Genomic DNA, 116,865 nt, shown 5'->3' with positions numbered 1-116,865 from the left:
GACTTGGGGGCAATTTTTAATAGTAGCCCATGTTGATAACTACACCCTTCAGTGTGAAAATAAGACAGGCTTTCCTTGCAGAGAGAGAAAATGTTGGCAGCAAAGTTGCATTGGGGGTGGGTGACACAATTCTCTTTTGAACTGGATTTTCCCTCTGCCACTGCTTGCTTACCTGTTTCATTTTAGTTACTCATACTGCTAGGAGTCTGTCTGTCATTTCTTACACTTGCATTCCACTCAAGAGTAGAAGAGACAGTTAAGGAAAGGTTTTAGGGAATGGGGAGTGTTGCCTGTAAAGCATTCTCTCTCAACCTGAAGGCACTCAGTATCAAAGCTCCTACAGCCATTCCCCACCCCCCCCTTAAATTTTCAAACTGCCTAGGTCTTTTCCCTTTGAAAATGGCTCAGCTGCAACAGGCATAAAGCACACACTGGGGCAACAGGCAGCGTGATTACAAAATGCAATCAGTACTTACACTTGTTACCTGTGGTAAAAGCAGAATGGGGGGTAGGTTGAAGGAGAAAAAGCTACGAGCCTGACAAACGGGGAAGCAGGCATTGACCCCCATCTCTCCTAACTAGCAAGACACAGCAGCTCCTGCAAAAACTTGTAATTTTACTGTAAAATATGTTTTTCTTCTATCTACTCCTTTTCTTTTACCTGGCCTGTAAGGCCAAGGCACTGCGCTGCTGTGACCGAAAACATGCTGGCAGCTTAAGAGGCTTGTTTTGAAAGTTCTCAGCCCTGACCCCTTGCTGCTTTCAGTGTTGCTTTGTTACAAGCAACCAGGCCCTGCTGGATAAAGTGTCATCACTCAAGCATGTAATAAAACCACTGTTCCTTCTCTCATGCATGGAGCATGTAAAAGCATGAGCAAAAACACAGCATGCATGGTAACTATGTACTGTCTTATCACAATATCGATCAGAGTAAGCACTACTTGTGCAGCAGTTCCAGTATATAGGCAAATTACTACAAGGATTACACTCTCCAGGTTGCATTATTACTGTGGAAATAAGCCAGGATTAGGTCAGCTGTAAGCAAAAGACAGCTACCCATAGCAGCTTTGAACTGAACTATTGGGGGGGGGGGGGGGGGGGGGGCTTCTCCATACCTGTTGGCTGTGCTACACAGCTCTACACATCAGGGATAGCAGTTTACAAAAGGATACTTAAGCACTAACCACACTTAGTTATAGGAATAATTTTTGTCATATAAATAACATTTAAAGAAAAAAAAATGCTGTTATTAGAACAGTGAGTAAATTCACTTTTTTTGTGTGAAGGTTGAAAGGCAGAAACCTTAATTTCTCACATGTTCCTACAGCACCACAATGCTATAAGGTGGGTTTTTCTGAGGGACTGTAGCACAATCTTTAAATAAAATTTCTATGTAGTCACAAAATTCAGTTTTGGGCTTGGACTGTTATACAAAGGGGCTAATAGTTACCCCCTCCCCACCCAAAGTGGTGTCAGCCTTACCACGTGACACTAAACCCCCACCTAACCCACTTTTTCCACACATGTATAATTTCTGTATTGCATATATTAAGAATAAACTTGTTTCTATTATAAAGCATTTTTTTTGCCTCATTAGTTTAGACAGTTCACAAGCCAGATAAGCAGAACAATGTCGATTTCCAACACAGTTTTCTTCCATCCAGCAGCAAAGGCCTCTATCGTACTGCTGCAACCCTAGCCCAGTCCTTGATCTTATAAAAAACTAGTAAAAAAGGCCCGTTTCCAAAACAAATGAAACAGGCGCTAGCATGTGTTTTTTTTTTTTTTTTGTTTTCTTTTTCTGTTTGATATTAAGGGATATATTTTTTTTTTAAAAGGAAAAGAGTTTTTTTTTTTAAGTTGTAAAGTCTGTATGAGTGTTTGTGGTTTTGAGGCGGGGTTGTGGGGGTCTATGGGTGTATGCTATTTTTTTTGGGGGGGAGGGGTGTTTGTGGGGTAGGGTAGCGTTCTGTATGAGTGTTTGTGGTTTTGAGGGGGGGATTATGGGATTCTGTGGGTGTTTGTAAGAGAGAGATGTAGGTTTTTACTGTTTCAGTTTTTGTATTAAGGGGGTTGGGGGAGGGAGTGTGTGTGTATGAGTGTGAAAGCAAGATGTTGTCTGTCCATGGCAGTGTGTGGCATTTTGGGTGGTGGGCAGTTTGGTTGTATGTATGTGTGTTAGTGAGTGATGCTGATTGTCCATATTAGATGTGGGTTTTTTTTGTGGCTGGTAGGGGGTGATTCTCTGCGTGTGAGTGTGATACAGTAATCTTAATTCAGCAGGGCACTCTGATGTGGTATTTGTAGGCACTTGTATTTTTGTTGAAACCAGAGGGATCCGTTGCAGGCAGGCAGTAGGAGTAGATAGGGGTTTTTTTTTCGAGTGTGGAATGTGGGTGGTGTTCTGTAGGGGGGGACGGGGCTGAGGGCGCATGTGTCTGGAGGTCTCCTTGTAGGCACTGATTTCAGCTGGGCACTCAGGTGGGCTATTATCCGTTTTTTTTAGGGGGGGTTGGGCGCCGGTGGTTTCCGTTTGGGTGGTTTTTTTTTTTTGGGGGGGGGGGGGTTGGTTTGGTTTTAGTGTGGAATGTGGGTGGCGTTCTGTAGGGGGGGCGGGGCTGAGGGCGCATGTGTTTGGAAGTCTCTGTTGTAGGCACTGAACGCCGGCTTGGAGACTCACCGCATGAACAGCTTGCAGAGTAAGGTCCGCGATGTAGTGGTTGTTTAGTGGCGTTCTTCGTCCGCGCTGTCCTCGCGGTTGGTCCCCGTGCTGGTAGCTACCCCCTCCTCAGGAAGGGGCGGGACTTTTCTTCGCTGTCCCACTCCTGCTCCTCTGCAGCACCGGTCCCATTCAAAGGCTTGGTGGTTTCTAAGTCCATGTGAGTGTTTGGGAGGTGGAACCGTACTTTGTGTGCATCACCTGAGGCACAGCCAATCAGCAGCGCGTGGGCGGGGCAAACACTGATGTTCAAAAAGTGGTCTCTGCCGCCTCACTTTAGCACGTTGGGAAAGTGAGGCTTCATTAGAATGTTGGAGGTGCGTTTTATATAGAGAGATCAGTTGTTAGGTGTACATAGAGCCTCTGTTGCTGGCAGTAGATTTTAAACCTAAAGCGTGATGGAGAAAATAGATCTTCTATGATAATTTTCTATTAGTCCTTTACACTAGTCCAGAACTTGTGGGCTAGTCGTGTCCATTAACCAGCAGGTAGAGCTAAAGAACACAGAAGTGAATTGAAGCACCTAAGCTGAGCCCTTCACTATGTATCTTAACCAGCAGTAGAACTAGTAGACAACAAGACTCAAGCAACCCAGTTAACAACCAAGAACCTACATTTTTTTTTAAATTTCTTTTCTCCATCTAACGAAGACTGACACTAGTGCTCCACCACACATAAAAGTCTACCTGCAGACAGCTACAGAAATAAAAGATCACTGGGAGGACATCTGGAATAGTAGACAGTACTAATAAATCAGGTAAGACCTAATTTCTCCATCCATGTCATCCTTACACTATTCCAGAACTTGTGAGATGTCCCAACGCAGTCCCTACAGAGGGTGGGCCCCTACCGCTACACCCTGTAATGCCTGACAAAGCAATTGCGGAATGCCAGATTGCTGCCCCTACAAATCTGATTGGTGAAAGACACCACCTTCACCCAAGATGTAGTAACTCATTTTGTAACGTGCACGCTCAGCGCAGCCAGTGGCTGCCTTTCTGCCAGAATCTAGGCTGAAGAAATGGCCTCCCTCATCCATCGTGCGATTGAAGGTTCAGACAGCACTAGGCCTTGTTTTGGCTTAATGAAGAGCGTGAAAAGGTGATCTGTTCTCCAAAACTCATTATTGTCCTCAAGATAAGGGAGAGGAGACCGTTACACATCCAGGAGCATCAGGGACAAAACTGCTCCCCACAATCATCCATCCGAAACAAGGGGAGGCCCACCAACTGGTTAATGTGAAATACCGCTAATATCTGACAGAAAGGATGACCTGCCTGTAATAAAACCCCCACCGCCAAAAAATGCTTCACATCCACCTGTTCCACTCCACTCATTATTTTATATACCTCTATCATGTCTCCCCTCAGCCATCTCTTCTCCAAGCTGAATAGCCCTAGCCTCCTTAGTCTTTCTTCATAGGGAAGTCGTCCCATCCCCGCTATCATTTTGGTCGCCCTTCGCTGCACCTTTTCCAATTCTACTATATCTTTCTTGAGATGCGGCGACCAGAATTGAACACAATACTCAAGGTGCGGTCGTACCATGGAGCGATACAACGGCATTATAACATCCTCACACCTGTTTTCCATACCTTTCCTAATAATACCCAACATTCTATTCGCTTTCCTAGCCGCAGCAGCACACTGAGCAGAAGGTTTCATTGTGTTATCGACAACGACACCCACATCCCTTTCTTGGTCCGTAACTCCTAATGTGGAACCTTGCATGACGTAGCTATAATTCGGGTTCTTTTTTCCCACATGCATCACATTGCACTTGCTCACATTAAACATCATCTGTCATTTAGCCACCCAGTCTCGTAAGGTCCTCTTGTAATTTTTCACAATCCTGTCCCGAGTTAACGACTTTGAATAACTTTGTGTCATCAGCAAATTTAATTACCTCGCTAGTTACTCCCATCTCTAAATCATTTATAAATATATTAAAAAGCAGTGGTCCTAGCACAGACCCCTGAGGAACCCCACTAACTACCCTTCTCCATTGTGAATACTGCCCATTTAACCCCACTCTCTGTTTCCTATCCTTCAACCAGTTTTTAATCCACAATAAGACATTTCCTCCTATCCCATGACCCTCCAATTTCCTCTGTAGCCTTTCATGAGGTACAGTGAATGATACATACCTGTAGCAGGTGTTCTCCGAGGACAGCAGGCTGATTGTTCTCACGACTGGGTGACGTCCGCGGCAGCCCCCACCAACCGGAAGAAGCTTTGCGGGCGGTCCGCACGCAGGGCACGCCCACCGCGCATGCGCGGCCGTCTTCCTGCCCGTGCGCGACCGTTCCCGCCAGTTGAATGACAAGCAAAAGATGAAAACGCAACTCCAGCGGGGAGGAGGGAGGGTAGGTGAGAACAATCAGCCTGCTGTCCTCGGAGAACACCTGCTACAGGTATGTATCATTCACTTTCTCCGAGGACAAGCAGGCTGCTTGTTCTCACGACTGGGGTATCCCTAGCTCTCAGGCTCACTCAAAACAAGAACCCAGGTCAATTTAACCTCGCATCGGCGAGGGTACAACAGAAAATTGACCTACGAAGAACAACTAACAGAGTGCAGCCTGACCAGAATAAATTTGGGTCCTGGAGGGTGGAGTTGGATTTACACCCCAAACAGATTCTGCAGCACCGACTGCCCGAACCGACTGTCGCGTCGGGTATCCTGCTGGAGGCAGTAATGTGATGTGAATGTGTGGACAGATGACCACGTCGCAGCCTTGCAAATCTCTTCAATAGTGGCTGACTTCAAGTGGGCCACTGACGCTGCCATGGCTCTAACACTATGAGCCGTGACATGACCCTCAAGAGCCAGCCCAGCCTGGGCGTAAGTGAAGGAAATGCAATCTGCTAGCCAATTGGAGATGGTGCGTTTCCCGACAGCGACCCCTAGCCTGTTAGGGTCGAAAGAAATAAACAATTGGGCGGACTGTCTGTGGGGCTGTGTCCGCTCCAAGTAGAAGGCCAATGCTCTCTTGCAGTCCAATGTGTGCAACTGACGTTCAGCAGGGCGGGTATGCGGCCTGGGGAAGAATGTTGGCAAGACAATTGACTGATTAAGATGGAACTCCGATACCACCTTCGGCAGGAACTTTGGGTGGGTGCGGAGCACTACTCTGTTGTGATGAAATTTGGTATATGGAGCATGAGCTACTAGGGCTTGAAGCTCACTGACCCTACGAGCTGAAGTAACTGCCACCAAGAAAATGACCTTCCAGGTCAAGTACTTCAGATGGCAGGTATTCAGTGGCTCAAAAGGAGGTTTCATCAGCTGGGTGAGGATGACGTTGAGATCCCATGACACTGTAGGAGGCTTGAGGGGGCTTTGACAAAAGCAAGCCTCTCATGAATCGAACGACTAAAGGCTCTCCAGAGATGGCTTTACCTTCCACACGATAATGGTAAGCACTAATCGCACTAAGGTGATTCCTTACTGAGTTGGTCTTGAGGCCAGACTCTGATAAGTGCAGAAGGTATTCAAGCAGGTTCTGTGCAGGGCAAGAACGAGGTGCTAGGGCCTTGCTCTCACACCAAACGACAAACCTCCTCCACTTGAAAAAGTAACTCTTTTTAGTGGAATCCTTCCTAGAGGCAAGCAAGACACGGGAGACACCCTCAGACAGACCCAACGCAGTGAAGTCTACGCCCTCAACATCCAGGCCGTGAGAGCCAGGGACTGAAGGTTGGGGTGCAGCAACACTCCGTCGTTCTGCGAGATGAGAGTCGGAAAACACTCCAATCTCCACGGTTCTTCTGAGGACAATTCCAGAAGAAGAGGGAACCAGATCTGACGGGGCCAAAAGGGCGCTATCAGAATCATGGTGCCGTGGTCTTGCTTGAGCTTCAGTAAGGTCTTCCCCACCAAAGGTATGGGAGGATAAGCATACAGGAGGCCGGTCCCCCAATGGAGGAGAAAGGCATCCGACGCTAGCCTGTCGTGTGCCTGTAGTCTGGAACAGAACAGAGGCAGCTTGTGGTTGGTCTGATAGGCGAAAAGGTCCACCGAGGGGGTGCCCCACTCTCGGAAGATCTTGCGTACCACTCTGGAATGAAGCGACCACTCGTGCGGTTGCATGACTCTGCTCAGTCTGTCGGCCAGACTGTTGTTTACACCTGCCAGGTATGTGGCTTGGAGGAGCATGCCGAACTGGCAAGCCCAACGCCACATGCCGACGGCTTCCTGACACAAGGGGCGAGATCCGGTGCCCCCCTGCTTGTTGGTGTAATACATTGCAACCTGATTGTCTGTCCGAATTTGAATAATTTGGTAGGACAGCCGATCTCTGAAAGCCTGCAGTGCGTTCCAGATCGCTCGGAGCTCCAGGAGGTTGATCTGCAGATCCTTTTCCTGGAGGGACCACAGACCCTGGGTGTGAAGCCCATCGACATGAGCTCCCCACCCCAGGCAAGATGCATCCGTCGTCAGCACTTTCGTGGGCTGCGGAATTTGGAATGGACGTCCCAGGGTCAAATTGGTCCGGATGGTCCACCAGAGCAGTGAAGTGCGGCAACTGGTGGAGAGGCGGATGACATCTTCTAGATTCCCGGTGGCCTGAAACCACTGGGAAGCTAGGGTCCATTGAGCAGATCTCATGTGAAGATGAGCCATGGGAGTCACATGAACTGTGGAGGCCATATGACCCAGAAGTCTCAACATCTGCCGAGCTGTGACCTGCTGAGACGCTCTGGTCTGCGAAGCCAGGGACAGGAGGTTGTTGGCCCTCGCTTCGGGAAGGAAGGCCTGAGCCGTCTGGGTATTCAGCAGAGCTCCTATGAATTCCAGAGACTGTATTGGCTGGAGATGGGACTTTGGGTAATTTATCACAAACCCCAGCAGCTCCAGAAGTTGAATAGTGCACTGCATAGACCGGAGGGCTCCTGCCTCCGAGGTGCTCTTGACCAGCCAATCGTCGAGATATGGGAGCACGTGCACTCCCAGCTTGCGTAGGTACGCCGCTACCACCACGAGACACTTTGTAAACACTCGTGGGGCAGAGGCAAGCCCAAAGGGCAGCACACAATACTGAAAGTGCCGTGCGCCCAGGCGGAATCTGAGATACTGTCTGTGAGCTGGCAGTATCGGGATGTGAGTGTATGCGTCCTTTAAATCCAGGGAACATAGCCAATCGTTTTTCTGAATCATTGGCAGAAGGGTGCCCAAGGAAAGCATCCTGAACTTTTCTTTGACCAGGAATTTGTTCAGGCCTCTCAGGTCTAGGATGGGACGCATCCCCCCTGTTTTCTTTTCCACAAGGAAGTACCTGGAATAGAATCCCTGCCCTTCTTGCCCGGGTGGTACGGGCTCGACCGCATTGGCGCTGAGAAGGGCGGAGAGTTCCTCTGCAAGTACCTGCTTGTGATAGGAGCTGAAGGATTGAGCTCCCGGAGGACAATTTGAGAGGCCACCTTTGGTGAAAAAATTTTAACCTCCCTCCGACCGGCAGATCGTCCGGTACGGACACTTTGAGGGCGGCTATGTTCCCGTGGATCCAGTCAAAAGCCCGTCCCCGGCTTTTGCTGTGGAGGCGCAGGGGGCTGCTTAGGTGCACGCTGTTGACGAGAACAAGTGCTGGGGCTGTCCCTGTGCCTGACGAGGCCTTCGGGCCGGCTGGGTGTACCTACGCTTTGCAAAAGAATAGGGCACAGCCTGCCGGGCCCGGGAAAAACGTCCACCTGCTGAGGTGGGTGCTGAAGGCGCCCGGTGGGAGAGCTTGTCGAGAGCGGTTTCCCGCTGGTGCAGTTGGTCCACCAGCTGCTCGACCTTCTCACCAAAAATATTATCCCCCCGGCAAGGGACGTCGGCCAGTCTCTGCTGGGTGCGGTTGTCCAGGTCCGAGGCACGCAGCCATGAGAGCCTGCGCATCACTATACCTTGGGCCGCAGCACGAGATGCCACGTCACAGGTGTCATAGATACCCCTGGACAGGAACTTTCTGCACGCCTTCAGCTGCCTGACCACCTCCTGATAAGGCCTGGACTGCTCCGGCGGGAGCTTATCGACCAGGTCCGCCAGTTGCTTCACATTGTTCCGCATGTGGATGCTCGTATAGAGCTGGTATGACTGGATGCGGGTCACGAGCATGGAGGATTGGTAGGCCTTCCTCCCAAACGAGTCCAGAGTGCGAGACTCCCGCCCCGGGGGCGCCGAGGCGGAATCCCTCGAACTCCGTGCCCTCTTGAGAGCAGAATCCACGACCGCCGAGTCATGGGGCAATTGGGGCCGCATTAACTCTGGGTCCGAGTGGATTCTGTACTGGGACTCTGCTTTCTTGGGAATGATGGGATTAGATAGTGGTCTCATCCAGTTCCGAAGCAGTGTCTCTTTGAGGACATTGTGCAACGGCACCGTGGAGGACTCTCTAGGTGGTGATGGATAGTCAAGGACCTCGAGCATCTCAGCCCTCGGCTCATCCACAGAGACCACGGGGAAGGGAATGCAAATAGACATATCCCTTACAAAGGAGGCAAAGGAGAGGCTCTCAGGAGGCGAGAGCTTCCTCTCTGGTGAAGGCGTGGGGTCCGAGGGAAGACCCGCAGACTCCTCTGAGGAGAAATATCTGGGGTCTTCCTCTTCCCCCCACGAGGCCTCTTCCTCGGTATCGGACATAAGCTCATGTAGCTTAGTCCTTAACCGGGCCCGGCTCGACGTCGAGGCACCGAGGCCTCGGTGTCGTCGAGCGGTGGACTCCCGCGCCGGCGGGGATGAAGCTCCCTCCATCGACGGGGACTCCACCTGCGTGGCGGTCGAGACCGGCGCCGCAAGCGGCGGCGGTGTCGATGGCCTCGGCACCGGCTAGAGCTCGCCGGCGCCACAGTCAACGGCGCAAGCACCCCCCGCGCCGGCACAGCCTGGCGCATCAGCCCTTCCAGGATCCCCGGAAGGATGGCTCGGAGGCACTCGTCCAGGCCCGCTGCCGGGAAAGACGGGGGGCCGGTAGAGGTGTCGGTGCCGGAAGCTGCTCGGGTCCAGGAGACTGCACCGAAGTGCTGGGACCCTGATGCGTCGGTACCTCCACTACCGAAGGGGATCTCTCCTCTCGACGCGGACGCTTCGGCATCGACTCCTCGCCGGTACCGAGAGCCGGATGCATCGAAGGCGACCGATGACGGTGCTTCTTAGACTTCTTGCGGTGCCCGTCATCGGTGCCAGGTGGAATGGAGGAGGAGGTCGATCCCCCTCGGTCTCGAGGAACCGGGTCAGAAAGGATTCGGTCCCGAGGGACATGGGCCGAGGGAGTGACCGGGGCCGATTGCCCACGCGGCCTCTCACCCCTACCCTCACCGGAGGACCGGCGGGCCGACGGGACCTGTGCTCCTGGGGTCGATGCCATCGGTGCCGATTTCGCGGGCATCGATACCGGTACCGAAGAACCGGCCGTCGATACCGATGCCGTCGAGGTCGACGTAGAGGGGCCGGCGCAAGTTCCAAAAAGACGGTCCCGAAGAACTTGCCTCGCAACCTGAGTCCGTTTCCGAAGACCAAGACACAAAGAAAACGACTTGATATTGTGCTCCGGCCCGAGGCACCAAGCGTGGGTGTCGGTCTGCGAGATAGGCCGGCCGCACCGACCACACTTCTTAAATCCACTCGGGACCTTTGAGGACATCGACGGAAAAATCGCGTCGGCGAAGTTAAAGTCGTCGATGGTGGCGGTAAATCACACCTCGAAAAATAATCGACCGCGCGGCCACAAGGCCGCAACGCGACGCCCCCGCTAGAAAACGAGCGAAAATAAAGCGCGTGCTCTTTTTTTTTTTAAATGAAAAAAGGAAAAAACTGGAGCGCGCGGCAACAGAAACAACAAATAAACGAATTTGCGAACAACGCGACGGTTTTCCGGGGCTGACTAAGAGAGAGCAGCAGTCGCACGACTCTCTCCAGGCGCGGAAAAGAAAAGACTGGCGGGAACGGTCGCGCACGGGCAGGAAGACGGCCGCGCATGCGCGGTGGGCGTGCCCTGCGTGCGGACCGCCCGCGAAGCTTCTTCCGGTTGGTGGGGGCTGCCGCGGACGTCACCCAGTCGTGAGAACAAGCAGCCTGCTTGTCCTCGGAGAACTTGTCAAACGCCTTTTGAAAATCCAGATACACAATATCAACCGGCTCCCCTTTGTCCACATGTTTGTTTACTCCTTCAAAGAATTGAAGTAAATTGGTCAGGCAAGATTTCCCCACACAAAAGCCGTGCTGACTCGGTCTCAGTAATCCATGTCCTCGGATGTGCTCTGTAATTTTGTTTTTAATAATAGCCTCTACCATTTTCCCCGGCACCGACGTCAGACTCACCGGTCTATAATTTCCCGGATCTCCCCTGGAGCCTTTTTTAAAAATGGGCGTTACATTGGCCACCCTCCAATCTTCCGGTACCACGCTCGATTTTAAGGATAAGTTGCATATCACTAGCAGTAGCTCCGCAAGCTCATTTTTCAGTTCTATCAGTACTCTAGGATGAATACCATCCGGTCCAGGAGATTTGCTACTCTTCAGTTTGCCGAACTGCCCCATTACGTCCTCCAGGTTTACCGTGAAGTCAGTAAGTTTCTCCGACTCGTCCGCTTGAAATACCATTTCCGACACCGGTATCCCACCCAAATCTTCCTTGGTGAAGACCGAAGCAAAGAATTCATTCAGTCTCTCCGCTACGTCTTTGTCTTCCTTGATTGCCCCTTTTACCCCTCGGTCATCCAGCGGCCCAACCGATTCTTTTGCCGGCTTCCTGCTACTACTACTACTTAGCATTTCTATAGCGCTGCCAGGGTTACGCAGCGCTGTACAAGTTTAAACATGGGGAAGGACAGTCCCTGCTCAAGAGAGCTTTTAATATACCGAAAAAGTTTTTTACTATGTTTTTTTGCCTCTAATGCTATCTTTTTTTCGTAATCCCTCTTGGCCTTCTTTATCTGCGCCTTGCATTTGCTTTGACACTCCTTATGCTGCTTCTTGTTATTTTCAGACGGTTCCTTCTTCCATTTTCTGAAGGCATTTCTTTTAGCCCTAATAGCTTCCTTCACCTCACTTTTCAACCAGGCCGGCTGTCTTTTGGAGAAAGTAACTGCATAATGTATACACAATGTTGTATATGTCCAGCAGTACCTTAGAAATGATCAGTAGTAGTATTTGAATGATTCTGTGCTCAAGAGATCTTGAACAAGATCAGTCAGAGCAGTGCTGGCAGCTGGAGCAGCGAGAGAAGGTCAAGCAAATGTTGGATTTAAAATTGTTTTTTCTGCTGTATTATTCTGGAGCATGGCCATAAAAAGGCATTAGAGTCATCCTATTAAATTAAAAAGAACAGCAACATTCATCTTCAACAGCTCACTCCCCTCCTACATTTTCTCCATGTCCTTTATAAATTTTCCAACTCGGAAGAGACTTTCAAGTAAAGGCACACATGAAGATATTATGATCACTCTCAGCATTAAACAAGGAAATCATTCCTAGCCAGTCCCAGTCAAACATGGACAGGGGAGGAGGATGCTCTTCAGCTAAGAATGGATCCACAGAAGCTTAGCTGAAATTGGGTGGCGGGGGGGAAGAGGGGTTGGTGGTTGAGAGGCTAGGATGGGGGAGGGCAGACTTATACGGGGTCTGTGCCAGAGCCGGTGATGTGAGGCGGGACTGGTGGTTGGGAGGCGGGAAATACTGCTGGACAGACTTATATGGTCTGTGCCCTGAAAAAGACAGGTACAAATCAAGGTAAGGTATACACATATGAGTTTATCGTGGGCAGACTAGATGGACCATGCAGGTCTTTTTCTGCCGTCAGCTACTACCGTGTTTCCCCGAAAATAAGACAGTGTCTTATATTAATTTTTGCTCCCAAAGATGCGCTAGGTCTTATTTTCAGGGGATGTCTTATTCGGGAGTAGTAGGGGGACTGTGGCGGTCGGGAACAGTATTGAAGTGGGGGGCGGTATCCTGCAGGAGTAGGCCGTGGCTCGCCTATCTGCCCACAGTGACCGCAGGACTCGAGCAGAGCAGAGCCGCCCTGGCCGGGCTGGGAATGGAGGAGGGGTATGAACTAGGGAAGGTAATGGAATGTGGGGCCGGGCTGCTCTGGCTGGGGGTCTCGGGAGGTTGTGAGAGGGCTTAGGGCACAGGATCATCTCTACCGTATTACAAACGTTAAAAAAAATTCTATGGTAGCTCCGTTCCCCGTTGGTGGTGCTTTATGCGATCCTCCTGTACATTCGCAACACTTTCCATCCTTCTAGTCTGACTTAGCCCTTGGGCAATGGAGCAGCACCGAAAGGGCTCGGTTACTCCTTTTCTTTTATTATTTCTGCAAGGGGGATGTTTCTTTTCTTTCTGGGCTCACTTACCGGTAGTTGATCTTCACAAAAGCGTGAAGGAGGTTGGTAGGAGTCCGCTGGATGATAGATTTTCCACCTCAGTCTTGTTTCTTGCATTTCTTTTATGTTATTTCGTCTTTGGGTTGCAGCAAAAAAAATTAAGGTTTCTGTGTCCATGTCCCATCGGGGCCAAACAAAAACTTTGCTAGGTCTTACTTTCGGGGGAGGCCTTATATTTAGCAATTCAGCAAAACCTCTACTAGGTCTTATTTTCAGGGGATGTCTTATTTTCGGGGAAACAGGGTATGTTACTATGAATACTTGTGGGTTTATTGTACTGGGCAAGGTAATGATCAATCATAAGTTTAGACTAGAATCAGTGTAGAGGGCCTCAGATTAAACCAACAAGGTGAAGTCAAGTTTCTGAGGAAGCAATTTTATTGAAGGACCCGACCCAGTCCGTATTTTGGTCAGCAGCAGGGGTCAGAACAGGGTTGAGGACATACATGTTCACAATTGTCAAAGCAGAAGCAAAAGCCTGCTGAGGCCCTCTACGCTGATTCTGCTCCACATTTATTTGTGTTGTATTCTCTCCGATTTCCTGACAGCACAAGTTTAGGCAGGCCGCAGTTCCATCCACTAACCCAAACTGAGCTGCAGGCTGCAAATGTCATGCAAAGGCACTTTGCACAAAATCAAATGCAGAGTTTTTCTTCCTCAGCATCACTTAACTTGGATAACTAAAACTTCTTATGAACATAAAAAAAACCCATTACATGAATACAGAGACCACTCTTGACCTCCTCCCCCCCCCCCCCCCCCCCACAAAAGCGTCAGTCACTTAATTTTCAGTTCCAAACTTTCATAAAGCATCTAATGTCTTTTGGATAACAGCTTCATCAACACATTATCGCTTAATATAGAAAGGAAGTGTTCCTACATTCCAGAGCAGTCATTAGCAGCACCAGCTTCAAGCTGAACCTTGGTCTATGCACTGATGCAAGGGGGCATTGGCTGCTGTAAGCTTGTGCTGGTGCGGTCTCATTCAGTTTACTGCTGAAAGTCCCTCAGCGCATGAGCAGCAGCCATTATTATGGCCCTAGCTGACGAAGGCAGCAGTCCATTCGAGCGTATGTAGAACAGTCTCCTACAGGACAGTACATTCTCCTCAAACGCCCCGCTGTGCCTCGTGGGAACGATGATGGAATGCAAATGTGACAGCTGCGTCCCATGCTGCCTGGAGAACGGGGTCCTGAAGCCCACGCTTATCCGCACAGTGGTTCCACTGGGAGAGGTCTGATGTACAGTCTGTGCTTTCGGGGGGCGGCCTGACTTGGTGGCCATTCACGCAGCGAAGACACTTAAACCTAGACAGAAAGAGGAGCAGGATGCATGAAGTGAGATGGTCCCTTACGTCGAACCTGCAGCTCTAGGATACCGAGTCATGTGGTGTGGAGAATTAGCTTACTGGAGTGGTTCCCCAGCCTGCCCTGGGGGAACCCCCCCCCCCCCAGCCAGTCAGGTTTTCAGGATATTCACAGTGAATATTCATGAGAGAAATTTACATGCACTGCCTCCACTGCATGTAAATCTCTCATGAATATTCATTGTGAATATCCTGAAAATCTGACTGGCTGGGGGTTCCCCCAGCACAGGCTCGGGAACCAGTGGCCTACTGGTTAAGAGTAGCAAACTGAGAACCAGGGAAGCCTGTATTGAAATCCCACTGCTGCCACTCATGTTGCTTATGATCTCAGGCAAGTCACGTCATTTTCCATTGCCTCATGGACAAGGACTTCTCACAGGTACCTGAATATACAACTTGCCTTGAGCTCAGATTTGGATAAAGGCAAGTAACTAAATCTAAAATCCAAAGCCAATCTATCTTGCTCACTGCAAAAAGATCTCTGATCTAAAAGTGTATGTCTTATGAAATGTATTTTAAATAGGGCTGTACATTTGATTAAAAATTTTAATTGCATAATCACTTAAAGCACCCCCCTTCACATTGTCTCCTGTACAATGCAGCATATGCTCTTATATCCCACATTATCCAAATTGTTTTTTTGATAATCTGAGATATAGGGTATGATACATACCTGTAGCAGTTGTTCTCCGAGGACAGCAGGCTGATTGTTCTCACGACTGGGTTGACGTCCGCGGCAGCCCCCACCAACCGGAAAAAAGCTTCGCGGGACGGTCGGCACGCAGGGCACGCCCACCGCGCATGCGCGGCCGTCTTCCCGCCCGTGCGCGACCGCTCCCGCCAGTTGAATAACTAGCAAAATATGAAAACACACAACTCCAAAGGGGAGGAGGGAGGGTAGGTGAGAACAATCAGCCTGCTGTCCTCGGAGAACAACTGCTACAGGTATGTATCATACCCTTTCTCCGAGGACAAGCAGGCTGCTTGTTCTCACGACTGGGGTATCCCTAGCTCTCAGGCTCACTCAAAACAAGAACCCAGGTCAATTGAACCTCGCAACGGCGAGGGTACAACAGGAAATTGACCTACGAAGAACAACTAACTGAGAGTGCAGCCTGACCAGAATAAATTCGGGTCCTGGAGGGTGGAGTTGGATTTAAACCCCAAACAGATTCTGCAGCACCGACTGCCCGAACCGACTGTCGCGTCGGGTATCCTGCTGGAGGCAGTAATGTGATGTGAATGTGTGGACAGATGACCACGTCGCAGCCTTGCAGATCTCTTCAATAGTGGCTGACTTCAAGTGGGCCACTGACGCTGCCATGGCTCTAACACTATGAGCCGTGACATGACCCTCAAGAGTCAGCCCAGCCTGGGCGTAAGTGAAGGAAATGCAATCTGCTAGCCAATTAGAGATGGTGCGTTTCCCGACAGCGACCCCTAGCCTGTTAGGGTCGAAAGAAATAAACAATTGGGCGGACTGTCTGTTGGGCTGTGTCCGCTCCAAGTAGAAGGCCAATGCTCTCTTGCAGTCCAATGTGTGCAACTGACGTTCAGCAGGGCGGGTATGCGGCCTGGGGAAGAATGTTGGCAAGACAATTGACTGGTTAAGATGGAACTCCGACACCACCTTTGGCAGGAACTTTGGGTGGGTGCGGAGCACTACTCTGTTGTGATGAAATTTGGTATATGGAGCATGAGCTACCAGGGCTTGAAGCTCACTGACCCTACGAGCTGAAGTAACTGCCACCAAGAAAATGACCTTCCAGGTCAAATACTTCAGATGGCAGGTATTCAGTGGCTCAAAAGGAGGTTTCATCAGCTGGGTGAGGACGACGTTGAGATCCCATGACACAGCAGGAGGCTTGATAGGGGGCTTTGACAAAAGCAAGCCTCTCATGAATCGAACGACTAAAGGCTCTCCAGAGATGGCTTTACCCTCCACACGGTAATGGTAAGCACTAATCGCACTAAGGTGATTCCTTACTGAGTTGGTCTTGAGGCCAGACTCCGATAAGTGCAGAAGGTATTCAAGCAGGTTCTGTGCAGGGCAAGAACGAGGTTCTAGGGCCATGCTCTCACACCACACGACAAACCTCCTCCACTTGAAAAAATAACTCTTTTTAGTGGAATCCTTCCTAGAGGCAAGCAAGACCCGGGAGACACCCTCAGACAGACCCAACGCAGTGAAGTCTACGCCCTCAACATCCAGGCCGTGAGAGCCAGGGACTGAAGGTTGGGGTGCAGCAACGCTCCGTCGTTCTGCGAAATGAGAGTCGGAAAACACTCCAATCTCCACGGTTCTTCGGAGGACAACTCCAGAAGAAGAGGGAACCAGATCTGACGGGGCCAAAAGGGCGCGATCAGAATCATGGTGCCGCGGTCTTGCTTGAGCTTCAGTAAGGTCTTCCCCACCAAAGGTATGGGAGGATAAGCATACAGGAGGCCGGTCCCCCAATGGAGGAGAAAGGCATCCGACGCTAGCCTGCCGTGTGCCTGAAGTCTGGAACAGAATAGAGGCAGCTTGTGGTTGGTCTGAGAGGCGAAAAGGTCCACCGAGGGGGTGCCCCACGCTCGGAAGATCTTGCGTACCACTCTGGCATGGAGCGACCACTCGTGCGGTTGCATGACTCTGCTCAGTCTGTCGGCCAGACTGTTGTTTACGCCTGCCAGGTACGTGGCTTGGAGGAGCATGCCGAACCGACACGCCCAACGCCACATCCCGACGGCCTCCTGGCACAGGGGGCGAGATCCGGTGCCCCCCTGCTTGTTGACGTAATACATTGCAACCTGATTGTCTGTCCGAATTTGGATAATTTGGCAGGACAGCCGATCTCTGAAAGCCTTCAGTGCGTTCCAGATCGCTCGGAGCTCCAGGAGGTTGATCTGCAGATCCTTTTCCTGGAGGGACCACAGACCCTGAGTGTGAAGCCCATCGACATGGGCTCCCCACCCCAGGCGAGATGCATCCGTCGTCAGCACTTTCATGGGCTGCGGAATTTGGAATGGACGTCCCAGGGTCAAATTGGTCCGGATGGTCCACCAGAGCAGTGAAGTGCGGCAACTGGTGGAGAGGCGGATGACATCTTCTAGATTCCCGGTGGCTTGGAACCACTGGGAAGCTAGGGTCCATTGAGCAGATCTCATGTGAAGACGAGCCATGGGAGTCACATGAACTGTGGAGGCCATATGACCCAGAAGTCTCAACATCTGCCGAGCTGTGATCTGCTGAGACGCTCTGGTCTGCGAGGCCAGGGTCAAGAGATTGGTGGCCCTCGCTTCGGGAAGGTAGGCCTGAGCCGTCTGGGAATTCAGCAGCGCTCCTATGAATTCCAGAGACTGAGTTGGCTGGAGATGGGACTTTGGGTAATTTATCACAAACCCCAGCAGCTCCAGAAGTTGAATAGTGCACTGCATGGACCGGAGGGCTCCTGCCTCCGAGGTGTTCTTGACCAGCCAATCGTCGAGATATGGGAACACGTGCACTCCCAGCTTGCGTAGGTAGGCCGCTACCACCACGAGGCACTTTGTAAACACTCGTGGGGCAGAGGCGAGCCCAAAGGGCAGCACACAATACTGAAAGTGCCGTGCGCCCAGGCGGAATCTGAGATACTGTCTGTGGGCTGGCAGTATCGGGATGTGCGTGTATGCGTCCTTTAAATCCAGGGAACATAGCCAATCGTTTTTCTGAATCATTGGCAGAAGGGTGCCCAAGGAAAGCATCCTGAACTTTTCTTTGACCAGGAATTTGTTCAGGCCTCTCAGGTCTAGGATGGGACGCATCCCCCCTGTTTTCTTTTCCACAAGGAAGTACCTGGAATAGAATCCCTGCCCTTCCTGCCCGGGTGGTACGGGCTCGACCGCATTGGCGCTGAGAAGGGCGGAGAGTTCCTCTGCAAGTACCTGCTTGTGATGGGAGCTGAAAGACTGAGCTCCCGGAGGACAATTTGGAGGCAGGGAGGTCAAATTCAGGGCGTATCCGCACCGCACTATTTGGAGAACCCACTGGTCGGAGGTTATGAGAGGCCACCTTTGGTGAAAGAATTTTAACCTCCCTCCGACCGGTAGATCGTCCGGTACGGACACTTGTAGGGCGGCTATGTTCCCATGGATCCAGTCAAAAGCCCGTCCCCGGCTTTTGCTGTGGAGGCGCAGGGGGCTGCTTAGGCGCACGCTGTTGACGAGAACGAGCGCGCTGGGGCTGTCCCTGTGCCTGACGAGGCCTTCGGGCCGGCTGGTTGTACCTACGCTTTGCAAAAGAATAGGGTGCAGCCTGCCGGGCCCGGGAAAAACGCCCGCCCGTGGGGGCGGGTGCTGAAGGCGCCCGGTGGGAGAGCTTGTCGAGAGCGGTTTCCCGCTGATGCAGTTGGTCAACCATCTGCTCGACCTTCTCGCCAAAAATATTATCCCCCCGGCAAGGGACGTCAGCCAGTCTCTGCTGGGTGCGGTTGTCCAGGTCAGAGGCACGCAGCCATGAGAGCCTGCGCATCACTATACCTTGGGCCGCAGCACGAGATGCCACGTCACAGGTGTCAAAAATCCCCCTGGACAGGAACTTTCTGCACGCCTTCAGCTGCCTGACCACCTCCTGATAAGGCCTGGACTGCTCCGGCGGGAGCTTATCGACCAGGTCCGCCAGCTGTTGCACATTGGTCCGCATGTGAATGCTCATATAGAGCAGGTAAGATTGGATGCGGGTCACGAGCATGGAGGATTGGTAGGCCTTCCTCCCAAATGAGTCCAGAGTGCGAGCCTCCCGCCCCGGGGGCGCCGAGGCGGTATCCCTCGAACTCCGTGCCCTCTTGAGAGCAGAATCCACGACCGCTGAGTCATGGGGCAATTGGGGCCGCATGAGCTCTGGGTCAGAGTGGATCCTGTACTGGGACTCTGCTTTCTTTGGAATGGTGGGGTTAGTTAGTGGTCGCACCCAGTTCCGAAGCAGCGTCTCCTTCAGGACATTGTGCAGCGGTACCGTGGAGGACTCTCTAGGTGGTGATGGATAGTCGAGGACCTCGAGCATCTCGGCCCTCGGCTCTTCCACAGAGACCACGGGAAAGGGAATGCTTATAGACATATCCCGCACAAAGGAGGCAAAGGAGAGACTCTCAGGAGGTGAGAGCTTCCTCTCCGGTGACGGCGTGGGGTCCGAGGGAAGGCCCGTAGACTCCTCTGAGGAGAAATATCTCGGGTCCTCCTCTTCCCCCCACGAGTCCTCATCCTCGGTATCGGACATTAGCTCATGTAGCTGAGTCCGGTACCGGGCCCGGCTCGACGTCGAGGCACCAAGGTCTCGGTGTCGTCGAGCGGTGGACTCCCGCGCCGGCGGGGACGGAGCTCCCTCCATCGACGTCGACGGGGACTCCACCTGCGTGGCAGTCGAGACCGGCACCGCAAGCGGCGGCGGTGTCGACAGCCCCGGCGCCGGGCTAGAGCTCGCCGGCGCCACAGTCATCGGCGCCGGGGGCGCAAGCACCCCCGGGGCCGGCACAGCCTGGCGCATCAGCCCTTCCAGGATCCCCGGAAGGATGGCTCTGAGGCACTCGTCCAGGCCCGCTGCCGAGAAAGGCGGGGGGGCCGGTAAGGGTGTCGGTGCCGGAAGCTGCTGGGGCCCAGGAGACGGCACCGAGGTGCCGGAACCCCGACGCGTCGGTACCTCCACAACCGACGGAGACCTCTCCTCTCGATGATGACGCTTCGGCGTCGACTCCTCTTCGGGGTGCACCGAGGGCTCCCGGTGACGGCGCTTCTTATCCTTCTTTCGGTGCACGTCACCGGGGCCGGAGGGCATGGAGGAGGAGGAGGTCGATCCCCCTCGGTCTCGAGGTACCGGGTCCGACAGGGTTCGGTCCCGTGGCTCACGAGTTGAGGGAGTAACCGGGGCCGATTGCCCACGCGGTCTCTCTACCCCACTCTCGCCGGCGGACCGGCGGGCCGACGGGACCTGTTCTCCTGGGGTCGCTGCCATCGGTGCCGATGTCTCGGGCATCGATACCGGTACCGAAGAACCGGCCTTCGATACCGATGCCGTCGAGGTCGACGTCGAGGGGCCGGCGCAAGTTCCAAAAAGACGGTCCCGCAGAACTTGCCTCGCAACCTGAGTCCGTTTCCGGAGACCGAGACACAAAGCACACGACTTGAGGTTGTGCTCCGGCCCGAGGCACTGGAGGCACCAAGCGTGGGTGTCGGTCTGCGAGATCGGCCGGCCGCAGCGACCACACTTCTTAAATCCACTCGGGACCTTCGAGGACATCGACGGAAAAATCGCGTCGGCGAAGTCAAAGTCGGCAATGGTGGCTAAAATCACACCACGAAAATTGAAACCGACCGAGCGGCTACTAGGCCGCAACGAGGCGTCCCCGCTGGAAAGCGAGGGAAAAGGAGGAGCGCGTGCTCCACACGCGCAAAGTCTTTTTTTTTTTTTTTTTTTTTTAACAGAAAGAAGTAAAATAATAAAAGGAAGCCAGATAGGCCAAAACGACGATCCGCGTAAACGCGGTCGAAAAATCCGGCGGCTGAGTCGAGAGAGAGGCTAAAGCACAACTCTCTCAGTCGCGGGAAAAAAATAACTGGCGGGAGCGGTCGCGCACGGGCGGGAAGACGGCCGCGCATGCGCGGTGGGCGTGCCCTGCGTGCCGACCGTCCCGCGAAGCTTTTTTCCGGTTGGTGGGGGCTGCCGCGGACGTCAACCCAGTCGTGAGAACAAGCAGCCTGCTTGTCCTCGGAGAAAAGAACCAATACAGCAGATAGAAATATGTCAGTTTCGAGAATTTCAATTACTCATTTATCTTACCTTTGCTGTCTGATGATTTTATCTTTCTAATTATCTTTTCCCTGTGCTCTGAACTCTGTTTCCAGGACCTTCTCTATATTCACAATTTCTTTTTTTTCTCCTTCATTTCCTGCCCTCTAGCCATCTTTCACCTTCAACTTTCTTGTTTCCGTCTCCTCCCATCTCCCTCCCCTTCCTCACAACTGGCACCTATCCATCCTCCATCTCTCTTCCCCCTCCAGACATTTTTCTCTCTGCTACGGCCCCTGCCATGCTCCAGCATCTTTTTCTATCCTACCCCTCCCCCAAGTGTACGGATACTGGGCGTTAGGGCCACGGGGGTACATAGACTTTTGAAAGCCTTAAGGAACCCAAAGTGTGGGAATGAGGAGGAAAAGGAGGGGAGGGAACGGGGTGAGGGGCATTAGGAACAGGGGAGGGGGCCCTGTCACACACTCTCATTCTCACACACACACTGTCACACAGACAGTCTCACTCTGTCACACACCTGCACATTCACTCTGGCTCTCTCTCTCAAACATACACACTCCCAGGAAAACCTTGCTAGCATCCGTTTCATTCGTTCCAGAAACGGGCCTTTTTTTTACTAGTCATTTCATGTTTCTGCCTGAGCAGAACAGGTCGGAGGAAAAGCCTTGGACCTAACGCTGCCGAGGATCAACACAAGACCACCTTTAAGTTAGAATGGTGCGTGGAGAGAGGGGGTGGGTGATGTTGAATTGGAGACTTTGGGGGGGGGGGGGGAAGAGAGATGTCACACTGTATCAATCACAGGGGCTGGGAGTGGAAGAGAGAGAGAGGTATTTAGAGGCAACAGGAGATACTGCAACGTGATTAGTTTTTAATTGCAGTGAATGGTTTTGCATTAATCACAGAGTTAACTGTAAATGTGCAGCCCTAATTTTAAATTGTTGTAAGCTGGTTTGGGCAATTCTTTGGGACTTGTAAGGCACAAAATAAATGTAACAGCAGAACACAGCCTTACTCTAGTTTATCACAGAGGATGCAGAAGGGATGACCGTCTGAAAATTCCAGGTACTAAAAGAGAAACAGGCCTGTGTGTGTGTGTGAGGACTTACTTGTCGTGTGTGTCACTAGCTGTGACCTCATTCAAGGTGAACAGCTCCTTCAGCTCCCCCAAGGAGAAGTGTCGCTCTACGTCCTGCTCCTCGTCCACCACGCAGCTGCTCAGGGCCTTCTTATGCGTCTGCCGCTGGAAAATCTTCTCCTCGATGGTTCCTGTCTGGGAGAAGTAATGCATCCAGGCATCAGAGAGGGCTCGATTGTGCCATATGCGCTACGGCAGTGTCTCCCAAGTCCAGTCCTGGAGTGCCCCTTGCCAGTCAGGTTTTCAGGATATTCACTTACTTTATAATTTTAGAGTATTGTTTGCCAATGCACTTTTCATGACTGAATCTTATTTCTTTAGATTAAAATCATGGAAAGCCAAATGTAAAGCGGTTGCAACGCCAGTCCCTGAGGAAGCCACAGAATGGTGAAATGGTGGCACCGTAGGACTGAAGTGTTGCACTACATCTTATTGGCGCTTTCCTGAATATAAACTGGTTCTAGTCAGAATTGCAGAATTAAAAAAACTTAGCATTGAGCACTTTAAAAAAACGTAAAAAGAGAAGAGTTTAAAGATCCCTGTGATAGAAACATGTCAGCAGCTCTTTTAGTGTCCGTTGCGAACCTGGGATGTAAGGTCCGACAGGTTTCTGAGGGATTCTCTTCATATAAAAAAATTACATTGGACAGCCATAGAGTTACTTGTGCAGTGTCATTTGTTTGACCTCCTTCTGACCCCTACCAACCCAACCCGGCGGGCTCTGGGCCGCACCCCCTAGTGGCAAGCCCTGGTGGTCTAGTGGCATTCCTTCCCTCCACCCCCAGACCCCTCCATATACCGTCAAAGTTGGGGGCAGGAAGACCATCCTCCTCCCTCTGGCACGCCCAGAACAAAATGGCAGTGCCAGCCCCTGACTGGTGCATCCTGGGATGCATTGGGAGGGACTTCAGCAGCACATAAGGAAAAAAACTCCTTATATGGTGCTTAGGCCCCTCAGTGCATCCCAGGATGCACCGGGCAGGGGCTGGGTGCCGCCCTCCTGTCTCCAAGGAATTCCACTAGACCACCATGGCTTGCCACTAGGGTGTCCAGCCCGGCCCAGTGGATCACCAGCGATTTTTGGGTTTGGGAGGGGGGTCTTGTTAAGGACTTGGGGTCCACTGGACCATCAGGGAAAATTTTGGACGTGGGGTTCTGTACACTGTCAAATGCATTTGACAGCTCGAGTCGTAATCAGCAACTGATGAACAAAGGGAGATCCATGCATCATTTGCATGCGATCCCCTTTGTTCATTGGTCATTATTTGCGACTTGGTAAACTTTTCCCCAAGGCAAGTCCTTTAGGGTAGGAAAATAGTCACTATACCTACATGTAACTCACCTTGGGCTCAGGTTTGGAAAGGTGAGTGAATTCAGTCTGATGCTTACCGACAGCAGCCTATAGATGTAGCAGGTCTTCTTCTGACCATCCCGCCAAACACGGGCCATTGCTTGCTCATCATTGGCTGGGTTCCAGTCTGGGTCAAACATTACTAGCCTGTTGGCACCAATCAAGTTCAAGCCACATCCACCAGCCTTGCTGCTCAGCATGAAAATAAATTCTGCACTCTTAAGAAAGAAAGACAAATCGCTGATCAGGCAGGACCTTGCAAATTATCCATAAAGCTAAAGCAAAAACATTAGGATTCTCTGCACTAAAAATATGTCTGAAAGCTTCTTCTACTCTTATGCAATTTTCTCAGGATGCTGCTGTGCCAATCCTCATCAGATTCCCCAAGCAGGCATCACATTGATGTATGTGAAACATGAATACAGTACAGACAGCCAAGGCCGCCGAGAGGGGGGGGACAGGGGGGACAAAAGTCCCGGGGCCCGGCGCCGCTGCCGCCGGGCCCGCCCTCCGTCACTTCCGGAAATAACCTTAAGCCTCCTTTCACTTCGCAGCAGCAGGTCAGGCCACTCCTTCCTTCCTTCCATGTCCTGCCCTCGCCTGACGTAACGTCCGCGAGGGCGGGGCAAGGAAGGAAGGAGGAGAGGTCTGCCCTGCCGCTGCTTGCTGGGAAGTGAAAGGAGGCTTAAGGTTAGTTCCAAGGGCCTGGCCCGATAGCGGGTGGAGGGGGGCCCAGTGACCTCGGGTGGGTGGGTGGGTGGCGGGGGGGCCCAGCGACCTCGGGTGGGGGGGGGGCCCGGGGGCGGCCTTGTCCCGGGCCCGGCTCTCGGCGGCCCTGCAGACAGCTAAGAGCTAAAAAAACATAGGAAGGAGATTTTTTAAAACGGAGAATGCCCAAGTTACATGCTTTGTTACAAAAATAGTTTAGAATAGTACAGGGCAGATCCTTTAACCTTTTGGCTCCCGACTTCCTCATATTAACTGTGGGTAAAGTGAACCACAAGATGTAGGAACCACGCCACTGTTAAAAATACTAAAAAAAAAAAAACAAAAAACAATGTACTTCCCACAACTCTGGTTATTAATATAGCAAATTATTCTAATTCTACGAGAGCAAGGAACATGGACCCCACATGTTAATGAATTCTGTGCATTAAACTCATGCTGGGGTCCTCGTGTCTTCTGCATATTAAGTGACACCGTTTGTCAATGAAACTTTGCTGTAATGGTTTTAGTGGGTGGAAACCAGGAGTCTTAGTAGGTTATGAAAGGATGAACCAAAGGATGCACAGTATTCATGGTAGGTGAAGAGGTGGCCTTTTAAAAAGCCTATAATGATTTTTTTAAAAAAATGCATTAAAACACCCAAAATAAACATTAAGGAAACAAAGAAAGGAGACCTAAAACAGGACCAAGCAAAAACTCAGAAGCAGCTAATTTGGTATACAGAAGGATTTTATTAAATCTGCTGCTGCTTTGAAATCAGTGCAATTTGCAAAACGGAAAAATCCAGTTCCATGATGAACAATATAAAGGCCACAGCAATGAACCTGAAAAGTTGGGCATTCCTTATCGAAGCATACCGATTGAAAACACAGCTAACATGCCGCTTACCTTAACAAAGCGGTACTTACCGATGGGTTGTTGAAGCGCTCAACTATCTTCGCTCTCTTTTTAATTGACATGGTGCCATCCAGCCTCATGTACAGATACCTGGCAGAGGAGACGAAAGGGGTTAGTCCGAGATGCTAAGAAAAGCTGGACAAAAGATCCACTTCTGCAACAGGCTTTCAATTAAAACAAAAACCAAAAAATATTTCTTAGAAATGTACATTGATCCAAGAAACTCCATAAGTATTTTTTTTTAAACGTTGAATCTTTTGAAGTTTTTAAAGAGCAATACAACAAACATAGATAATGCTCAAACAAGAAACAATCCAACAATTCACATACATTCATTACCATCCCCCAACTCTCCCTAAACGTTAAATCGCGGGAGGATTGTGAAAATTTACAAGAGGACTTTACGAAACTGGGCATCTAAATGGCAGATGACGTTTAATGTGAGCAAGTGCAAAGTGATGCATGTGGGAAGGAGGAACCCAAATTATAGCTACGTCATGCAAGGTTCCATGTTAGGAGTCACAGACCAAGAAATGGATCTAGGTGTCAATGATGATACGTTGAAACCTTCTGCTCAGTGTGTGGCAGCGGCGGCTAAGAAAGCAAATAGAATGTTAGGTATTATTAGGAAAGGAATGGAAAACAAAAATGAGGATGTTATAATGCTTTTGTATCGCTCCATGGTGCAACCGCACCTCAAACGTTGTGTTCAATTCTGGTCGCCGCATCTCGAAAAAGATATAGTGGAATTAGGAAAGGTGCAGAGAAGGGCGACGAAAATGATAAAGGGGATGGGACGACTTCCCTATGAGGAAAGGCTAAAGTGGCTAGGGGTCTTCAGCTTGGAGAAAAGGCAGCTGAGAGGAGATATGATAGAGGTCTATAAAATAATGAGTGGAGTTGAATGGGTAGATGTGAAGCGTCTGTTTACGCTTTCCAAAAATACTAGGACTAGGGGGGCATGCGATGAAGCTACAAAGTAGTACACTTAAAAGAATTGGAGAAAAAAAATTTTCTTCACTCATCATGTAATTAAACTCTGGAATTTGTTGCCAGAGAATGTGGTAAAGGCGGTTAGCTTAGCGGAGTTTAAAAAAGGTTTGGACAGCTTCCTAAAGGAAAAGTCCATAGACCATTATTAAATGGACTTGGGGAAAATCCACTATTTCTGGGATAAGCAGTACAGAATGTTTTGTACTTTTTTGGGATCTTGCCAGTTATTTGTGACCCGGATTGGCCACTGTTGGAAACAGGATGCTGGGCTTGATGGACCTTTGGTCTTTCCCAGTATGGCAATACTTATGTACCCCTCATGAAACGCATTTAAATCCTAAGCACTCAGTGAATTCTTCAGAGTGCTCATCTAAGTAACCAGAAACCCCTCAACCCCCCCCCCCCTCTATCCCACCCTATCCCTCCCCTTCACCCCTCCAGAATTGTAAGTAGCATTCAAGACTAAGTCAAGGTGAACCCATTCATCATCCGATGAGTTATAACACCCAAGTCTACAGAAACTCCATAACTATTATTATAAATTCATGAAATTGAGTGTTCCAAAACCTCTCAAATGTCTCACAATCCTCTTAAAACAAGTCCAACTCTTCTCTTGCCTGACACTGGAGTAAGGATCCAGACAATGTACCAGTCCTGCCCAGCTTACACTATCATTAAGATACCCGCCCATCTGTGAAATGAGAATACCAAGCACATAGAAAATACATCCCAGATGATATATTAGCAGGTACGTACTTCCGAGTCCTGCAAAGTTTCTCAAACAGGTCCAGAGTTTGGGTATAATTGGACACGAGGACGACCTTGTCATTACTGGTGCTTCTAGTGACTGCCAAAATATAGTCCAATACTAGCATTTTCCCTGCAGTTAAAAAAAAAAGGTGGGGGGGGGGGGGGGGGAGGAAAAAAAGGATCTTTTTACTAATTCACCACCGCTTCAAGGAGTGAAGATCGTTACTGTTGTACGCACAAATCTAACCCATTTGGAGACTGCCCCCCAAAACACTTTGCAGTGTGTCGAGTTGTACAACTACCTTTATGTTTCAATGTTTTTATTGATGACATTTCAGAGCAATAATCACAATCCACTTTTTGAGTGTATAAAAAAACTCAATCATGAAAAAGTAAACAATTAAGACAATTTGCTATGTACAATAACATTGCAACAAAGTACAATCAAGCATATATTCACATAGATTATCTAGTGCCTTGTCTTCCTTGTAGTTACATTTACAATCTGTCATCAGCTTTTATGTATATGTATCTCTTTCTCCCCCCCCTTTACCCCCCTATAATTATGAGCATGATCTATGAAGTTCTTGTTTGCTCTTCCCGCAAAAAGGTGGGAAAATGTGGGATACAAATGCAATAAAATAAATAAAAATATCGAGTCTGTATACCTTCCTAAACCCTTCCCCCATCCTTCCCTTCACCCCCTTTCCCCTTCTTGCCTGTTGCATGCTTCATACTTTAGTTTGTCCGATCTCTTCCAGTCTCCCAAGGTAGTCTATTAAGCACATGACTTCGCGCTCGGGGTGATGATATGTTTAAATATTTCCCCCAGATACTCAAGAACTTCATTTATCTTTTGGGGGTTAACCTCGCTCCTCTCGCTTCCCACAACATTAGCTGATGGAGCTTATTCCTCCAATACCAGTAAGAGGCAGGCATGTCCATTATCCAGTGATTGAGAACACATTTTTCCCCCACTATGCATGCCTTGCTCAAGAATAGTCTCTCTCCCTGCGTGCCTATACCCCGATGTCCAGGTATACCCAGCAACATTCTTTCGAAGGTTAGGACAATCCGAGATCCCAACACATCTCCCATGAATTTGCCTAATCTCCCCCAAAAGATTTTGATGAATCTACATTGCCAAATACAGTGGGCTATGGTTGCACTCCCCTGCTTACATTTTATGCAATTATCAGTTTGTATGACTTTTGCATGGAACGCCCTTCTAGGAGAGAAGTAAGCTCTATGTAGTATTCTGTAATGGCACTCCTGTAACTCCGCATTGTGAACTATTCTTGGTGTTCCCACCACTGATTGTTGAACGTGACGCTCAGAGATCTGGTGCCATGCTTCTGCGCTCCACCTTTCCGCCACCTCAGTTACCTGCCTTTCCCGCTGACCTTTCTCTAACTCCCTACAGAACCAGGACACCGAGACCTGGCCCAATGCATCCCCTTCCAGAAAGGCTCGGATCTTTCTTCCAAACCCAGGGGCCAAACTCTCTTTCGGGTGGCTGTGCACATAGTGATATAGTTGGTGATAAGCTAAAATCTCAGCTGGGCCCCCTGAACATCTTTGCTGGAAATCAGCGATGGGAATCAAGGTACCATCTTCCTGAATTAAACTCTCTAGCAGATCTCCTTGTTCCCGTAAGTGGCGAAATACTGCATTATCTCTGCCTGGCGTAAAGTCATCATTGCCATCTAATGGCAATAATATGCTGAAGGTCGGGTCCTGACCCCACTTAAATAGTAATTCCCTCCACGTGTGCCATAACGGCCCCAGCAATATGCAATTGTACAACAAACCTTTAAATGCATTGGAAGCAGATGACTTTCCTTACCTGACAAATGTGGCTCCAGGGATTTTGTGCTGTAGCCTGCTGGAAACAAGTCGAGAGCTCCCTCAAAACCCTCCTCCTGTTCCACACACTTTTCATAAATCAGTGCTGGATCTGGGGCCAGAGGAAAAGCAGAAACAAGTTGCAAATATGAACAAAAGTGTCTCTCTGCACTACAGACAAAAAAAAAAAAACAAAAAGCAACCACTTTCAAATCATATAAGGGCCATATTGAAAACCCTACATTTAAAGCGACTGCGATCCCAGATGCTTTATCTCTCTTCCACTCTGCCTGTAAAGAAAGGCTTGTGAAGGGCTAACCAGCCCAATCCTCCAATACAAGTGACCTGGCTGTTAGTACATCCCACTCCTAATATTTAGGATAAACTCAGCACTGCCAGGCCTTTCACCCCTATTCTCCCAAGCACTTGAAATTCCCTTCAGATGAAAAGTGCCCTGCTTTCAAAGGAGAATGGTAAGTAACTCCTCTCAGCTTGGTCTTGATTTTCAATGGGAGGTAGTTTTAGAGGGGCAGGATTTGGAGAGATGGGGATCGTGTTTTAAAATTTGATTTTGGGTGGCATGGAAGAACTTGTGGTGGTGGGGCTCATAGCCATTCCAGCATTCATTTATAACTTGGTCATGCAAGTTTGACTAAATTCAGATGCTAAATTAAACAGGCTTCGTTATTACTGAATATTTCTTCCCTTGGTTCATTAATCTCATCCCATGGCTTTTCCTACCATCTCTATGCTGATGACTCCCAAATCTACCTTTCTACCCCTGATATCTCACCTTACATCCAAACCAAAGTTTCAGCGTGCTTGTCTGACATTGCTGTCTGGATGTCTCAACGCCACCTGAAATTAAATATGACCAAAACCCATTCTCCCTGTTCTCCTCAGCTCGAAACCTTGGGGTCATCTTTGACTCTTCTCTCTCCTTCTCTGCTCATATCCAGCAGATTGCCAAGACCTGTCGTTTCTTTCTTTACAACATCCGTAAAATCCGCCCCTTTCTTTCCGAGCACTCTACCAAAACCCTCATCCACACCCTTGTCACCTCTCGTTTAGACTACTGCAATCTGCTTCTTGCTGGCCTCCCACTTAGTCACCTCTCCCCTCTCCAGTCGGTTCAAAACTCTGCTGCCCGTCTCTTCTTCCGCCAGGGTCGCTTTACTCATACTACCCCTCTCCTCAGGCCGCTTCACTGGCTCCCTATCCGTTTTCGCATCCTGTTCAAACTTCTTCTACTAACCTATACATGTACTCACTCTGCTGCTCCCCAGTATCTCTCCACACTCGTCCTTCCCTACACCCCTTCCCGTGCACTCCGCTCCATGGATAAATCCTTCTTATCTGTTCCCTTCTCCACTACTGCCAACTCCAGACTTCGCGCCTTCTGTCTTGCTGCACCCTACGCCTGGAATAAACTTCCTGAGCCCCTACGTCTTGCCCCATCCTTGGCCACCTTTAAATCTAGACTGAAAGCCCACCTCTTTAACATTGCTTTTGACTCGTAACCACTCGCCTCCACCTACCCTCCTCTCTTCCTTCCCGTTCATATTAATTGATTTGATTTGCTTACTTTATTTTTTGTCTATTAGATTGTAAGCTCTTTGAGCAGGGACTGTCTTTCTTCTATGTTTGTGCAGCGTTGCGTACGCCTTGTAGCACTATAGAAATGCTAAATAGTAGTAGTAGTAGTAATATTGCACTTATGATAAATTTCAGACCCTGCTCCCCCCCCCCCCCTTTTCTAGTTATATTTTATCTGTCCAGAGATTTTCAAACAGCAGCACTGATGTAAGTTAATAAACTGTTTACCAGCATTTGAAGTCTCCTGGTTCGTCCCTGGTTAGCCTGGTCTATTTCCCACTCCCTTTGTTTTCCTCTTATTCTTCCGTGGGTTCTCGGTGTTCCTCTGCGGACCGAAATACTGAACATTCCAGGCTGCACTATACCCTTAAAGGGCGGTCTCCTTTCACTGGTGGATGGACGTAACCCGTTCAGCACCGTGCTTCGGCAGTGAGCCTGCTTCGGCAGTCTAAATTAAAATAATCATAAATATCACAAGCAAAATATATATTAAAAAGTTAAATATGTAAATATATGAAAACATTTTAAAAAACAGTTGACAGAAGTAACAATAAACAAATATAAAAAAAATGTAACAGTTAAAATATAAAAATATAAATATAATTACCAAAATAGACACAACACAATTAAAATAAATGGAACACAGGACTGACCTTTATATAAAATATGCAAAACCATTAGATGTTAAATGAACACTGAAGTATGGTCTAAAAGAAAACAAATGTATCAGCTAAAGTACATGTGTATTGTATAACATGCTCTGTACAAATGATGTAAAATATCTATGAAACGTTGCTCAATAAAAAAAGTATTAAATAAATATTGACTAAGATGTGAGTGGAGGAGTGGCCTAGTGGTTAGGGTGGTGGCCTTTGGTCCTGGGGAACTGAGGAACTGAGTTCGATTCCCGGCACAGGCAACTCCTTGTGACTCTGGGCAAGTCATTTAACCCTCCATTGCCCCATGTAAGCCGCATTGAGCCTGCCATGAGTGGGAAAGCGCAGGGTAAAAATGTAACAAAAATAAAATAGATACTATTGGAGATTCTACATGGAATGTTGCTACTATTGGAGATTCCACATGGAATGTTGCTACTACTGAGATTCTGTTGCTACTATTGGAGATTCCACATGGAATGTTGCTACTATTGGAGGTTCTACATGGAATGTTGCTATTCCACTAGCAACATTCCATGTAGAAGGCTGCGCAGGCTTCTGTTTCTGTGAGTCTGACGTCCTGCACGTATGTGCAGGACGTCAGACTCACAGAAGCAGAAGCCTGTGCGGCCACATTGGTGATCTGCAAAGGCTGACTTCTACATGGAATGTTGCTAGTGGAATAGCAACATTCCATGTAGAATCCCAAATAGTAGCAACAGTGGAGGAGTGGCCTAGTGGTTAGGGTGGTGGACTTTGGTCCTGAAGAACTGAGTTCAATTCCCACTTCAGGCACAGGCAGCTCCTTGTGACTCTGGGCAAGTCACTTAACCCTCCATTGCCTGCCGCATTGAGCCTGAAATGAGTGGGAAAGCGTGGGGTACAAATGTAACAAAAATAAATAAAAAATAGTTGTCCATAAAAACAAACAACAAACTCAACATTTTAGTTGACATATTTGTTTTCTTTTAGACCACACATTTTCATCTGCTTGTATCAAAGTTCATTTAACATCTGATGGTTTTACATATTTTATATATAAAGGTCAGTCCTGTGTTCCATTTATTTTAATTGGGTTGTTTTCTATTTTGATAATTTCATATTTATAATTTTATATTTTGTTAACTTACATTTACGGTTTTTATTTTATTGTTACCTTTTTATTATAACAGTTTTTTAAAATATGTTTTCATATATTTACATATTATTTAACTTTTTTATACATTTTGTTTGTGATACTTATGATTATTTTAGATTCCTGAAGCAGGCTGACTGCCAAAACACAGTGTCGTGTCGAGTCTTCAACAATAAACTGTTTACCAGCATTTGAAGTCTCCTCGTTCGTCCCTGGTTATCCTGGTCTATTTCCCACTCCCTTTGTTTTCCAGTATTTCGAATAGCCAAGCAATGGTGCTTATAAGTCTTACTGCTGATAACATGGAAAAGACTACAGTCAATATGCCATGGAGGATACAGCTTAATAAGCAATGAGGCTTATGCTCAACAGACAGGTGTTTCACCGAATAAGGAGACGCGAGGCAGCTATGCAACATTGAAGCAGGAGAAGCCAAGTCATCTGAGAAGAAACCACCACCAAACAGATTCCAAACAGGGTGGGAATTCCAGACAGGGAGGGTTTCTGTATTGGTTTGGTAGGACTAAAAGAAAGAAAACTATCAGGTAAGAATTTTTTCTTCCTGTGCTACATCCTATTTATTCTGGACTAGTCCAGTATGGATGAAAAGCAGTGTCCCAATGAAGGTGGGAGAAGCATGAAGGAAGAAAAGGTTAAAGCAGCATCAAGGTGAGATCCTTCAACGTAGGCTCGAAGGAAGCCTGCTGGATCAGGCGACCCTCAGGGGGAGGAATGCTGGCTTCGGCCTAACCCCTGGTAAGCCTTTCCTCAGCTGAGAGGTGCCCAGCTCTACCACCGGCTGCCTTTCAGGTGCTGTGGAGGACTTGCAGCTCATCTGCATATCCTTACAGCCTTCTGCGGGGTGACACCCAGGTCCACTCCGATCCACTCAGGCCTCCGCTCTAGGTGCCGCGCGCCGGGGCATTTTTCTCTTTACATCTAATCTTGCTAAAGTACCTCAGTCATTTATGGCCCCTATTCATATTCTCTTCCTAGCCCTGTCCCTTCCTAATCTTTTCCCTCACCCCCTACCTCTCTCCGCTACAGGAACTCACTGCCCATCCATCGACTTCATCACTTCACCTTCTCTCCTACCCTCTTCCTCCCTCTTGGCTTTTAATCTCTACCTCTTTCTTCCGTCCATTTTGCCTTCCCCATTCCACCTAAATACCTCTCGCCTTCGACGCCTTCGTGGCCACACCTCTCCTACTCTCCTCCGCTCTCTTTTACTCCTTCTCTTACTCTCAGCCGGTGACATCAATCCCAATCCTGGCCCCCCTCACCAACTATTATCCCAACTCTACAGATCTCACCGCGACCTCTCTAACCTCATCTCTATTTCTCTACTCCCCTCCTCGTCTCTGCCCTTCTCTTGCGCCCTATGGAATGCCCGCGCTATCTGTAACAAACTCGCCTATATCCATGACCTCTTTATCTCGCGTCACCTCCATCTGCTCGCCATAACAGAAACCTGGCTCTGCCCTGATGACTCTGCTTCAGTCGCAGCCCTGTGCCATGGCGGTTATCTATTTTCACATACTCCTCGCCCTGCTGGCCGTGGGGGCGGTGTTGGACTACTTCTCTCTCCCTCCTCCAGATTTCAACCCCTTCTTCCACCTCAATCTCACTGTTTTTCCTCCTTTGAAGTCCACTCTATCCGCCTTTTCTCTCCTCTGCCTCTTCGAATAGCGGTCATTTATCGTCCCCCTGATAAGTCCCTTTCATCCTCTCTCAGTGACTTTGATGCCTGGCTTGCCTTCTTCCATGATCCTTCCTCCCCCTCTCTCATCCTTGGTGACTTTAATATTCCTGCTAATGATCCTTCCAACTCTTATATTTCCAAGTTACTCGCTTTAACGTCCTCCTTTAATCTCCAACTATGCTCCACCTCCCCCACTCATCAAAATGGTCACTGTCTTGATCTCATCTTCTCCTCCAACTGTTCACCCTCTAGTTTCCTTGCCTCTGATCTTCCCTCCTCTGATCACCATCTTATAACTTTCACACTTAAATCTCCTCCCTCCCAGTCCTGTCCTATCTTATCTAATTTATCTAGGAATCTTCACGATATTGACCCTTCATCTCTATCCTCCCATGTTTCAAACCTCCTCTCTACTGTGGCACCATCCACATCTGTCAACAAGGCTGTTTCTTCTTACAACAATACTCTATCCTCTGCCTTAGACACTCTTGCACCTTTGATGACCCGCCCTGTAAGGCGTACAAAACCCCAACCTTGGCTGACTTCTAATATCCACTACCTACGTTCCTGTATCCGCTCCGCCGAACGCCTCTGGCGGAAATCTCGGGCCCTTGCTGATTTCTTACACTTTAAGTTCATGCTGACCTCCTTCCAATCTGCTCTTTCACGTGCCAAACAGGATTATTATATCCAATTGACCAACTCTCTTGGCTCTAATCCTCGACTTCTCTTCACCACATTGAACTCTCTCCTCAAGGTGCCCCCCTCCCCCAACTCCCCCTTCATTATCTCCTCAGACCCTTGCTGAATTCTTTCACAACAAGGTTGAAAAGATAAACCTTGCTTTCTCTACCTCACCACCTCTCCCTCCACTAGTCCGTTCCCCTCTCTCTCCTTCCCCTCATTCCCTTTCCTCAAGTTACTATTGAGGAAACTACACTTCTCCTTTCTTCCTCAAAATGTACCACCTGTTCCTCTGATCCCATTCCCACCCACCTTCTTAATGCCATCTCTCCTGCTCTTACTCCTTTTATCTGTCACATTCTCAACCTCTCACTTTCCACTGCAACTGTCCCTGCTGCCTTTAAACATGCTGTGGTCACACCTCTCCTTAAGAAGCCTTCACTTGACCCTACTTGTCCCTCTAATTACCGACCCATCTCCCTCCTTCCTTTTCTCTCCAAATTACTTGAGCGTGCTGTTCACCGCCGCTGCCTTGATTTTCTCTCCTCACATGCTATTCTTGACCCACTAAAATCTGGTTTTCGCCCTCTCCACTCAACCGAAACTGCGCTTACTAAAGTCTCCAATGACCTATTACTGGCTAAATCCAGAGGTCAATATTCCATCCTCATTCTTCTTGATCTTTCCGCTGCTTTTGACACTGTCGATCACAGCATACTTCTCGATACCCTGTCCTCACTTGGATTCCAGGGCTCTGTCCTTTCCTGGTTCTCTTCCTACCTCTCCCTCCGCACCTTTAGTGTTCACTCTGGTGGATCCTCTTCTACTTCTATCCCTCTGTCTGTCGGCGTACCTCAGAGTTCTGTTCTTGGTCCCCTCCTCTTTTCTATCTACACTTCTTCCCTTGGTTCATTAATCTCATCCCATGGCTTTTCCTACCATCTCTATGCTGATGACTCCCAAATCTACCTTTCTACCCCTGATATCTCACCTTGCATCCAAACCAAAGTTTCAGCGTGCTTGTCTGACATTGCTGTCTGGATGTCTCAACGCCACCTGAAATTAAATATGACCAAAACCGAGCTTCTCATTTTCCCCCCCAAACCCACCTCTCCGCTCCCCCCGTTTTCTATTTCTGTTGATGGCTCTCTCATTCTCCCTGTCTCCTAAGCTCGAAACCTTGGGGTCATCTTTGACTCTTCTCTCTCCTTCTCTGCTCATATCCAGCAGATTGCCAAGACCTGTCGTTTTTTTCTTTACAACATCCGTAAAATCCGCCCCTTTCTTTCCGAGCACTCTACCAAAACCCTCATCCACACCCTTGTCACCTCTCGTTTAGACTACTGCAATCTGCTCTTTGCTGGCCTCCCACTTAGTCACCTCTCCCCTCTCCAGTCGGTTCAAAACTCTGCTGCCCGTCTCATCTTCCACCAGGGTCGCTTTACTCATACTACCCCTCTCCTCAAGATCCATCACTGGCTCCCTATCCGTTTTCGCATCCTGTTCAAACTTCTTCTACTAACCTATAAATGTACTCACTCTGCTGCTCCCCAGTATCTCTCCACACTCGTCCTTCCCTACACCCCTTCCCGTGCACTCCGCTCCATGGATAAATCCTTCTTATCTGTTCCCTTCTCCACTACTGCCAACTCCAGACTTCACGCCTTCTGTCTCGCTGCACCCTATGCCTGGAATAAACTTCCTGAGCCCCTACGTCTTGCTCCATCCTTGGCCACCTTTAAATCTAGACTGAAAGCCCACCTCTTTAACATTGCTTTTGACTCGTAACCACTTGTAACCACTCGCCTCCACCTACCCTCCTCTCTTCCTTCCCGTTCACATTAATTGATTTGATTTGCTTACTTTATTTATTTTTTGTTATTAGATTGTAAGCTCTTTGAGCAGGAACTGTCTTTCTTCTATGTTTGTGCAGCGCTGCGTATGCCTTGTAGCGCTATAGAAATGCTAAATAGTAGTAGTAGTAGTAGTGCTGACAGCACTAAGGACTGAAGCAAATTCCTCTAATGATAACCGTTGGGAGATGATCAACACAAAGAGCTGCGTAGCCCTGGGTAACCGGTGCTAATGCCGCATTAGCAAACCAAAACAGGTCAGCGTGGTAAATCCCAACCTAAGGGAGGATAAATGCCACAGAGCCAAAGAGGTTTAAAGAAGCAAAATAAAATAAGTGAGAAGACACGGGACCAGTGCAGCTGCCACCATCTTAAAAACATAACACTCCAGAATGCTGCCTTTTTTTTTTGGGGGGGGGGGGGGGGGGGGGGGGGTGAGGAGTTAGGCATAAACAGAAAATAAACTCTGCAGAAATGAAACAGAAATAATCCAGCATCCTGATAGAAGGGGAAGACAGACCGGACGGGGAAAGGGGAGTGTTCCCGTTGAATTGTCACCCCACTCAAAAACCTGTGAAAGCTGAGGCTAAGTGAAGCATCCTCTGGCTGAACAGTAACTATTAGCAACATACACTACTACAGTTTCCTTAAAGCAGCGGAAGCCCATCTTACAAGAAAAAAATTACCAAAATAAAGTCAGGTTACCTCAGTAATGAATATTAATGAAAGATTTGCATGCACTGCCTCCACTGCATGCAAATCTCTCTCACAGTAACATAGTAGATGACGGCAGAAAAAGACCTGCATGGTCCATCTAGTCTGCCCAAGATAAACTCATATCTTGAATTTGTACCTGTCTTTTTCAGGGCACAGACCGTACAAGTCTGCCCAGCAGTATTTCCCGCCTCCCAACCACCAGTCCTGCCTCCCATCACTGGCTCTGGTACAGACCGTATAAGTCTGCCTTCCCCTATCCTAGCCTCCCAACCACCAACCCCTCTTCCCCCCACCTGCTCCGCCACCCAATTTCAGCTAAGCTTCTGAGGATCCATTCCTGCTGAACAGGATTCCTTTATGCATATCCCACGCATGTTTGAATTCCATTACCGTTTTCATCTCCACCACCTCCCGCGGGAGGGCATTCCAAGCATCCACCACCCTCTCCGTGAAAAAATACTTCCTGACATCTTTTTTGAGTCTGCCCCCCTTCAATCTCATTTCATGTCCTCTCGTTCTACCGCCTTCCCATCTCCGGAAAAGCTTTTTTTTGCGGATTAGGGTGAATATTTACTGTGGATATCCTAAAAACCCAACTGGCTGGGGTGCCTCCAGAACCAGGTTTGGGAACCTCTGAGTTAATCTGTATACTTGCTGTCCTGAAAACAGACAGACGTTTCAAAGTTGATAATAAACTTAGCCTCCGAGTCTGACGTCGGTGCCGGGGAAAATGGTAGAGGCTATTATTAAAAACAAAATTACAGAGCACATCCAAGGACATGGATGACTGAGACCAAGTCAGCATGGCTTTTGTGTGGGGAAATCTTGCCTGACCAATTTACTTCAATTCTTTGAAGGAGTAAACAATGTGGACAAAGGGGAGCTGGTTGATATTGTGTATCTGGATTTTCAAAAGGCGTTTGACAAGGTACCTCATGAAAGGCTACAGAGGAAACTGGAGGGTCATGGGATAGGAGGAAAAGTCCTATTGTGGATTAAAAACTGGTTGAAGGATAGGAAACAGAGAGTGGGGTTAAATGGGCAGTATTCACAATGGAGAAAGGTAGTTAGTGGGGTTCCTCAGGGGTCTGTGCTAGGACCGCTGCTTTTTAATATATTTATAAATGATTTAGAGATGGGAGTAACTAGCAAGGTAATTAAAGTTGCTGATGACACAAAGTTATTCAAAGTCGTTAACTCGCGACAGAACTGTGAAAAATTACGAAGGACCTTACGAGACTGGGAGACTGGGCAGCTAGATGGCAGATGACATTTAATGTGAGCAAGTGCAAGGTGATGCATGTGGGAAAAAAGAACCCGAATTATAGCTACGTCATGCAAGGTTCCTGGTTAGGAGTTACGGACCAAGAAAGAGATCTGGGTGTTGTCGTCGATAATACACTGAAACCTTCTGCTCAGTGTGCTGCTGCGGCTAGGAAAGCGACTAGAATGTTGGGTATTATTAGGAAAGGTATGGAAAACAGGTGTGAGGATGTTATAATGCTGTTATATCGCTCCATGGTGCGACCACACCTTGAGTATTGTGTTCAATTCTGGTCGCCGCATCTCGAGAGAGATATAGTGGAATTGGAAAAGGTGCAGCGAAGGGCGACGAAAATGATAGCGGGAATGGGACGACTTCCCTATGAGGAAAGGCTAAGGAGGCTAGGGCTTTTCAGCTTGGAGAAGAGAAAGCTGAGGGGAGACATAATAGAGGTATATAAAATAATGAGTGGAGTGGAAAAGGTGATGTGAAGCGTCTGTTCACGCGTTCCAAAAATACTAGGACTAGGGGGCATGCGATGAAACTACAGTGTAGTAAATTTAAAACAAATCAGAGAAAATGTTTCTTCACCCAACGCGTAATTGAACTCTGGAATTCGTTGCCGGAGAACGTGAAGGCGGTTAGCTTGGCAGAGTTTAAAAAGGGGTTAGATGGTTTCCTAAAGGACAAGTCCATAAACCGCTACTAAATGGACTTGGGAAAAATCCACAATTCCAGGAATAACATGTACAGAATGTTTGTACGTTTGGAAAGCTTGCCAGGTGCCCTTGGCCTGGATTGGCCGCTGTTGTAGACAGGATGCTGGGCTTGATGGACCCTTGGTCTTTTCCCAGTGTGGCATTACTTATGTACTCCTAACATTCCCAAAGTTGCCTCATCTGGCAGGAGTGGAGCTGCAGGGGGAGGGACCCAGCACCACCAGGTGTCAACCATGCTCAGTAAGGCAGTGTACAAATGAACAAAGGCTACCAGCCAAAACCCCAGGTCAGGAGCTGCCAGACAAGCCCTAAGGCGGAGCTGCACAATCCCATCAACTATCTGCTAGGAAATGGAGAAAAATATTGAACATTCCAGGCTGCACAATACCTTTATTGGGCCAAGTACTTATATAAGAATTGCCATATTGGGACAGACCAAAAGGTCCATCGAGCCCAGCATCCTGTTTCCAACAGTGGCCAATCTAGGTTACAAGTACCTGGCAAGATCCCAAAACAGTAAAATACATTTTATGCTGCTTATTCCAGAAATAAACAGTGGATTTTCCCCATTTTAAGAATGGTCTATTGACTTTTCCTTTAGGAAGCCATCCAAACCTTTTTGAAACCCCGCTAAGCTAACCGCTTTTACTACATTCTCTGGCAACAAATTCCAGTTTAGTTACATGTTGAGTGAAGAAATATTTTCTCCAATTCATCTTAAATTTACTACTTTGTAGCTTCATTGTGTGCCCCCTAGTCCTAATATTTTTGGAACAATGTTTTCTCTGTCTCCTTTTGCTGGTGGATGGACATAACCTATTTGTTCTGGACTGATATGGTATGGAATGGACGAAAAGAAAAGCACCTTGCTGAATTGTCTAAGAGCTTGGGGGTTTGGGTCATTGGAACAATGCGGTAATATAACTTACGGTTGCAGAGCTTCTTGAGAGAGGTTATGGAAGATAATGAAGAAACGCTCATCTTGCCCCCGCTCAGCTCCTCCGCAGGTTTGGCTTGTTTCAGAAAGTGCCTGTACAGTTTCATCTGCAGAGGGGTCAGCCTGCAAGGACAGTCCACTCATCAACACACTGTGGGCACAAGTCTGACTGCATGCAAGGCCAGGAGAGGGGCAGGGGACATGTCGCATACAGAAAGGAAAGCTTGGTATTTTCAAAACCTCAAAGCTGCAGCAGGATTTCACTGGTTCAGATAAAATCAAAGGAATGAAAATTGGATTTATACAGCACTTTGTGAAATAAAGGGCAATAGTTCATTAAAAAAAAATACAATTTCATACATAAAATACATGTGGAAACAGATTTTAAACAGAACTGGAGTGGGCAGCAGCTTCTAGGTGCAACCTTGCAAAATTCAAAGACTTCTTTGTGAGTCAATATGCCTTTCAAGGCCAACATTTCTCTCCTGTAAGCACTAATGTAATTTCATGTATGACAAATATCAACCCTTTCTTTCACATTGATAGAGAATGGCCTGGGATGTAGAAGTAGAAAAGGATTCAGAAACAGACAAGGACGTTCAGCGGATACAATTCATGAAAAGGAAAATGTCGACTTACTTGCAACACACCACTTGCTCAATTTTCACAGGCAGATATTTAGAGAGAATATCAGATGTTCTCCTTATCAAACATCTGGAACAAAAGAGTAATGATGTACAATAGTCAAAACACAAGACGTAGGAGAGGGGCAGCAGTGCAGCCTCAGTCTGAAAATGGGTTCCAATCCCACCACCATTGCTTACTAGCCCTGGATTAACATTTATTTATTTGTTACATTTGTATCCCACGTTTTCCCACCTATTTGCAGGCTCAATGTGGCTTACGTAATACCGGAGAGGCTCACGCTGACTCCGGTGTGAAAAAATACAAAGTGATATTGTGGTAAGATAGGGTCCATTTGGAACGGCACCTTCCAGTCACCCAGCTCTGAGATACTTCTACCTGCTCAACTATTTTCTCACCTCTGCAATAAAGCTGCCTCTCCTTACATTTCTACCTCCAACCACTGATACAGCTCTCAGAATTAGAGTCTCTGTGCCCTGGGGCCATACTTCTGATCATCTTAGTAAATTGTCTATATGTTTATGCAATAAAGGAAACTTTAGAAAATAACAGAGACTTCAGGTGTGCCAAGGTTATACTTCAAGATATTAGGGAAGGGGCACCACAAAGTTTTCCCCCACTCGCTATCATTACTACTACTACTATTTAACATTTCTATAGCGCTACAAGACATACGCAGCGCTGCACAAACATAGAAGAAAGACAGTCCCTGCTCAAAGAGCTATGTAATAAAAGTAAGCCAAGTATAGGACAATCAAGCCATTGTGACATCACTGATGAGGTTGGCTCTTATTGGTGGCCTGAGGCATTATGACATCACAATATTAGCTCTGGTTACAAGAGACTACTACTACTACTATTTATCACTTCTATAGCACTACAGGGCATACGCAGCGCTGTACACCATACATGAAAAGACAGTCCCTGCTCAAAGAGCTTACAATCTAAATTTGGAATGTTGCTAGTGGAATAGCAACATTCCATGTAGAATCTCAAATAGTTGCAACAGAATCTCCAATAGTAGCAACATTCCAGAATCTCAAATAGTAACAACATTCCATGTTCCACTGCACTAACCACTAGGCTACTCCTCCACTAGCAACGTTCTATGTAGAAGCCTGCCCTTGCAGATCAGCAACGCGGCTGCGCAGAAACAGAAACCTGCGCAGCCACGTTGCTGATTTGTAAGGGCAGGCTTCTACATTACTACTACTTATCACTTCTATAGCGCTACAAGGCATACGCAGCACTGTACACCATACACAAAAAGACAGTCCCTGCTCAAAGAGCTTACAATCTAGGTAAGACAGGTAAACAGACAGAACAATTAAGGGTAAGGGAATAAAGAGGTGAGGATAAAGGACAGGGCAAGTGAGTTAGGAGTCAAAAGCAGTGGAAAAGAGGTGGGCTTTAAGTTTGGACTTGAAAACGGCCAAAGAGGGGGCTAGACGTACAGGCTCGGGAAGTCTATTCCAGGCGTGAGGTGCAGCAAGACAAAAGGAACGGAGTCTAGAATTAGCAGTAGAGGAGAAGGGGACGGATAAGAGAGATTTATCTACAGAACGGAGTACCCGAGAGGGGGGCGTAGGGAGAGACGAGAGTGGAGAGGTACTGGGGAGCAGCAGAGCGAATACACTTATAGGTCAGTAAGAGAAGCTTGAACTGAATACGGAAACAGATAGGGAGCTATCATACACTTAACCCTTTTACTACCATCTGCCACACCCATTATCCAACATGAATTTCAGTGCTTTTCTAATTATAAATATACTAGTAAAAAAGGCCCGTTTCTGGAATGAATGAAACGGGCGCTAGCAAGGTTTTACTGGGAGTGTGTATGTTTGAGAGAGAGAGAGCCAGAGTGAATGTGCGGGTGTGTGACAGAGTGAGACTGTCTGTGTGACAGTGTGTGTGTGAGAATGAGAGTGTGTGACAGGGCCCCCCACCCCTGTTCCTAATGCCCCTCACCCCGTTCCCTCCCCTCCTTTTCCTCCTCCTTCCCACACTTTGGGTTCCTTAAGGCTTTCAAAAGTCTATGTACCCCCGTGGCCCTAACGCCCAGTATCCGGATACCCCACCGCTTTCCTCCTCACCCCTCCCCCAAGATGTAACACTTTCACGTCCTTCATTTTTTTTTTTTTAAGTGTCCTATCTACCCTGTGTCCAAATGCCTGGCATTCAGATTGTGTTCCTCTCATAAATTTTCATTTCTTTCATTCATTCAGAACTTGCCCCCCCCCCCCCCCCCAACACTTTCGGTTCCTTCAGTCTTTTAAAACTCTGCTATGTACCCTGTGTGCTAATGGCCAGCAAGGAGATTGTTTTCCTTTCCCAAATTTGCATGTCTTTCAGTCGTTCAGAACTCCCCCCTCCCCCATTTAACACTTTTGGTTCCTTCAGTCTTTTAAAACTCTCCTATCAACCCTGTGTCCTAATGGCCAGCACTCAGATTGTTTTGCTTTGTCAAATTGTCTGTCACTGTCAGTGCGTGCCTGCCTAGCAGACCACTTCCGGCAGGCACGGTCCCAGGCACATCCTGTTGGAGGTGAGAATTATTATATAGGATATATTTTGTTTCATATAGTAATGATATTTCTCAGCATTTACTGAGTCTTAATGTCTTTTCAGTTGAGTAATAGAAGGGCCAAGGGGCATCATTGTTGGGCTGTGCTTAGGGCATAAGTTGGATTTAATCTGGCCCTGCTGCTCACACACCCGGTGTTAGATATGGGGGATGAGCCCAGGGAAGGAAGCTCCAAAGCTCCCCTTCAGGCTATGCTTCCTTCTGCTCGGTGTAGGCTCGAGGCCCGCTGTGGCAAGAGGACCCAGGCCAATTACCCTGGCCGCTTGCATTTAACCATTTACCTTATCTGCTCTAGTCCCTTTAGTAAAAGCCACAAATAACGGCTGGCCCGATTTCTGCTCCTGGAGGTGACCGCACACCTCTGTGCTTTGGATATAGTTTAAGGTAGCTAGCAACATAGTTCTCCATTTATATCTACTATCATCTTCTTCTTTCAGCTGTTTCTCCGGGAGCCTGTCACCACTGCTATTTGTAGCCATGGTTTCCTCTCTGGTAATAGTGAATCCAGAGATTTCATAGCAGTGGTTCTCATTCCGGACTATGGGACACAATCAGCCAGTCCATTTTTTCAGGATACCTACAATGGATATGCAGGAGATAAAATTTGCACGCACTATCCACTGTAGATATCCTGAAGAACCTGACTGGCTGGGTGTGTCCTCAAGGAGCGGGATGAGAACCCCTGCCCTAGAGAAAACTGTGTTCTTTGCACACTATGATACTTGCTCTTGGACCAAGCTAAGAATAAGCCCAAAATCACGTACATGAGCTTTTGAGACGACACAGTTCTCATCTCAAACAAAACCTCAAAGAGCCTGAAATGTTTGCTTTCAAAACTTTTAAGTGTTAGCACTTGAAGATGTGGAGCGTCTGTTTACGCTTTCCAAAAATACTAGGACCAGGGGGCATACGATGAAGCTGGAGTGCAGTAAGTTTAAAATAAGAGAAAATTTTTCTTTACTCAGCACTTAATTCGACTCTGGAATTTGTTCCCGGAGAATGTGGTTAAGTCGGTTAGCTTAGCAGAGTTTAAGTAAGGTTTGGACGGCTTCCTGAAGGAAACGGCCATAGAATGTTATTAAATGGACGTAGGGAAAAATCCACTATTCCTGGGACAAGCAGTATAAAATGCTTTGCTCCGTGGATCTTGTCGGGCGATTGCGACCTGGATTGGCCACTGTCAGAGACAGGGTGCTGGGCTAGATGGACCTTTGGTTTGTCCCAGTGTGGCGATGCTTATGTCTTGTTTTATTATATGCTCGGTTGTCTTAGATGAAGCCTTTAACCATGTGATGCCATCAGACATTATTAAAAGTAGCTTCCTATCGGCTGGTTGCTCACGGCATGTGCGAGTATGCATGCAACAATTAATGGTCACGTGATGCTATCTAGCAAACCTCAATATTTCACTTTGTAAGGGATTTTAATCTATTTCCCAGCTGTCATTTGAGGCTCAAAATTTCAGCACTAAACAACATGTATTCTTTTTCTTTACTGAAAAACTGCTCAACCAGATGGCAATGCTGAAAGTAGGCTGCAGTCCTTTAACACACCCCTACAGCATGTTACGGGAGTACTGCGATTATTTGAAAAGCTCTTGAAATGGCAACATATACGGTACATAGCTTTTAAAAATAAAATGTCTCTATTCCTCCTTGCCTGTGACCCACCTTGGGGCTTCTTTTGCTCAGCAGGTTACGGTATGTCTGAGGTTGGAAGACCGGGAACAGCTGCGCCTCTGTCAATACGTAAAAGCCCTTTATGAGGTTCAACCTGACCTCTCTCTACAGAATGTGGCGGAGGCGTGGTTGGTGGAACTGAAGAACCGTGTTTCAGTAGCAGTGCTTCAAACCTCTCTCAATAATATTGCCAAAACATCTATAAATATGCGTCATAGAGAACAGGAATATAAATTTTTATTATGAACCTATATTGCTCCTTGGAAGGTTTTTAAAGCCTGGTTTGCTGAATCAGGCAGATGTCCCAAATGTGGCCAAGATGGAGGCTACACTAGGCCATATGTTCTGGACTTGTGCAAGGACTCAAGTTTTTTTGGGAAGGGGTGAGGAGTTTTGTGTCCCGGTGTCTCAGGAGGAAGATTCTGCTCCATCCTGTGGGCTTACTATTCCAGTATGGGACACAATTGCAGGTGGAGTCGGACGCGCACCGCCTTTTTTTTTTTTTGACAAAGACCTTACTCTTGGCTAAAAAGGTCATTCCTGCCTAATGGCGGACGCACAGATTTCCCCAGTTATCAATGTGGCGTTCACTGTTGTTGGATATGGCACTTTTTGAGCGTTAAGTTAGCGGGTAACAGACCTGAATCTCAGTGGAAACTTTCCCAGGATGTTTGAGAACCTTATTGGTCTATGCTTACACACAAGGAGCGTAGCCTGCTCTTGAATGTATAAGGCGTAGGTTGGTGGGGCTATCTAAAATATTAAATGGCCACTTTGTATTCTGATATCTATGGGCTTAATACAGTACATTGTACAAATTAAGGTGTTAGACCTGATGTATTTAGCTTCCTCCTATGCTTAACATGTTTTTCTGTTTTGGTTGGGGGGAGTGGGAGGGTGAGGGGTAAGGAGGTTGGGGGGGGGGGGGGTATACATGAAAAATGTGATGGAGGTCTCATGTGTTTTGACTAAATGGCCGGATAATGGCATATGTTAAATATAAATAATGGTGATGTGGTAGGAGAGGTACAATGATTAATGCTTTTTCCATAGACGGTCGGTAGCCCAACTGTTTGGGGAGGCTAAAGGGGGCGGAGCTTACCTCCATACGCTCCGTGGCAGCGACGTCAATGAAGAAAAAGACTACAGGCTCGCCGCCAGCTTCTCCCTTCTCTCTGCACACAGTGTCCCGCTCTCGCGGAAACAGGAAATGCATCACCGCAGAAGGCGGGACATTGTGTGCAGAGAGAAGGGAGAAGCTGGCGGCGAGCCTGTAGTCTTTTTCTTCATTGACGTCGCTGCCACGGAAATAAAAGATCAAAATGCGCGGGGCGGGGGGGTGGGCTACATCACAAGCGGAAGTCCACGATTGGGCTGGGGAGGCTTAGCCTCCCAAAGCCTCTTATACGGGGCGCCTATGGCTTTTTGCTGGTTTGTCTATTGATATGGACAGTGTTTTTCTCTGTAATGGTGAGAAATCCAAATAAAGATGATGTTAAAAAAATAAATAAAAAATAAAATGTCAACAGCCTTTGTCTGGAGTGCAACACTGACATCAAGCATCAGTAAAGCTGTGTTGCTGATGGCGAGTTTCTGATACTCAAAAGGCAGCCTGAGCGGGATGTGGGGCCAGGTGAAGAGACTCACTGCAGGGGAGGTGGGGGGAGACAAAAATGGTGATGGAATTAAAAATAAAATGTGGGACAAACACAAAGGATCCTTGCGGTCCGGGGGTGGCCGGTTCGGATCCTACTGCTGCTCCTTGTGATGTTGGACAGGTCGCTTGGCCCGCCATTGCCTCAGGTGCAGACTTGGATTGTGAGCCCTCCTGGGACAGAGAGATATCCAGAGTGCCTGAACGTAACTCATCTTGAGCTACTGCTGAAAAAGGTGTGAGCAAAATCTAAATAAATAAAGTTTTCACATCATTTCCATCTTATGAAGGATACTACAGTTCTCTGCAGTAGAGAACAAGGGGTCAGACTCAAGAAAAATGTCAGGAAGTATTTTTTCAAGGAGAGAGTGGTGGATACTTGGAATGCCCTCCCGTGGGAGGTGGTGGAGATGAAAACGGTAACGTAATTCAAAAATGTGTGGGATAAACAAGGAATGGATCCTCAGAAGCTTAGCAGCGATTGGGTGGCAGCACCGGTGGTTGGGAGGCGGGGCTAGTACTGGGCAGACTTATATGGTCTGTGCCCTGAGAATGGTAGATACAAATCAAGGTCAGGTATACATATAAAGTAGCGCATATGAGTTTATCTTGTTGGGCAGACTGGATGGACCGTACAGGTCTTTTTCTGCCATCACCTACTATGTTACTATGTTACTTATATGGAAAAAGGATGGAACCAAAACAAAAACTGGTTGTTGCTTAGATGCAATTCCAGTAGTAAGGCCAGTACCGGGCGGACTTCTACAGTCTGTGACCCCAGGATAGCGGAGACAGATCAAGAACAAGTGTGCGTTTTTTTTTCGTCTCACATACTACTACTACTTAACATTTCTAGAGCGCTACTAGGGTTACACAGCGCTGTACAAATTAACAAATTAACATTCACCTAAGGGTTGATAGCGAGTAAAAATGTCAGTTTGCAACACTGTTGGATTGCTGGTTTATTAAAGTTTGATAATAAATGTCAATATCCAAAGTTATATAACCAACCATTCTTCCATGACTGTGCGACTGCCTTAATTGTGGTACCAGTATTTGATCTTGGAGTGTCTTACATGGAGTGGCAGGTGAGGCTCTGGCCACCTTGTTCGGTAGACAAGATGGACCATGCGGGTCTTGCCATTATATACTACATATAAGTCAGTAGGTGCTGAAAAGCGGGAGTCATGTGTGGCAAACAGTTGCCCATTGGTAGGGCCATCTGAGTAGTCTTGGCCAACCACCATAATATTTCTTCACAGGAAGGGCGGTGGATACATGACATGACCTCCTAATGGAGGCAGTGGACATAAAAACAGTAGCAGAATTCAAGAAAGCCTTGGATAAGCACAGAGGCTCTTGAGTAGTAAAAGTGAGAACAAATCCGGAGTCCGAATGGATTCTGTGGTATTGCAGTGGGGCAGGTGGAGCCTAAGGAGTCCCTCTTTGCAGTCATATTCTAGGACAGAGTTGGCAGGTTACAAACAATCCACCCTGCACTTCTTCTAGGCAAAGGCAAGGGAAGAGGCGATACAGGGAAAGAAATGGCAGATGGTTGATGTATGACTTGTTATGGGGTTGCTGGATTGGAGCCAGCAGGCTACTAACCCTGAAATCCAATTGGATTAGTACTAGCAGGTACTAATTAGTACTCTGTCTATTCACTCCTTTGCCTCTTCGAATAGCAGTTATTTATCATCCCCCTGATAAGTCTCTTTCATCCTGTCTCAGGGTCTTTGACGCTTGGCTTTCCTTCTTTCATGATCCTTCTTCCCCCTCCCTCATCCTTGGTGACTAACATTCATGCTAATGATCCCTCCAACTGTTACGTTTCCCAGTTCCTCGCCTTAACATCCTCCTTCAATCTCCAACTATGCTCCACTTCCCCCACTCACCAAAATGGTCACTGTCTTGATCTTATCTTCTCCTATAACTGCTCTCCCTCCAATTCCTTTGCCTCAGATCTTCCCCTCTCTGACCATCATCTAATAACCTTCATACTTAAACTTCCTCCTGCCCAATCCCGTCCAATCTTAACCAATTTATCTAGGAATCTTCAGGCTATTGACCATGCTAAATAGTAGTAGTAGTACTACCCCTATCCTCCAGTGTCTCGAACCTCTTCTCTATCACTGCACCATCCAAATCTGTCAATGAAGCCGTCTCTTCCTATAATACTATTCTATCCTCTGCTTTAGACACTCTTGCACCTCTCATGCCCCGTCATATAAGGCGTACCAAACCCCAGCCTTGGCTGACCTCTAAAATCCGCTACCTACGTTCCTGTGCTTGCTCCGCCGAATGCCACTGGCTAAAATCTCGTGCCCTTGCTGACTTCATACACTTCAAGTTCATGCTGACCTCCTTCCAATCTGCTCTTTTGCTTGCCAAACAGGACTATTACATCTAGCTAATTCTCTCGGCTCAAACCCTCGACTTCTTTTCGCCACACTGAACTCTCTCCTCAAGGTGCCTCCATCTCCAACTCCCCCCTCACTATCTCCTCAGACCCTAGCTGAGTTCTTCCACGACAAGGTTCAGAAGATAAACCTCGTATTCTCAACCAAGCCACCCCCACCTCTCCCTCCCCTTGTCCATTCCCCTAACTCCCCAACCCCTCCGTCCTTTTCTTCCTTTCCCGTAATCACTGAGGAGGAAACACATCTTCTCTCCTCCTCAAAACGAACTACCTGTTCCTCTGATCCCATTCCTACCCACCTTCTTAACACCATCTCTTCTACTCTCACCCCTTTTATCTGTCATATCCTCAATCTTTCACTTTCCACTGCGACCGTTCCTGATGCCTTCAAACATGCCATGGGTCACACCACTCCTTAAGAAGCCTTCACTTGACCCTACCTGTCCTTCCAACTATCGAACCATCTCCCTCCTCCCCTTCCTCTCCAAGATACTTGAATGTGCCCTTCACCGCCGCTGTCTTGACTTTATTTCATCTCAAGCTGTTCTTGACCCACTCCAATCTGGCTTTCGCTCTCTTCATTCAACTGAAACTGCACTTACAAAAGTTTCCAACAACCAAATAGCCAAATCCAAAGGTCTCTATTCTATCCTCATCCTTCTCGATCTATCCGCCGCTTTCGACACTGTTGATCACAGCTTACGCCTCGATACGTTGTCTTCACTTGGATTCCAGGGCTCTGTTCTTTCCTGGTTCTCCTCCTACCTCTCGCTTCGCAACTTTAGTGTACACTCTAGTGGATCCTCTTCCACTTCTATCCCACTACCAATCGGTGTATCTCAGGGTTCTGTTCTCGGTCCTCGCCTATTCTCCATCTACACTTCCTCCCTTGGGTCTCTGATATCGTCCCATGGCTTTCATTACCATCTCTATGCTGATGACACCCAGATCTACCTCTCTACCCCCGAAATCTCAACCAGCATTCAGACCAATGTATCAGCCTGCCTGACATCGCTGCCTGGATGTCTCAACGTCATCTGAAACTTAACATGGCCAAAACCGAGCTTCTCATCTCCGAGGACAGCAGGCTGATTGTTCTCACGACTGGGTTGATGTCCACGGCAGCCCCCACCAACCGGTCTTTTCTTTTCCGGTTGGACGTCAACCCAGTCGTGAGAACAAGCAGCCTGCTTGTCCTCGGAGAAAGTACTATACAGATAATAACTGCTCTTTTTCTATAGTCAGCAACATGGCTTCTTTGACTACAATACCACTGGTGCATAATTTCTCTGCCATGCTGATATATTTTTAACAGGAGATGACCAGCTATTAAGTCACAGCAGTACTGTGTCCGTCATTGATTTACCTGTTTACAACACTGATCAGCTCCTTCAGTTTTTCTTCCCCTTTCTGCCTGTCAGCTGCACTTGCGTCGGCATCTCTCCCTTTCAGGATGGGAATTTCAAAACGTTTTTTAAATTCCTGGGCTGTGCCTAAACAGAAAAAAAAAAAAAAAAAAAAAGAAGAAGTCGGTGGAGGTTCTCACTGTAACCAGAACAAGTTATCCAGTCTCTGCTTCAAAGGGATGAGCTACGGGGACATAGGAAGATCGGGAAACGTAGACATTGCTCAGGTCATCTGGGTTTCAGAGACATTCCCCAGTTCAGTGACTAATCTTGCTACTGGTATAACTAGAGTGTAAATAAGCACACTTTGAAAAGATACTAATCAAGAACGTACAAAAGAAATTGGCAAGATGGGAATGGTTTGCTTCTTTATAAGCAGATGGAGGCAGAGAGCAAAGTGGTGATGTCATCCTAGAAGCTGCCCATGCAACCCCATTATGCCAGTATTTCTATGACAAAAAGCCAAGATCAGTGAAATAAACCGAATGGAGGAGTGGCCTAGTGGTTAGAGCCCTGGTCTTGACATCCAGAGGTGGCCGGTTCAAATTCCACTGCTGCTCCTTGTGATCTTGGGCAAGTCACTTAACCTTCCATTGCCTCAGGTACAAACTCAGATTGAGATATCTGGCAGAACATCTCACAGCCTGGTAGAGCTCCAGACCAGGGGAATGAATCTTTATCCTAGCCACACAAGTCCAGATGCATGGAATGTACTCAAGTTGGCCTAAATGGAATAGGATCCTAGCAAGCCTGAAGGCAGAATGTTTTCAAGTGATGCTGCTTTGTAAAAATGTGTAGAGATGACCTAGATCTGTTCCAGAGTTAACGGTTCTCTGCCCAAGATGCCACCTACTACTACTACTACTACTTTATAGCATTTCTATAGCGCTACAAGGCATACGCAGCGCTGCACAAACATAGAAGAAAGACAGTCCCTGCTCAAAGAGCTTACAATCTAATAGACAAAAAATAAATAAAGTAAGCAAATCAAATCAATTAATGTGAACGGGAAGGAAGAGAGGAGGGTAGGTGGAGGCGAGTGGTTACAAGTGGTTACGAGTCAAAAGCAATGTTAAAGAGGTGGGCTTTCAGTCTAGATTTAAAGGTGGCCAAGGATGGGGCAAGACGTAGGGGCTCAGGAAGTTTATTCCAGGCGTAGGGTGCAGCGAGACAGAAGGCGCGAAGTCTGGAGTTGGCAGTAGTGGAGAAGGGAACAGATAAGAAGGATTTATCCATGGAGCGGAGTGCACGGGAAGGGGTGTAGGGAAGGACGAGTGTGGAGAGATACTGGGGAGCAGCAGAGTGAATACATTTATAGGTTAGTAGAAGAAGTTTGAACAGGATGCGAAAACGGATAGGGAGCCAGTGAAGGGTCTTGAGGAGAGGGGTAGTATGAGTAAAGCGACCCTGGCGGAAGATGAGACGGGCAGCAGAGTTTTGAACCGACTGGAGAGGGGAGAGGTGACTAAGTGGGAGGCCAGCAAGAAGCAGATTGCAGTAGTCTAAACGAGAGGTGACAAGGGTGTGGATGAGGGTTTTGGTAGAGTGCTCGGAAAGAAAGGGGCGGATTTTACGGATGTTGTAAAGAAAGAAACGACAGGTCTTGGCGGTCTGCTGGATATGAGCAGAGAAGGAGAGAGAAGAGTCAAAGATGACCCCAAGGTTTCGAGCTGAGGAGACAGGGAGAATGAGAGAGCCATCAACAGAAATAGAAAACGGGGGGAGCGGGGAGGTGGGTTTGGGGGGGAAAATGAGAAGCTCGGTTTTGGTCATATTTAATTTCAGGTGGCGTTGAGACATCCAGGCAGCAATGTCAGACAAGCACGCTGAAACTTTGGTTTGGATGCAAGGTGAGATATCAGGGGTAGAAAGGTAGATTTGGGAGTCATCAGCATAGAGATGGTAGGAAAAGCCATGGGATGAGATTAATGAACCAAGGGAAGAAGTGTAGATAGAAAAGAGGAGGGGACCAAGAACAGAACCCTGAGGTACGCAGACAGGCAGAGGGATAGAAGTAGAAGAGGATCCACCAGAGTGAACACTAAAGGTGCGGAGGGAGAGGTAGGAAGAGAACCAGGAAAGGGCAGAGCCCTGGAATCCAAGTGAGGACAGGGTATCGAGAAGTATGCTGTGATCGACAGTGTCAAAAGCAGCGGAAAGATCAAGAAGAATGAGGATGGAATATTGACCTCTGGATTTAGCCAGTAATAGGTCATTGGAGACTTTAGTAAGCGCAGTTTCGGTTGAGTGGAGAGGGCGAAAACCAGATTGTAGTGGGTCAAGAATAGCATGTGAGGAGAGAAAATCAAGGCAGCGGCGGTGAACAGCACGCTCAAGTAATTTGGAGAGAAAAGGAAGGAGGGAGATGGGTCGGTAATTAGAGGGACAAGTAGGGTCAAGTGAAGGCTTCTTAAGGAGAGGTGTGACCACAGCATGTTTAAAGGCAGCAGGGACAATCGCAGTGGAAAGTGAGAGGTTGAGAATGTGACAGATAAAAGGAATAAGAGTAGGAGAGATGGCATTAAGAAGGTGGGTGGGAATGGGATCAGAGGAACAGGTGGTACATTTTGAGGAAGAAAGGAGAAGTGTAGTTTCCTCAATAGTAACTTCAGGAAAGGAGGAAGACCTACTCCAACTAGTATGCTAGTGATGCCTTAGATGCTGCCTCATCCTTCACCCCCGGGGTGGTGAAAGGTGGAGGGACATATTGCTCATCACCCAAGATCTTAAAGAACCTCTAAATTAAGCAGCCCCATCCAGGGAAAAGAACCCTGGGGAACTGTCATCATGTGGGCTCCCTGCTCATACCAGGGCTTAGAATCCAGGACTGTTTGAATGGTCCCTGAAAACAGAATGGCGAGAAGTCCACAAGTTCCAAAAGGAATTAAGACGTGGGAGGACAGGGTCCATGGGGTGAGGCAGAGACCCAGGCCAAATACCCTCTATGCTCAACTGGCCAAAAGGCCCAGGAGCAGGCCCAAGAGACAAATCCAGGAGCTGTAGAGACACCATCTACCACCTGCTGGAGACAGAGATACACTGAAGTGAAGGAGATTATCAATACCTTCAGCGTTGTAATCTCTATTTCCACCTGCTGGTAAGATGGACACAACCCACCAGTTCCTGGATTCATCTGCGGCATAGCTAAGGAAGGTGGTGATTACAAGGAAGACTATTGGTAAACAAATTATTAAAACAAAATGCCCAAAACAGCCAAGTTTGCCCAATGGGGGCTTCTTCGGGAAATGAAATATAACTTCCTAGGAGCACACTTGCCACATTCAACAGATGCTGTCAGCAGCACAGTGCCTTCCCCCCTCCCCAAGAGGTTGGAGGTCCTGTAATGCCTATGGCTGTGGTTCTCAAACATGGTCCTGGAGGCACCCCAGCCACTCAGGTTTTCAGGATATCCACAATGAATATGCATGACAGATTTGCATGCAGTGGAGGTAGTGTATGCAAATCTCTCATGCGTATTCATTGTGGCTATCCTGAAAACCTGACTGGTTGGGTTCCTCCAGGACCAGGTTTGGGAACCACTGGCCTATGGTGAGGTGAATAATTTACACCATATGGTCATGTCTGAGCCCCTGTTCAGTGAAGCATGGCAGTGTTGGGCATTTTGTTTTTAATAATTTGTTTACCAATAAAGTCTTCCTTGCTATCAATACCACGTCTGTTCCCATGCCTTCATTCTGTTTGGATGGTGAACATGTCTCCCTTCTCACTTACAGCTTGGCCTTTGAGAGAGCATGGTAGCAGAGCTAAATGACTACCCTCTCATGGTAATCTCACAAAGTCTTCAACTTCCTTTGTGTATGTCAGGATTTGGCAGATCTTTGAAGTGTGGTGTGTATATCACAGAGGCCATGGCAAGGTGCAAACCATACATATTTCTAGTTTTTATTTTAATATAGCTATTTTGCTTTTCTTGAGCTGGGAGCAGACTTAAAAGTTGCAAGACAGCTATAAATGTGTTTTTGTTTTTTTTTTCTGAAAACTACCCTTCTAAGGCTGTGGTTTGACATTTGGCCTAGGCTAACTTGTGATAAGTTGCTGGTCAGCAACCACAGAGCCAGAGACTCCTATGACTAAGGACACCTGCAGTATCCAGATAAACAATCAAAAGGAGAAGTAAGTGGGTGTGGGTAAAACTAACTCCAGCAAGAGGTTGTGGATACTATAATGGTGACTTTAACCATTATCTAATGAAGACTTATTGCTTTATATGACAGGCTTTAAACTGTCCATGCAATTAGGGAATAAATGAAGTTGGAAGAAGGTAGAAAGTGCTGGAACAGGATTCATCATAAAAGGAAATAAAATATTCTGGAAAGATGTATATTCATTAGGTAGGAAGGGTATTTATAATTAAGATAATGAAGAAAGGAAGAAAAAAGTATTTAAGAGGAAACAGAATGGAGGATGGCGAGCCTCAATGTGTCTACACTAGCAGGTGGACATTTTGACAGCTCCCAGGGAAACTCTGTTTTTATTTGCTACATATTATTTTTTTGTTGTTGATATTTCAATAATTACTGATTGGCTTCTCTATTTGAATAAACATTTATGTTTGTTTAATACTTATTTAGTAGCCAGAGTTTTTCTTGTCTGGGGTCCTGCCTGGGGGGAACATTTCTCGAGGTTTCCAAGACCCCTTTCAAACATCAGTATCTCAGATTTTGGAATTTCTGCAGCAAGGGCTGAAATAGGGCCTAGTCCTGAATTCTATGAAGGTTCGTGTTGTGGACACAGCTGTGTGCTAAAGGCTGAGAATACTGGAGTTACACGAGCATCCTAAATAGGGCAACATCAGCACTTTGATAATTCTCTGCCTCTATATGCTGCTAGAGGAGCAAAACCCATGTCTGGACTGGTTTGGCTTGTACAAAGTGCTTAACACAGATATACGTGGAGGAGTGGCCTAGTGGTTAGGGTGGTGGACTTTGGTCCTGGGGAACTGAGGAACTGAGTTCAATTCCCACTTCAGGCACAGGCAGCTCCTTGTGACTCTGGGCAAGTCACTTAACCCTCCATTGCCCCATGTAAGCCGCATTGAGCCTGCCATGAGTGGGAAAGCGCAGGGTACAAATGTAACAAAATAAAATAGATACTATTGGAGATTCTACATGGAATGTTGCTGCTATTGGAGATTCTACATGGAATGTTGCTATTCCACGTACGTGCAGGACGTCAGACTCACAGAAGCAGAAGCCTGCGCGGCCACATTGGTGATCTGCAAGGGCCGACTTCTACATGGAATGTTGCTAGTGGAATAGCAACATTCCATGTAGAATCTCAAATAGTAGCAACAGTGGAGGAGTGGCAACAGTGGAGGAGTGGCCTAGTGGTTAGGATGGTGGACTTTGGTCCTGAGGAACTGAGTTGGATTCCCGGCACAGGCAGCTCCTTGTGACTCTGGGAAAGTCACTTAACCCTCCATTGCCCCATGTAAGCCGCATTGAGCCTGCCATGAGTGGGAAAGCGCAGGGTACAAAATGTAAAAAAAAATAAAATAGATACTATTGGAGATTCTACATGGAATGTTCTTATTCCACTAGCAACATTCCATGTAGAAGGCTGCGCAGGACGTCAGACTCACAGAAGCAGAAGCCTGCGCGGCCACATTGGTGATCTGCAAGGGCCGACTTCTACATGGAATGTTGCTAGTGGAATAGCAACATTCCATGTAGAATCTCAAATAGTAGCAACAGTGGAGGAGTGGCAACAGTGGAGGAGTGGCCTAGTGGTTAGGGTGGTGGACTTTGGTCCTGAGGAACTGAGTTAGATTCCCACTTTAGGCACAGGCAGCTCCTTGTGACTCTGGGCAAGTCACTTAACCCTCCATTGCCCCATGTAAGCCGCATTGAGCCTGCCATGAGTGGGAAAGCGCGGGGTACAAATGTAACAAAAATAAATAATACACTGCTAGTAAAACCATGCATCTATTCTCCAACATAACTAGCATTTTAAATTAAGTTTTTCTTTTCCTTCCAATCTTTACTGAACATTTTTTTTTAAGTTTAACAATATAACAGAACAGGAGAGCATCCATTGTTCAAGATGAGATAACTCACAGACTGCTTTGTTAGTCTGGAAAAATAATAATAATAAAGGAGATTAGGGCAGTTAAGTTAGAGTAACCTGAGCCATGGTGTTGATAGCAGCACAAAAGGAGTCCAACGGTGTCCAAGCTTTTAATGAGGACCGAAGAATTATGTTGCTTGAATTTCTAATGTGATTGATGTTAAAAAGTAGCAAATGCTCCCACCATTTAACTAAGGTGGAACAGATTTTAGGTCCCAGGGTCCGAAGCGCTGCCACCTCTTACCCAGAATGCCTGCACTGACAAAGTGCACAAGGCTGAAGTACTCAAGCAGATCGTTCTGAATGGGGGTTCCCGAGATGAGGACTCTGCGAGTGGTCTGCAATTTATTCAGCGCTTGGTACGTCTGGTTCTCGGAGTTCTTCAGCCTGTGGCCCTGAAAATAAGGAAGTATTTCAGGTATTGCTGTTGGATTTTAAATACGTAATCACTCTCTGTATAGCGTTCCTTAGGATAAAATTACTCAGTACTATCTCTATTCAATCCTAAGTTCTAAACTTCAAACTCTACGTTCTTTTATGGCTCAACAATTTTTATTGATGATATTATACAGATAACAGTACCCAGAAAAACATAATGTAGACTCTGATAATGAACACATTCACAGCTCAAGAAAAAACCTAACACAGAACATTATCATCAATGTTTTAGTATAGAACCCCCCTCCCCCCGCCAGCACTCTAAAACAGTCTACTTTGAACTCATATGTTCCCCCAACCCATATCAAACTTCCACCACTCTCGAAATTTAGTAAGGAACAAAAATGTTATCAAAAATTAGAACAGTAAAACAAACAATAAAATCCTTCCCTCCCCCCCCCCACCTACCCCCCTCCCCTTACTGAGAGATATCCAGACTTCCAACTTCTTACAACAAAGGATGGCCCCACCTCAATATGTATCTAAAGCGAGTTCACCACTAAACTCCGCCCTTTAGGAGACAGGCTGTGAATATATGGCCCCCAAATATCTAGAAACCACCTCCGCCGCCCAGGGGAGCTGCCCACACCTCTTCTCTCAAACAACATAAACTCATGTAATTTGTTTCGCCAGTGCCAGAAATCCGGAGGGGTCTCCGCCACCCACTGGCTCAGTATTAGCCTCTTACCAATCAAAAAGGCCTTCCGAACCAACTGACGGGCCGAGCCACCCTGTAAAGGAAAGCTTCAAATTTGTCTCACAAAATTCCCATCGGAGAGCACATGATTCTCGAGTCCAAAAGATCCGCCAGATATTGAGCAATGGAGTCCCAAAAATGTCTCACTTTATAGCAGCTCCACAGACAATGAAAAAGAGATCTCGGAGCCCTCCCACATAAGGGCGTAGAAATTCCCCCCATCTTGAATATCTGAGCCTTCGTTAAATAGGTCCTATGGAGAATACGATATCTATGTTCTTTCATATGGATGAAAAAGCCTCAACAGACTCCCAAAACTCAGCTATACGGGCTACCGTTTCATTGGAGTGCTTGCTGTCATCATAGGCTCAAACGAAGCCTCCTCCCCTCCTGCAGTTGAATCACATTCTTCCTGCTGTCTATTCACAGTCTACAATATTAAAAGGTCAAAAACCACTTATCTCTGCTTTTGAGTTACTGCTGCTTGCGTTATTTCTGTCGCTCTGTCTTTCTATGCCACGGCCGACACCGGTCCAGGTTTTGGAGTTTCATACACTTCCTGCTTCAGGGTCCGTGAGACTGGCAATTCTCTATCATGGACAGTGATGACCCTTTTATATAGCGTGTTCTAAATTATCTTTTCCCTGCTGGCTTGGGGGGGGGGGGGGGGGTGGGGGGGGGGAGGGGGCAGGGGCTGGAATCCAGTATGAGAATCCAGAGGTGTTAGCGTGCACCATACTCTTATTGTAATTTTACTACTCTGTGTTACCTCTGACGATGCTGTATGTGAACAGTATTTTTCTCTACTAAAAATGGGCAGGAAACATGAAGTTTTACACTTTCATAGATCTGCCATGATGCACATTTTTTTTTTTTTGTTACATTTTTACCCCGCGCTTTTCCCACTCATGGCAGGCTCAATGCGGCTTACATGGGGCAATGGAGGGTTAAGTGACTTGCCCAGAGTCACAAGGAGCTGCCTGTGCCTGAAGTGGGAATCTAACTCAGTTCCTCAGGACCAAAGTCCACCACCCTAACCACTAGGCCACTCCTCCACTGTTGCTACTACTTGAGATTCTACATGGAATGTTGCTATTCCACTAGAGTCGGCCCTTGCAGATCACCAATGTGGCCACGCAGGCTTCTGCTTCTGTGAGTCTGATGTCCTGCACATACGTGCAGGACGTCAGACTCACAGAAACAGAAGCCTGCGCAGCCTTCTACATGGAATGTCGCTAGTGGAATAGCAACATTCCATGTAGAATCTCCAACAGTAGCAACATTCCATGTAGAATCTCCAATAGTATCTATTTTATTTTTGGAGGGTTAAGTGACATGCCCAGAGTCACATGGAGCTGCCTGCGCCTGAAGTGGGAATCGAACTCAGTTCCTCAGGACCAAAGTCCACCACCCTAACCACTAGGCCACTCCTCCACTGTTGCTACTACTTGAGATTCTACATGGAATGTTGCTATTCCACTAGCAACATTCCATGTAGAAGTCGGCCCTTGCAGATCACCAATGTGGCCACGCAGGCTTCTGCTTCTGTGAGTCTGACGTCCTGCACGTATGTGCAGGACGTCAGACTCACAGAAACAGAAGCCTGCGCAGCCTTCTACATGGAATGTTGCTAGTGGAATAGCAACATTCCATGTAGAATCTCCAACAGTAGCAACATTCCATGTAGAATCTCCAATAGTATCTATTTTATTTTTGGAGGGTTAAGTGACATGCCCAGAGTCACAAGGAGCTGCCTGTGCCTGAAGTGGGAATCCAACTCAGTTCCTCAGTCCCCCAGGACCAAAGTCCACCACTCTAACCACTAGGCCACTCCTCCACTGTTGCTACTATTTGAGATTCTACATGGAATGTTCCAACATTCCATGTAGAAGTCGGCCCTTGCAGATCACCAATGTGGCCGCGCAGGCTTCTGCTTCTGTGAGTCTGACGTCCTGCATGGCAGGCTCAATGCGGCTTACATGGGGCAATGGAGGGTTAAGTGACTTGCCCAGAGTCACAAGGAGCTGCCTGTGCCTGAAGTGGGAATCCAACTCAGTTCCCCAGGACCAAAGTCCACCACCCTAACCACTAGGCCACTCCTCCACATTAAAATCACTATGTGCCGCTAAAGTTTTACTGAATGCCATCCTTTGAAATGAGTACCGTTACTAAGATATATAGCAATGGAAAATTTCCCTTCCCTGACACAGTAGGTCCTTACCTTCCATGAGATACCACCAAATATAAAATAGCATGCTACAAAGAGAAGCCACCTCTCAATTGCTGAATGCAACAGTCCTCTCCCACTCCCTTTCCTCTACATCCTGCTCTCTCTCTTCATAAGTCCTGGACTCCGACACTGCCTTCGGTTTTCAAAGCACAACCAAAAACGGTCACGTTTTATTTTCTGAGAGTTGTGCAAGCTACAGAAATGAACGCATGCCCGACATCTGGCGGGTTTGGATTCTTCCTTTTGGCTCATCTCCTAAGGGTGTGGAAGCCTGCTGCTGTTGCAGTGCAAGAAATGAAGGGATGGCCTTTTAAACGCAAGAGACTCTACACAGCCCGTTTCATTCACTGTACAGCTGTGTTTGGAGCATTAAAACTCTACACCTGTTGGATTTCTTTTATCCATCACTCACCATGTGGCGTGGAATGATCACTGTTAAAGCTCATATCCAGTGAGAATGGTGAGAACAGATACTTCGGCAGCTAGGTGATTAGATCAGTTTATTAACATTCTGGACATATTCGATATGGAGGGTAGCGGTTAAGAAAAAGGGTTGAAAGGTCAGATAAACATGAGTAGTGAAGAGATAAGTGCACATAGTTGCACAGTCAATCCAGGACTATCAACCCAAACTGGAAATCTCAATATACAGACTGGACGAGTCAATATGGTCTCTTTCATCTATCATTTTCTATGTCATGATTTGGACCGCACTATGCAACTACCGTGTTTCCCCGAATATAAGACACTGCCTTATATTAATTTTTGCACCCAAAAAGGCGCTAGGTCTTATTTTCAGGGGATGTCTTAATATTTCGGGGAAACACGGTTGGCCCGCCCACCTTCCCTCCGTCGCTCCTGCAACTACCGGTAACCCCCCACCCGAGATGGCGCTCCCACCCGAAGTCGCCGGACCCCACCCCCCCTCCGTCGCTCAGAAACTAACCTGAACTTAAGCCTCCTTTCACTTTCCTTCCAGTTCGCAGGAGCAGCAGGGCAGGGCAGGCCTCTCCTTCCTTCCGAGCCCCACCCTCGCCTGACGTTACGTTACGTCAGGCGAGGGCGGGACACGGAAGGAAGGAGTGGCCTGCCCTCCTACTGCTGCTGCTTGCTGCGAACTGGAAGGAAAGTGAAAGGAGGCTTAAGTTCAGGTTAGTTTTGGAGCGACAGAGGGGGTTGGGGGCGCCATCTCGGGTGGGGGGGCGACCTCGGGTGGGGGGTTAGTTTCAGAGCGACGGAGGGGGGCCCGGCGATCTCAGGGGGGGGGGGGACCCTACTTACCGGGAAAAACAAAACTTTGCTAGGCCTTACTTTCGGGGGAGGCCTTATATTTTCTAAGGGCACCAAAAACCTCGGTAGGTCTTATTTTATGGGGATGCCCTATTTTCGGGGAAACACGGTATTACTTAACACAGTACTGGACCAGAACCAGCATGATGAAAGCTAAGTTATTCACCTGTAGCAGGAGTTTTCCTCCCCCCCCCCCCCCCCGAGGACAGCAGGCATATATTCTCACAAATGGGTGACACCATCCAACAGAGCCCAGTGTGGACTCTGCCAAAGTGTACTGCCACTTTAAATCTTTTAAGTCAGTGTCCCCATCGCTTGTGCACAGGCGCCTTCTGCCCGATGCGCGAGTGCGGGACCAGTAGCGTTAAATCTACGAAGGCAACTCCAAGGCCAGGTGGGCGGGTTGTGTGACTATATGCCTGCTGTCCTCAGAGAACACTTGCTATAGGTGAGTAACTTAGCTTTCTCCGAGGACAAGCAGGCATGATATTCTCACAAATGGGTCTCACTAGCTACCAGGCTCACAAGAGGAGTGTATTCCGATAGTCAAGTAAATAGTGAGTCTGGTGGTAAATAGGCCAGAGGGTGGAGTTGGATTTTTAAATCCTAAAAAGATTCTGGGGAACTGCTTGTCCAAACCAGCTATCCAGTCTGGAATACTGGGCCAGACAGTAGCGAGTTGTGAAAGTGTGGCTAGAAGACCACGTAGCCACATTGTAAATGTCTTGAATAGAGGCAGAACAGAAATGGGCTACTGAAGCTGCCATAGCTCGCATATTATGAGCGGTGACACGGCCATCAAGGGTCAGCCCAGCCTCAGCATAGATGTAGGAGACAAGGGCTAGCGTTCATCAGAAAGACTTGGCTGTACACCACAGATGACCCGATATTAAACAACTTATGTCCCCCGGTTATAAAATCCTACACTCGGACCAAAAAAAAAGGGGGGTGGACTAGCGATCATCTACAAGTCATTCCTGAATGTGACGTTATCAAACCTTCTCACATCTTCCCTAGAAATACTGGCGTTCACTCTAAATGACCTTTCCTTCAAGAATACACTCTGCTGGACACTATTCTACAGACCACCTGGCAGTTGAGCAAAAGCCAGTGATGACTTCACCAAATTCATCTCTAATATATGCACAATCCACTCAAATGTGCTGATAATAGGCAACAAACATTCTCTTAGATAATTCAGAGGTCCCACAGACTCGGGAAGTCTTCCACTTCCTGACATCCTGGGATATCCCCAAACCAGATACGATCTCAACAAATTGCAAGGATCATCTACTAGACCCATTTACTCACAGACTGTTGAGTCATAAAGACACGTGCATATCAGACTCTACTTGGTCATCCATCCCTTGGTCAGGCCATAAACTTACCTGAACCCTAAACTGGAGTGAAATAAACATGAGGACCAAAGCACAACCCATCAAAGTCCCCACCAGAGGCAAGATGACAACCGCTGAATTATAGGAACAAATATCAATCAACTACTCACTTCTGGAACCTGAAAACAAACACCCCCTCCCCCCCCCCCCAAAAAAAAAACAGGCTTCCTCATAAACTGGGACCACCAGAGTATGGTTGTATTAGACAATTTAGCCCCCAAAACACTGAAAAACAAACCCACAAACTGATCATCCCCCTGGTTCAACCGAGTTACTGATCACCAAAAGACATTGCAGGCAACTAGAAAGAAGGTGGATGAAAGGGAACACGACAGAAGACAAAACCCGATGGAAACAAATAGTAAGAATATATAAAAACCTCATTAAAGAAGCAACATCAAAATTCTGTGAAGTCTACAGAGTGGAGGAGTGGCCTAGTGGTTAGGATGGTGGACTCTGGTCCTGGGGAACTGAGTTCGATTCCCACTTCAGGCACAGGCAGCTCCTTGTGACTCTGGGCAAGTCACTTAACCCTCCATTGCCCCATGTAAGCCGCATTGAGCCTGCCATGAGTGGGAAAGCGCAGGGTACAAATGTAACAAAAATAAAATAGATACTATTGGAGATTCTACATGGAATGTTGCTACTATTGGAGATTCTACATGGAATGTTGCTATTCCACTAGCAACATTCCATGTAGAAGGCTGCGCAGGCTTCTGTTTCTGTGAGTCTGACGTCCTGCGTCAGACTCACAGAAGCAGAAGCCTGCGCGGCCACATTGGTGATCTGCAAGGGCTGACTTCTCAAATAGTAGCAACAGTGGAGGAGTGGCCTAGTGGGTAGGGTGGTGGACTTTGGTCCTGGGGAACTGAGGAACTGAGTTTGATTCCCACTTCAGGCACAGGCAGCTCCTTGTGACTCTGGGCAAGTCACTTAACCCTCCATTGCCCCATGTAAGCCGCATTGAGCCTGCCATGAGTGGGAAAGCTCAGGGTACAAATGTAACAAAAATAAAATAGATACTATTGGAGATTCTGCATGGAATGTTGCTATTCCACTAGCAACATTCCATGTAGAAGCCTGCGCGGCCACATTGGTGATCTTCAAGGGCCGACCTCTACATGGAATGTTGCTAGTAGGACTCTGGGCAAGTCACTTAACCCTCCATTGCCCCATGTAAGCCGCATTGAGCCTGCCATGAGTGGGAAAGCGCAGGGTACAAATGTAACAAAAATAAAAAATAAAATAGGCTTAGGCTGCCCAAACATCAAAAAGCTCTACAGCCTAGAAAATAACCTCCTTGACACGCTCAGTGGCCTAGTGAGCTTCAGTAGTCGCGTACTCGAGAAAGGTTGATGGGTCCTGGGTAGACAAAGGGCTCAGAGGTCCCTTGGCCAAAAATTGAAAAACCTTTTTTGAAAAAAAATTAAACTATGACAAAAACAAATAGTTATGAGGAAAATTTAAACCAAACAGGCAAAAAGTTTATGTATTGAGGAGAGATTTTAAAAAATACAACTCGCATTTGGGCCGAAAGGCACCCATGCATGCGCGGTGGGGACACTGCCTTAAAAATTTTAAATGGCAGTACACTTTAGAAGTGTCCATACTGGACTTTGTCGGATGGCGTCACCCAATTGTGAGAATATCATACCTGCTTGTCCTTGGAGAACTCTGTTACTCAAATGCCAGAAATAGATCTGGTTTTATAAATGAAAAATGAATACGCATTTGTTTAAAATAATTTAAAACCCACACATTTACGATATTCCTGTTTAAGTAATAAAAACATCTGACCAAGCATTGTAAACAATGTAAATTTAAAATAACTTATAAACATCTCATACAAGGACAGCAAAAAAAGAAGCACACAAGGGTCTTCCAGAGTGGGACAATCAAAAATCTTTTAATAAATTAATTAAATGGATTTCCAACATGTGCTTCTTTTTTTTGGCTGAGCTATGTTAACTTGTGTAATTTGATCAGCCTGAAAACCACCATCGGAGTTTGTCAGAATTATCTAGCAACAAGAAAAAAAAAAAAAGCCCGTTTCTCCAAAAACGAAACGGGCCCTAGGAAGGCTCTCGTCTAAGCGATTTCTCGTCTCTCCCCTGCCCTCCGCTCCACGTCCAGCGATTCTTCCCTGCCCTCCCATCCCATCCATGTCCAGCGATTCTCCCCTCCCCTCCTATCCATATTCAGTGGCTCGCCCCAGCCCCCAACTGCCCCCCTTTTAAGCACCCGCATTCCAGTTCAACCCCAGCCCTCACCTGCCCACCCTCTTCTCCCACAACAGCCCTCCTTTCCTTTCTGCCGCCCTTCCTTTAAAACTTTTATTTTACCTGAAGTTGCAGCGGTGTCAGTGAAAGAGGCAGGCTCGGCTCGCCTTCAGCCTTTCCTTCTCTCTCAGCGTCCCGCCCTCCTCTGATGTAATTTCCTCTTTCCGTGAGGGTGGGACACAGAGAGAAGGGAAGGCTGGAGGCGAGCCGATTACGTATACCTCATTTGCATACGGTTACGAACCCTGCCAGCCAGGGACGCAGATTGACGAATTATTAAATAAGAAGATACAATTGATGACAGTCCCTTTACAAACACTTGACTGCTGCTCAGACGGCCTTGATAGCCGAGCACATCACCATACCTCATCACATATGACGAGCCCAATATTGCCCTTGTGTAGAATATCAGCATGGAGACGAAAGGTCTCATAAGAAATGATCAGGATCGGGGATGGGATTCGAACTCCGTTCTGGCTCATGAATCCAGCTACAGTGGGAAAAACAAAAAGCTCTTTTTTGCTTATGTTAAAATACCCCCCCAAAAATAAAAGCAGTTGTGCTAGAGAATGACATGGGGACGGGGAACCGCAGTAACCGCGGGGATGGGGACACAGCTCGCGGGGACGGAGCGGGGACAGAGGACAAACTTTGTCCCGTGTCATTTTCTACTTTGAAGCCTGTTAATGAACTGGACTGTTATTTATGTTTGACTGATGCCTACAAAGATATTTTGATTTTTTGGAAAAACAAGCAAACATACTGGCCACAACTAGCAAAATTTGCATGGGAGACCCTGTACATCCTGCTACCAGCACATCTTCTAAGAAGAAAACTTCTATTCTAGGAAGGACTGTGGAAGACAGGAGAGCTAGATTGAATCCTGAGATTGTTGATGATTTCTTATTTATCCACAGATTTAAAAAAACATAACAGCGCTTTATAGGGCATATTTTTCCCCCTCTAGGGCATATAGAATGGGTTGTATTTTATACCCCTGGACATTTTAACAGCGTGAATTAGGATTCCTTGGTGTTGGGGTTGGAAGGGTAGAGGGTGGTGGTGGGAAGGAGGGTTATTATAGCTGCTCATTGTTATTATTGTTCTCGATTTGTAATTTATACACAACAGTTGCACAGCATATTGTTCCTTTTTATACTTTAATAAAAGATTATAAAATCAAAAGTGTTTGAGGCTTCTGCAGATGAGGACAGAGCCCACAGGGACGGGGTGGGGACGGAGACAAACTTTGTCCCCATGTCATTCTCTAGTCTGTTATATAAAACAAAAAGTGAGGAGAATGGTTGAGGATACCAACACTTGTATATTTTCAACACATTTCGCAATTGTAGACATCTCTTCGGAGAGGAGCATTACAAGTCCGTATTGCCTTTTATTATATATTTTATAAATCCCTTTTGGAAGAGAGGAGACCTAAGAGGATTATATCTCGACAGTTCCCTTGGAGCACATCTTCCGAGTTACATCTACCAAGGTTGTAAAGACCCCTGAGGCAGGCCTTTGGGCCGAAACACGGCCGTGTCGGGTCACTTTTCTGTGTTATTTTTTATTTTTCATTTTTAAATAAAATATACAAGTGTTGGTATCCTCAACCATTCTCCTCACTTTTTGTTTTATATTCCACGGTTTCGTGAGGATTTCACCTCCTTTTTTGTTTTCGCATTCTCTAGTCTGTGCCACATACTATTCCCATTTTGAGATTTTTCAGGGCAGGCTGAATCAGTCCTGGCTTTACCCTACTGCATGCAGAAATCTGCAGTCCTGATTTTATTAGAGAAATGAGCTACATGCATACCTAGGATCAACCCATCTTTGAAAAAAGCAAACACCCTCCCCGCCAAGCAAAACCCATTTGACATTTTAATTATATAGTAACACCATTACAAGGTTAAACTGCTTTAATATCTTAAAATTTCAAACAGCTTTTCCTATTGTAATGCACTCAACAGGATTTCTCTTTCCCTGTGGCTCTTTGTCATACTCTTTTTTTTTTTTTTTTTTTAATTAGGGAACTATGCAACAGGCCAAAATTCATCTCTCAACCAATAGAAAGCATGACACTCTTGATGGCACCTGCCAAAAGAAATGCATAAAGGATGAACCAGGGATGACTGACTTCCTTCATATCAAACTCTATCAAATCACTTGACTTTCAAAAACAAGAGTCTTCTGCACCCCCTCCTCCCCTCAGGAATCTAACGACACGCAGACTTTGCTGCAGTTAGGAAGCCCTAAGCTGCCTGGGTGCGGGGGAGGGGGGGGGAGAGAAAGAGGCAGGGAAGAGAACACGTACAGTAAGAGCAACTCATGCTAACTTTCAGAAAGATCTGATAAGCCTCACCGATAAGAACCTAATACGTGCTACATAACTGGCTATATAACAGACCAAAGACCCACCGAGACCAGCATCTTCTTATAATAGCCAATCCAGGTCACAACTACTTGGCAGGATCCGAAGAGGTAGATCCATAATTTTACTCACTCCTAGAGATCAGCAGTGGTTTTCCCAAGTTCTCCTGGCTAATACTGCAACTTGTCCAAACCATTTCCCCAATAATGTTTTGATAACCCAAATCCATATTTAGCCTATGTATACAAAATATTAATAATTCCAAAGACTATTTCTCTGCCTCCTGCCCCACCCACCCCAAGCAATAAAAGCTAACACTGCTCCATGCAAATCCACACACTAAATCACGGGTAGAAAAACCTGACAGCAATCACAGTTTCCAAAGAATCAAAAACTCAAGTTACTTATCAATCTGCCAAGCAGGGCCAGTGACAGCTCTCTGGAGACTTTGATGTCCTGTACCATAGTCAAATTTCACCTTTGTTATTGTCCAGCTAGACCAGGGTTCTGTGGTTTACCGGTAAAACACAGACATTCACAAAAAAACTGCATGCTTGTTTTTAAATTTAGCACAACATTATTGCCCTTAAAAAAAAAAGGGTGGCACTGTTTATACCTAACTGACGGTCAATCTGTTCTTTAGATCCTCCGTCAATAGCAAGTGGCTGTATTCTTCCTCCCAGCCATTTACAGACTTCATTAGACCAGTTTTTCACCAGGCTGGATGGTGCGACCACCACTGCTTTGTTGATTTCTGGCTTGCTTTCTGGACTCTGGCGGAATAAGGTCCACAGCAGGGTAATGCACTGCAGCGTTTTCCCCAGACCCATCTCATCAGCCATAATGCAGCCGTAACTGCCCGAGATGCGGCAGCCTGTCACACATTCCCAAAGGAATTTTACCCCCTGGAGGAAAAGGAAAAGCAGTACTCAATGCAAAATACTCATTTTTTTTTTCTCTTTTCGGTCTCATTCCTTTGTCCCTAATATATTTTATGTGCTAGACTTACATTTTCTTGGAATAAAATGCATGCACCTCCTGTATTCCTTTGGTAGCACATATTTTCATATACACTCTTCTCAGGCTGCTCATAAGTATTGCCATACTGGGAAAGACCAAAGGTCCATCGAGCCCAGCATCCTGTTTCCAACAGTGGCCAACCCAGGTCACAAATACCTGGCAAGATCCCAGAAATGTCCAAAACATTTTATACTGCCTATCCCAGAAATAGTGGATTTTCCCCAAGTCCATTTAATAACGGTCTATGGACTTTTCCTTTAGGAAGCCGTCCAAACCTTTTTTAAACTCCGCTAAGCTAACCGCCTTTACCACATTCTCTGGCAACGAATTCCAGAGCTTAATTACACGTTGAGTGAAGAAAAGTTTTCTCCGATTCGTTTTAAATTTACTACATTGTAGCTTCATCGCATGCCCCCTAGTCCTAGTATTTTTGGAAAGCGTGAACAGACGCTTCACATCTACCCGTTCAACTCCACTCATTATTTTACAGACCTCTATCATATCTCCCCTCAGCCGCCTTTTCTCCAAGCTGAAGAGCCCTAGCTGCTTTTAGCCTTTCCTCATAGGGAAGTCGTCCCATCCCCTTCATCATTTTCGTCGCCCTTCTTTGCACCTTTTCTAATTCCACTATATCTTTTTTGAGATGCGGCGACCAGAATTGAACACAATATTCGAGGTGCGGTCGCACCATGGAGCGACAGAAAGGCATTATAACATCCTCATTTTTGTTTTCTATTCCTTTCCTCAGGTTGTAAAAGACTTTACATTTGCCTTGGGATTCTGATAAGGGTTAATTCTAGTTAGCTTTATAATGGCAGAAACTTCAGAAATTTTAAGACACTTGTTTTTCAGACAGTCAACAAAGCAAAAGTAAAATGAGAACCAAAATTGTTTTGTTCGTTGTCAACTGACAGCTGAAGCTCCAGAAATTAATTTGGTTAGTGTGGGCTGCTTGTTCCACTATCCTCCAGTGAAAGAACAGCTCATGAGATGCCAGGAGTACATGCTGCAGGTTGAGAAACACATTTCTCAGTATCCTATTAGTTCTATTTTTAATGCTGCTGCTGCTGCAAACCCTTTTTTCTTTTTCTCACTGTCTCTGGAGAGAGCTGTTATTTCTCGGTCAGACATCTTTCTGGCACTCTCTTATGCAGAGTATGGTCTGCTTTTGACTGAGAAAATAGCCTGAGAATTTGCTTTGGGGAGAAGGGTTATTTGGCCAGCCAGTAGTATAGTGTGAAAAATGTAATCTCACACAACCTGATGCTAGTTAACTGTGTCACTGAACAAGTGATTCCTCTCCCCAAGGGCCATTTTGGGCTATCACCATTTTCTCCTATCAGACAAATGACATAGGGCTGGTGGTTGGGAGGTGGGGATAGTGCTGGGCAGACTTATACGGTCTGTGCCAGAGCCGTTGGTGGGAGGCGGGGCTGGTGGTTGGGAGGCGGAGATAGTGCTGGGCAGACTTATACGGTCTGTGCCAGAGCTAGTGGTGGGAGGCGGGACTGGTAGTTGGGAGGCAGGGATAGTGCTGGGCAGACTTATACGGTCTGTGCCAGAACCGGTGGTGGGAGGCGGGGCTGGTGGTTGGGAGGCGGAGCTAGTGCTGGGCAGACTTATACGGTCTGTGCCAGAGCTGGTGGTGGGAGGCGGGACTGGTAGTTGGGAGGCAGGGATAGTGCTGGGCAGACTTATACGGTCTGTGCCAGAACCGGTGGTGGGAGGCGGGGCTGGTGGTTGGGAGGAGGGGATAGTGCTGGGCAGACTTGTACGGTCTGTGCCCTGAAAAGGACAGGTACAAATCAAGGTAAGGTATACACAAAAAATGGCACATATGAGTTTATCTTGTTGGGCAGACTGGGTGGACCGGGCAGGTCTTTTTCTGCCGTCATCTACTATGTTACATATGGACCTCACGGAACACCTTGGGAGAGGCCTTTTGTGAAGTCCGAGACGAGCCAAGGAAGACATTGTTGTTAAAAGAAAAAAATAAAATGAAGGCAATAACACCATTTAATACTGTTCAGAGAAAGAACACCGTCAGCATTATGGAATTGCTACTCTAAAGATATTCAATCAAAATCAAAAATAGGTTGAATCTGTACGTACCATGTACTGGACTTGCCAGAATTTCCTCTACCTTCAAACTGAAAATGGTTAACAAATATTAATCAACAGAACCTCAAACTTCCCAGTAGGGAAAATGCCAAATGGCACTAACAAGTCCACTGCTTAACGATGGGAACAGAGTATTATCATAGGTTCATAATAATATAGGGAGTAGAGGAAAAAAGAACCCAGTCAGTTATAAAGATATAGAATACTAGCCTTTGAGCCTGTAAAAACGGGCTATTATAGGAAGGGGGGGGGGGTTGAAAGGCCCGCCTCCCGCCGAGTTCGCCGCTGCCCCTCCCCCTCCGAGTTCGGGCCCCCCCACCGAGCCGTCACCACCCACCTTCCACCCGGCCGGGCCCTCGCTCCGCTATTGAAACAGCGAGGGTCCGGGAACGCAGCACTGAGCTCTGCTGAGCTGCCGACGTCGGCCTTCCTTCTTCTTCTCTGCCTCTGTCCCGCCCTCGTGTGACGTAACGTCGTCGAGGGCGGGACAGAGGCAGAGAAGAAGAAGAAGGAAGGGCGATGTCGGCAGCTCAGCAGAGCTCAGTGCTGCGTTCCCGGACCCTCGCTGTTTCAATAGTGGAGCGAGGGCTCAACTGGGTAGAAGGTGGGTGGCGACGGCGACTCGGGTGGGGGGGGGGGGCGTTAGACGGCGGTGTCCCTCCCTCAGAAATGCGCAGTACAGACCCTCTGTGTTCCGCCCCCCGTCATCACGTATTGACGTGGGGGCGGGGCAGAGGTCTCTACTGCGCATTTGCGAGTGAGTACGGTCACTCGCCGTTTATATGTTTGATAGATAGCCACGACACCCTGTACCACTAAAAACGGACAATTTTCAAATGGAAATTCACTTTACTAATTCTTTTTGTTGCCGATGTACTCTTTTTTGATGAAGTCTGCACTAGACACTATATGAAGAAAGAATGAAATGGCTTACATGTGCATTTCTTTTTAAAGCTTTCAGTAAAAAACCTTTTGGGGCAAGAAGTTTTACAGCAAAGGGTCATGGGTTAGACTGAAGTCAAGGGGGTCAAACGAGAGTAAAATGGAAATATTTCTTCATGGAAAAGGTGGGGGGGGGGAACATGAACAGTCTCCCAAGGGAGATGGTGGAAACAAATACAGAAAGCTTGGGACAAGTTCAGAGGATTCTTAGTTACAAGAAGTAATGGTTAAAACAGAACTCAAACATGGTATGCGGTTCTACAATGAGAAAAGGAAAAGTCCATAGACAGTTATTAAATGGATTTGGGGAAAATTCACTATTTCTGAGATAAGCAGTATAAAATGTTTTGTACATATTTGGGATCTTGCCGGGTATTTGTGACCTGGATTGGCCACTGTTGGAAACAGGATGCTGGGCTCGATGGACCTTTGGTCTTTCCCAGTATGGCAATACTTATGTACTTATGTAAAAATAAGGGGCCTGTGATGTCTCTCCATCTTTGTAGTCTATGTTAGTAAGTATTTCTAAGACAGGAATCTCCTATGGTCACAGTCAACGCAAAGAAAGGCTTGGCTTGGTTTAGTCGAAACTTACTTCCCGCTGATGAGGCCGCAAGACTTTACAGAGGACGGGATCTACCACAACATGGACCTGGAGTTTCTCCCTGGAAAAACCAATAAGCAAACCAGAATTCAGCAACATTAAAAAAAAAATACGTTAATACACAAATATGCAATCCTTTCGTTTATTTTGCAATACCTCGAAAGCATACACAAGAACAGGAATGTTGCACAAGGCTGTTAGCAGGTGAAAATGCTTGCCAAGCCTGTGCAGGGGAATCCACAGCCAGTCAGTTTTTAGGATATCCACAACTACACAGGAAATTAATGCATACGCTGGAGACTCATGTGCAAGTTTAGTTCAGGCATGTTCGTTGTGGGTATTTTAGAAACCTGACTGGCTGTGGGGTCCCCAACAGGTTTGAGAAACTCTAAATTTATCCTCAATGAAATCTGAATGCTCTGCTAACGACACCACAAGCTTCTGCTGAAGCACCTAAGGAGGTATGACAAGACAAGGGAGGATATGGAAGTATACAGAGTAGTAAAACCCTGATGCCCTTACACTGTCGTTCGTAATGCAGAAAGAAGATTTTCATAGGTGCTTCCAAGGGTTACTTCTACAAAGTGCTAGAAATCTGAAGAAAAGCAGCAAGTTCTTGCATTTACAAAATGATTAAACAAATCTTTAAAGCCCAGATCCAGAAAAACATCTCTCAATGTTTGCAGGTCAGTCATTCTTATCAACTAGTATGAGCAGAGCACCTAGCACTGGCTGACTGCTATCTGGACTGGGCCACAGGTTGGGGGGGGGGGGGGGGGGGAGGGGGCAAAGGGAACTCACTTGTCTATTTTGAGCTGATCATGTGCACTCAGCTTTGGAGGCTCGTACAGAACCAGTGCGCCTTCTTCAAAAGGGTCGTGGAGTGCACGTCTTACGCCAGCTTTTTTAATACCCAATGCACGGAAACCCAAGGAACCTGAAATATTAAGATATAAGGGGGAGGGGGTACAAATGTCAGCCATTCTAAAGAAAGGAGTTTAGTCTCTATCTTTTATTATTTATTTATTGCACTTGTATCCCACATTTTCCCACCTATTTTTTTTTGTTAGATTTGTACCCCGCGCTTTCCCCACTCATGGCAGGCTCAATGCGGCTTACATGGGGCAATGGAGGGTTAAGTGACTTTGCCCAGAGTCACAAGGAGCTGCCTGTGCCTGATGTGGGAATCAAACTCAGTTCCTCAGGACAAAGTCCACCACCCTAACCACTAGGCCACTCCTCCACTGTTGCTACTATTTGAGATTCTACATGGAATGTTGCTATTCCACTAGCAACATTCCATGTAGAAGTCAGCCCTTGCAGATCACCAACGTGGCCGCGCAGGCTTCTGCTTCTGTGAGTCTGACGTCCTGCACCCTCACAGAAACAGAAGCCTGCGCGGCCTTCTACATGGAATGTTGCTAGTGGAATAGCAACATTCCATGTAGAATCTCCAATAGTAGCAACAGAATCTCAGTAGTAGCAACATTCCATGAAGAATCTCCAATAGTAGCAACATTCCATGTAGAATCTCCAATAGTATCTATTTTATTTTTGTTACATTTGTACCCTGCGCTTTCCCACTCATGGCAGGCTCAATGCGGCTTACATGGGGCAATGGAGGGTTAAGTGACTTTGCCCAGAGTCACAAGGAGCTGCCTGTGCCTGAAGTGGGAATCGAACTCAGTTCCCCAGGACCAAAGTCCACCACCCTAACCACTAGGCAGGCTCAATGTGGCTTACAGAGACCTGTTATAGCATAATAATACCAGGTTAAAGAAAACAATTGGTATTACATAGAGGTTGAGGAATACAGGTAGGTTTGAAGAAGTCATTATTGGAAAAATACATTCTGTGTCATTTTGGTTAGGTATTGTGTTGTCGTTAGTTAAGGGTTCTCGTGGTAGGCTTTGCTAAAGCATGTACAACAGGGAAAACATACACATACATGAATAAAAACTGAAGATAAGCAACACGGTTATAGAACAGGTTCAAGCCAGTGCCCCAGTTCCAGCAGGGTCAAGGATGAAGAGGCAGATAAATACCCCTGGCTACAGAGAGCTTACAATGAAGGCAGCAAAGCACGAGGCATGACAGGAGACAGAACAAGGACACTGCTGTCAAGATGAGGACTGTGGGAGCTGGAGTCTAGGCAGGGAACGCTGGGGGTATATCTGGCAAAGAGAACACGACTTAAGCAAACAAAATCTGACAGCATTTTATTTCTAAAGCTCTACTTCTTTATAATCTGTAAAAGAAATAGTGAAATCTGTCATAATTATATTATCCATCTCTTAAATTGACACACCAAGAACAGCCGAGTCACTTGTAGAGGTAGGTGGACACAGGGCAATGTGTGAATACGGCTGGCTGATGCCTTCATCATAAGGTACAAGAAAAATAGGCAGGCGATTCTCAAGATCCAGCACGGAATAGAAAAAAAAGATGGGAATCGGCAATGGCGATGTTGAGAAAAATAATTTATTCACCACATTATTTAAAATAGGCCCTATTTTAAATAATGTGGTGAATAAATTACTTTTCCCAGGCCAGAAAGGAGATAAGACACAAATGTTCACTTTTCTCTTTACCCCCAAAGCCCTACTCTGGCATTTAAGAGTCCACCCTCAGCACCCAGTCTGTTTCTGGGAGGCAGCAAAGACTTCATCCCTCCCAAAACCCCCAAATTTATAACATTAGGTGACTTCAATACTCCTTCCTCAGCCACACGCCTGTGATGAGACCCAGTTACACACAGACGCTCCTATTGGATAACTCAGCCTTCTGAGAGAGGCAAGCGACAGTGCACTAGATATAAGAACAGCATTCACAGCAACCAGGCCTGTACTACTTTGTGACAAGAACTCTGCTGCACGTCTTATCTTCCGCCTAAACCGATATGCTCATATCACCCCTCTCCTCAGGTCACTTCACTGGCTTCCAATCAGATACCGCATACAGTTCAAGCTTCTCCTTCTTACCTACAAATGCACTCAGTCTGCAGCCCCTCATTACCTCTCTACCCTCATCTCCCCTTACGTTCCCACCTGAAACATCCGCTCACAGGACAAATCCCTCCTCTCAGTACCCTTCTCCACCACCGCCAACTCCAGGCTCCGCTCATTCTGCCTCGCCTCACCCTATGCTTGGAATAAACTTCCTGAGCCCTTACGCCAAGCCCCCTCCCTACCCATCTTCAAATCCTTGCTCAAAGCCCACCTCTTCAATGTTGCTTTCGGCACCTAACCTTTAGACCTTTCAGGAAATCTAGACTGCCCCTATTTGACTGACTGTACATTTGTCCTTTAGATTGTAAGCTCCTTTGAGCAGGGACTGTCCTATGTTAAATTGTACAGCGCTGCGTAACCCGAGTAGCGCTTTAGAAATGTCTAGTAGTAGTAGTAGTATGTTGCTATTCCACTAGCAACATTCTATGTAGAAGGCTGCGCAGGCTTCTGTTTCTGTGAGTCTGACGTCCTGCACATATGTGCAGGACGTCAGACTCACAGAAGCAGAAGCCTGCGCGGCCACATTGGTGATTTGCAAGGGCCAACTTCTTCTACATGGAATGTTGCTAGTGGAATAGCAACATTCCATGTAGAATCTCAAATAGTAGCAACAGTGGAGGAGTGGACTAATGGTTAGGGTGGTGGACTTTGATCCTGGGGAACTGAGGAACTGAGTTCGATTCCCACTTCAGGCACAGGCAGCTCCTTGTGACTCTGGGCAAGTCACTTAACCCTCCATTGCCCCATGTAAGCCGCATTGAGCCTGCCATGAGTGGGAAAGCGCAGGGTACAAATGTAACAAAAATAAAATAGATACTATTGGAGTTTCTACATGGAATGTTGCTACTATTGGAGATTCTACATGGAATGTTGCTACTTTTGGAGATTCTACATGGAATGTTGCTACTTTTGGAGATTCTACATGGAATGTTGCTACTATTGGAGATTGCTTGGAATAAATTTCCTGAGCCCTTACGCCAAGCCCCCTCCCTACCCATCTTCAAATCCTTGCTCAAAGCCCACCTCTTCAATGTTGCTTTCGGCACCTAACCTTTATACCTTTCAGGAAATCTAGACTGCCCCAATTTGACCGACTGTACATTTGTCCTTTAGATTGTAAGCTCCTTTGAGCAGGGACTGTCCTTCTATGTTAAATTGTACAGCGCTGCGTAACCCTAGTAGCGCTTTAGAAATGTCAAGTAGTAGTAAGATATATGCAAAAGCCTTGGCATCTTACCTGTATAGTTTGGAATAGGTACTTTGAAGGGTTTGGACAAAATACTGCGGATAAATGCTTCCTAAAGACAGAAACAGTTAAGCATACGTTAAAGTCATTTGTTCTGTCAACACAAGGCCACCACTGGCAGATAAAATGCCGAGCTGATAATGGAGAACTGATGAAATGTTTCAAATGCATCCCGATGACTTTTCAAGAGCATTCAGAGATCTCGTTTACATTTCTACACTGCTAGATTTCTAAGTGAATGAAAGGGTCACACTGGGACAAGCACAGACTCTCAGTGCAAGCTCTCTTGTCTATTAGAATGCTTGATGGAAATTTAGAGTTTCACCAGCTGGTACAGAAAATTACAGCAGATTCAATAAAACATCCACAACATCTCATAAACCACCTAGTTCATTTTTGGAAAGTAAACAGAAGAGCAGTAAAGCCTCAAGGTTAAAAGGGCAACCCAGGCTACTGTCCTGCCAGGACTGCAAGAAGGTCCCTCACCTTGGGGGTGGTGGCATTGCCATGGGATCGTTTTGAGGTTAGTACTTACTTAATAGTGACAGTAGGCAGGAGACTGGCTTGGGGCAGTTGAGAACTGCGTCTAATTCATGTGTGGCTTCACTCTCCTCCTTCTCTGGCACCAAACCAGACACAGGCTTCCAGCAGTGCTCCAGTGAGTCAACCAACCTGCTCATTCTACATCCAGCTCTGTCTCCATCACTTATTGTTTAAACCAGGTGTGGGCAACTATGGTCCTCGAGGGCCACAATCCAGTTGCGTTTTCAAGATTTCCACAATGAATATGCATGAGATCTATTTGCATACAATGGAAGCAGTACAAATCAAATCAATATCAACTATTCAATGTAGAAATCTGGAAAACCCAATTGGGTTGTGGCCCTTGAGGACCATGGCTGCCCATTCCTGGTTTAAACCCGTGGAGGGGCATAATCGAACGGGGTGCCCAAGTTGTCCTGAGGACGTCCTCGCAGGACATCCCCGCGAAGGGACGGAGAAATCCGTATTATCGAAACAAGACGGGCGGCCATCTTTCGTTTCGATAATACGGTCGGGGACGCCTAAATTGCGAAATTTAGGTCGACCTTAGAGATGGACATCCCCGATTTTCGGCGATAATGAAAACCGAGAACGCCCATCTCAGAAACGACCAAATCTAAGCCATTGGGTCGTGGGAGGAGCCAGCATTCGTAGTGCACTGGTCCCCCTCACATGCCAGGACACCAACTGGGCACCCTAGGGGGCACTGAAGTGGACTTCAGAAAAGGCTCCCAGGTGCATAGCTCCATTACCTTGTGTGCCGAGCCCCCCAACCCCCCCCCCCCCCAAAACCCACTCCCCACAACTGTACACCACTACCATAGCCCTAAGGGGTGAAGGGGGGCACCTACATGTGGGTACAGTGGGTTTCTGGTGGGTTTTGAAGGGCTCACATTTACCACAAGTGTAACAGGTAGGGGGGAATGGGTCTGCGTCCGCCTGCCTGAAGTGCACTGCACCCACTAAAACTGCTCCAGGAACCTGCATACTGCTGTCATGGAGCTGGGTATGATATATGAGGCTGGCATAGAGGCTGGAAAAAAAATATATATTTTTTTAGGGTGGGAGGCTGTTAGTGACCACTGGGGGAGTAAGGGGAGGTTATCCCTGATTCCCTCCAATGGTCATCTGGTTATTTAGGGCACATTTTTGTGGCTTGGTTGTAAACAAAAAAAAAAGGACCAAGTAAAGTCATCCAAGTGTTCTTCAGGGACGCCCTTCTTTTTTCCATTATCGGCCAAGGACGCCCATGTGTTAAGCATGCCCCAGTCCCGCCTTCGCTATGCTTCCGACACGCCCCCGTGAAGTTTGGTCATCCCCGCGACGGAAAGCAGTTGAGGATGCCCAAAATCGGCTTTCGATTGTGCCGATTTGGGCGACCCTGGGAGAAGGACGCTCATCTTCCGATTTGTGTCGAAAGATGGGCGCCCGTCTCTTTTGAAAATAAGCCTGATAGTGTCCCTCTTCTTCCTCCTCCACTTCTCTCAGAGCTCTTTTCCTCTTGGTTTTCCCTACTCTCTCCTCACCAATAGTGAAATGCATTGGAGGTATAATCATTGCTTTATTTCCACTAGGAAGTGCTTTGACCTTTTGCACCAGGTTTGTGTCCATTTAGCTCATCTCCAAAAAAAGAATGCTCTGTGTGAGGTTATTAAAGGAAATGTGTTAAAAAATATATATTTTTTTTCATATAAACGGGGCAAGGAAAAAAAAAACCCAAAAGACAAAACACACCAACCCCTCCCCACACACAAAAACACAAACCACCTAGAGTTATTTTTCCCCTCCCGTTTTCCTCAGCAACCACCTGGAATAGCGACCTGAAGTTTTACAGCTTTGTTATTACTATCTATATGTCGAGTGAAATGAGATTATCTTTAAACATAACATAAGTACATAAGTAGTGCCATACTGGGAAAGACCAAAGGTCCATCTAGCCCAGCATCCTGTCACCGACAGTGGCCAATCCAGGTCAAGGGCACCTGGCACGCTCCCCAAACGTAAAAACATTCCAGACAAGTTATACCTAAAAATGCGGAATTTTTCCAAGTCCATTTAATAGCGGTCTATGGACTTGTCCTTTAGGAATCTATCTAACCCCTTTTTAAACTCCGTCAAGCTAACCGCCCGTACCACGTTCTCCGGCAACGAATTCCAGAGTCTAATTACACGTTGGGTGAAGAAAACTTTTCTCCGATTCGTTTTAAATTTACCACACTGTAGCTTCAACTCATGCCCTCTAGTCCTAGTATTTGAAGCTACAGACTTTTTAGTGTGAGCACCCAGTGATTTTTGCAAGTTCAAAAATGTTTCCACTGTAAAACTATCATTTTTTTTTTTGGGGGGGGGGGGGGGGACCACAAAAAAAACCCCAAAAGAAAACAGGGTATTAGCTTACTGTTAATGACATCACAGTGTCGTAGACTTTTGTCTGGGGAGCAATGTTGGGAGGCCTATCACAAGCTCCACCCAAAATCGCAAACAATTACCAAACGCAAGGAAGCGCTGCAGATGATCTGGGACAGCCTGGCACAGGGACCGATAGACTAAAATCTTGACGTTTTGAAATCCAAACGTTCAGGTTCCCAACATTTTAATACTGTCTTTAGGAAAAGAGTTTTTGGTTGAGGAAAAATCTAGGGTGCTAGGTGTTACTCTTGGTTCTTCTCTATTGCTTAAAGCTCATACAAGTCATTTATGGCAGAAAACCTTTTTCTTTTAAGATGAGACAATTATAATTAGCGAGGAGCTATTTTAATACATCTGTTTGCTCCGTTAGTCCACACATTGATCCTTCCTCATTTGAACTATTGTAATGTCCTATATTTAGGGTTATCACCTAGGTTACTGAATAAATTACAACTTATTCAAAACACTGCGGCCTGGCCGATTTATAGACTTAGGAAATTTGACACTATTGCACTGGCTTCCTACACATGTGTGTAAAATTTAAATCGGCCTGTGTGTATGTCAAGTAATTTATGGGTATACATCAGAATTGTCCTTTGATTTTCTAATTTGTCAATCCTCTTGAATATAGGCCTTGTTTGGTTTCCTTAGATCTAGAGGAGTATATTTTTAGAAAATTTTTAATGCTTTGGTTCCCTTTTGCAATAATTTCTGTATTCAACTCCCTACCCTCTTTTATAAGGTTGGAGAGTAACTTTTTTGATATTTCAAAGGAAACAGAAAACACTTCTGTTTGAAAACTTACGTAATTTTGGGTGATTTGTGATTCTACGTAATTCACTTTCTATTGTAAACCAAAGTGAACCTCTGAAGGGATATTTCAGTATATAAAAGTGATACATTGACATTAATGTTGACTGAAGGCCTGTGTTTTTCCCCCATTTTGTTTTGCTCTACTTTCACTCAAAATTTAGGCTTGGTCCTTAAAATTAAAGCCCAAAGAGGATGGATACTGAGCATTCACAGTGACCGAAATTCTGACTCATTGTTAATTGTGTTTGAATGACATCATTTTACTGGGTTTTAGCTCGAACATTAACGCTCAAAAATTGCTAGGTGGTAATGCTAAAGTGTCAGTAACATTAACATAGCTTAAGATAATTAAATGATAGTAATATGTAAGTATGATGATTAAATAAGTACTTAAAATTTCATTGAAATTCAAAGCAGTTGCTCAGGAAATGGTAAAAAAAAACCCCAAACCCCAACACTCGAGGGGGTAAGCTGTTCTTACTTTTTTCTATTGTGTGTCTGTATTTCCGCAGGTTTTTGGATCAATTCCTGTCCCTGAGAAAGTAGTTGCTGTCAGTCCCCGTTTAGACCTGCCCAACAGAATCAGTCACGTGACTGCTGAGCACAGACTACTTGTTACCCTATTTTAAACACTGCTGTCTGCGGTGTCCGTGCCACGGCAGCGCGTGCCCAAGGAGCATTTCATGCTCCTTTGGTAAGCCTATGGAGGGCAAGATTTGACCGTCTGTTTTTAGTAAACAAGGTTTCCTTATGGGTTTATTGGGGTTTTATGGTGGGATGTTGGTATCATTTTTTTTTATTTTGTGTGGTGGTATGCAACAGCCTATTCTGGTGATTTGGGGAAGGTTTACTTTTCCGGTGGGATTGGGGTTTCAGCCGAGGTCTCGCTCACTGCTTTTATGTGGGGAGGGGAGGTGGGGAGGTTAGGGAGGGAAGGATGTTAGGGCTGTATCATTGAACTGTTGTTCAATAAGGTGTAAAGCGGTTTTGTTTTCGGATCTTTTTTGGAGCAAAGGTTGCAACAATTGTGGTTTTTTAAATTCTTTTAACGGAAACTTAGCTAAGAGGGGCCGCAGGCTTACTTAGCCTCTTCTCTCCCAAATGGCTACATGATGGTATCTCAGCCCAGGATGTGAGGGAATGGAGAGGGGTTGGCTGCGATTAGTCAGTGTGTTTTGGGGTGTACTCAGTTGAATTGTTCATTTTTATCTTATCGGGAAATTTTAGAGATACGAGTGCATTCTTTTTTTTTTTTAATTTCATGTGACTTTTATTGTCTACCTTCACCTCTGTCAGAGACTTGGGAATTAGTTTATCAGAGTATTGTGAATTTGACGGTGAGGTTTCCAGCGATATTAGTGTTAGAAGATTTTTACCCTACATATTGACGATCCGCAAGATAGCCGCACTAGAAAGTTTATGGGATTTATGAAAAATCTGGGGTACAGAGTAAACTTTCTACATATTTGGGAGGGCATTCTTTAGACTTGGTATTTGTAGGGAAGCAAAACGTTTTTCAACAGTGGAGGAAAAAAAACCCCAAAAACAAAACTTAGAACGAGGAAGAACCCATGGTATCATGATGGTTTATTTGTTGCATCGTCAGTTACATAAGAAGGAGCGGGTGTGGAGAATGGCTTTAGCTGTTGGGGCTGCAGCGTTTTTATGCGGTGCAAGTGACAAGGGCAAAAATGAAATATTTAGAGAATTTGGTTAAGGATGTCCCAAATCCAGCATGTAAGATTTATCAGGTCTTGAAAGGGTTTCAGCCTGGAAGCTTCTCCTTCTTACCTACAAATGCACTCAGTCTGCTGCCCCTCACTATCTTTCTACCCTCATCTCCCCTTACGTTCTCGCCCGTAACCTCCGTTCACAGGATAAATCCCTCCTCTCAGTTCCCTTCTCCACCACCGCCAACTCCAGGCTCCGCTCATTCTGCCTCGCCTCACCCTATGCTTGGAACAACCTTCCTGAGCCCTTACGCCAAGCCCCCTCCCTGCCCGTCTTCAAGTCTTTGCTTAAAGCCCACCTCTTCAATGCTGCGTTCGACATCTAACCCTTACCGTTCAGTAAATCCAGACTGCCCCAATTTGACTGCCCCTATCGGACCGACCGTTCACTTGTCTATTAGATTGTAAGCTCTCTGAGCAGGGACTGTCTCTCTTTGTTAAATTGTACAGCGCTGCGTAACCCTAGTAGCGCTCTAGAAATGTTAAGTAGTAGTAGTAGTAGTAAGTAGACTTCAGGGAAGTCAACCAAAACCTGGAGGTGGAGATATTGGCTGCATATTTTAGCAGCAAGTTAGATTTACATGCTGGAAGGGAGGCAGGGAAGGCTGTGTGAGTGGGGGACGGGAGTTGAGCCTGTGGGATGGATGGAATTTAAGCAGCTTTCCTGGGTAGAATTTAAAAATTGTTTGTGGGGCTTAAAGAAGGTTCAAATATGGTACCTGTGATCTGGATTAAGAATGAAAGGCTAGGGTTTGTGAAGCCGATGTACGTTATGATGGTGAATAATTTGAGGGGTGGGTCCCAGAAGCTGGGAAAGTCACAGTGGTTCAGCTGGTTTGGAAAGATGAAAAATGAAATGTTCTGGATGTAACTATAGACCCATTTCTAATTTGTGTGCGAAAGTAGTTGAGAGATTAGTATTACACCAATTGACGGATTATGTTGAGAAGGGAGAAATTTTGAGTCCATATCAGTCAGGGTTCTGAGCTGGTCATGAAACCGAAAGTTTACTGACCATATTGTTATCTGATGTTAGAAAACATATTGATGTTGGTGAGGTGGCTTTGGCAGTTTCACTTGATTTGAGTGAAGCATTTGATCTTTTAGATCATACACTGCTACTGGTTAGGTTGGCGTTGTTAGGGGTGAAGGTCTCCAGTTTTTGAGTGGCTTAAGTCTTCTTGTGGAGAGTTCATGTTTTGTGCTAGAGTTCAGTGTGGGGCCCTTCAGGGGGTCTTCACTGTCCCCAGTTTTGTTTAATTTATTTTTGGCCCCACTAGTGCGAAGAATTCAAGAGTTTTCAGTAGGCGTCTTATGTATACACTGATGACATTTTAGTGGTGGGTTATACCTCCCCTGCTTTGGTGGACCTATCTCCATTAAACGATTGGTTACTGCAGCATAAGATGATTTTAAATGTTGCAAAGACCAGAGCATGTTGGCTTACTGGACATCGTCCTACACCAAATGCATTACCGAAGGTCAAGTCTAGTTGTGTGAACAATTCTGATTTTGGGAGTCATCCTGGACTCAGGGTTGTGTTTTGAGAAGCAAGTATCTTGGGTGCTACGCATGGGGTTTGTTACAGTACGAATGTTTGCAGGCAGTTAAGCCATACTTTGATCAGGATACGTTACATGTGTTTTAACATTATGCCAATGTGGTTTACGTTGAGATGCCACACTATGACTTAAAGAGGTTGAGGACCTTACAAAATGTGGCCATTAGGTTGTTGGGTGGTGTACGTCAGGTGAAACGTTACCCATTTGTATATTTGCTATCATTGGCTACCGGTGAAGTATACATCCTTGTATAAGGTTTCAGATATAATACATAAAGGCATTGTATCAGGGAGCTCACAAGTACCTGGTATCTCTTATTCGCCCATACATTCCAGGTCGCCCGTTGCGGTCAGCTGCAGGGCAATTGCTTGCATTGCCTGAGACAGGCAGGGGGAGTTTCTTTTTGGCAAGTCCCAGTTTTATGGAATCAACTCCCCCAAGATTTGAGGGGCGAAGGGTCCCTTAATTTGTTTAAGCGGAAATTGAAATCATCTTCTTCCAAGAAAGGCACACAAACACACACACATGCATGCATAATACAATACTTACATGTTTGCTGATGTTCAGATAGGCTGGATGATTTGTCAATTGTGTCAAAGGTTTACGGAAAGGTGACATGAAACTTTCCCAAGTGCCATTTTGAGAGCTTGGTTTTCGCCTCTTAGGAGTCTGAAACATAGTATAAAAATATGACTATGTTGAGAGCTGAACGTCAGGTTACCAGTAGGAATTGTGGGAGATTTTAGCGCAGAGTTGCTAGTGGGATTTAAGATAGGAAATAAGTAGGTGAGATGCCTCTAGGTTTGAGAGACAGCACATCTGGAGTAGCAGACTGAGAAGAGCGAGATTAAATCAGTCTGAACAAAACTCTTACCTGTTGCTCATCAGCCCCTCTCCCTACTCTCTGCACCTCTCCTCTATTGGTTCCATATCCTATCTATATATTGTAGTTCTTATTCAACTATTTTTACGATTAGTTTGTAAACTGCTCTGATTACTTACTTGAAATATGGTATATTAAGAAACTGAACTGAATAAGGAGGTAAGGAAATTAAGGCAAGGATGCCCTCAGTCAGGTGTTGAGACTTTGTTAATTTCAACTGGTATTTAAACAGAAATAGGGATAATAAAACTTGCTTCCGTCTTGTTTCTGTGGATGTAGCTGGAGCTTTTGACTCTGTAGAATTAGATTTGCTGGTTGATATACTAATAGAGTTAGGAATAGCAGGACAGGTTCTTCATTGGTTTATTTCATATTTGAAGGTGAGATCTATGATTGTCCGGAGCGGTTCTCAGGTTTCAGCTGAAGTTGACTGTGGAGCACCCCAGAGATCAGCATTGTCTGCCTTACTGTTTAATATACTTTTGGCACCACTGGGTAAAGTTTTCCAGAATCTGGAGATTTGTTATCGCTTTTTTGCGGATGATGTGCAATTTTTTCCCCCAATAGTATCACGTGGGGATGTTTTGAATGACCAATTAAACATGTATATGAGAAAAACAAAACAATGGATTGTTGAACATGGAATATTTCTGAATGGGGCAAAAACAGAAGTTATGATTGTAGGTGGAGAAGAGATGGTAGTTTGGCCAGACAAGGTGTGTTTGGATGAGATTTATGTTTCAATCAAGAACGAACTGGGGGTCATTTTAGATAATAAATTGACTATGAGGTCTCAGGGAGTTAATGTGATTCAACAGTGTTTGAGGTCTCAGGGAGTTAATGTGATTCAACAGTGTTTGAGGTCTCAGGGAGTTAATGTGATTCAACAGTGTTTGAGGTCTCAGGGAGTTAATGTGATTTAACAGTGTTTAAACATTTACATATGTTATACAGACTAAAATCGATGCTTTTTGTTTGTGATTTTTTGTTGTGTGGTTATCACATGTCTGGACTACTGCAATGCCTTGTACATTGGTATATCATCTATCAGCGTCAAGGCGTTGCAAGTAGTTCATAAGACGGCTGCTAGAACAGTAATGGGCGTTGAAAGGTGTTAACACCTGTGCTTAAACAGCTTCACTGGCTTCCTGTTTTACAGAGGATTCAATTTAAAGTTCTTTTTTTCTTTACTGCTCCATTTTACTTGAAACAAGCTCTGCAGATTTACTGCCCATGGTGTATGTTGAGGTCTGAAGCTGCCGTGCTCCTTTCAACTGTGGACACCCAAGCCTCAGCTTTTGTTTCAGCTGGTATTAATTTGTGGAATGTTTTGTCCTGATAGCTTTGGCAATGTAGTAGTAAAACACAATTTAGAAAGTTGCTGACAACACAACTGTTTGTCTGACTTTTAAAAATTGTTTATGAAGAATTGAACTATTTTAATGTTGATTTTATGGTGTATGTATGTAACTGTTCTTCTGAATAATGTAAATGTTATCTTGTAAACCACCTAGTTATGGTGCATAAATATACCAGTATTTGCAGCTTATTAGTTCTTCTTGCTGTGGTGATGGAACCCAAGTACAATGCTTGAGTGAAGTGAAACCAGTGGTTCAAAAGGTGTTTCCATGAGTCCCAAGTTGATGAATGAGCCTTTAAGGGACGTCATATATACATGAGGCCCTTAGTGAAATCTATATACCAGAAGATACATGGCAAATGGATTTTCCATCGAAAGGGTTATGAAATGCTGCTACTGCTGAAAAGGTGAACGTGCACCAAATACATTTTTAGTCCTGTCTTCAATAAGTGAAGAAAATACGAACGTATAAGTGGGACCGAGCACGCAATTGAGTCCTGACCTTGGGTTTTAAGCCACTAAGCAACATGGTTCCATTTAAGCTGAAAGGATTTTCTTGTGGATGTTTTTTCTAGATGCTAACTACATTTCTTTGATGTCCTCGGTGAAAGATGATCAATTATTTGCCGTTTAATTTCTATGCTGTCAGACATAGGCTTTTTAGGTTGGGATGTGGGAGGCCCTTGTGCTGCTTTAGAAGATGTGTGTGTTTCCCTAGGGGTATTGATTGAGATGATACAAGCGCAAGCAGTCGAAGGAACTGGACCCATGGCTAACACACAGCAATGACGACTCTAGCTTTGTCTCTGCAAACTTTAGGTAACGTGAATCATTATTTACTCTTTCAAAAAGTTAAAAACAAGAGGACACTCCATGAAGTTACATGTTAATACTTTTTAAAAGAATAAGAGAAAATATTTTTTTTTCACTCAAAGAATAAGCTCTGGAACTCATTGCCAGAGGATGAGGTGAAAGCAGTTGGGTTAAAAATAAATAAATAAAAAAAGGTTTGGACAAGTTCCTGGAGGAAGTCTATAATTTAAGATAGAAATAGCAGAAAACACTATTTATCCCTGGGGTCGGTAGCATGGATGGGTGTCGTGCAATAGTTTTTGTGGACTTGAACCTGATCCTCCTTATTTGTTGACATGAGACATTGCTGCTACTTGATTGTCAGTTCTGATCAATATGACTTGGGTTCTGAGCCAAGGTATAAAGGCTTTTAAGGCAATGATGCTTTTCTTTGAACCGCTTCCAGTCTTTTTACATTTTTAGCAAGATACAGCCTCCAAAACTGAACACAATACTCCAAGTGAGGCCTCACCAACGACTTGTAGAGGGTCAACACCTCCTTTCTTCTGCTGGTTATGCCCCTCTCTACGCAGTCTAGCATCCTTCTGGCCACGGCCGTCGCCTTCTCACATTGTTTCTTCACCTTTAGATCCTCAGACACCAACACCCCAAGGTCTCTCTCCTGAGTCGAGCTTACTATCCGGTATCTCTCTTTTTGGTTTCTGCACCCCAAGTGTATCACTCTACACTTCTTGGCATTAAATTTTAACTTTCACAACTATTGTTTGGGACGTATTAATTTGACTGGTTTTGCAACAGCAGGGGAGGTGCTTGTGACAGTTTCGCTCCCACTTTACAGATATGTTCCCTTGAGAACGCCGACATGGTGAAACGTGGCCCCACGTAGGGAATAATGACGGAACGCCGATTTTATATCACATCACTATCACTAGGGTGTCAACAGCTGCAGTCCGGTAGAAACCCAGCACTGGATTCCAACACACCAAAATAAGGTAAGTGCAGCTTGTTCCTGCCGTCATTCAAAAATTGTACAACAGCATACTTATATGTCATTAAAAGGAATAATAGGCTGCCAGGCACAGTGCGATGATGCTTATGGGTTAATGGGCTGCACGGTTACCACATATAATGGTAAATCAGCACCATAACAAACACTGAGCACTGCATATATATAAAAAATATTAAAAGTATAAAGATAGCCTGGTGGTAAGATCTACTATAATAAAATGCAGCCTCAACGTTCTGAGGACACTGACGTCACTGAAGTCACTCACACACCGGTTCGTGGTTTCATGGTGGTGAAGCCACAACATCTTCATGCCCCGTCCTCGCGTCACACGTGATGACGTCGAGGGCGGAACACGAAAACAAATTAACGCACGAGGAGCAGTTTCCCTACTCCTCCCCTTCCAACAAATCCCAGCCGCCGCCGACGTGCACATGAACCCGGCCCCTTTCGCCACATAGCCCCACCCCTTACAACTTACCGCCCCGCCCACGCTAGCACACGCTTTAACCTCACCAACCTCCCCCCCCCCCCGTCACCTCCCCTCCCCTTATGCCTGTCTCCCTGGTGGTCTAGAGGTACCTGTTCTGTCGGCTCAGGAAAGAAAGAGCCCTCTCTGACCTCCTGTACCGGTGGCTTCCTTGCTGCATCGTGTGGGAGTCCGGCTCTCGGCGTTTGAAAATGGCCGCCGAGAGTTCAACCTGCCTCGCGAGACTTCAACTCTCGGCGACCATTTTGAAACGCCGAGAGCCGGACTCCCACACGATGCAGCAAGGAAGCCACCGCTAGGGGAGGAAAGAGGGGACTCTTTCTTTCCTCGGCCGACGGAACAGGTACCGTAAGGGGAGGGGAAGGGAGTCCCGTGCCCGCTAGCGCCAGAAACGGGCCATATTTACTAGTAGAAGTATATTAAATTTTAACTTCCAGACCCTCGACCATTCTTCTAACTTTTGGATATCCCTTCTCATTCAATAGTAGCTCAAGGTGAGTTACATTCAAATACAATAGATATATCCCCAGAGTGCCTGCAATCTAATTTTATACCTGAGGCAATGCAGGGTTAAATGACTTACCCAAGATCTCAAGGAACAGCAATGGGATTTGAACTGGGCAACGCTAGTAATACTGTAATGGATCTGATGCTCTCACCACTAGGCTACTCCTCCACTCTGATGCTGTTTCTATTTGAAAACTGGCACTCAAGACCTTTCACAAACTTATTAGGATTTATTTACCGCCTTTTTGAAGGAATTCACTCAAGGCGGTGTACAGTAAGAATAGATCAAACATGAGCAGGAGGCAATTAGAGCAGTAAAAATATTCAAACAACAATACATAGTAACATAGTAGATGACGGCAGAAATAGACCTGAAGTATGGCATGGTATACTACTTGCAATGACAACACAATAAGTACTAGAACATTATAATTGGTAGTGAAGGGTAAGGCAAAGTTGTAACATATAGATGAGTAAGAAAGTAGGAAGAATTAGAAAGTAAGGTGATTGATTTGAAGAAAGTTGCACATGAGGTCAGAGAGATGGTTAAATATTATCTCAGCTAGGGTAGGAGTGGATAAACATGTCCCGCTGCAGTAGGTGCAGCCCGAGTCAATCTTTGTGTGTGTGAGTGAGACTAACAAGTTAGTTACTTCTTCCGTTAAAGGCTTGGTTAAAGAGCCAAGCTTTCACCTGCTTCCTGAAGTACAGATAGTCTTGTGTTAAGTGGAGTCTTTCAGGCAGTGCATTCCAGAGTGTGGGGGCTAGTCTGGAGAAGGCTCGCTTGCGGGTATCACATCATGTAATGTCTTTTGGAGAGGGTGTAGTTAGTGAAAGTCCTTGGGAGGACCTTAGTGTCCTTGGCGGTGTGTGGAGGATCATCCTGTTCTTCAGATACTCCGGGCCATTTTCTTTCAGGGCCTTGAAGATCAGACAGAGTTTTAAATTTAGCCCTGTATTGTACTGGTAGCCAATGAAATTTTTGCAAAAATGGTGTGACGTGGTCACGTCGCTTGCAACCTTCTATGAGTCTTGCTGCTGCATTCTGAATCAACTGGAGCTGGTGCAGGCCCTTTGTAGTCAGACCATTGTATAGTACATTGCAGTAATCCAGTCTTGATGTTACCATGGCATGCACAACTGGAATAAGATTTACCTTCTCGATGTAAGGAGAGAGGCAGTCGCAAATAGTAGAAGCAGCTCTTGAAGGTTGCTTGGATTTGGGGAATCAGAGTAAGTATTTGAATCTAACTGTATTCCAAGGTTCCTGACTTGTGATTTGAGGGGAAGTTCATACTTCCCAAAAGGAATTTTGATGTCAGGAATGTATCCACTTGTGTTAGAGACCCAGAGAAGCTCGGTTTTTACTTGGGTTTAGGCAAAGTTTGTTGTGTTTAGCCCATTCTTGAATTGATGTTAGACAGGTAATCAGTTTATTCAAGGCTGTTCATGTAACTATAACCTGTAACTATCTTACATGTAACTATAAAATTGTTCCATTAATATTTTGTGTGGAAAGAAGAAGGATAAAGGGTCATGGACTTGATATACTGTCTTTCTGTAGTACAAGCAACACTGTTTGCATTTATTACACGCAGATACTTTTCTATGTCCCCTAGGGGGCTCACAATAAGTTTTGTACCTGGGGCAATGGAGTGTTAAGTGACTTGCCCAAGATCACAAGGAGCTGCAGTGGGAATTGAACCCAGTTCCCCAGGTTCTCAGCCCACGGCAGTAACCAGTATGCTACTCCTCCACAAAATACACGCCAATTATCTGCAAGGGAACACTCACTGTATCTGGCTGCCAGTCTTCGTCATCCGATAAGCTTCCCTGCTTTCTCTTTGCAAGCTGAGAGGGAGCCAGGCTTCTTCTCTGAAATTAAGTACATAAATCAATCACTTTTAGCAGCAGAAATATTTTATGCTATTACTTTTCAAAGGCTTCCATGGGCAAGGATAGACTTATTTTTCCAAAATGAGTCATTACCAGGCTACTGGATTTGCAGCCACTAAGAACTATGAATATACTTTTGATCACACAGAAAACACAAGCACACTGGGTGCAGGGTGACATCAATCTTTGGTTAACCACCACATGCATACATTCCAGTTTTAATAAATGGAAGGCATGTCCTAGGCATGGCTAATACTGATGTAATATACATGCAAACATATGTGTACTTTCAGCCTTCTGTCTCGCTGCACCCTACGCCGGGAATAAACTTCCTGAGCCCCTACGTCTTGCCCCATCCTTGGCCACCTTTAAATCTAGACTGAAAGCCCACCTCTTTAACATTGCTTTTGACTGTAACCACTCGCCTCCACCTACCCTCCTCTCCTCCTTCCTGTACACATTAATTGATTTGATTACTTTTTTTTTGTCTATTAGATTGTAAGCTCTTTGAGCAGGGACTGTCTTTCTTCTATGTTTGTGCAGCGCTGCGTACGCCTTGTAGCACTATAGAAATGCTAAATAGTAGTAGTAGTAGTAGAGATCCAAGATCTGCTGGTTCATGCAAGCAGAAAAGCTCACGCTTACATAACCTAGTGAAAACACACATAGTAATGAATTTAACCATTAGAACTGCACATTTTTCTCACCTTTTGCTTTTCTTTGGAGACGTCAAAGGGCTGGAAGCCCCATTTGTTGCCTCTTTACTCATATAACCCCCCTCTTTCTTTACATTGCACTAAAGCTTAAGCATGAATTCAGCACAGAACGTCTGGCACCAAAACAGAGGTTACTCACAAAAACGAAGGAAAATAGCAGCTGTGGGTGCCCTTCTATAAGGTGGTTGCCAAAGCATATTAGTACGAAACTGGTGTGCATGTGGGCGGGTTGCACACTTACACATCAAACATGCTATTGAGATGGCCTAAGTGGTCGGGCCTAATGCAGACTTCTGGTAGTGTTGTAGAACACATCGGGCACGCAAAATTGCTATTGAAGGAATTCTGCTGAGTACTCAGATTTCTGGCACTTTACAGAAATGATTGCAATAATCCACTTATAGGACTACGTTTAGGTGCTGAATTCTGTTCTCTTCCTTAATGACCTTATTGATTTTAAATGCCTACGTCACCCAACCCCAGAACCCTGACTGACTTAAAGTAATGATACCAAACTAAGCAGTAAGCGATCTGGGGACTGGAGAAGGCCAAAGAGAAACAACAAAAAACATTTATTGACGAAGTGATCTGACACTAGTGGAAAATCTTTCTTCTTATGATTTTATATTTACTGTGTATTTTTTACATTTATATCAATGTTTTTAATGTTATTAATTTTTAAAAAATCTTTAATTATACTTTTAATTACAATTCACAAGGATTACCTTGTTTTGGAAATACAGGTAGAGAAAATAAAGGTATTACAACATTCTCATTCATAATAGTTTACAGCACTATAATTTCCGATCTGATGAAGAAGGGCAACCTTCGAAAGCTAATCAAGAAATGTATGAAGTTATGTCCAATAAAAAAGGTATCATCTTATTTTCTTTTCCATGTTTTATTTTGTTTGATTTCTATAGATTCTACATGGAATGTTGCTATTCCACTAGCAACATTCCATGTAGAAGTCGGCCCTTGCAGATCACCAATGTGGCCGCACAGGCTTCTGCTTCTGTGAGTCTGACGTCCTGCACGTACGTGCAGGACGTCAGACTCACAGAAACAGAAGCCTGCGCAGCCTTCTACATGGAATGTTGCTAGTGGAATAGCAACATTCCATGTAGAATCTCCAATAGTAGCAACATTCCATGTAGAATCTCCAATGGTATCTATTTTACTGTCATAGTAATGCTTGAATGTTTTCACTTATATACACTGTCAGCCAGCACATTTGCTTATTTCCGATCTGAGGAAGAAGGGCAACCTTCGAAAGCTAATCAAGAAATGTATTGTTATGTCCAATAAAAAAGGAATCATCTTATTTTCTTTTCCATGTTTTATTTTGTTTGATTTCTATAGATTCTACATGGAATGTTGCTAGTGGAATAGCAACATTCCATGTAGAAGTCGGCCCTTGTAGATCACCAATGTGGCCGCGCAGGCTTCTGCTTCTGTGAGTCTGACGTCCTGCACGTACGTGCAGGACGTCAGACTCACAGAAACAGAAGCCTGCGCAGCCTTCTACATGGAATGTTGCTAGTGGAATAGCAACATTCCATGTAGAACCTCCAATAGTAGCAACAACAGAACCTCAAATAGTAGCAACATTCCATGTAGAATCTCCAATAGTAGCAACATTCCATGTAGAATCTCCAATAGTAGCAACAGAATCTCCAATAGTAGCAACATTCCATGTAGAACCTCCAATAGTAGCAACATTCCATGTAGAATCTCCAATAGTAGCAACAGAATCTCCAATAGTAGCAACATTCCATGTAGAACCTCCAATAGTAGCAACATTCCATGTAGAATCTCCAATAGTAGCAACATTCCATGTAGAATCTCCAATGGTATCTATTTTACTGTCATAGTAATGCTTGAAGGTTTTCACTTATATACACTGTCAGCTAGCACATTTGCTTATTTCCGATCTGAGGAAGAAGGGCAACCTTCGAAAGCTAATCAAGAAATGTATTAAGTTATGTCCAATAAAAAAGGTATCATCTTATTTTCTTTTCCATGTTTTATTTTGTTTGATTTCTATTGATAACCTTTAAGAGTGGACTAACACGGCTACCACACCTCAGCACTATAATAAAACAGGGGAAAAAAGAAAGGAAAAATTATTACTTTAGAATGTTTTTACAAATATTGCAGCTTGAAACCTTTCTTAGACCTCAGTAGAGAACTGGGGAGAAAAGAGTTAGAGAAGTAATATAAAGAATGAATGAAAATTAATTTTAAAGAAAAAGGCTGCCTATTTCCAGCATTCTAATTTATTTCACTTATTTCAATTCTAAAAACAAGGTTGTTAGGCTGTATAGAGAGAGGTGTGACCAGCAGAAGAAAGGGGGTGTTGATGCCCCTGTATAAGTCGTTGGTGAGGCCCCACCTGGAGTATTGTGTTCAGTTTTGGAGGCCGTACCTTGCGAAGGATGTAAAAAGAATTGAAGTGGTGGAAAGAAAAGCTACGAGAATGGTATGGGATTTGCGTTACAAGACGTATGAGGAGAGACTTGCGGACCTGAACATGTATACCCTGGAGGAAAGGAGAAACAGGGGTGATATGATACAGACGTTCAAATATTTGAAAGGTATTAATCCGCAAACGAACCTTTTCCGGAGATGGGAAGGTGGTAGAACGAGAGGACATCAAATGAGATTGAAGGGGGGCAGACTCAGGAAAGATGTCAGGAAGTATTTTTTCACGGAGAGAGTAGTGGATGCTTGGAATGCCCTCCCGCGGGAGGTGGTGGAAATGAAAACGGTAACGGAATTCAAACATGCGTGGGATAAGCATAAAGGAATCCTGTGCCGAAGGAATGGATCCTCAGGAGCTTAGTCAAGATCGGGAGGTGGGGCTGGTGCTGGGCAGACTTATACGGTCTGTGCCAGAGCCGGTGGTGGGCAGCGGGACTGGTGGTTGGGAGGCGGGGATAGTGCTGGACAGACTTGTACGGTCTGAGGCAGGGCTGGTGGTTGGGAGGTGGGGATAGTGCTGGGCAGACTTATACGGTCTGTGCCAGAGCCGGTGGTTGGGAGGAGGGGCTGGTGGTTGGGAGGCGGGGATAGTGCTGGGCAGACTTATATGGTCTGTGCCCTGAAGAGCACAGGTACAAATCAAAGTAGGGTATACACAAAAAGCAGCAACTATGAGTTATCTTGTTGGGCAGACTGGATGGACCGTGCAGGTCTTTTTCTGCCGTCATCTACTATGTTACTAAGTTGTTCCGGTGAAAAGAAAGTATATTTCGTTTTTTAATGTTATTAATTTGTAATGAATGTGTATTTTGAATGTATGACAGTTAGTTTAACGCCGTTTATTTTTATTTTTAAATTATGATGCGTTTTGAGCTATTTATTAATTTTGTCTTTATGTATATCATCAGACTGTTACATCCCTGATGCATGCAATTTGCTGAAAAAAAGGTCGCGTCAGGTCGTTCTATCAACAGACAGTTCTACGCAGGTTTTCATTGCCTTTTTAGTCGTCTCCACTGCCTAGGTTGCTTGTTTAATCTGCAGGGTTCCGTTTCTTTCTTTTATTCTTTCCAAACTATGAAGTAAGCTTAGGGCTCAAAGTCAAGGGCCGCACACAAATCTGACACATGTCCTACCTAACAATGGTATACTTCTGACAGACATTGAGCTGCCAAGTAAAACAGTTTCAAGAGAGAAATTATAGGCCAGTCCCAGATTTCTGACAACCCTATCCTGGTTGTGTAGTGGGACCTGCAACGTTGATTTCAATGGGTAAAATCAGGGACCAAAATATCACACTGCTTTGGGTTGTAATAGAAAAACCAGAACCAGTCAACTCTCCCTCTTAAAGCTGGTTAAACTGGCAGCTCTACAGATATGAAAACCACCTTGGAACCAAGCATGGTTTCCAACCAGATATTTTAATTAAGGCAGGCAGGTGCTGGCAATATAACTACTAGTAATCTGACTGCATCTGCAGCTGTAAATGTGAAGGAAAGTTGTTACAGATTTGCACTTGTATTTTATATCACAATCTTGGTGCTTACATAGTGGCATCCAGTTACAGAATTGTCCCCTATCGGCTTTGGAATTAAGTTCAGTAAAGACTTGTAACAGTCCCTCAAAAATATAATAGAGTGCTCCACCATGGCCTTGAAGGGAAATCCCTTCCCATAGTGGTTCTCAACCTTTCTTCTCTTGTGACACACCTGACATTGATCACCTGCATGACACACCGAACGCTACAATTCACAACTGATCAAAAATTGTTACCCCCCCCCCCCATATATTATTTCACTACTGCTAACGATAATACAAGGGCTATGAGGAGGAGAGAGCGGTGGACTGGAGGCCTGCAACAATTTCATTTGGGGCCGATGGCAAAGGACTAATTACATAAGTGTTGCCATACTGGGAAAGACCAAAGGTCCGTCAAGCCCAGCGTCCTGTTTCCAACAGTGGCCAATCCAGGTCACAAATTGGAGATTTCAAGCACCCGATTTCTAGGTCATCAACTCTCTTACCTGCTGTGCACATGGTTAAGGAAAGCACAAGGCCTGGTATCAAATTTTTGGTGGCACAAGGTATCCTGACATACTGGTTGAGAAGCAGTGCCCTAGAGGGAACCTGCCCCTTCGAGAAAAGTATGTGTGCTGGCAGCAAAATGGGAGAGGGCCAGGAAGAAAGTGTTCTGTGAGTTACTCCCCCCCCCCCCCCACACACACACAGACTGCGCAGAATTCTGCCTTTCCCTTGCAGAATTCTGTGTAGCCTGCCTCTGGAGGCACAGATACTCCCAGCTGGAAAGTGACTCCGACTCGCTCCCTCCACACTCACCGCTGCATCCTCCTCTGCTGCCGTGGTTCCTTTGCCGCGCAGCTCAAAAGGAACAGTCAGGCCTGGGACAGCCCAGGAGCAGAAAGCAGTTCGACATGCGGATCTCAAGCTCCTCATACAGCTGTGGACTAGTGAGTGGGGAGGAGGAGGGACTCTGGAAAAATATGGTGTGGGAGTGAAGGGCAGCTAGAAAAAAGGTGGATGGAGTGGGGGGGGGGGGGCTGGGAATTGGGCAATGTATGGGTGCGGGAAGGCTGAAAAAGGGGTGGAATATGGGTGCAGGAGGGGGGCTGACAAAAAAGGTGGATGAGGTTTGTTTACACATCAGCAGAATGGGGCGAAGCCTGCATGAAAGTGCAAGGAAAACTGTGGTGGGGCATTTCATGCCTGGGGAAAGATGCCAGCCCTTATAATAGGGGAAATTTGGCACAAAAATGTTAGAAGTGTTGCACAGAATTCCCCCTGGCGTACTGGAGACGTAAATCCAGCCATGCACTAGGACAACCCCCCCCCCCCCCCCTCCCTTATATGAATATAAGAACAGACTGTGAACGAGTACAAGGATTATCACATATGAGTTTATCTTGTTGGGCAGACTGGATGCACCGTGCAGGTCTTTTTCTGCCGCCATCTACTATGTTACTATATCAGTGCAGTCTAACAAGGCACACGGTGGCCTGCCCCAATTCCTGGGTCTATGTTGTGCCAGTCTGTACATTCACTCACAAATTGATGCTGCCAAGTAAGTCAGAGCTGCCAAGTTAACCCATTCCAGGAGGGCGACTTTTTGGCCGGTCCTGGTTTTTTTTAAAGTTACATCCCAAAGCAGTGTGGGACTTGTAGTCCATGACTCTACCCATTGAACTCAGTGGTGCAGGTCCCATAATGCACCAGGATGAGGGTTGGCAGAAATCCAGGACCGGCCAAACAGTCTCCCTCCTGGAATGGGTTAACTTGGCAGCTCTGAAGCTTAAGCTGCAGCTTCCCCTAAACCGTTTCAGGAGGGAGCAGTGAACGAGGACCTACAATCACTTATCTAGGCTAATTCGGCCGTTATCGGCTTTCTAAGGAGCCACAGGTTGGTTAATGAAAGATTTGCCATCGAAGAAGCCTCAAGGAAGGGGGAGCCAGGGCGCAACTCACCATGATCTCGTCCCTTCTAGCGCCTCAACAACATCCCGACGGCCACTCGCGCCATCATCACACATTCAACGTTGGCGCCGGGAGCCTCTGGGAAATAGAGCCCGCGCGCTGCTTCCCGGGAGTTGTAGTCCCAACCTAGGAGGATGAAGAACACGGGAGTCGGAATGACGTCAAAACGTTGAAGCCACTTAGGTTAACCTTTGTTTCCTTTCCCCCGCGCAGCCGTCATCTAGTACACTGCCCCATCCTCGTTGTCGTTCTTTATTACTACTACTACTACTTAACATTTCTAGAGCGCTACTAGGGTTACGCAGCGCTGTACAAATTGACAATAAGGACGGTCCCTGCTCGGAAGAGCTTACAATGTTTTGATTTCATCTCACTTATATTTTCACAAACATGTCGGCTTGTGCAGCATAAGGATGTCCACAGAGGAAGTATTGGTTTCGTCGTTAAGAGTAGAGAGGTGTGGTAGCCGTGTTAGTCCACTCTTAAGGTTATCAATAGAAATCAAACAAAATAAAACATGGAAAAGAAAATAAGATGATGCCTTTTTTATATTTTCCGATCTGACAAAGAAGGGTAACCTTCGAAAGCTAATCAAGAAATGTATTAAGTTATGTCCAATAAAAAAAGGTATCATCTTATTTTCTTTTCCATGTTTTATTTTGTTTGATTTCTATTGATAATCGTTAAGAGTACTAATTTGTTCTACATTTTAAATCATTGAGTCATTTGGAAGGGCTGGTTATACGGATTCCCTGTGTTCGTGCAGAGTTGTTTTCACCTACTAAAGGACCACCAAAGACATCATGTTATGAGAATCAGGTGATCAACATTTAGAGTTTCTATTTATTTATTTACTTATTTATGACACTTATATCCCACATTAAACATGAATAAAGTTGAAACCTGGGTGCATTTAAAATCTTTTTTTTTTCTTGTGTCTAGATCAAAAGGAAAAGATGGCATATGGGAACTTGCTCCTTTTGTTTTCTGGATTGCAGTGGTATATTATAAAAATGCACTTCATATATTTATTGCTACTATTTAAAAGACAGATATTGAATAATGAGGGCAGAGCTACCTTCATGCAGAAGTCCAGAGTCAGTCTAAATGTGCCAACATTGTCCAGTTCAGCACACTGTTAGCCACCAAGTCAATACAAAGTTAATTATGTTCAATGGATGTTGGCTCAGGCTGCATGCTAAGCAGCAATAATGAAACAATGATGGAATATTCACAAAGTATTACATATTAAGGGCATTTTCTTTAAACGTTGTTTTAATTTGTTTTTCCGATCCTTACATGCAAATGGTTTTGCTTTTTAAACCCAAAGGTGAATCCTAAGGGTGATTGAACACTAAGGTATAAACTGTTGTTTCTGAATTTGCTTGTTCTGGACTGCTTTGGGTCCTGCTGATCTGTACATATGCTGTCTGGAATTTTGGAAGATGGAAATGAGAAAATAAAAATTAAGTTTTGGATGTACTCTGTAGAAGTTGTTTACTTTTGCAATGTGTGTATGGATGCCTGTTCTGGTGTATGGATGTGATAATATTTGAATAACTGTCTATACTTATGGCTATGATTTCTGAACATGCGGCATTATTAAAGGCCAGACTTTTAAATGCCCAGTTGGGTATATATGCTAATCTCAACTTTGTTAACTGAATTCTATTATTCTGACTCACTGTATTTTCAAATGTAAGCCACATTGAAACCACTTTGCTTGAGATAATGTGTGATATAAATATATTTTTTTAAATCCTTTATCCTCCACCTTTTTTTAAACTTTTATTTATAGAAATTTAAATTATAATCAAGCATAACACTTGTACAGAAAAGTTACCTGGTTCCATTATATAATCTGAAATTTTATATTAAAGAAAAACAAAAAATATAAGGAAATGATTTCACCAGATTATACTCAAATCCTCAATTAGGATTCAAAATGTTATATGGATATTTAAATTGTTACAAGAAATGATTTATTTTGGGGAAAAGAGCTCTAGAGCACTCGCTACTGTTTATAATTTAAGAGCAGGTGCTGTATTTATAAGTTTTAGGATATTAATTTCTCCACCAATCACCAAAGGTGATAATTGCAATAAATTAAATAAATTAAGTATATATAAAAGATACCATATACTCAGAACACAAAAAGACCGTATTTTTAGCTTCAAAAAGGTTGATTTAATATACAAGGTAGGTTTTTAAAAGGATCTTAGAACAGAGAATTTGTGCATAAAATAGAACAAAGTAGCAGGTAGGTTAACTTACAAGTCCTTGTTACAAGCATGCTGTGGTCCAGCTGATTGATGAGCACATGTTCAGGAGCAAGGCATCAGGAGACCCCAAAGAGAGCAGCAGGTCCCAAGAGGAGGCACATGACCACATTATAAGTCCTTCCTTTCTGCACATGTCTGAAAGCTGATGGGAGGGGCAGGTATACCTTTGACAAGCAAATGTCCTGTTTATGCTTTTCCTCTGAGTTCTTTGTCTTCAATGGCTTCTCCAGACTTTCTGTCTCTTGGGTCTTTGGTTTTCAGAGATGTCCTGATGAGCGTCCAGGTACCCACCTTAGTCAAGCTTTTGTTCAGTCTTTTTAGGTGGGAGGGCAGAGAGAGTTATATATCTCTGTTTTGTCTTTGTTAAGTGTTTGTAATTAACTATCCCTGCTATCAGAAGTTCCCAGAAAAAGGGATGGGGAGAGAGGGGCTTGAAATGAAACTATTCTCTCTGCTGCAGTGTCAAATATATAAAAGCTGCACAAATATATTGGTGTATAAATAATCCAGCAAATATGCTACATATTTCAGTAATAAACTGATACCATTACAAAATCATTTATCTAGAAAAACAAAGCAGGAATTTGCTGAGTCTGATTCCCAAAAGGTACCAGTAAGTTATTACACAGAGCTATTTTCACCCCTCCCGGTAGACCCCTTAGCAGTTAGAAATGCGGTGAGTTGAGGGGGATAAAAAAAAAAACGTACTTATTCATCTGATATTTGACAACGCACTTGCAAGGATATCTTTGAAAAAATGTCGCTCCCAAATGAAGTACCCCTGGCTTCATCATAAGAAATTGTTGTCTACGCTTCTGAGTGTCTTTAGTAATATCAGGAAAAACGCGAATTTTCAGTCCAAGAAAACTTTTTTCCCTATTGTGAAAGAATAGTCTCATTAACCAGTTTTTCTCTGGAGTTAATGCCACAATTGCAATCAAAGTCGACGGTGTTACCATTTCACTGTCAGAAGCTTCCAGAATCTCTGAAACATCAAGTTCTTGCATTTGATTCTCTTGTTTTTGTTGGCAAATAATATATTTGAGAAAACGGGGGGGGGGGGGGGGGGGGTATCTCTTATGTATATCTCTTGGAGAAGTCGCAAATTGTTTGGGGAAATTAAAAAAACGAAGATTATTATTTCTTATCAAATTTTCCAAGGATTCAGTTTTTCTTCTAAGGAATATTAGGTCTTTAGTTATACATTCTTGATATGATTGTGTCTTTTTAACTTCATTTTCATATTCCTTACTGTTATTCGCTATGGCGTCCATTCTAGATTCAATATCTTTTGTCTTATGTTCTAACATGGATAAATCTTGAGTCAATTTTTTTTATCTGCGGGCATATTGCTTTTCCCAGCTCTACTATTAATGTCCATAGACTATCCAGCGTAACTTCACTTGGTTTGTCCATCGATATAGGAAATAGAGTCGTTGTTACCTCTATATTAGTAGAAGAAGAACCATGTTCCTCACTCACGGCTGGAGTCTCCTTCGCTGTTCCAGGAGTAACTGATACTACTCTTCTGGTCTGGTTGTCTAACCACCTTATAATCGAAAGAGAAAAACGCCTAGATTACGACCCAAATCGGGAGATAGACATTTATCTCACAAAAACGAATAAATCGGTATAATCGAAAGCCGATTTTGGACGTTTTCAACTGCACTCCGTCGCGGATGCGGACAATGTTGATGGGGCGTGTCAGAGGTGTGGCGAAGGTGGAACTGGGGCGTGGTTATCGGCCGAGGAGAGATGTACGCGTTAGGGCGATAATCGAAAAAATAAAGGCGTTTTTAGCGAACATTTAGGACACTTTTATTGGACCCTTTTTTCACATGAACAGGTCCCAAAAAAGTGCTCTAAATGACCAGATGACCATCGGAGTGAATCGGGGATGACCTCCCCTGACTCCCCCAGTGGTCACTATGTTGGATTATTTGTAGTAAATAATTAGCAGATTTTAGTACACACAGCTTCAGCTCTAGAAATGTTAATTTCTTTCTTCATCTCTCTCTCATTCACCCCTGAATAATTCACTGCTGAGTCACTTTAAAGTTGAAGTAACAAAACATCTGTTTACTCACAGTTTGTAGTTAGATTATAATCAGACAGGCTTTTATATACATATTACTATACATTTGTATTATCAGCTCCTTCCATGTGCTTAGATGGTAATGGATGCTCACACCACCATAGATCCTCTCAGGTTAGGAGAGATCATGAGCTCCATGTGCTCCATGTGCTGCATCTGACCCCCACAGGAAGTTGCATAGCTGTGTGACCTCTCTAAGTAATTCACATCAGAGGTCACAGAGTAATCACAGAGAAATAATAGGTGACAGTCAATGCATGTAAAATACAATTACATTCCAACAAACCCCTTCTCATGCATAACTGTCATGCAATTATTTATTCATACAAAGTCCAAGCTTTATACGCAGATTCACAAAATGTTCTCTGGGTAACGGTTTGGTCATGATGTCAGCTGTCATCTCACTGGTGTGACAATAGTGTAGACTGATGACCCCTTCTTTCACCAACTCTCGCACGTTGTGGTATTTCGTTGCGATGTGCTTGGTGCGTGACTGAACCTTGTCATTCTGTGACAGTCGGATGCAGCTCTGATTATCTTCCATTATCTGGATTGGTCTCTTTTCAGCTATTCCAAAATCCAGCATAAGTTTTTCAATCCACATCAGTTCTCTGCACGCTTCCGATACGGCCACATATTCAGCTTCTGTAGAAGACAAACTCACAATACTTTGTTTATGACTGGCCCATGAAATGTGTACATTTCCATACATAAACACATATCCACTTGTGGATTTATAATCAGAATGATCCCCTGCCCAATCTGAATCACAGTAACATATTAGTTTTGGATTACTATTGGCTGAAATCTTTAATTTACAATCAATGGTACCCTTTAAATACCTTACCATCCTTTTAACTGCAGTCCAATCTGATTTGGTAGGTGAGCTGACCCTTCTGCTCAAAATTCCTACTGCATTTGCTATATCAGCCCTGTATGTGGTAGCTAGATATAAAAGCTTACCTATGGCTGATCTATATTGGATGTTATCTGGTAAAGGTTCTCTTACTGTTTCATCCTTCTGCTTCTGGCTTAGAAGATAAGAACCATCATTTTGTTTCTCAATTTCTATACCAAGATAGTATGACACATTACCAAGTTCTTTTATCTCAACATTGTGGTTTAAACATTTTACAATGTCCTTGTACTCTTGCTCACTTTTGCTTGCAATGAGCAGATCATCAACAAAAGCTAAAATGTATGCATATTGTCCATTTCTGCACCTAGTGTACAAACATTTATCTGCTTCACCTTGCTTAAATCCTAAATTTGTCAATATTTCATGCAATTTTTCATTCCAACATTTTGCACTTTGCTTTAATCCATAAAGACCTTTGTTTAATTTACACACTAGCTGTCTTTGTTTTGTATTTATGAAACCTGTTGGTTGTTCCATGTACAAATCTTCAGTTATTTCTCCATGAAGAAACGCTGTTTTCACATCAATGTGTTTGACTTGCATGCCTTTTGAGACTGCAATGCTCAGAAGTGTTCTGATTGTCGTGTGTTTCACTACAGGTGCAAACACTTCATCAAAATCTTCTCCATATTTTTGAAGATATCCCTTTGCCACTAATCTGGCTTTATACCTTTCCACTTTTCCTTGTGCATTCCTTTTTAACTTGAATACCCATTTGCATCCTATAGCTTTCTTGCCAGGAGGTAATTTTGTAAGAATCCAAGTATTATTTTTATCCAATGCATCAATTTCTTCTTGTGCAGCTTTACGCCATTCAGCAGCTTCTTCTGCTGGCATTTTCTCAATCTCATCCCATGTTAAGGGCTCTTGAGCTTCTGCTGACTTTGTTAGGTAAGACAGTCTTGGGGGTGGAACACCTTTGTTTTCCCTGGATGAGCGTCTGACAACAGGTTGGTCTGACCTTTCCGCATCCTCTATATCTGAGAGTTCTTCTCCAATTGATTCCCCTTCTCCAACTGTACTGTCTTCTGCGATGATCCTTTCTGTGTCTGCTTCCTCTGCCTGTTCCTCGTTAGATACAGGTGAGTTGCTTTCAGACATCTGCCTTGGTATGGCATTTATATACACTGGCATGTCTATTATGGTTCTAGTTTCATATTCTGGATGATAAGGCTCATCTGGGATAATCCAGCCTTTATCAACCCTTTTGTTTTCATCAAAATATGTAACATGTCTTATGCCAACAATGCCAGTTTTCAGATTCAAAATTCTATATCCTTTGTGTCCTGGAGCATAGCCAACTAAAATGCCCCTTTCTGTTGTGGAATCCAGCTTATGCCTTCTTTGCTTTGGTACATGAGCATATGCTGTACTTCCAAATGTTCTTATGTGTGACAGGTTTGGCTTCCTACCCTGCCATGTCTCATGTGGTGTGCGCTCAGCGCCTTTAGTTGGCATTCTGTTTTGTAGGTACACTGCTGTGAGAATGGCTTCCCCCCATAGTCTTTTAGGGAGATTGCTATCTGACAGCATACATCTGGTCATTTCCACAAGTGACCTAAATTTTCTCTCTGCAACAGAATTTTGCTCTGGTGTATAAGCTACTGTTGTGATATGCTGAATGCCTTCTTGTTCTAGAAATGTGCGCATGCTTTGTGAAGTGAACTCACCACCATTGTCGGTCTGAAGAACCTTTGGTTTTCTTTCAAATTTATTGCTCACCATGGCTACATATTTCTTCAGCATGTCTGTGACTTGACTTTTTTCTTTCAGCAAATAGGCCACACAATATCTAGAGAAATCATCCAAGAATATTAGCACAAATCTGTTATTTCCCAATGATGGGATATTAAACGGTCCACATAAGTCACTGTGTATTAAGTCCAGCACTTTATTACTCCTATTTCCTGTGTATGCAGGAAATGAGGGTCTCACACCTTTTTGAGTAACACAGTCTATGCATTTCTCCATTTTACCAGTACCTGCACTGATTTGAATGCCTGTGGCTAGTTGCCTACTGTTAAGATCCTGGATCACCTTAAAATCACGATGTCCCAGGCGGCGGTGCCAGATTTCCAGACTACATTTACCATCATTCTTCCTTACTTGCGCCATATGTGAGGCTTCACCTGAAATGCTCAGTTTATAAACATCATTATGCATAAAAGCTTCAGCATACACTTCATCATTTTTAGAGATTGTGCACTTACTGTTTTCAAAATGAATCACAAATCCCTTCTTATCTAATGTAGATACACTAAGCATATTGCAAACTGCTTGGGGAATATACAAGACATCACTTACAGGAATTTCTTTAACTTCATTAGACACTTTGCATTTTAAGAATCCAATACCTTTTGCTTGGATCTTAGCAGTCCCTGCGTTTGCAGTTTTAAGAATACCTTCCTCTGGACACATTTCCTGAAAGAAATCCTTACAATTGGTTAAATGGCATGTACTCCCTGAATCCAAAATCCAAGTACTTTCATTTGAATTATTATTTACCATAGTCAAAGATTTTTCTGCCATTAGAAAGCCCTTGTGTTTATCTTTGTCCTTCATACATTTCCTGGTTTGAAAATTCTTTAGTTCCATTGGCTTAGGTGAGCTAGAGGGAGTGTTTTGTGTTTCCTTACACCATTTAGATACATGTCCCTCCTTTCCACATGAGTAGCAAATCAGCTTGCCCTTGGGTGGAGTTTTCCCATAGCTCCGCCTTCCTCTGTTCTTTGCCAAGAAATTTGTTTCATTTCTCTCTGACTGACTTTGAGAACACATCTCCTCAGAATCATTTATTATGCATTCCTGCCTTAGTTTTGATGTTGCCTGTTCAAAAGATTGCCCTTCAATGGCCTCATTTACAGACCTAAAAACATCAAACTTCTTTGATAGTGAGGTAAAAAGAAATGCTCTTTTCAATGCATCACACATGGGAATTCCAGAAAGTTCTAGCTTTTGAAATGAAGACATAAGATGCATAATGTGATCATTACATTTACTTTTATCCCTTAATTTGGTTTCATTCAACTCTGCCAACCAAATTGGTTGCTGCTTTGCATATGTAGTTGCATACATAGTTCTCAGTTTATATAAAATGTCCTTTGGTGTATCTTTTCCCTCCACTAATATGGCTTGTTTCTCTGAGAGAGCTTCCAAAAGCATGCACTTCACATAATAGTTTGCATTGTCCCATTCAGCCATATTTTCAGCTGTTCTGTCTTGGTCTAAGCATATATTTAATCCTTTTGCTCGAAGGAGACATATGAATCTTAGTTCCCACTGCTGATAATTAAACTCAGTTAATTTAGGCACCTTGAGAGAATAGAACAATGGTGAATTTCTTCCCTCAGCCATTTTCTTAGCCTTCTGTCTGCTGTGTGGGGGGAGAGAGAGACAGACTGAATCTTTCCTTTAAAATTTAAGAGAAAAATGTGGCCTTTTTTTCTGCCTGGTAATATTTCTCTTCTTTTTCAATTCCTGGGCCCTGGGCCCTGGGCCCATAACCCTTTTGTTGGATTATTTGTAGTAAATAATTAGCAGATTTTAGTACACACAGCTTCAGCTCTAGAAATGTTAATTTCTTTCTTCATCTCTCTCTCATTCACCCCTGAATAATTCACTGCTGAGTCACTTTAAAGTTGAAGTAACAAAACATCTGTTTACTCACAGTTTGTAGTTAGATTATAATCAGACAGGCTTTTATATACATATTACTATACATTTGTATTATCAGCTCCTTCCATGTGCTTAGATGGTAATGGATGCTCACACCACCATAGATCCTCTCAGGTTAGGAGAGATCATGAGCTCCATGTGCTCCATGTGCTGCATCTGACCCCCACAGGAAGTTGCATAGCTGTGTGACCTCTCTAAGTAATTCACATCAGAGGTCACAGAGTAATCACAGAGAAATAATAGGTGACAGTCAATGCATGTAAAATACAATTACATTCCAACACACTAACCCCCTCCCACCACAAAAAAATGATGTTTCACAACTTTTTTTTTCACCATCAAATGTCATACCCACCTCCCTGGCAGCAGTATGCAGGTCCCTGGAGCAGTTGTTAGGGGGTGCAGTGGACTTCAGGCAGGTGGACCCAGGCCCATCCCCCCACTACCTGTTACAATTGTGCTGCTTAATGCTTATTAGTCGTCCAACCCCCCCAAACCCACTGTACCCACATGTAGGTGCCCCCTTCACCCCTTAGGGCTATAATAATGGTGTAGACTTGTGGGCAGTGGGTTTTGAGGGGGGATTTGGGGGGCTCAACACACAAGAGAAGGGTGCTATGCACCTGGGAGCTCTTTTACCTTTTTTTTGTTTTTGTAAAAGTGCCCCCTAGGGTGCCCGGTTGGTGTCCTGGCATGTGAGGGGGACCAGTGCACTACGAATCCTGGCACCTCCCACGAACAAATGCCTTGGATTTATTCGTTTTTGAGCTGGGCGCTTTCATTTTCTATTATCGCTGAAAAACAAAAACGCCCAGCTCACAAATTGTCGAATAAAACATGGACGTCTATTTTTTGCAAAAATATGGTTTGGTCTGCCCCTTCACGGATCCGTTCTTGGAGATAAACGCCCATGGAGATACACGTTTTCGTTTGATTATGCCCCTCCACGTCTCCTTCAGTCCGAATTCCTCCGGTTCATTGCATCACCTCCCGTCTCTCTTCTCCCGTTCCGCTTGTGGGCTTCGGGATAGAGGACGCCAACCGAGGAGTCATGCAGTCAGAGGGTTGAGGGGGAGGAGCTCTTACATCGGGGCTGAGCGAAAGCTCTAGCCCTGATTACGCTGCGGGGGTCTCCATCCACCCCAGAACGGACCAATGGGCTATACCCAGACGCCTCTGGCACCGTGTTTCTCTGAAAAAAGTTTGTATTGTAGCCGGGTTAGGGGAAAGGTTTTGCCGCTGAGGAGCGGTGGAGGAGGGCTGGCCCCTTTTTTTCGGCTTCGCCAGAAACTAGGAGATTCAGAGAAGTGGCAGGTATGTCAGACTCTAGCAACGGCCATCTTGAATCCCTATCCTCCACTTTTTAAGACACTGCCTATCCAGCTGCATGGTGATGGCCCAAAGAAAGCAAGTTTGGTCCAGTGAAGACTGACTCAAAATAACCTGTTCCTTAGCTAGGTCCTAATATTACCATATTGAAAATGCGACCATACCATGCCTCTGTGGTTATGTTCCACTAATAAGTTAAATGATTAGCTGACTTTCTTGAAAAGATTGTATAAACTTTGGATGCATGACTAGGGACACACTGGATACAAAAAAACAAAGATCAACGCTATGGTTTTTTTTTTTTGTTACATTTGTACCCTGCGCTTTCCCACTCATGGCAGGCTCAATGTGGCTTACATGGGGCAATGGAGGGTTAAGTGACTTGCCCAGAGTCACAAGGAGCTGCCTGTGCCTGAAGTGGGAATTGAACTCAGTTCCTCAGGACCAAAGTCCACCACCCTAACCACTAGGCCACAGGCTAACAGCAAAATAAGGTTAAGCACTTTTTAAAAAGTACTTGTACTCCAATACTCATGATATAAATTGATGTCTCTTAATATTTTTGTTAAAAGAATACCCTCAGAAAGGTCCACCAATTTTGAGGCAATATGATCGATTTTGCCCGGAGGCATAGCACATCTTTCATAGGGCTAACTCTTAATCACAAGTGTAAGTGCTATTGCCTAAATCAAAAAGTGCTAGCAAATAATATAGTGCTCAATGTTGAAAAATGTGAACTTATCATTTAGACGTTTTTTTCAAAGAATGTTTTGTAAAAATGCTGCACTTGCTCATTTGATGAAAACTGCTTGATTTGCTTCTCCAACTTGCTTCCCAGTCACAATATGTGACTGCCCCAGTGGCGTAGCCACAGGTGAGCCACTTTGGACTCAGGCCCATCCAAAAGGTTGGGATGCCCGACAGTGGCGTAGGAAGGGGGGGGGCGGTGGGGCGGTCCGCCCCGGGTGCACGCCGCTGGGGGGTGTCGGCGCCTCGCTGGTTCCTTGCTCTCTCTGCCCCAGAACAGGTTACTTCCTGTTCCGGGTGAGAGCAAGGAACCAGCGAGGCGCCGACACCCCCCAGCGGTGTGCTCTCGGCGGATTGGCCCTCCCACCCGCCCCTCACCGCCTTCCAGGTATGTTCTCGCGGGCGGGGGGGGGGGGGGTGTTGCGCTACGGAGGGGGGAGGGTGCGTCGCGCTGCACCCGGGGGGGGGGGGGTGCGCAGCGGCGACCCGCCCCGGGTGTCAGCTGCCCTCGCGACGCCACTGATCCCCGAACCTTGCCAGCTGAAGATTTTCTCTTCTTGGGCAGCCAGCAGCACTTTCCTTGAGCTGACGCTGAGACCAGCCCTTCTGCACATCCTCAGTTTTCACACATGTAAAAGCACTGAGCATGCACGGCCTGTCGGTAGCAGCATCAGTTTGAGGCACGTGCTGCCGGCTGCCATTTGGAAGGGTGCTGGCTGCTCGAGGCGGAGGAGGAAATCTTCAGCTGGCAGGGTTTGGGGATCCCCGCCAGCTCAAATATTTAATATTTGGGGTTTGTGGGCAAGGAGGGGTGGGGAGAGGAGCAAACCAAAGGTGGGCCGGGGGGGGGGGGGGAGGAAATTCTATGCCCATCCACCTTAGGCTCAGGCCCATCCAAAATTGCCCATCTGGCTACGCCACTGGACAGCCCCATCGGCTTCCCCTGATAACGCCCGACTCCGCAGGTTTCAACGATTTCCTCAAGGACTTGGGTTAAAGCTGTCTGATGCCTCAGTTCAGGCCAGCTACTATGGACTACACCATACTCGACATAATCCCTCGATCTTTTAACAAAAATATTAAGAGACTTATCAATTTATATCATGAGTATTACATAAGTAATGCCATACTGGGAAAAGACCAAGGGTCCATCGAGCCCAGCATCTTGTCCACGACAGCGGCCAATCCAGGCCAAGGGCACCTGGCAAGCTTCCCAAACGTACAAACATTCTATACATGTTATTCCTGGGATTTTGGATTTTTCCAAGTCCGTTTAGTAGCAGTTTATGGACTTGTCCTTTAGGAAACCGTCCAACCCCTTTTTAAACTCTGCTAAGCTAACCGCCTTCACCACATTTTCCGGCAATGAATTCCAGAGTTTAATTACACGTTGGGTGAAGAAAACTTTTCTCCGAAATTGGAGTACAAGAACTTTTTTAAAAGTGCTTGACCTTATTGTGCTGTTTTTATTTATTTATTTTATTTTATTGCATTTGTATCCCACATTTTCCCACCTATTTGCGGGCTCAGTGTGGCTTACAATACATTGTAACGATGGAAGTACAATCTGTTACAACATGATTATGGTTACATTGTGAGGAGTTAAGTTAAAACAAAGTTCAAGTATCGTTAAGGGGAATAAAACAATGGAAAAGAACAACAGAACAACAGGAGAACAACGGATACTGATAGGGCAACAGAGCAATAGCAAGGGAACGTTCGGGTATAATATTTTCTATTTTTTACCTGTAAATTAAGGTTTAAATGTGTTAAAATTGCGGGGGATAAGAGTACAGAAGAGAATGTATTGATGCATTGCTAACAGTGTGTGTGGGCTTCATGTGTTTTGATCCCTTCGATAGATTTGTTCAAAGCGATGGGTCTTTAGTAGTTTGCGGAAGTCGGCCAGTTCATAGATCGTTTTCAGGTTTCGTGGTAGTTTGTTCCAGAATTGTGTGCTCATATAAGAAAAGGTTGATGCGTGCAGCACTTTGTATGTTAGCCTGTTTAACATAGCGTTGATCTTTGGTTTTTTGTATCCAGTATATAATTTTTACCAAGGATAGTGGGGTGTCTTTTTGTAACAGAATCTTCGGCTAAGTAAATCAGGAGACAAGAGGCAAATGGTTCCGAAAACGAGGCAGCTTTATTGCTAGCAATGAACAGTACTGAGTTCAGTCTCAGGATACTGCGTCACGAGCGTCACCCGACACTCGTTCTTATACAGATTGCTGGTCATGCGCATAAAACGCATCATACGTCACACATACACATGCGCAGTACAGGCACATGCGCAATACATTAGTAGTTCTGTAGTTCTCACAGAGAAAAGATACGTCAGTTTCATAGCTTTCATAGAAATTGTTACTTTGCAAGAAATGTAACTTATTGCAGTGTTCCAGCACATTTACACAATACAGCCTCTATGCATGGATCACGAGACTGCGCTGGCAGAGCCAGCTGCCTTCCCTACAACCCTAAATTGCTGACTACTACAACTTGTTATCTAGCTGCTGGTTAACAAATACATACTACTAGTAAAAGCCTAAACTGCACAGGTTTAGGTCTTAGTCTAGGCTCATTATATGTAAGCTTAGGTTTTGGTACAAAGCAAAGGTGCAAGTGTGAATGCAAAGTCCAAATAGAAAATCCTGTTAGTACAAAAGTCCACAAAAGTCCAGACAAAGTAAACAGTGTGTAATGCTGTTTCTCTAATGCGTCTGCATCCTGTCTCAAACTGTTATCTATCTAGCTATCAGGAGCTGACAGTTGATGGTTAAGGCACAATACAAGAAGATGCAAATGTTCAGTAAACATCCAAGTATAAAGTATGCCACAAAGAAGGCAAAGTCCATAAGTTGTGTGCAAAGGGCAAAGTCCATAGGTAGTATGCACAGAGCTTGAGGTTGTCCTGCCAGTCTAGTGATGGCTGCAGGCCGTGTACAGTGTTCGCTTGTCCACTCCTACATTTTTGTATTATTCCAGCTTTTTGACTAGGGACACAAACATACACTTAATTGTTCAATATCACAATTCCTCATGTACAGCCACAAAGCAACCTTTTAGGGTGGATAGCGTTCACAATGAGCTCCTTTGATTATCGACCAGCTAGAGATAAGTGTTTTCAGTTTTGGCACAGTATAAGTCATCACAAGAACAAAATATAAGAAAACAAATGAACTGCATTAGGGCTAGGGTTACCATATGGCTCCAGAAAAAGGAGGACACATTGATCCAGTCCAGGATTTGCTTCCATTGAAAGCAATGGAAGTAAAACCCAGACTGGCTTAATCTGTCCTCCTTTTTCTGGAGCCATAGGGGAACTTTAATTAGGGCTTATAGCTCATTTAGCTGTGTTTAAACAAAAGAGATCTGAATGAAACAAAATATTTATTTTTATTTTGACTTATAAAACCACTTGCCCCTGAAACATGTTCAAAACAGAATAATCCATTCCTGTATCTAAAATGTAAACTTCTACAAAACAAATGAAGATGTGATTCCATGTGCCCCAATGAAAGGAGAGTTTAATTTTACTTCCATTTAATTTCTATATATTCCATCTTTATAACGCCAGGCTTTTCATAACAACAGTTAAGATGAACCCATCAGGAAACAGGATATCCTCATTGAAATTTGGCCATCTGTATTGTATAAAACTGTGTAGAAAAATGAGAACAAAATACAGAGTTTATAAGTGTTGGTTCTACCAGGTACAATAATGTTTTAAGCTGTTTTAGTGATATTCAATTTTTATTTCATGATATTTATATCTAGACACGGGAAGTTTTCAAGTAAATTAAAAAGCTGTACAATTAAAAAAAAACATTTTTTTTGTCCTCTACCTTTTTAGGTACTGCTTATCCAACTGGAACAGCTTTTGACTTTTTACAGATGGACCAGGCATAGGCAGTCCGTTATTTCTAATTTTTTGCTATTGTTTTCAATAGTGTTTGCTATTGTTTTGGGTGTACTAAAATGGCAGCAAGCTCCGCCTACTGGCTTCAGCTCATATAATGGACTAGATAGGATCACTCCATCTCCTGTTTTCTTCAACCTCCTTGGTCCCAACTATCTTTGGGGGGGGAGGGGGGGGGGAAGGAGAAGCGCACAAGTGCACTACACTCCAGGTTCCTTAGACGGTGGGAGAAAAGGGGAACTACAAATCCCAGAAGTGACTTGCAGTGGTGAGACAGGTTCTTGTGTCTCCATGTCCATGGTACTTCCTACCACTGTGTCAGGTTTTCAATTTTAGAGGTCCTTTTTGATGTGTGCCGAGGTCCCCTTTTACCGCAGTGGGCAAAAGGCAGAGTTAAAAAAAAAAAAAAAAAAAAAAAAAAAAGAAATGGATGTGCAGCAAGTGAAGCACTTGCCATGTGCCCATTGAGGTGGCGGTAAGGCTCCTGTGCTACCCCTGGTACACACCAGTGCTACAAAAATAAAAATATTTTTTTAGCACCAGAAATGGTGTGCACTGGGGGTAGGAACTTCCCTTTAAGTGAGCAGTAAGCCCGCGTCGGGTTTACCAATGCTTTGTGACAGGGCTCCTCAGTAACTTAGTAGATGACAGCAGATAAAGACCTGAAGAATCCATCCAGTGACTCATAAGTACATAAGTATTGCCATACTGGGAAAGACCAAAGGTCCATCGAGCCCAGCATCCTGTTCCCAACAGTGACCAATCCAGGTCACAAATACCCAGCAAGATCCCAAAAATGTACAAAACATTTTATACTGCTTATCCCAGAAATAGTACATTTTCCCCAAGTCCAATTTAATAATGGTCTATGGACTTTTCCTTTAGGAAGCCGTCCAAACCTTTTTAAAACTCCGCTAAGCTAACCGCCTTTACCACATTCTCTGGCAACAAATTCCAGAGTTTAATTACACGTTGAGTGAAGAAAACTTTTCTCCAATTCATTTTAAATTTGCTACTTTGTAGCTTCATCGCATGCCCCCTAGTCCTAGTATTTTTGGAAAGCGTGAACAGATGCTTCACATCTACCCGTTCAACTCTACTCATTATTTTATAGACCTCTATCATATCTCCCCTCAGCCGCCTTTTCTCCAAGCTGAAGAGCCCTAGCATCTTTAGCCTTCCTCATTGGGAAATTGTCCCATCCCCTTTATCATTTTCGTCGCCCTTCTCTGCACCTTTTTTAATTCCACTATATCTTTTTTGAGATGCAGTGATCAGAATTGAACACAATATTCCAGGTGCGGTCGCACCATGGAGCGATACAAAGACTCACTTACCACACGGCCATTTCAGGAGTGTACAACGTTGGTAGTTCTGGATTGGCGACGGCATGCCCAATTCATTGAATCATATTTTCTGCCTGTTTTTTGTAATTGTGACGCCTATAGTGTGGTCTACCCTTCTGCAGAGTTATGTGCGACCTCATTTTGATTCTTGTAACGCTCTGCTGTATGGTCTGCTCTGCTCAATGTTATGGGCTTTACAGGTGGTACAGAACTTTGCAGTGCGGCTTCTCATGGGTTTGAGTTGGGAGGTTCACATTACGCCTCAGTTAAAGATATTGCATTGGTTACCTATGGTGCAGCGTATATACTACTACTCATTTCTATAGCGCTACTAGACATACACAGTGCTGTACACATTATATGTAGGTATTTTATCTGTCCCTAGAGGGTTTGCAATCTAAGTTTTTGTGCCTGGGGCAACAGAGGGTTAGGTGACTTGTCCAAGGTCACAAGGAGCTTCAGTGGGAATTGAACCCAGCCCGCTGCACTAACCATTAGGCCACTCCGAGTTTAAGCTCCTGTTGTTGGCGTTTCAGGCTTGCCAGGGTGCTGGTCCATTGCCTTTGGTGCAGTGATTGCAGACCTATTGTCCTACAAGGGTGTTGCGGTCTGAAGATTTTGATTTACTGGTTGTTCCTTCCTTTCATCTGGAGGAAATTCAAAACCAAGTTTTTGTGGTTGCTGGCCCACATTTGTGGAATTCTCGTGGCCAAGCGCCAGCTTTCTTCTGTGTCCCAGTTTAAGAAGCGGTTGACAACCTGGCTGTTTTGTAAAGCATTTTCTTGAGGAGTGGGTTTTCAGGCCTTTTTTGGGGGGCCATTGGGTATTCTCATGTTCTATTACCATGTTGTATTGTAATGTTTTATGTGTTATTTTATGAGTATTTCATTGTACTCCGCTTAGATGATTGGATAGGTGGTCTATGAATGTATTAAATAAATAAACTGTAATTCCTCTTTCAGGCCAGCAGATGTCCTGCCACAGTAAGATATCCTGCTATGTGTATTTTGTAGTTTCCTGTGTTTGCCCTATTTTAATTATCCCTTCCTGTTATTTGCATTTAAATCACATTTATTGGCACAGATTTTATGAAAATATAAAATGGAATGCTGAAAAGCATAATCACCCGAAAGGTGATTTCACAACGAGCTTCTCTTCAGCTGCTTATCATTCTTCTCTATGCAAATGATGCAAATTTCCCGCTCAAGAGTGTGCTCATTGCTTCTTCCCACAGAGCGAAGACGTGAGAGGGTAGAAGTGGTTTAGTTAATGCAGACGTGTTTCTTTCTTTTGTACAGCCTCTTTTGTAGGTCCCAGAGTGGCCGCACCAGGAGCTGGCGCAGTCCCAATTTTGTGCCAGCTTGAAAGAAAAGAAACGTGAACCTGGATAAAAATGCCCTGCTCCAGCAAATAAATTTGCTTCTGATCCTGCTCCTTTGAAAGAAGCGTGGAACTGAAGCGCCTAATGAAAATGATTTTGCCATTCAGGAGACCTGAAAGGAAATCAAGCCACATTTTCTTAGCTCGTACAAAGAAACTGATTTGAAAGGGGAAGAAATGGTGCCTGCTTGAATGAATATTTGTGCCTTGAGAAATGGCTGTGCAGTCACCTCTCCCACCTAAGCTGAATCATTCTTCTAATGTGAGGGATGCTGCACCTTGGTTTTAGACATACCCTTATGCCTTAGCATCGCCTGAGCTGGATACGCGCAGGTCCATTTTTCAGCGCGCCTGCAAAAAAGGCCTTTTTTGGGGGGCCAAAAATGGATGTGTGGCAAAATAAAAATTGCCACACATCCATTTAGTGGTAAAGTTTCACGTGTTAACCAGACAGTAATGCTCTACGTGCGTACAATGCTGATTACCGCTTGGTTAGCGCCGCTGGCGTACGTGGTGGACACACCAAAAAAAAAGGAAATTACCACCTGGGCCTTGTCATAGCTGGGCGGTAGTTCAAAATTGACATGTGTGGGATGCGCATACGCACCTAAGCAGCTTAGTAAAATGGCCCCTGATTGGTCCGTCGGGGGCTGAGCTGATGTCAGTCTGATCTACTTAAGCTGACCTTTCCCTACAACCCCTGCTTTGGCTTTACTTCAATTCTGCTGAAGCCCTACCTTTGCTCTGTCTGAGCTATTAGCTCTGTGCTTGCGTGGAGTTATTACCCCTTTCCTTTGCTTGCAGTTTCTGTTGCTCTTTCTCTGTCTGCCGGCTGCTGCCTGCTTATGTCTAATTACCTCTCTCACTGCACCTGGGTTTCTCTGTTTGGCTGTAGTGCTGTGTGGTGAGTTCCTACCTCGTTCTGTTCCAGTTTGTTTGTTTTGCTGCTCCTTTCTTCGGAGATCCCTTTGCGCCCTGTTTGTTTTCTGCTTGGCAGGTCCTGCCCTGGTAACAGACTGGGGACCCTTTGTTTCTCTCCGTGGGGGTTGTTCGTTTGCTCTTTCATTGTACTTCCGATTAATCCGTTGTCTGCATTCTTCCCTGCCTCTGGTTGCTGTGTGTGTGCTGAGCTTGGTTTAACCCTTCGTCTGCAGAGCTTCTCTGCTTCTGGCATTTGTCTGTTTACTGCAGTCTTCCCGTTGTGACTGTTTCAGTCCTTTCTTTGCTGTACTACCCTCTGTATTACAGAGCACTGTCCCTTTCTGTGTGGGGTGTGTGTGTTAGGCTCCACACTCTGTTTTTGTGGGCTTTTCCCTTCCCTGTCTCCTGAGGGTCTCTGCCTACAGTATCTTATATTTCAGTCCCTCTCCTTTGTGTGTGGTGGGCTACGGCTTGACATGTTTCTGTGTATGCTTCCCTTTCTCCTTGATTACCAGCACCGAGGGTGTTGCTGGTGCTCTGGTCCCCGTGTTTCTGCCCTCCCTAAGTATGAGTCGGTTCCAGTTAGGCCGTGAGGCCCGCATGCTTGAATTCTGAGTGAATCGGTTCCCGATAGGCTGTGAGGCCCACCTGATTGCCCTATCTTCCCTTTTCTGGAGGTGCAAGTTGGTTGCTGTGTGTGTGTACAGGGCTTGGTAGCTGAGGTAGTGTGTAGTGCCTGCTCGGCCCACCCTCAGCCTTGGCCTAACCTCTATACTAGGCCTCGGCTGGGCCCAAGGGCTCACAACCAGACTAACAGTATGACTGCAATCTGAGCTTGTAAAGGGAAAAAAGTGCTTATTGACTAAGACAAGTAGATATTCATCTGGTCTGAGTAAAAATTGTAGTTATCTACTTACTTTTCACAACTGTAGCTACATGATGCAGGGTTCCACATTAGGGGTCACCACCCAGGAAAAGGATCTAGGTGTCATCGTTGATGATACTTTGAAACCCTCTGCTCAGTGTGCAGCAGTGGCAGCTAAGAAAGCAAATAGAATGGTAGGAATTATTAGGAAAGGAATGGAAAACACAAATGAGGATGTTATAATGCCTTTGTATTGGTCCATAGTGTGACTGCACTTCGAATACTGCGTGCAATTCTAGTCACTGCATCTCAAAAAAGATGTGGAGGGGCATTTCAAAAGGGACGTCCAAATTGCGATTTGGACGTCCTTGCAAAACGTCCAAATCCAGGGGCG

The 116,865-nt window shown here is 45.5% G+C and overlaps 1 protein-coding gene across 3 annotated transcripts; it reads right to left on the bottom strand.

Moving 5' to 3' along the window:
• Positions 1-13,453: 13,453 nt before the first annotated feature.
• On the bottom strand, positions 13,454-97,071 carry RAD54L (RAD54 like). Of its 3 annotated transcripts, XM_030205874.1 has the most exons (18): positions 96,985-97,071; positions 90,203-90,283; positions 83,899-84,018; positions 76,284-76,344; positions 72,840-72,975; positions 72,030-72,099; positions 67,968-68,256; positions 65,346-65,470; positions 56,894-57,044; positions 50,523-50,649; positions 40,815-40,889; positions 40,168-40,298; positions 28,914-29,024; positions 27,074-27,197; positions 25,336-25,414; positions 23,740-23,919; positions 22,322-22,485; positions 13,454-14,393 (listed from the first exon to the last, which is right to left on the bottom strand). In XM_030205874.1, exons 1-18 carry the CDS (start codon positions 96,985-96,987, stop codon positions 14,195-14,197), a joined length of 2,226 nt encoding a protein of 741 aa, XP_030061734.1. In that variant the 5' UTR covers positions 96,988-97,071; the 3' UTR covers positions 13,454-14,194. The 3 variants fall into 3 exon arrangements, with proteins under 3 accessions (XP_030061734.1, XP_030061735.1, XP_030061736.1); XM_030205875.1 differs by lacking the exon at positions 28,914-29,024; XM_030205876.1 differs by lacking the exon at positions 83,899-84,018.
• Between the last annotated feature and the right edge of the window lie 19,794 nt (positions 97,072-116,865).

The sequence above is a fragment of the Microcaecilia unicolor genome, chromosome 6, assembly GCF_901765095.1.
Source record: "Microcaecilia unicolor chromosome 6, aMicUni1.1, whole genome shotgun sequence".
Taxonomy (NCBI): domain Eukaryota; kingdom Metazoa; phylum Chordata; class Amphibia; order Gymnophiona; family Siphonopidae; genus Microcaecilia; species Microcaecilia unicolor.
This window is presented reverse-complemented; position numbering and strand designations above follow the sequence as displayed.

Coding starts and splice junctions, on each gene's coding strand:
- RAD54L (XM_030205874.1), bottom strand. Junction 72,976..76,283: donor ACCTATTCCAAACTATACAG/GTAAGATGCCAA, acceptor TTAATATTTCAG/GTTCCTTGGGTTTCCGTGCA. Junction 65,471..67,967: donor ACAGATTGACCGTCAGTTAG/GTATAAACAGTG, acceptor TTCCCACTGTAG/CTGGATTCATGAGCCAGAAC.